General features: G+C 42.1%; 6 protein-coding genes and 5 non-coding genes across 18 annotated transcripts in view; 8 read left to right on the forward strand and 3 right to left on the reverse strand.

Annotated features, from left to right (window-relative positions):
- Window positions 1-5800: 5800 nt before the first annotated feature.
- Window positions 5801-8823, forward strand: TMEM107 (transmembrane protein 107). Of its 5 annotated transcripts, none has more exons than XM_044672468.1 (5): window positions 5801-5950; window positions 6598-6665; window positions 6792-6925; window positions 7289-7385; window positions 7530-8823. In XM_044672468.1, exons 1-5 carry the CDS (start codon window positions 5864-5866, stop codon window positions 7597-7599), a joined length of 456 nt encoding a protein of 151 aa, XP_044528403.1. In that variant the 5' UTR covers window positions 5801-5863; the 3' UTR covers window positions 7600-8823. The 5 variants fall into 5 exon arrangements, with proteins under 5 accessions (XP_044528403.1, XP_044528405.1, XP_044528404.1 ...); XM_044672470.1 differs by having other exon boundaries at window positions 7289-7364; XM_044672469.1 differs by having other exon boundaries at window positions 6825-6925.
- Window positions 8824-17395: 8572 nt separating this feature from the next.
- VAMP2 (vesicle associated membrane protein 2) lies at window positions 17396-21857 on the forward strand. Its single transcript, XM_044672473.1, has 5 exons — window positions 17396-17502; window positions 18416-18536; window positions 19249-19407; window positions 19871-19922; window positions 20190-21857. Coding segments are annotated over exons 1-5 (351 nt in total). The 5' UTR covers window positions 17396-17500; the 3' UTR covers window positions 20207-21857.
- Window positions 21858-39684: 17827 nt separating this feature from the next.
- On the forward strand, window positions 39685-62442 carry PER1 (period circadian regulator 1). Of its 4 annotated transcripts, none has more exons than XM_044672485.1 (23): window positions 39685-39768; window positions 48480-48932; window positions 49172-49270; window positions 49419-49573; window positions 50389-50510; window positions 50975-51176; window positions 51431-51482; window positions 51707-51849; window positions 52390-52468; window positions 52647-52753; window positions 53039-53192; window positions 54629-54743; window positions 54852-54983; window positions 55173-55275; window positions 55377-55548; window positions 55698-55825; window positions 56358-56534; window positions 57467-57700; window positions 59387-59997; window positions 60500-60665; window positions 60840-61041; window positions 61296-61446; window positions 61561-62442. In XM_044672485.1, the coding sequence occupies exons 2-23, from the start codon at window positions 48652-48654 to the stop codon at window positions 61756-61758; spliced, it is 3783 nt and encodes a 1260-aa protein (XP_044528420.1). In that variant the 5' UTR covers window positions 39685-39768; window positions 48480-48651; the 3' UTR covers window positions 61759-62442. The 4 variants fall into 4 exon arrangements, with proteins under 4 accessions (XP_044528420.1, XP_044528419.1, XP_044528421.1 ...); XM_044672484.1 differs by lacking the exon at window positions 39685-39768 and adding an exon at window positions 44643-44795; XM_044672486.1 differs by lacking the exon at window positions 39685-39768 and having other exon boundaries at window positions 47958-48932; window positions 55383-55548.
- Window positions 62443-64423: 1981 nt separating this feature from the next.
- On the forward strand, window positions 64424-64505 carry TRNAS-CGA. The gene has a single exon. It is a non-coding gene; the product is annotated as a tRNA-Ser (tRNA).
- Window positions 64506-73860: 9355 nt separating this feature from the next.
- On the forward strand, window positions 73861-76948 carry HES7 (hes family bHLH transcription factor 7). The gene is made up of 4 exons (XM_044675224.1): window positions 73861-73986; window positions 74917-75012; window positions 75654-75741; window positions 76476-76948. Exons 1-4 carry the CDS (start codon window positions 73945-73947, stop codon window positions 76946-76948), a joined length of 699 nt encoding a protein of 232 aa, XP_044531159.1. The 5' UTR covers window positions 73861-73944.
- A 705-nt stretch (window positions 76949-77653) lies between these two features.
- TRNAR-UCU lies at window positions 77654-77740 on the reverse strand. The gene is given in 2 exon segments: window positions 77654-77689; window positions 77704-77740. It is a non-coding gene; the product is annotated as a tRNA-Arg (tRNA).
- Window positions 77741-78809: 1069 nt separating this feature from the next.
- TRNAL-UAG lies at window positions 78810-78891 on the forward strand. Its single transcript has one exon. It is a non-coding gene; the product is annotated as a tRNA-Leu (tRNA).
- Window positions 78892-84899: 6008 nt separating this feature from the next.
- Window positions 84900-84971, reverse strand: TRNAQ-CUG. The gene has a single exon. It is a non-coding gene; the product is annotated as a tRNA-Gln (tRNA).
- A 434-nt stretch (window positions 84972-85405) lies between these two features.
- Window positions 85406-85478, reverse strand: TRNAK-UUU. Its single transcript has one exon. It is a non-coding gene; the product is annotated as a tRNA-Lys (tRNA).
- A 1389-nt stretch (window positions 85479-86867) lies between these two features.
- ALOXE3 (arachidonate lipoxygenase 3) lies at window positions 86868-111078 on the forward strand. The gene is made up of 15 exons (XM_044672198.1): window positions 86868-87014; window positions 87395-87599; window positions 90790-90871; window positions 91425-91544; window positions 92026-92148; window positions 98825-98928; window positions 99541-99713; window positions 103075-103218; window positions 103467-103670; window positions 103752-103838; window positions 104284-104453; window positions 104873-104994; window positions 109675-109775; window positions 110312-110482; window positions 110764-111078. Exons 1-15 carry the CDS (start codon window positions 86868-86870, stop codon window positions 110941-110943), a joined length of 2133 nt encoding a protein of 710 aa, XP_044528133.1. The 3' UTR covers window positions 110944-111078.
- A 20990-nt stretch (window positions 111079-132068) lies between these two features.
- Window positions 132069-141550, forward strand: part of ALOX12B (arachidonate 12-lipoxygenase, 12R type) — a 16271-nt gene continuing 6789 nt past the window's right edge. The window contains exons 1-9 of the mRNA XM_044672330.1: window positions 132069-132215; window positions 133131-133335; window positions 136525-136606; window positions 136781-136864; window positions 137081-137203; window positions 137561-137664; window positions 138124-138296; window positions 138604-138747; window positions 138986-139189. Of these exons, the coding sequence (XP_044528265.1) occupies window positions 132069-132215; window positions 133131-133335; window positions 136525-136606; window positions 136781-136864; window positions 137081-137203; window positions 137561-137664; window positions 138124-138296; window positions 138604-138747; window positions 138986-139189 (1266 nt within the window). The remainder of the gene's footprint in view (window positions 132216-133130; window positions 133336-136524; window positions 136607-136780; window positions 136865-137080; window positions 137204-137560; window positions 137665-138123; window positions 138297-138603; window positions 138748-138985; window positions 139190-141550) is intronic.

The following is a 141550-nucleotide window of genomic DNA, read 5'->3' on the forward strand; positions in this document are numbered from 1 at the left end:
GAGGTAAAGATGAAATACTTTAAAATAATTTATTAATTATCAAAACCTTTTTGTTCTCTCTAAAAGTTATTGATAGTTTTCTCTAATCAAAGTGATATGATTGAATACATGATCTAACACTGTAATATAGCTATTCAAATGTCACTATCTAAAAGAAACTCAACAAAGTCTCCATCAGGTCCAAAGGGAAGAATTGCTTCATTGATTATACTTACTAAATCATGGTAAGCATTCTTTTTTTATTTTGTTTTGTTATTGTCATGTAAAACACACTTCCATATTGGTCATTATTATAAGAGCAATCACACATAACCAAAACCCCAAAATAAAACCAGAAATACACTGATATGAAAGACAACTCCAGGAATTGATGCAGAATGAAAGAAGCAGAGCCAGGAGAATGTTGTACACAGAGACTGATACACTGTGGCACAGTCAAACATAATGGACTTCTCTACTAGCAGCAATGCAGTTATCCAGGACAATTCTGAAGGACTTATGAGAAAGAACGCTAATTCAGAGAAAGAACTGTGGGAGTAGAAACGCAGAAGAAAAACATTTCCTTGATTACATGGTTCCATGGGGATATGATTGGGGATGTAGACTCCAAATGATCACTCTATGGCAAATAATAATATGGAAACAGGTTTTGAACAATGATACATATAAAACCCAGTGGAATTGCTCATTGGCTATGGGAGCGGGGAGGCAGAAGGGGAGGGAAAGAACATGAAGCATGTAACCGTGGAAAATTTTCTAAATTAACTAATTAAATAAATAAATTTAAAATAAAAACAAACAAACAAATAGGTTCAAATTTCCCTAAAAAACTTTCTATTTGGAAGATTTTTAACCAGGTTAAGAAAATTCTGATTCTGAGTATTTAAAGTATAGAAGAGCTTATATAAGCAACACAGTCTTCAACAACCAGATATATATTAAGTATCTAGAAAAAAAAGGGAGAGAGGATGATGTTACTAATGTCAAATGGTGCAGGAAAGGATAAAAGTTGAAAAAAAAGGCCCTTAGTATGGGGAATATGGAAATTTTTACTGCATAAAAGCAGAGGCACAAGCCATAAGAAACTATTTACCACCATGGGGAAAGGGATGAAGAGAGGAAGAGAATTTGAATTGTAAAGTGTTAAAAAAATTGTAAAAAAAAAAAAAGTAAAACATTTTTCCATATGAGTTATTTTGTATGAGATAAATCTGATCCAAATTTAAAGTCTATATCAGATTGCTTGCCATCTCAGGGAGTGATAGAGGGACGGTGAAAAGGAGGAAAACAATTTGGAATTTAAAATTTTAGAGAAAATGAATGTTTAATAATCGTTTTTACATGTAATTGGGGGAAATAAAATATTATTTTTAAAAAATTAAACAATTTTAAAAAGCTAAAAAAAATTGCTATTTTTTAAAAAAGGTCCTCAGATTTGGCCCTTAAGAGATCATTGGATTCTAACCATAATGAAAATCTTTTGACATAGAAGTACCTGTAGGCTTATATCCTAGAGACCAAAGAAAAATAAAAAGGACCCATATGTACAAAAATATGTAAAGCATATATTTTCAGTGGCAAAGAATTGGAAGCTAAGAGAGTGCCCAACAGTTGCAGAATGGAGGAACAAATTATGATGTAAGGGTACAAAGTATGCATATTCTGGCTTGACAGTAAGGCTATATATATTTCTCAGGATCTAGAACCCTGTGGTATTAGGAGGAAATTAGCTTGGAAAGGAGGGAGCTGAGTTCTTTTTCTCAGAGTCTACAGGAAGATTCTCCATTGTCTATGGTGGCTATTTCAACCAGTCATCAACGCTATGATGACCCTGACGAAAACATCTCACTGGCCCCTAAGTGGTTATCTCCCACCACCTCCTCCACAATTTTCTCACTAAGGGTTTCATTACTCACACCAAAAACCATGCCTTTGTGGAACTTCCATCTGGGATCTATTCTCCTCATTGTTGATTACTTCTCCCAAATCACTACTTCAAGAAAGTTCCAATCAATCTTCTCTTCATTCTTTCCTCTCTTTCACTGTGATTTGGGAACCATGAATGATGATCAAGTCAAGTCTGCCTTATGACCTCATTTAGCATCCTGACTAACTGAGAACATGCTCCCCTATGCATTTTGTCTCTCCTTTTAGAAAATGAGCTCCTTATCAACACTACTATTTAAATTAGTGCTAGAAATCCTAATTATAGCAAGAAGACGACAACAACAACAAAAAAAGCCTGCTTCTAACTCCACACCTACAACTATCACTTAAGAGAAATCATTGTAGAGAGATATCTTTCTCATTGTGGAGACCTTCCCAGCCACCAGAAACAACTGCTCCCTAGGGAGTAGCAGTATTCCATAGACTGCTGTCGATGTGGAATCTAGAAACTTCTAAACTTATAGACTAGTAAGATCTGATGGACCACAAGTTTTAGGATTAGCTTGTAAATTGGAGACCCCAAAGCTTGTACTAGTTCCCTTCCACTCTGACTAGCAGTTTCAGACTGAATAATGGACCTTAAGGTAAATGGCAATCCTAGTTAGGTGGGGCTAAGCAAATGCTAAATTTCCTTTTATCCTAGAAGTTTTCTCCTTTGTATCAGGCCTGTTCCCTAGAAGACCAACACCTGAGCCTACCATCCTTTTAGTATCCATTGTAAATAGCCCTTTCCCTTACACCCTAGCCTTTAATTATGATTCCTTTCCCAAGCTTGATTGGATCCTGTCCATATAGTTTGAACGCTCCCATTTCCTTGTAGCTATGGTAACATCAATCAATCATCTTTCCCTGCCCCTGGGTCCCCCAAATGGTAATATAGGACCCCCAAATTCTTTTGTTCTTTGGAGTTGTCAATCTAGCATGGTTGGCTCTCCCAGGGGTCAGTGACCAGAGCAACTAGGATCTTGGGACTCTGCATAGGTTTGTAGCCCAAAGCTCTGTGTGGAGGTCTTGAGGAAAGCACTGAACTCCTTTAATTAATGTGTGTTTTTTTCTGACTATTTAATAGTTCTGTGTTTTTTCCAGTTAACACCACTATTCCTAATTCTAGCTCAGACCACAGTTAAAAAATCAAATTGATTCTATTTTGTAATTGAATTCTATTCTGTATGACTGCTGATATTTTTTATAGCTGCCTGTCGTTTCTTTGTCTCTGAGTTAAGACCAGAAGTTCATGAGTTCAGTCTTCCTCTCTGAGTTAAGTTTAAAAGTTTGGTTTCCCTATAAATCATTTTAATTAACCCATTTTCTCTATATCAATGGCTGCTACTCTTATACAATTACTAGAAATTTCTTATCTATATACCACTTGCTTTTCTTGCTAGTGGACTAAATCAATTAGAATTTCCTAGTAGGAAGGAAGGGTTGTGTTAGGTCTGGAAGCCAACTGGATATAAGAGCTGATAAAAATAGCAACACCTAATGAATGGCAGGAAACCCCTCCCCCCCAGCCAATAACATCTGGTAAATAGCAGGAAGACCCCAAACAGCAACACCTAATAAATGGCAGGAAAGACCCCCGACCAGTAACATCTGGTGAATGGATGATAGGAAGCATGTGTTAACATCCAGCCCCCCCAGTTCCTGGAACTCAAACTGTATATAAGCTGGCTAGACCTCTCATTCCCTGTTCCATTGTGGGACCCAAGCTCAAGCTTGCAATAAAACAGTATCTCTTGCTTTTACATTATCTGGTGTGCCTCCTAATTTGGGAAATCAGAACAGGACTGAACAGTTGTTGCTGGCCTGTACTCCCAATTTCCAGCCAATCATATTGTCCATTACACCTGTGTTTCAGACTTTGTAAAGCAATCATATTTTCCCCATCTATGATACTACCTTCTAGTTTTGGGATGCTCTTCCTGTCTGCCTTTATTTGGGGTCTTTTGGTTTGCTGAAGAGCAATCTATATGTGCAAAAATATTGATAGCAGCTCTATTACAGTAGACAAAAATTGGGATTTGGGAGTTGTCCTCTTATGGGAGAATGGCTAGACAAATTGTGGTTTATTGGCAGGGTAAGATGGAAGAATCTAGCTTGCAATCTTTATGACAGAGATTAAAGATACTTTATTATAACTACTTTGGTAGTTGATTTTTTTAAGGTTAACAGGATGTTTGGAATATTATTATGCTGTAAGAAATAATGAAATGGATAATTTCAGAGTAAACCAGTATCAACATGAATTCTGGAAACCTCATGTTTGCCCATTTCCCTTGGGAACTTGTCTTTAAGGGAAGTCCAAAATTGACTTTGTTTTAGACTGAACCAGGGATCTCCAAGCATCCATTAAGTGTCCTGAATAGGAGTAATAGAAATGTTTAAATCCCTAGTCACCTTTTTTGTCTTAGAAGTTTCTCCCATTGTATCAGAGATCCTTTTCCAAGAAGATCAGCACCCTGCAGGAACCATCCTTTTTGTAACCATTATAAGTTAGGTCACTCCCTGATATCCTAGCTTCTAACTACAGCCTCTTTTCCCAAGCCTGCTTATTAAACTGTCAGGGTATGTTTGCTGTACTTAATTCCCCAAAAGGTATATAAGGTCCCAAGTTCTATTGTTCTTTGGAGAATAATCTAGCAGGGTGATTCTCTCAGAGACATTATACTCAGAGCTCCAGAATTTTAACTCTGTGGTATTTATTGATAGGCAAATATTAAGGACCTGTCTCTTTCCTGACTAAAGATTGGTTTTATGACTACTTTAGTGGTTTCCAAGTTGACACTGGGAAGACTCCTTTGTCTTCTGATGTAGTGAAATGAATAGAACCAGAGAACCAGAGAATGTATATCACTAACATTGGGGGTGGGTGGATGGGGGGAGAATTTTAGAATTTCAATCAAAGGCAACACCAGTCCAAAAGAATAACATGAGACAAACTATAATGATAAAATTAAAATGATGTTAAATAGACACACATTTAAGGATATGGCTAATGTGAGAAATTTGTTTTGCAGGACTATGTTAGATATATATTGAGGAATTTATTTTTTGGCCTGATTAAGTTGCCCAAGGTGGGAGAGTAATTAAAAATTTTGTTTTTAAAAAATGAAAAAACAAACATAAAAGAATGAAAGTTCCTTGAGATCAGGGAATGTTTTAGTTTTTATATTGCATAAAGACAGCAGTTTAACAGTTTAACACTTTTAGCAGGCAAGCACTTAATGTTTTTTCATTCATTTATTCCGAATTCGCCTTCACTTATTAGAATGTGAACTCCTTATGGGCCAATCTTTATTTTTTGCATTCCTATTGCTGGCCTCACACTTGGTGAAAGCTTAATATTCTTTCATTCATTAAGTAGTTATTGTTTAAAGTCTTGAACAAGGCCCAGTACCAGGAGTCGGGGTATGTGTGTAAATAAGGCAGCTCCTAGAGTCCCTACAACTTAATTTAGGAAGGAGATGACAACCAATAGGGCAAATAAAGTTTGATGATCTGGTTCTCTAGCTTCTACATTCCATGGCTGAATGGGAGTGGGGGAAAGGACAGACCCTGGCTGCCTAGAAGGCCCTGGGCTAGATAGATGGGCTCCAAAAGCCCTCCCATAGCGCTCTGGGAGGGAGTGGCCATAGAGCTGTACTGATTTACTCTAGAGATACCGGGAGGTCCAAAATTTCCTCTTAGGTCTGGATTCAAGGCTTTGAATGCTGAGTGCTACAGTCTACAGGAGGGCCACTTTAAATTCAATTATCTCGAAGTGTGTCGCAACTTCTCGCGAGATTTTTTGGGTGGTTTAACCAACTGTAATGGGAGAAGAGAAAAATTCCGCGGTTGCCCTGAGCAACAGGAAGGCAGCAGTGCTGTGCAGAAAGGATTGTCGATACATCGAGTCAGACCCAGGCTGTCGGAAACGATGGGGCGGGTAAATGGGCTTGTGCCTTGCCGTTTTCTGACGTTGCTAGCTCACCTGGTGATCGTTATTACCATCTTCTGGACCCGGGTAAAATAATCCCCATCATAATCTCCCTTTCCGTACTCGGGATTACCCCGCCCCCATCCTCTGCCTCAGGGTCTGGGCGGGAGGTGGAATTCGCGCGCGCGTATCCGAGCCCTCGAACTACTACGTAGCTGCTTTTGCGCCTGTTCTTTCCATAGCCCCACCCCGTGTCTGCTCCTGCTCCGGTAATCCCCCATTCCTCAGTCTCTCTCGATCTCGGTCTCTCTCTCTCCCTCTCTCCCTCCCTCTCTCTCGAAAGATTCCTTCCTATTGGACCCTTCCTTGGCGTCTTACTCTTTCTGCCGTCCCCCCAGTGCAGTCCACGAGGGCCGCCTGTAAGAGGCAGAGTTGGTGCATCCGGGACCGTGACTTCCTGGGACCCAGGAAATCTGGCTGGCTTTAGAGTTCAGTTGTGACTTTGGGGATTCTCACCCCATGGACCTCGGTTTTCTTCCCAGCAAAAAAGAAGATGTTGTCTTGAATGATGAACTTGTGGTCTCTTAAGACCCTTTTCTCTAGCTTCTACACTGTAGCTGAATGGGAGGGGGGAGGGAAGAGACAGATCCCGCCCTCCCTGAAACTGTATCATTTCTGTTCTACCCTGGCTTAAAAACCCTATTTTACTCCTGTTCTCTACTCCCTTCTCCCAGGACAGCAACGTCCAGGCCAGTCTGACCCCCAATTTCTCTAAAGAGGAGTATGATGAGGAGGACTATTGGTGAGCCAACCTGGGTGCACGGGTGGTGAGTGTAGGAGGGAGCCCTCCCACTTTGGGGTGAGGTGAAGAAGTCGAGTTATCCTGGTGGGTGATCCCGGAGGAGGGGAAGGGCCCCAGACTGGGAAGGGGAAACTCTCGGACTCCTCTATCCCTTCACAGGCTGGTCACTGCTCTCTGCATTACGCTGGGCCTCTTTCTGATAGAGCTGATAGGTTTCTTTTCAGGTGTGACCATGTTCCACAGCACACAGAGCCTCTTCTGTATCCTTTTGGGCCCATGCCCCCCCCCCCCCCCCCCCCCCGTGGCCAGTGGTGGGACTCTCTAGATCAAGGGGTGATGGGCATTGGGAGGGAGCAGGTTATGAATCTCTGAGATTTAATTTAGGTTTGACACAAAATGGAATTGCTTCTAACCCGAGCGTGACCCAGAGCGAGGTCTGGGAAGAGAAAAGTAGGAGAGCTGAACTCCTTTGCTCCCCAACTTAAGTTAGTTTGCAGGCTGGGGGAGTACAAATCACCTTCTCTCCCCTACCCTATGGTAGGGTCCTGCTTGGGCACTGCTCACCTACTCCAAGCATGCTGGGAAATGTAGTTCCAACATTTCTTTTTCCGTAACTGCAGAAGCTATTGGGGTACACTGCTGCGCGGCGGTGTCCTTGGCCTTCTTCGTCTTTGAGCGTTGGGAGTGCTTCGCCTATTGGTATATCTTCATCTTCTGCAGGTGCGGCTTTCTGAGTTACCTCCTGGGCTGCGAAGGAGAGGTCGTCCCTGAGGAGGCACCGATATCCTTGGATTGGTTTGGGTGCTGGGACTAGGGAATATTTGTTACAAGGGAGTGCCTAATCACACCTCTTCCCTCTCGCAGTGTCCTCCCTGCTTTCACTGAAGTAGTAATGATGATTTCTGTCTTCGCGTTAAAGAGAAAATCTTTCTGACCATCCTCCCACAAACATGGGGCAGAAGACCTAGAGGACTTTGCAATCGGCTGGCTTGGAGGGGAAAAAAAAAGTGTAAAGACTATCAGCCACTAGCTTGAGGGGCTATTGACAGTGTTCTTATTCCTCTGAGGTTTGACATATCAACATTGTCCATTTTGTGATAAAACCCAACTTTTGTACCATAACCAAAGCTGGTGAAGCCAATAAAAGGGGACATTTGGGTTGCCCGTACACAGAAAGAGGGAAGAACTAGGAAAGAGGAATGGGCCAGATGGAAGTCTGGTGCTTTCCTGTCCACTCCAGAATCTTTAAATTACTTATGTTCTTTTTTTGATGATTATGGGCCATCTCTCTAGAAGGAGTGCAAAGAAAGGGGTGAAGCTGATTTATACTAGCATCATCTTGTAGACAATACACAAATGAGGATTTCTAAAGAGGCTGCTTACCCTTTAAATTCTGGGGCAAAAATGGATGAAACAGTTCTTCATAATTTAGGGGCTTGGGGAAAGAGGTGGTTCAGAGTATCACACCAATGGGTATATCAAAGTTGGAATGTCCTACCCTTGGCTCCTAGAAAATATTCTTTATTATTAACAAGGCATGTCCCAAATGGATATGAGCTATCTCATCTGTAAAATGGGCAATATATACTACTTGAGTTAGGTGTCATGGTGAACAAAAAGAGCCTTGAACACTTGCTAGCTGTGTGACCCTGGAAAAGTCATTTAACTTTTTTTAAGCCTCAGTTTCCTCATCTATATATAAAATGGAGTTTTGAGGAATTGGGCAGATAGTATCCTGTTTGAGTTGAGTTCCTTTTTTTATAGTATACCCCCAAAATACACTCTTTCAAACAGGATTGCAGGTGAGACATGCCACTTTAGAAGGTAAGAGTAAATGGCATCCCTAGAAGAGATTAACTGTAGCTGGAGAAAAGATTAGTGTTTTTGCTTAGTACCTTAAACCAATGAGATGGTCATAAGAAACATTAAATTGGAGTCTGAATTTGTGTTCCAATTCTGTTTCTTGCTATCTTCTAGATCTGGGGTAAATCATCAATATAGGCTCCTTGCCTCATTTGGAGAAGATATTACTTAAGATTACTTACAGTTTTAAATTTCTGACTCTTGGGTTTGATATGAAAATAAATATGAAGAAGAAGGTTAAAGCATGGCATTATTCCCAGAATGTTACAAATATTTTAAAAAATAAAAGCAAAAAGAAGTTGGGAACTTTTGAGTTGATTTTTTTTTTTTTTTTTTGCTGAATTGTACTCCCCCACCCCTTCGATCTTTTTAGTAAGGAATACTCATATTCCTGTGAAAGAGGAGAGCAGGGAGGGACACACTGGGTGATATAAAAACTATTAATTAAACCTTGCTAGTAAAGTTAATAATCAACAGGCATTTATTAGATATCTGTTATGTTCCAGAGTAGGAACCAGATAAAAATGCTAAAATTGATATAGTTCCTGAGTTGTTTCTATACTCTTGAGATAATATCTTATGTTTATATAACACTTCTTTGTATGCATTATTTGTTTGCTCCTTAAGACAACCCAATGAGATAGGTATTAATAGCTCCTGTTTCAAAAAATCAAGAGTTTAAGTGGTTCTGCTAGTAGATGCCTGAGGCAAGACTTGACCCTAGATCTTTCTGGCTCTAAATCCAAAAAAAAAAAAAAAGATCAGCTACCCTAAACCACCTCTCCAAGCTACCTCACCTCTCAAAACTGTTTTCTGTAATGCCTCAGATAGTCATCTGATTTACCCTTCAAGGGATATAAGCTTTGTGGCAGAAGAGCATTAGACTTGTAAGTCAGGAGTCAGATAACAGACCCTGCATTCTTGAGTTGTCAACAATCATTTATTAAGCACTTTACTTGAGGCCCTGTGCTAACCCTGAGTTTAACCTTGCTTGATTGTGTGCTTCTCATGGAAATTAGGATTTCACTGGATTTAGAAAAAAGATCTGTAGAAATATCCTGACTCTGCTACTTACCTCCTGTGTCTCCTTGGGCAAGCCTCAGCTATCTGGGCATTAGTTTCCTTGTCGGTAAAAAAAAAAGTTAAAGGATTTCTGAGGTGATTCTAACTCTTATCCCATGATCTTGTAATGATCCCATGGTCTTATTTTATCTGTTATCCCCCAGGAATTAACATAGTACCTCTCCACATCATGGACAATAAATACTATTGAATTACACTGAAAGAGGGTAGTAATATTTCTAGCCTAGGTAGTTGGAAAGTTGCTGATTTCATTAACAGGAGTATGGAAGTCATGAAGACTATTATATCTTAATGGGAAAATGCTAAACTGATATCCAGATAGGTCTGTGTCCCACAGATAGTTGGAAATGTCAGACTGGAACTCAAGAAAAAGGTTAGGGATATAGTAATAGATTTAGGAATTACGTGTGTATACAAACTAGTGATTTCAGCCCAAAAGAAGAAAGATCTTCCTTGTCTATGAGCTAAAAATGTCCCACTTCAGAAGGTGTCTCATCACTGAGTATATTCAGTGGAGGCTAGATGCCTTGCCAGAAATATTGTAGACAAAATTCATGTAAACAAGTAAGAATAGAATTGGATTACCCTTGGAGTCTGTTCTAGCACTTAGATTCTAGGATGACATACACAAAATATGACCATATTCTTTTAAAAAGAAAAAAAATGTGATAGGCATTTTTAACAATATACTCACATATAGATTGGCACTGAGACTACTATTACCTTTTGTCTTAGAATGGGTATTAGTTATCAGTTCCAAGGCAGAAGAGTGATAACTCCTAGGCATTTGGGGTTAAATGACATGCCATCTATCTACTGAGCTACCCACCTTCCCCCATCCCCTCAATTTCTTTTCTTTCTTTCTTTTTTAAACCCTTACCTTCCCTCTTAGATTTAATACTGTGTATTACTTCCAAAGCAGAAGAATGGTAAGGGCTACGCCACGGGGCTTTAAATGACTTGCCCAAAGTCACACAGCTAGGAAGTGTCTGAGACCAGATTTGAACCTAGGACCTCCCATCTCTAGGCCTGACTCTCAATCCACTGAGACACCCAGCTGCCCCCTCAAAGAATAACTTTTCCAAAAGAAAAGAAGAAAAGGAAAACAATTCAGCAAAAAAAAAAAACAAAACACATTAAAAAAATAACAACAAACCTGGCATTATAAGCAACATTCTACATACATGGACTGAGAGCAAAGGGAAGTGTCTCCTCATAGCACTTTTTTGGAGACAAACTTTGTTCTTCTCAATTTCATGTTTATTTTCTCTTGTTTGTGTGGGTATTGTACACTGTTGTAGTTATTTCAATTAAGCACTTACTACATTCTATGCTATATGCTAGACATACAAAGAAAACAATCCTTGCCCTCAAGAAGCTTGAATTCTACTGGAAGCAGCAACATGCAAGTAACTAGGTACATAGAAAATATACAAGAATAAAGTGGGATAGCTAGGTGGCTGAGTGGATAGAATCAGGCCTTGGATTGGGAAGACATGGGTTCACATTTGGCCATATGTTGCATGTGATATACAAACTGCAGAAATGATCTTTGAAAAAAAAAAGTCCCCCAAATGCCTGCATAAAATAACTTAGAATTTCATCATGTGCAATTAAAAAACATTAAGTACTATGGAAGCATGTAGCATTAAGGCTATCTATTTCTTTTACAAATTAAGAAATAATATTATCAAAGTCTCCTGGTCTAAAATTCTTGGTTTCACTTGAATTAAAGACAATTTCTAGGAGTAATCTTATTTCCCTGAGACTAACTGTTAAGAGAGAATCTTTGTCTGGTCTGTGATAACTGAATGTTTACCATAGATCAGTTTGGGAAAAAAAAATCTTCTGATGGAGTTGTTAAAGAGAGCATGTGATCCATCTGTGATCAGTAGGAGTTTGTGCAGGGGATCCTGATGAGCAATGGTGCCTGCATATGTCACAATTAAGTTGTGATGGTCCTTCGGTTGGCAATGGAGAATAAGGTAATCTATGAAGATGAATCACACAGTATTAGAATTTACATCAGTCAATCAACAAGTATGTCTAAGCTGATGCTATGTTCTAGGCATTGTACTAGGAATTGGGGATACAAGCATAAAAATTGAAACAATTACTATTCTCAGGAGAGACAAATGTATAAAGAATAAATATAGAGAATAAGTTCAGGTAATGAAGGAGAAAGGATACTACCATTTGAGAATATCTAGAAATACTTCTTCATGAAGAAGGTAGTATTTGAATTGTGTCTTTAAAAAAAAAAGAGTAGAATTGTATATGACAAACTTGAGGAGAGAATACAGAAATAGGAGATGGAGTGCCATATTTGAAAGAGACCCAGTTTGGCTGCATTAAAATTTTAGAAGGAGTAATAAACACCGAGGCTTTCAAATCGATTAGAGCAAGGTCCTAAAAAGTTTTAAAAACTAATAGGGAATCATTGGAGTTTATTGAATAAGGGAAGAATATAATGGAAGAATATAACACTAAGGTAAAAACCTGGAACATTGAAAGACTGGTGCTTCTTTTGATTGAAATAGGGAAGTTTGTGGAGGGATAGTGGTACTGGTGAAGATAGTGTTTAATTTTTGACATAATGAATTTAAGATGTCTTTTGGATATCCAGTTTGAAATCATAGCACTAGAAGCAGATAGGTGGTCTAAAGCAGGTGGAGAATCAAGCCTGGAGTCAGGTGAACTTGGGTTCAAATCTAGCCTCAGAGTTTGTCTCTGGGTGACTCTGGCAAGTTACTTAACCTCAGTTTTCTAGCCCTTACCACTTCTGAGAAAGAGAGACAGAGAAAGAGAGAAAGGGAAAGGGAGAGAGGGAAAGAATGAAAGAAAGGAAGTATAGTACCTACCTCTCGAGATCTCTTTATCATCTCTGATAATCTGATAAGGACAGTTTAGTTAAGGAAATAACGGACTCTGAACATCTTTTAGCTCATGCTTCCAGCTCTGTCTCCAGGAGCATGGAGTTTATTATATATATTTCAAGACTCATTTTACACAAAAGAACCCCCCTCAAAACTTTGCAGATGCGCAGAAGTTATAAATTATGTCATATCAAAACACAAAAGGTCTCATTGGCTTCAGAACAGACCAAGGCCAAGGCTGAATTTTGACTGGGTTCTTATCAGAAAGCCAAGTCAGGGAATATTTTTCTCAGGGTTGAATTGCCCCTGCTAAGGTTTTGGCCTTGGCTATACCAGGCAGCTGCATTCCTGGCCAAAGTGGGAAAGTGTTAACCTTTTAAATGCTAGGAACCTAAAGCTCTTCAATAAGGCCACAATACTTTTTCAACAAGAAATTACAAGGATCACAAAAGGGGTCAAAAGAGGAGTCTCAGATTTTTATCTATTCTCTTATTGGCTTCCCACACCTACCTCCTCTGGCTGTGGTGAGGATCAAATAAGCTATTTGTAGAGAGATAGATAAATGGTTGAATTTAGAAGACCTGAGTCTGAGGAAAGGAAATTTTGCAAGGACATATACTTGGCTTCACATTTGCATTATTATTGTATTTAATAATAATTTTACATTAATGCAATAATCTGTACAACAGCATATAAAGTGCTTCACTGAAAATGGTAAAGTCATGAAATGATTACTACTTCCATTCAGTAACTGAAACCCCAAAATTCAGTAATTGCTTGGGACCGTACGATTAGTAGAAAAGCTGGGATTTGAACCTAGGTCTTCTATCTCTAAGATCTAGGTCTCTATTCTCTAAGAACTGAGATCATAGCATCTGATCCCATCATTTCCTGACAAATAGAAGGAGAAGAAATGGAAGCAGTGTCAAATTTTATATTCTTGGGCTCAAAGATCATTGCAGGCAGTGACTGAAGTTATGAAATTAAAATATGCTTGCTCTGCGCTTGCTCCTTGGGAAGAAAGTTATGGCAAATCTGGAAAGCAGAGATGTCATCTTGCTATCAAAGCTCAGCATAGTCAAAGCTGTGGTTTTTCCAGTAGTAAAGTATGGCCTGCATAACAAAAATTGATGCCCAGGGTTAAAATGCAATTTTCTTACTACCAAAATGGTCCTTCCCACAATGAAATAATAGAAAAGTGTCTGAGGTTCTTTTTCCTATGTTAGGTGTCATCATCAAGAAGCACTTCTTACTCCTAATTGTGCCTAGTATAGTTCTATGCTCTACACAAAGAATGTAGTATCAATATGCTGCTGTTTTGAGTGAATAAATAAGGTCCATAGTTTGTTGTTACCTTTCAAACATTATAGAAATGTGAGTTTTCAATAGTTGATAATCTATGTACCTAGTTACTTGCATGTTGCTGCTTCCAGTAGAATTCAAGCTTCTTGAGGGCAAGGATTGTTTTCTCTGTATGTCTAGCATATGGCATAGAATGTAGTTAGTAAGTGCTTAATTGAAATAACTACAACAGTGTACAATACCCACACAAACAAGAGAAAATAAACATGAAATTGAGAAGAACAAAGTTTGTCTCCAAAAAAGTGCTATGAGGAGACACTTCCCTTTACTCTCAGTCCATGTATGTAGAATGTTGCTTATAATGCCAGGTTTGTTGTTATTTTTTTAATGTGTTTTTTTTTTTGCTGAATTGTTTTCCTTTTCTTCTTTTCTTTTGGAAAAGTTATTCTTTGAGGGGGCAGCTGGGTGTCTCAGTGGATTGAGAGTCAGGCCTAGAGATGGGAGGTCCTAGGTTCAAATCTGGTCTCAGACACTTCTTAGCTGTGTGACTTTGGGCAAGTCATTTAAAGCCCCGTGGCCTAGCCCTTACCATTCTTCTGCTTTGGAAGTAATACACAGTATTAAATCTAAGAGGGAAGGTAAGGGTTTAAAAAAGAAAGAAAGAAAAGAAATTGAGGGGATGGGGGAAGGTGGGTGGCTCAGTAGATAGATGGGAGATGGGAGTTCCATGGGTTCAAATCTGGCCTCCAATACTTTCTAGCTTTGTGACCCTGGGCAAGTCATTTAACCCCAAATGCCTAGGAGTTATCACTCTTCTGCCTTGGAACTGATACCTAATACCCATTCTAAGACAAAAGATAAGGGTTAAAAAAATAAAAGAAATTGAGAGAATGGCTGAACTATGTGATTGTAATGGAATACTACTGTACCATAAGAAAGTCTGGTGTTAATTCTTTTAAAACTTGGAAAGAACTGCATGAAATAATGATGAGTGAAATGAGTAGAACCAAGCTACAGAACTAATATTTGAAGAATAACTTGTGAATGTCCACATCCAGAGAAAGAACTGATAAATAAAACCATGAAAGACACAGTTTATATAAATTTTGTTGTTATTGTTGGTTGATGCCTTCTATGGTTCTGGGAAAGAAGGGTGAGAGTAAGATGCCTGGGAATTTATTTTTTACAGTATAATAAATTTTCAAAAAGAGAATGTAAGCTCCTTAAGGGCAGGAACTGTCTTTTATTCCCCTATTTGTATCCCCAGTGTTTAGCACAGCATCTTGCCCACAGTAGGAACTTAATAAATGCTTATTGATGAAATGTTAAGGAATAAAAATAAAATTAAAAATTATTCTTTGTTATAAGGGATGGTTCTCTGAGAGGTGGGAAAGGGGAAGACAAAGAAGGGGAGTGATCTAGCAGATCTCAAAAAAAAGAGCTAGCAATAAAAATATGTTTAAATCTAGGCAAGAGATTTTAAGGATCTAAGATGGTAGCTGTGTGAGGAGAGAGAGGAGTCCAGAGGAAAAAGATATTATGAACATAGAAATGGCAAAATTGCACCATTGATTGGAGATATGGGATGAGGAGTAGAGAATAAGACTAATGTTAAGTTACTGGGGTACTGGAAAAATAATATAGTGCCTTCTATAGAAATAGGAAAGCTTGGAAGAAGGGGGATTTAGGGGGAAAGATAATGAATTCTGCTTTGAACATATTGAATTTAAAATGTCTCCAGTATACCCAGGTGAAATGCCCAATATTTAAGTGGTGATGCAAGATTGAAGTTCAGGGGAGAAACTGGGGAAGGATATATAGATCTATGAGTCATCGATATGAAGATAATCAATAGAAACTAATATTTCTAAGAAAAGGGAATACAAAGAAAGGAGTAAAGGACCAAGATAAAAAAATTGGGAACAAACCCCCAGTTAAGGGATGTTGATGGTACTATGGAGAGATCACCAGGCCTGGAATCAAGAAGACTTGAGTTTAAATCTGACCTCAAACATGTATTAGCTGTGTGACCTTGGGCAAGTACGTCACTTAACCTCTTTTTGCCTTAGTTTCCTCAAATGTAAAATGGGAATATCACCTCTCTCCCAGGATTGTTGTGAGGATCACATGAAATAATTGTAAAGTGTTTAGCACAGTGCTTGACACATAAGAGGCACTACATAATTTCTGAAATCTCTTTCAGCTCTAAATCCTTTGGCCACAAGAAATATGGATCAGAATATAGACCCTGAGTCCAGACTTAGGGAAAATCGGACTTTCTTTTTCTCTGTTCCCCCTTGAAAGCAACCTACCTCTTTCTACAAGGGGTGAGATAAGTAGTCTTTTTGTGTTGGATATTGTATTGGGAGTTGGGGGAGAGGGGGCGGTTAGAGTGTTGGAATGAAGTCATCTTAGACCATACAATTCAAGACCGAGGTTCTGAAGAATGGGATGTGTAGTTGGGGGTCAGGTGTATTTAGATGTCCAGGATGAAGCACTAGGGAAAGCCAGAGATTGGAGTGCTCTAGCTTGGGGAATTGTGTGGCTGGGTTGAGTTATGATCTGGAATGATCATATGTTGGGATTGGAGTGTTGAGGTTAGGGGATATAGTATTTAGAGTGTAGTGTCAGAGGTAGGAGTTGGGGAGTTGGACTGTCTGAAGTTGAAATCCTGTCATCCTGATGGAGTCGAAATATCAGGGTTCTACTGTCAAGATAAGGGTTTGAGGTTAATAATTAGGCATTGGAGTGAAATAAAATTGTGGCATGTGAGAGTTGAAGTTTGTATATAGGAATTTTAAGGTGAAAAAAGGCTGAATGGTTGGAGTCTTGAGACTCTAGAGTGCTGAGGGTTTGAAGAGTTGAATATTTAGCATGCTTCCAATATCCTGAGATATAGGAAGATTGGGTGTAAATTTGGGGTGTAGTTGGGTTAGGATGTTGCCAGACTAGGGACTTGAAATTTGGGATTACAATTAAGGTTTTGTATATTGGAAGTTGAGGACTAAAAGTTTGGTGGAGTAGAGTTAGAGTTTGGGTTTTGGAGTGTTGGGTTTTGAAGTATTGGAGTATTAAAGGATTTTGAAGGTGGAAGTATTAAAGGCTTGGTATCTGGGGTTAGAAATTCAAAGCTGAGAGTTAAGGACCCGGATTTTTTAGGTTAGAGTATTTTTTACTTGAGAAAATTGTAGGGATTTTATTGTTGGGATGTTGTAGGTTAGGTGTTGGGGTACTGGGTATGCAGTGTAATGGTTTTGTGGATTTGAGGACTGGAGTGTTTGAGAGTTTGGGATTAGGAGAGTGGAGTTGAATTTGGGGTGTTGGGATGTTGGATGTTTGGAGGTTTGAGGTTAAAGAGTTTGGGGTGCTGAAAGTTCAGGGGTTGGAGATAGGTGGACAGCCTAAATATCTTTGTGGCAGGGAATTGTTTTAGAAAGTCCTGAGTTCCTTCCAGGTCAGGGTCTCAGGAAGGGGGTGGAAAGGGAAGGAGCAGGGCATCCAACATGGCGGCACCTCAACTTCTTCTCCCAGCTCCCCCCCTCCTTTCCTCCCCACTCCCCCGCCCGGCCTGGTCCACGGGTGCCCGGATGTGGGTGACGTGCGGCCGCCATCTTCCCGTCCCCAGGCTCAGCAGCACCATTCGGAGCCAGTGCGAGCCAGAGCCGCCGCCGCTGCTGTCCCCGCCCGCCCGCGCGCCCGCCCGCCCCCGCCATGTGAGTCTGCACCGCCCGGCGCCTGGCGCAGTCCCCGGGGCTGCCATGGGCCCCCTTGCACTGCCCGGAGCCACCCTCCTACTCTCACTCCTTCCACCTCCTCCTCATCTTCTTCTTCCTCCTCCTCCTCCCCGCCACCGCTGCCTCAGCTGCCACCCTCCCAGCCGTCCCCACCCTTGCTGCCCGGGCGCCCTCTGGGAGCTGGGCCCGGCCGTGCCCAAGGGCGATTCGAGCCCGGGCTGCAGCCTCCCGCGCTGCCGCCGCCCCGGTCCACCCCGGCCCACTCCGGCCCTGCAGGCTGGGTTCTGTCCCCTCCAGCCTGGCCAGCCGCTGGGGCGTCGCTTTTGATTTTAGAGGAGGGGTTGGGTCGGGGCTGTCAAAGCCCCAAGAGGATGGGGAACGAGGAGCTAAAAATACCCGGGCCCCGGGGTAACCCGGGGCTGCAGAGTCGCAGTGTAGAGCTGAGACCAAGCCCCGAGCCAACCAATCCGACCCACCCCTGGAGATGCCTGACATCAGCCCTAGCACAGCGGACCCCGGCGTTTCGGCCTCGCATGCCGGTCTCAGCCGCCCCGCAAAGTCTCAATGGTCTTGGCAGCCTCCACCAACCCACCCTTACCCCCCCCAGCCTGAGGATCTGGGACCTGCCCTCAGTTCCCAGGCTTCCAGGGGCCCTGAGAGGAGATGAGAAGTCTCACTACCACAGTGCTCGAGCCCATTGCCTCGTTCTTCAAAGGAAAACTGATGTGCAGAGAGAAATGACTGAGTCTCAGAATCTGAGGCTGAAAGGGTTTGCCTGATGTCTTCCTGTGGGGAGAGCTGGGGACCCGGGAGAGGTGGGGGCTGGCAGCATCTGCTGTGAAGGGCTGGATGTCCTTGTGTCAAGACACTACTTTGCCACTTACACCCTCAGGTCTGCTCCTGCTACTGCCATGCCTCCTGCTGCCCCAGCAGGAGAAGGGGGCCCTCCTGCCGCCCCCCCAAACCTCACTAGCAACAGGAGGCTGCAGCAAACCCAGGCCCAGGTGGATGAGGTGAGCCTAGAGGAAGGAGAAGTGAAAGAAAGGGAAAGGGGGGTAAGGAGAGTCTGCCTCGTGATCAGTACCATGGACAGATCACTGCTGAGTGCCTTGAGGTACTACAGCTTTTGGGCTGGGAGTGAGTTTAGGGGAAGAGGCACCAATGTTTCTCGCATTAGCGGTATTGGACCGAGACCTGTGTCACTGTTGTCATGCCTATGGTCATCTGGTAAGTTAGTTGGCTTTGCTCCTTCGCTTTACCCTTCGAGTTCTGGGCCTGGTGTGTTGGGCTGTTGTATACTAGGCATGTTGAAGGTTTGTAGGTAATGGGTAAGTCTCATTGTTTTATGCCTTTGTGTGTAAAGGGGATGTTTCTGACCTACATCCAATGTGTTCCTGGGTTCTGCCAGTATGTCTGAGGCATGTACCTCGATCAGCTTTTGGCATGCCCTTGCTCTGTGTCCCAGAAGGGTCCTGTGTATGCAATTACGCCTTAAGTGTCCCTGGTATTACTTTGTGCCAGACAGCTCCTGTACATCAGGTTATAGTTAGCTCAAGGTTTGTGTCCTAGCATATATCACATGTATTATGTCCTTGGGGGGTTGTCCTATTTGTGTGATGCTTGAATCTATTTCCGGGCATAGTTTGTGACATATCTGTAATATTGCTTTTGTGAATCAATGGCATGAGCTTAAACATGTTGACCCTCTCCTCCTCCATTGTCTAGGTGGTGGATATCATGCGGGTGAATGTGGACAAGGTCCTAGAGCGGGACCAGAAGTTATCAGAACTAGATGACCGTGCAGATGCCCTCCAGGCTGGGGCTTCCCAGTTTGAGACAAGTGCTGCTAAGCTCAAGCGTAAATACTGGTGGAAAAACCTCAAAGTAAGGGGACTTGAGGAGGGAATGAGGGTGGGTTGGCAAGGGGAGGAAATTGGGAGAATGGAGTAAAGTATTCTCATGGGCTGACTGATACTAAAGCAAAACTATGTGACCTTGGATGAGTCACTTCTATTTGGGCTTCGATTTCCTCCTCTCTAAAATGAAGGGGTTATATTAGGTGATTACTAAAGGATTTCTTTTTAATACCCTGATACATTTTGTTCTTTAAAGAAATGGTTTGGAGGGTGGGAAATGGGCAGAGCTTGGAGCTCGGACCTTTCCCCTTACTAACCTGATTATCCCCTCCATCCCTCTTCTCATTTTCCTTTTCTTCTTCCTCTCTCTGTCTCTCTCCTCCCTCTTTTCTCTCTCCCCTTTTCTTCTTTTCCTCACTCTCTATCCATCTCCTCATTTCACCTTTTCCTTCTTTCCTCTTTTCCTTCTTTCTACCCCCCCTCCATCTCAGATGATGATCATCCTTGGAGTGATATGCGCCATCATCCTCATCCTCATCATTGGTGAGTAGGGTGCTGAGGGAGGAGGTTCAGATACTGTGGCCCAATTAGAAGGGGAAAGAAATAGTCTTTTCCATCTGCCCTTTGTGGGATCATTGAGTCCCACTAGCATCTCCAGAGCTTTACTTCCTAAACAGGGCTGATGAAACTCCAGATAAGAGTGGAGGGGGGCTGGGCAGAACTGAGGAGGGCTGAGTATAAGTGAAAGATTCCCTCCATGGGGAGACATGGACCAAGCCTGACCCTAACACTCTTTGGGTCTCTCCACAGTTTATTTCAGCACCTAAGTCCACAGCAGGAGCTGCCCCTGCCCGGGAGAGGGGCCCCTCCCCTCCATGGCTCTCCCTCTCTCAGCCATATCTTCCAGCCCCTTCTCCTGTTCCACCTCCGGTGTGTCTGCGTGTGTGTCCCCCCCTTGTAAATAGCCAGCTGTTATTTATACATATATAATATTATATATATTTGGTCTGTTTGTAGTTTTATTACTAGAAGATTTTTTCTGGTTGTTCTTAACTTCTCTCCTCTGCCCATCATCCTTTTCTCTCCCCTAATTCTTCACTCCTCTCCTTTTCTTTTGACCCATAGTTCCTTCGTGTGCATCTGCTATGCAACATTCTCTGTTTTCTTTCCATCTTCCTTCTTGCCTGGAGTTAGCTGTTCATCTCTCCCATCCATCTCTCTCCTCCCAGGAACCTGGGGCTCCCCCTTATTTATGGACTATCCAATCATTATGGACTGTGACAAAGATTCCCTTTGCCACCTCTCCCTCCCCAGTGTCTCCTGGGAGCTTTGAGAATTTAAATTAGCATGTCATTTACATAACCACACCCTTTTTGTTTTGCTTTTCAGTTTCAGTCATTCCTGCCTCCTGACCTCTGTTGGGTCTCCTTTTACCTATTAAACATACCTATGGGTCCTCCAATTCTACCCTTATTTGCACGACATTTACATAAGTGAGGGGTTGTTTGCTTTTAACACATGGGAGCCTGTGGTCTCCCCCACCCCATTCCATTTTTTCCACCATCCATTTCCTTCTAACTCTTGTCTGTCATCATCCTCCTTTCCTAATTCCTCCTTCCCAGAAATACCTCCCCAACTCTCAACCCCACAGCTGGTATGTAAGTGTCTTAAAGTTAAATGTTTTGATGGACCAATAATTCTGCCACTTGGGGGTCTCCACATTCCTACTCCCCATATTTGGTAGGGGGGCTCACTGACATTATCAAAAGGGTCCCCCTCACCTGCCCCTCCCACCCCAGATGGGATGAATTGGGGAACCCTGCTACATTCCGATTCTTATCTAGGAGGGGAGACCACCAGCCAACAGGGGCTGTCACTGCCGTGGGGAGCCTGGTAAGGGGGCTGAGGAACACCTCACAAGTCCTCCATGGACCTCCTCCCCTCTGAGCCAACTCCTTGTGGGGAACAGAGCTGATAGCTCACCCTGGGTGTCCAGGGAGGGTTTGCAAAGGCCTGTCATTGCCCACCTTCTTTGGTTGCCCCCCTGAATTCAAAGAAGGGGGAAATAGTCACTGCCAGAATGTGTTGTTGGAGGAGGAGACATTTAGTCCCTTCCTCTCTCCAAGGGAAGAAAGGAATGAATCTTGTGAGGTCCTATATAGGCTGAAGGGAGTTGGTGGTTAAAGGAGGAGGGTCAAAAAGTCTCTTTAAATGGCACAATTTGTGGGGGGGAAACAGGGGAAGATATAGTCTTTTAACTTGCCACTAGATCTCCGTGTTCCCTCCATTCCACTTTCTGGGAGGTTGAGGAGAAAGAGAGCTGCCTACTGGGTTGGGGGTGGTGGAGATATGGGGGTGGGACTCTGTTCTAGACCCCCCCCATTCCCTATCCCTACCCTATCCCCTTCAGTGCCCCCAATTCTGTGGCAAATCCAGATTGTGAAAATGTACAATAAATAAATGTGTGATGAGAAACCAGATAGTGTGTGTGTATCTTTGTTCAGTTTGGGACCTGGATTTCCTAAAGGGAGGGGACATGGGTTGGCTATGCATGTGGAGAGAGTGAGGTAGGGTTAGACTCCAATCAAAGGAAGGAGGGATGCTGTAGCTTAAGCCTGAGAAAGGGAGTCATTAGGAGAGAAAGCTAGAGAACATGGGCAAAGAAGAAGACAGAGCAAACAAGGCCTTGAAATTGTGGCCTGATCCAGAGTGAAATGTAGCTTCAAAGCTAACTACAAGGAGAGGCCATAGAATATGTAATGGAAAGAATTCCTCACATCTGTTAAGTTTTTTCATAGCCATTAATGTATATGATTTCCCAAACCCACTCCAACAACTTTTGAAGTTTATATAGCATAATCCCTACTTTGTAGAGAAGGAAATAATCCCAAAGAGATGATAGGATTGGCCCAATATTACAGAGCAGGGCAGTGTCAAAACAGGATTTGGAATAATAAACAGGATGTAAAACTTGAAGGGAACTTGGAGATAATTTATCACTCTCCCTTTACATATGAAGAAACTAAAACTAATTCATAGATGTGCAGTGATTTGTCCAATGTCACACAGATGCCCTGTGGCAAAGCAAAGATTCATATTATTTTGTTTTAAATAAATTCCAAGTTAACAAAAACCTGAAGAAACCATCTTGTCCAATCCATATCAGAACAAGAATTCTCCAGAAAATAGGTTCTTAACCTTTTTTTTGTGTGTGTCATAGACTTTTTTGGTGAAGCTGTTAAACTCCTTCACAGAATAATGTTTTAAAATGCTTAAAATAAAATGCTTAGGATCCAAAGGAAACAAATTATATTGAAATATTCATCAAAATATTTTTAATAGTGTCATGATTTCAGATTAAGAACCCCTGCTCCTCTACAGTATCCCCAAGAACTCCAGTGAAGGCAAACTTACTACCTTTTAAGGCAGCTTGTTTCATTTTTGTATAGCTCTAAATTTGGTATTTTCCTTATATAGAGTTGAAATCTACATCGGAAGCTTACACCCATTGTTTCTAGTTCCAAACTAGACTTCTTAATGCCCTGTTCAGTGTTTTTTTCCCAATATATCACAGTGCCTCTCTATGTGGTGGGGAGAGAACCACTAACCCTGCCCTGCCTCCCCCTTCCCTCCCAAACATACATGCTCCTTTGTATAGAAGAGCTGAGGGAGCATAATTTATAACCTAGTAGTACAGAAAAAGGGCCTGAATAAGGGAACCTAACCCTTAGGAAACAGTGCAAGTACTCCAGAACTCAGTATTAAAATTGTTCTCATTTCCTCAGATCCTTCTTATCTGTTCAATCTTCTGTAGTTTCTAGATTTTCTTATTGTTCAGGTATTTTCAGTCATGTCTGACTTTTCATGACCCCTTTCTGGGGTTTTCTTGCCAAAGATACTGGAGTGGTTTGCCATTTCCTTCTCCAACTCATTTTGCAGATGAGGAAACTGAGTAAACAAGACTAACGACTTGCTCAGGGTCACACAGCTAATAAGAATCGGAGGCCAGATGAGCTCAGGAAGATGTCTTCCTAACTCTAGGCCTGCCACTCTCTCTACTTTGCTATCTAGCTGCCCAGTTTCTAGGTTATTGGACCACAATAGATAGATGCCTATCTATCAATGAATACCACAATTCCATTTAGTTTACCTTTAACAGACACCTATATATGTACCCTGTGAGGTTATCAGGGGTGCAAAAATGAGTAAGACTGACTCTATATTCAAGGGCCTGCTTGTTTCATTGGGGAAGTAAGACAGACCCAACTGACCTCAGTACAAAAAGGAAGGAGCACTTTTTTGCTAGTTGGCTCAGGGAAGGGCGCATGGAGAAGGCTGCATCAGAGAAGGTAGGATTGGTAGCATATTTATAGATTTGGGAGAGAGGGATAGAAGAGTGGGAAAAACATAACAAAATTAATCAGTAGAGTTGCAGAATTTTTTCTACCAAGGTAGAAAAATACTAGATTATGTGGTTTTGCAGTCCTCTTTCACTAGGGCATAGGACATGGGAACGAAGAGCTAAATAGAGATAAGCCCTAAATGTCAGTTTAAGGAGTTTAGTTTTCAATCTGTAGGGAATCTAATTCTTGAACAGAGGAGTTGACCTAATGAGCTCTATGCACAAGGAAAATTAATATATAGGCACGAAAGAATAACATGTGAAGGTAGTATTGGATCTAGAGTAAGAAGAGATATAGTTTGGAGAGACATGATTTGGCATTCCATTCTCACACTAATTGTGCAAGCAAAGAAATCACTTAATTTCTCTGACTTTCAATATCTTCACCTGCAAAATGGGGATGCAATCTGTAATAACAGGGTTGTCATAAAGATCAAATATATGTTTTATAAATATCAGTTATTATCATTCCCTCCTTAGCCCTGCCTCTTAGAATTCTTAGTTTTGTTATGAGAGATTTCTTTTGGAGTGGGGATAATGCATAATAAATATTTGTAGTGTAAAAACAAATACATTGATAAAACTCTCAAGAATTCTTAGCTTTCTTTAAGTATTAATTCAGATGCTGTCTCCCACTGGAAGCATTTACTGATCCTCCCAATTAGTGTTCTTTTCCTTCAAAAATTAACTTACATTTACTTATCCAGGGGCATGTGGAATAAGCATATAAATATATATCCATACAACAAAACTCATTGAGGGAAGGAAATATTTCTTTTTTTCCCCTTTTTTTTCTTTGTGCCCCTAGCACCTGGCACAGTAATTAGCACTGAGTATGTGCAGTTGAATTAAAATATTGCTCTTTACCTGGAAGTGGTATAGAGGAGGGGAAAGCAGGGAAACAGGAATTCTTCCCTCCTTTTCATTTTATGGCTTCCAACCCAGTTCAGGCCTTTATCACTTTTTGCCTTAACTGCTAAGAGCCATCAATTTCAGCTAGAAAATATCCAATTCTAGCCATATCCTTCCCATAGGGGAAATCCCATTACAAGTGTAGTCCTTGTCACAATGATATAATACAAACATAATGCAAAATATTTAAATACTTAATACAAAAACACAATGCAAAAATTCATTATCACAATACCAAAGACCTCTTTCAATCATTAAACATTAAATATTTACTATAATCAAGGTAATGTGAGGTCACACATCAAAAACAACAATCCTTACTATTTTGTTGTTAAGGAGTTTAATATCCTATTCAACCTGGTTGATTTGGTTTTATAATTCTCTACAATGAATAATCTTTTGCCTAGTTCAGGAATCTCATATCGTGTATGATGAAAACATGGATTATGTGATACTTTGTAAATAAGGATGGGAGAGATGCATCAAGGCCTCATTACAACTCCCTTCATTACAAATATCATACTTCAACTAATCTCCCAAAGCACCCACACAAACAATATGCAAAATGATGCAGGAACTAAGTGGATCTGGGAGAAAAGTTCAGGTTCTTGAAGCCTTCTCCTACTTGGTTCAAAGACTTCTTTTCACTTGCTAATTCACTATGGAGGTAAGAAAGGAAACCTGGTATAGACAACTGGATAGATACCAGAGGTTGAATTCTGCCTCAAAACTTCATAGCTGGGTGGTACCATGGATAAAGAACCAGGTCTGGATCTGGCCTCAGACACTAGCTATGTGATCCAGGGCAAGTCACTTAATTTCATTTGCTTAGCCCTTTCTCCTCTATCTTAGAATTGTTACTAAGATAGAAAGAAAGGGTTTTAAAAAGACAACTTCATAGCTGTGTGATTATAGGTAAGTCATTTGAACTCTCAGATTCTCAGTTTTGCCATCTGTAAAATGGAGAAAATACTTATGCTCCTCTGAGCCTTGGTTTCCTCATTTGTAAATTAAAAGGCTTGGACCAGATAACCTCCAGATCAGCATTCTCCATAGTTCATATGAAAATGCAGAGTCTGAACCTATTAGGATGAGAAATCCCAAGCCTCAGAACCTTAAAAATATTACTGTTGTGTTTTTCTGGGAGATTGAACAACTAGGACTTATGTGTTTAAGATAAGGTTAAAAGTGATTTGTCCAAAGTCCCCCAACTAGTCAGTGAAAAAGCCTGAATTGCAACACAGGTCTTTTGATTCCAAATTCATCTCTTATCTCCTGATATTTCAGGATGAAGCTATGGAGCTTGTACTAGCTATAAGACTGGTATAGCCTCCAGGGATTCAATAATCATGGCTGTATTTGCTGATTCATGGTTCATGATTCAACTAATAAGAGATCTCAAGTCTCAGGGTTTCAAAGGCCATAGATGCATGAAGAGAAACCACATCCAATTTGAAATCTTAAGCAGACTCCTAAGGGCACCCCAAATACTAGATAGACCAGCAGGAATGGATTCTACATGTGCCCTTGCCACTTTAGGAATGAGGCTATCACTGAGAATAAATTCAGTCCTCCCTGGGGTACCTATTATAGAGATGGGAATGTGAAAATAGGAGTTAATTTAAGTAAAGTTGAAGATGGTCTAGCATGAGCAAATACTAGGAACACTATAGAAAAAGATTCTGGAATGTGGTGAGAGAAGGGGGAGAGTTTGAAGGTACAATGACCAATTTGCTTGGCTCTTCCTGTCTTGAAGCTGAGAGAGGAAGGAGCTGTTCTCTGCTGAGACTATTACCAAGTCTGTTGGTGAGAGAAGGGAAACCTTTTGATTTCTTTTGGGAGTACTTTTTCTCACAAGAAGAAACAAACCTAAAGAAGATCTTATATACTCTTAATCCTGACAAAGAAAAGCATTATCCAGAGTCTGCTGTTGGTGTGAGGGCTGAGATGTTCACCTTAGGCCCCGTCCAGTCAGGGTGAACGCAGACAACGAGAGTTCATCCTTATCTATCTTGGAAACCTATCAACATCTATCTAACCCAACCAGGGAGGATTTATAGTTAGGAAAAATAGAGAGGGTTTGGGGATACAGGGAGTGTCAGGGAGCATCAAGAAACAGAAGGCTCCATCTCACCATGGACTTAGAGGGAAGAGGGAAGTAAGAGACCTTAAAGATTAGGGCATCCTCATTCCCAAGTCCTCTCTCCCTTCCTTTTGTTTTTAATAATAAACCTGTTAGTTTTACATCAACAACTTTTTGGAAGATTGGTTTGCACTCTGACCTAGTGTGGTAAGGCCCCAGCTGCCTTACTTCACTAAAGGGGCCTGGGGTATCCCTTGATGGATTACAACATCCACTCATCTCAGTATATCTCAATATTTCACTATACACCAATGATTTACTGACTTAGATAATCAAAGTGAATCTCCTGGTGTCTCCTCTGGTCACCCACACCACTAGCTCCCCTGTGTTTGGGGTGACTGACCTTAGAAGCAAATGCTGCCTCTCTGGCATAGGGGCTAGGATCATCATAGGACCCTAAAGGCTAGGTTTCCCAATTAATTGCTTCTTCTCCCATTCAATAGCAAGCAAACTCCAATCTTCTGCTCCCCTTGGATTTAGTTGTTATTTGATGAGGAGAAAATCCCATCCTGTACTACCTTTTCCTCAACCTTTGATCTTATTAATTTAAGCCATCCTGGTCCACATGCTACTCTGCCAGTCAATTCCATTATGCTCTATGGACCTCCCACTATTTTAACACAATCATGTTCATCCTAGATATCTTTTTCATGGTTTTGGATCTTCTGGCACTAATGGAAACCTAACTCTTTCTATAAGACACTATATCTTTAATAGAATGTAGCTCCTTGAGAGCAGGGACTACTTCATTTTTAGTTGTGTAGTCTTATTCTCTAGTGCAGTGCTTTGCAAATATTGTGTGCTTAACAAATGCTTGTTGATTAATCCCTGGCCACCCTTTCTAGGACTGGATATTCCTCAGATGCTAATTGTCACAATTTGGGCAGGAAGAGGAAAGGTACACTCCTTGTTCTTTACTGCTACTTCCACACTCTTGCCATCACTCAAAAGGCTTCCCAGTTTTGAAATTAATTCCTCTTATCACTCTATCCAGGTCCTCAGCCTAATGATAATAACAGATAGAAAGCATATTTACATAGCACTTTGTTTATAAAGTGCTTTATATATGTTATCTCATTTGATCCTTACTGTATTAAGTAATAAGGAAAATATGTCTGACAAAGGTGATTGAACTCAGATCTATCCTGACTTCCTAGTTTAATGTTCTATGAAAGCTTCCACTTACTGGCTTCCAATTCATTCTGAATTTTCTCAAGGAACTTAGTAGTTGGTTCAGTCTTCCTCTTCATCATAACTATTGTTCTAAAATTGGAGGACTTCAATATGCATGGTAATGTCCTTTTGCATACCCCAACCTCCCAGTTCATCAGGCTTTTCAAATTCTGTAACTTAGAGAACTCCTAACCTCAATGATCATCTTTAATATCACATTAAACACAACTGCTACCACCAATTGGCTTTCTCTCCTCATTCAAACTTCCAGTTTCATTATACCTACTCTGGTCTTATTTTATTCCCTTCATAATCTTTACCATTTCAACTATATGCTACCCTCTGCTTTGCAATACTCCTTCTTCCACTTGCCTATCCCCAACTTTACCTCCCTCAAACAACTATCATCTCCACTCCTACTTAAAGTGTGTTGCTAAAGAAAATCACACAACTACTCCAAATGGATTCTACATATTTGTGTTATCTGATCTGAACTGAGTTCTCATTGCTTTATCAGGGAACATCACATTATATTACTGAAAATTTTTTAGATCACATGCCATAATTTTCCACTTCCTTATTTCACATTGCAAAGCCTATCTACATCATACCCCATTCTCTCCTACTTTGCTTTGGTCTTTCATTTTGTCTTTTATCTATAGGCTCCTCCTTACTGCCTACAAACATCCCCCATTCTTAAAAAAATCCCAACAACTTACACTTACCATGGAATGTCATCTATAGAGTCAGACATAGTGTGTTTGTTTTGCTGAGCTGCTTTTCCCCCCTTTCTTTTTCTTTTATCATTAATTTTATTTTATTTTTCTCAATTATATGTAAGCAAGCATAAAAAAAACACAACCTTTACCTTCCATCTTAGAATCAATATTGGTATTGGTTCTAAGGCAGAAGAATGGCTAGGTCTAATCAATGGGGTTAAGTGACTTGCCCAGGGTCACACAGCTAAGAAGTTAGACCAGATTTGAACTCAGGACCTCTCAATCTGCCAACCCACTCAGCTGCCCCCTGTAAGCAAACATTTTAAACATTTGTTCTTGTAGCAATTAAAATTATCTCAGGATTGATTTTTCTTAATTTTAAAATCATTTACTAATTGACTGGTCAAGACATTCTAATTATGGTCAAATGATTCTCATCATAAGACAAATAGAAAAACCTAGCCCAGGTATATATATACATTTCTGAGAGTTCATTACTCAGCCCCTCCCTTAAACATCCCAATACATCTTTAATTGATGATAGTTAACCAAGAGGTGGTCCATCAGACCTTCAGTCCTTCCTCAGACTAACAGGTAAGAATTTGCACATCTGCATTATTATACAACTTTTCCTGTCAGCCCAGAGGCTATGAAAGGACCACATTACTCAGGACAAAGAGAATTTTAAAATCTATGGACTAAATGGAGACTCAGGAATTCTCCCTAATATAGGATCCTGATGATACAGTATATTAAAAAATAATTCTCACATTCCTTAAAATTTTGAGTTGCAAATTCTTTCCTTCCCTCCCTCCTCTCCCTTCCCTTAGGAGACAAGGAACTTGATTATAGACTATACATGCATGTAGTCATACAAAACATTTCCATATTAGCTAAATTGCAAAAGAAAATGCAGACCAAAGTAAACAAAAATGATAAAATTAAAAAGATATGTTTCAGTCTTCATTCAGATTCCATCAGATCTTTTTCTGGAGGTGGCCAGCATTTTTCACCACAAATCCCATGAAATTGTCTTGAATTATTGTGTTGCCAAGAACAGTTATGTTCATAGTTGGTCATTATGTAATGTCGCTGTTGCTGTTACGATGCTCTCCTGGTTCTGCTCCTTTCACTTTGTTTTCAACTTTGTATCAATTCACTTTACATTTGGTTGTGCTGAAAGCATCCTGCTTGTCATTTCCTATAGCACAAAGATATTTCATCACAATTCTATACTATAATTTGTTTAGCTTTGGCATCCCCTCAATTACCAATTCTTTGCTATAAAAAAAAGAGATGCTAGAAATATTTTTTTTGTAGAAATAGGTCATTTTTCCTTTTAAAATATTTTAAAAGAAATTTAAATTCTTTGGGGGTACAGAGCTGGTGCTGGTATTACCGGGGCAAGGGAGATGCACAGTTTTATTGTCCTTTGGGTACAGTTTCAAATTGCTCTCCAAAATGGCGTTTTAGTACACAACTCCATCAACAATGCATTATTGTACCTATTTTTCCACATTTCCTCCAATATTTGTCTTTTTCTTTTTCTTCCATATTAGCTAATCTGAGGTAGTGCCTCAAAGTTGTTTTAGTTTTCATTTTTCTAGTGATTAGTGATTTAGAGCATTTTTTCAGATAACCTTGAATTTGTTCTTAAAACTGCCTGTTCATAGAGGCCTAGAGACGGGAGGTCCTAGGTTCAAACCCGGCCTCAGCCACTTCCCAGCTGTGTGACCCTGGGCAGGTAACTTGACCCCCATTGCCCACCCTTACCAATCTTCCACCTATGAGACAATACACCGAAGTACAAGGGTTTAAAAAAAAAAAACAAAAAAACTGCCTGTTCATAATATTCTTTGACCATTTGACAATTGGGGAAAGACTCATATTCTTATAAATTTGATTCAGTTTTCTATATAGTTCAGAGATGAGGCTTTTACCAGAGAAAATTACCATTAATTAAAATTAATAAAAATTATCCATTTTACATCCTATAATGCTCTCTGTTGTTTGGTCACGAATTCTTCCCTTATCTATAGATCTGACAGGTGCTCCTCTAATTTGATTATGATATCACCTTTTATGTTTAAATCATGTACCCATTTTGACTTTATCTTGGTATACAAAGGTTTCTACCAGACTATCTTGTAGTTCTCTCAACAACTGTCAAATGGTAATTTTGTATCTCAAAATCTTGGATCTTTGGGTTTATCAAACACTAGATTATTATGGTTATTTATTACCTGGTATTGCATACCCAGGAGAAAGAGAACTATATATTTGGAAAGAATGTATAAAAACAAAAGGTGTTAAGATAATTTTAAAAAAGCAAACCCTTCCTCTGAATTTGCCATTGCTGTTCACTTGTGTGTCCAACTCTTCATTATTCCAATAGGAGTGATTTTATTGCTCATTTTACACGGGAGGAAACAGAGGCAAGCAGGGTTAAGTAACTAGCCCAGGGTGACACATCTAGTGAATATCTGAGGCCAAATCTGAAGTCAGAAAGATGAGTCTAGACCAGACACTATCTACTGCACCACCTAGCTGCCCCAAATCTGCCAGTACCAAAAGCTATTGTCCTATGTCTCTTTTCCCTTTAATTAACGGACTCCTAGAGTTAACGACTCCAACTCACTGTTTTTTTTTTAAACCCTTGTACTTCGGTGTATTGTCTCACAGGTGGAAGATTGGTAAGGGTGGGCAATGGGGGTCAAATGACTTGCCCAGGGTCACACAGCTGGGAAGTGGCTGAGGCCGGGTTTGAACCTAGGAGCTCCTGTCTCTAGGCCTGACTCTCACTCCACTGAGCTACCCAGCTGCCCTAGCAACTCACTTTTTAATACCTTGCAATCTGTCTTCCAACTTTACCACTCTTCTGAAACTGCTCACTCTAAGCTTAAAAATAATCTCTTTTCTCACTCTTCATTCTATTTGACTTCTTAGGAGCATTTGATATTAACATTTACTATTCTTCAGTAATCTCTGTTTCCTTGCTTTTAGTGGCACTGCTCTCTTGATTTTCCTGGTATCTGATTGTCTGCTCTCACCCTCTTTTGCAGAATAATCATCCATCTCTTGCTACCAAAGGGTCTTTTTGGCACATTTTTCTTTGTATATACTCTCTCAGTGATTTCACTTACTCCCATATTTCTGAGTCTTTTCTCAACAAGGTTGACTCCTGAATGTATATATGACCAGTCTTGATATCTCTCCTAAATTCCAGGCCTGCATCACCATTGGACATTTCCTCATGGCTATCCCTTTGGCATTTAAAACTCCAAATATCCAAAAGAAATCTCAGTTTTTCCCCTATATTTATTCTGTTTCAAACTAAAAAAAAAAATTCTATGGAGGCCATGACTGTCATTCTAGTTTGCAACCTTGAAGTCATTGCTTTTCTCTCTCCTTCACCATGGATATCCAAGCAGTTCTAATGACTTGTAGATTTGACCTTGATATCTCTCCCTATCTGTCTATTCTCTACTCACAGAGCCACCACCCTATATTCAGGTTTTCATCATCCCTCACAAATCACCTATAGTATTTCCTTTTTTTAATCCATTCCCCACATTTCTAACAAATTAATGTTCCTATGAGAGAAATATTTGAAAATAGAACCATACTATTTTATGGACAAATCATCAGAAGAGATTACAAGAGAAATATGATGGAAACCTGTGAAAGGAGGCACTGAGACACTAATCTCCTGACCTAAACTAATATTAAAAAACTGACTCAATACTCTGCATTTCTTACTTAACCGAGACATTATGAAGGAAGGTAGCATTTCAAATACAAGCACAGAGTCTTAATATCTTGAAGAAAACCTCTCTCTGAGACAGAGCAAGACTGAACTTTTATAACCTGTGGGAAGAAAAAATAAATCAAGTGTAGGTAATACAAAGTTGCTGGGAGAGGTAAGAACATAAGAGATTGATAAAAGTTTATAATACTGAAAGAGTCAGTAAGATTTGGTAACTAAGTGGATTTGGGGGAGGTATTTCAAGAAAGTTTTAAAAATTTTAATGATATTTATTTTTAAAAAATATTTGTTAATTATTCATTTTAATTCATGGATAATTATAGCAAGAAGTAATATTGATGTATGGCTATCGTAACCTATCTGCTCAAGTATCATATATATACTTTCAAGATTAGAATATACCTGGTATGCCACACAGGCCAAGATCACTGTTTCTACTCTGAGTATATACATAAGTTTGGAAGAAGGAGATGAATGGATCATATCCAGAAAAGGAGCCTGAAGAGTGGGCAGACAGGTACCAGGAAAAATACTACAGGTGCCACAGAAGCTGAGAGCCTTAAATATACAATAATATCAAAAGTTCTGAGAGGTCAAGCAAAATAAAGGCAGAGAAATGGCAAAATTCAGTAGGTTATATGTTCTTCAAGGCTTCATCTAGTTGACAGATGGACTAGTGGAAACATAGTGAAGAAACTCTCTTAATTGTCTTTTTTACTTCAGCTCACTTCTTCCTGACCAATGGCATTAGGTGAGAAAGAATAGAAGGCCTTGGGATGTCTCCCTTTGCCTTTGTTACTATTTGTTCTGTAATTTTAGGTGAAATAAGTTGGAAGATATGACTTGTGAATTTTGAAATGTCAAGATACTGAGTCCATGAGTCTGAGAGCCCAGAAGTTTAGTCCTTGCTAGGTTTTGCAGTCAGCTATCAGGATTCACCTTCAGGGATATATTTATATGTGAATTTGATAGAACAAATGCTATGCAGAAACTGGGTTAAGTCTTTATCTGTTTTCCCTAGACACCAATATGGCATAAAGAAGAAGTGTATCCCCAAGGAGCTGGGTAGAAAATTTTATACTTCTGTTTTGAATCTTCAAAGTTAATATCTTTGTTAAAGCTTAAAATACTGCAAAGGAGTTCAAATGGTCATTGATATAGGTCTAACCAGATGATGAGAAGTAATGCGCAATGGTCCATCTAGTACCCTTTTACCTTTGAGGACAAATCCTCTCTAATTTAGAAGATTGACAGTTAGGGTATCAGTCCTTTATCAGTTTGAGAACTGATCCCCTATTATTGTGGGCTTTAGTAAAGATTCCCTGGTGCAGAGGACTGGGTAGAGGCAGTCAGCGATACAGACTTTATAGGAGGAGCTGAGATTTTAAATAAATCTTTTGATTTTATATAAATAAGCAATCTTAGCAAGCCATTGGAAGTTGGGAAGGAGATTCAAATAGCAAGATAGGGATAAATTCCTCACCTTCCCTAATCAGAACAAAAGTCCTCTGGTATATAAGGAGTATGGTCATCAATGTTTTATCTATGAACCTGAGCCAAATGCTACAAATTATTAGACATACATCCATACCCTCAGACTAAACTAATCTGACTTCGAACAAGGTCAAGAGTTTGAGGGGAGAATTTTGTCACCCAAATGCAGAGGGACTGAGTTTTTAGGACCAAGGTTGGTGAGGTAACACGGCTCCTGTGCAAAGGAAGGGTAGCAGAGCAGCCTAACCTTGGATTGCCATCTAGTGGCTGATGTAGATATAACATATCCAATTGCTATTTCAACAACCATATCGGTGCCATTATAAAACAGATGCTCCTGGGATGGAAGCATTACCCTTTCATATTTATAATAGTTTTCTGAGTTAATCTATTTCCTCTTTTTGTACAAGTGATCAGTGCATAAAATTATGGGACTATCATTTCACTTTCTGTCACCATTTACCGATACTGATACATTCTTGTTCATCCATTGCTTCTGGGAAAGGCATGATAAGTTCCACTCATACCCTGTCACTGCTTTGATCGAAATTCCCTGCCATTACTACTATGTGTTATATCCCTTGATTGGAATGTAGGTTCCTTGAGGGCAGATTCTGTCTCACTTTTCTAAGTTTGAATCCCTCTGTCTAGCACAATGTTTTGATACCTAAAAATAAATGCTTATTGAATGAATTTTCTCTACCATCTTTGGTTCCTGGATTTCCTCGTAAATATATATTAATAGATGGTGCTACTCTGTCTCTCCTTTTATATAGTCTGCTATTTTGAATAAGGTATAATGATGTCCTTTCAGAACCATATTTCAGACATGGTTCTACTAAGTCTAAGTGATATTTTTCAGGTCAATTTTGCCTTCCTGCATTAGAATATGTAATTCTTCTTTCCTATTAACTGTTCTTTGTATATAGATATTTGATGCTGTGGGTTTTATTATTAGCTCCTTTCTTGAATTATGTCATGAATTTCTGTGTGTCTTTAATTTTATGCATTCTACATTGTGGCTTTTCTGTATGATATCTAGCTTGGTGGACATTAGTAGACAGTCTACTCCCTTTGTCACCTCTCCTTTTCATTGTAAAATCTCCCCTTGGCTTTTTTCCCCCAACTTGTACTCCTACTCAAGGTTAGTTCCTCATAGGGTAGCTACTACTTGAGGTTATAAAGGATAATACTATGTAGACTATGCTTCTAATGCTATATAGCTCACAAATCTCTTCTCATGTGCTTTCTATTAACAATTACTTCTTAGCAAAGACATTTATTCAGATGGCATACAAACATTTCTCCTATAAATCTAGGATACACTTTTTTTTAACCCTTACCTTCCTTCATACTGTGTATTGGTTCCAAGTCAGAAGAGTGGTGAGGGCTAAGCAGTGGGTTAAGTGACTTGTCCTGGGTCACATAGCCTATAGGCCACATATGAATGCAGTTATCTCCCATTGGTAGGCCTGGTTCTCAAACCAGAGCCACCTAGCTGCCCCTGGGTACACTCTTCCACAGATACATATAGAGTTCAAGGGAAGAATGAACTCAAACTTAGAGTATAAGGGCAGCGAGGTACACCTGCAGGATTCACACATAGAAAGGATAACTTACAACCCCTCGAAAGGAGTTGCAAGACTTGGAAAGTTTTTCTCTCTTCAGAGTTCTCATGATGAATACATAAGAGTTTCTGTCCTCAGTTTGACTCTACATTGTCAAATTGCTCCTTGAAGCTTGGATGACTATCTCTCTATATCCCTGTTTGTCTGAAATGTAGTTCTCTGTTTTTTGATAGATGCAGAATTGTTCCCTTCTTGACTTAGAGGGGCTTTATTATCTCCTAAAGGAACCAGGTAGAAGAAAATCTTTTTACAATTAAAACACCTCATTTGTACCTTGTGTTGCAATTCTGGACCTTTTAAAAAATATATTAAAGAGGCACCATTTCCCTTCTCTCTTATATTAGTTTTAAACTCTTTTGATTAGCTGTACAAGAATCTAAGCAATATATTAACATTTGTTAGGTGCACTCCATTACTGGCCAAAATCCAATCATTTTTATATTTTAAGTCTTGCTTCATCATCACAAAGCTCCCCAGCTGTGCCTGTATACCCTTCATATTCTATTCCACTAATTCCTTGCCACATTATCATAAACCAATCAAGCAAGCATTTGTACATATATTCCTAAATTTGTCATAGTGGCTGGTCCAATCACTCCTTTGATGTAGAAGGAAGTGCTGATGCACTTCTGGGGTGAATCAGACAAGTACTAGTCTCAGGGCAGTATTAGCATTCCATTTGATTCAGCTGCTGGCAAAATCTAATATGGACTCCAGTATCTAGACCTCTGGTGGCTTGCTTAAAAGGTTGTTCAGTTGTGTCAGAATTTTTCATGACCATATTTTGGGGTTCCCCAAGCAAAGATACTGGAGTGGTTTACCATTTCCTTTTCCAGGTCATTTTGCAAATTTGCAAATTTGAGGAAATGAAGTGCCCAGGGTCACAAGTTACTGTCTGGGGCCAGATTTGAACTCAGGAAGATGAGTCTGACTCCAGACAGACCCAGCAATCTATCCACTATATCACTTAGCTGACCCCAAAAGGATGTAGTCATCCTCAATATTTCTTCACCTAAGTGGAAACAAAAATAAGCCAGATGTACTTCTGGCTTCTTGGCAGTTTCAAGAAAAGTTGAAAGTTAGCAAACTCCAGTACTTAGAACTGCCATGAAGCTAAGAATCCCAAAGCAGTTCATCTTGTTGATGAGCTCAACAGGGAAAGAAAAAGATCACTTTGGCTAGTTAGTACTTTTTGTATAAACACCAAGAATGGTTCAGCTTCACATCAGTTGGCTAATTTTCATCACATAGCAAATGGACAAGAAGCAGTCAGAATAATTCCACATGATCTGGAGGACCTTAGGCAAAGCATATTCTTTTTTTTTTTAAATTTTAAACATTTATTAATATTCATTTTTAACATGGTTACATGATTCATTCTCTTACTTTCCCCTTCACCACTACCACCCCCCGACTTTCCCCCCACCCCAGCCGATGCGCATTTCCACTGGTTTTATCATGTGTCCTTGATCAAGACCTATTTCCAAATTGTTGGTAGTTGCATTGGTGTGGTAGTTTCGAGTCCACATCCTCAATCATGTCCACCCCAACCCATGCGTTCAAGCAGCTGTTTTTCTTATATGTTTCCTCTCCTGCAGTCCTTCCTCTGAATGTGGGTAGCGTTCTTTACCATAAATCCCTCGGAATTGTCCTGGGTCATTGCATTGCTGCTGGTAAAGAGGTCCATTACATTCGATTTTACCATAGTATATCAGTCTCTGTGTACAATGTTCTTCTGGCTCTGCTCCTTTCACTCTGCATCAGTTCCTGGAGGTCTTTCCAGTTCACCTGGAACTTCTCCAGTTTGTTATTCCTTTTAGCACAATAGTATTCCATCACAAGCATATACCATAATTTGTTCAGCCAGGCAAAGCATATTCTTAAGAACTCAGTCCTCATTGCCCAGAACCCTTACAGAGGCAGAGATGAGAGTGAATCTAGGGATGGAGAAAAGGGTATTTGAAGCCACTGAGGCAGGAACTAGAATATTGTAACTAAAGAACAGTAAGTAGGTCAATTTCAGAACTTGTGAAAGGAAGTAATTTAGTAAATTTGGAACAGTAGGCTAGAGCCAGATTTCAAAGGGTTTTAAATGCCAAACAGAAGAATTTGTATATATTAGAGGCAACAGGGAGTCATTGAAGCTTTTTGATCAGAGGAATGATGATATGGTTAGATCTGTGTATGCCACTTTGGCTGTGTATAGGATGAACTGGAAAGGGGGAAAACCTGAGGCAGGGAAATAAATTAGTAAATTATTGCAGTAGCTCAGGTAAGAGATGATGAGATACTAGAGTCCTTGTGTCATGTGAGAGACACTGTAGGGGTAAAAATCAACAAGACTGGCAAGTGATTGGATGTGGGGATTAGGGAGAGTAAGGTGACTTCAACACTCCAATCTCCTAATCTTAGTTCACTGACTAATGATAAATGATAATTGTCATTATCATATAGCTTCTGCTCTTTCCAGGTTGCCTAATCTAAGTTCGATCACCTCCCTCTCAAAACCAGGTTATCACACCTTACTTCATCTTAATTATCACTATGCAGAAGTAGCAGTTAATAGAGTCAGGAAAGACAGGGTTTAAGACCAGCTTCTGACACATATTGGCTATGTGACTCCCCAGCACTGTCACACTTAACTCATTGTGGTTGCTGAGCAATTCTCTAATATTTTATGTTGCAGAGTTAAGTCTCTGTACCTATTATATATAAGTAGCCCCATTTTATGGAGGGAATTTGCTCAATCAATTACAGGCGATTGATTTTTTAAAAATTATATTACTTGAGTTGGAGTCTTCAACTTTCCAAGTCATCACACTTTCCTAATTATCACACAGCTCCCACTCACCCCCAGTGTCCCCCACATCCCATATACCTCAATGTCATATTTCACTACTTCATTCACATAGCTCTACACTGTGATGATTGTCAACCTCTCCAGTCTCAGACACATCATCTCAATAATAGATGGGCTTTAAGGTCTAAAAAGCGTTTAATCTCGTAACTGTGAGGCTGCGACAGTGTCATCTCCTCCCACTTTACATCCTCTCAATCTCGTATTCTGAGATATCCCCAAATTATCCCTTACACATCTTATTTGCACATAGTTATTTGCATTAGGTCGTAAATTACCCAAAAGCTGGAACTGTGGTGTACCCACAGGGGAGGGTGTTAGCTTTCTTCGTATACCCAGCACTTGGCTCAGTGCCTGGCACGTTATGCTTGTTCACAGATTGACTGACTGATTGATAGGTGACATGCGTTAGCACTCCACCATCTGCAAAGCACTTCATGCCTGTCCACTTCCCGTCGGCCCAATAACGTCGGGGGAGGGGGCGGAATCTCTGGTTTCCACTTCAGCCGCTGCCCGAGCCGGGCCTCATGCTGAAACCTAGTGGGTAGAGAAGCTTCTACACCCCACGCCTGTCGCCGCTGCCCATCCCCCGCACCGCTCCCCCACTATACCCTTCCAATTAAGGCACTTTTCTCGTGAACACTTTCTGCCCCTCAGTCCCTCCACTCCTGTCCCTTCCTCTAGAAGCTGCGCTTGCGCTCATTCCAGTGGCAGTTGGTGCCGATGACGTCACGGAAAAATTCAGCCCAGTACTGGTAAACAACTGTCCGCGTGAGGCGTCCTGCACGTGTCTCCTCCAGCTCCTCGAAAGATGGCCAATGGGAATGGTCTATGGGAGGGATCTTCTCACGCGGTAAGAGACGAGCCCAGCAGAGGGAACTTCCATTTGCCAATGACCATTGAGAAAAAAAAGAACTGCGCAGTTTCTGGTCGGGAAACTAGCAATCAACGCGAGGGGGTGGGGCCCGAGAGCACGTGGAGCCTTCGCCTCTCGCCTGTTTAAGGACCAATAAGGAGACAGCGGAGGCTAACGGGATCCAATTGGAGCAGTGCGTGGACGGGACGCAGGCGGGGCAGCGGCACGCGGATTGGGGCATGGGTCGGCGCGCCCAGGCCAATGAGCCGCGTCTAGGGCGTGTTGTCTGGGCCGAGGGGCGGTGCTGTCCCGCGCCGGTTCGGTCTGGGGCTGTCCTAAGTGGAACGGATCTGAAACCTTGAGAGGAAGGAGTGCTTGGGTTACTTGAGCTGAGCCTTGAACCTTGGAGCCCCGGGACCCCTCTATAGGCAGGGGAGCGGTGAGTGGGACCCAGCATGTGCGTAAAAGGCCGTAGGTTACACCGACTGAGTGTGCGTCCTTCGTTACATCCGCCAAGGCTTTAGTCCAAGCCACCAGGGGTGAGGGGTGGGGGATGGGGTGGCGGCGCAACGAAACTGAGGCACAGAGTAGTTGTATGACCTGTGTCCGTGGTCCCAGGGTCGGGAATTGCAAGCTCTTTCCAATTGGTGACCCCAATTCTCTAGAAATGTCATAACATTCGGGAAGGGGGGGGGGCGGTGCAGATAAGATATCTGGCTAAAGCTTTCACACGGAATGAGGGTTATGACAGTCAGCTCGAGGGATAATACTGGGCATTGCCCTGGTGGGGGCCAGGTAGAAGGAGCCATAGAACAAGATACTGCGGCCCCTGCCATCATGAAGTTTGCAGGCCACTTGGGTTAGGTAAGCAGGTAATTAATTATAATACCGGGCTGGATGTGAGTGGTTTATGAGAGAGAAAATTAAAGATCGGAGACAGGATTGTCAGGTTTGGAGAGACTTCAAGGAGTAGGTGAAGTTCGAGGGTAGGATTACTAGCAACGTAAGCCCCTACACCACCTTTCCTCCCTTCCCCCATAATAATAATTATCATTATTATACGGGGTTTGGTGATTGAGATGCATGTTTGTTGTTTGGTGCAATGAGTTAAGTACTTCTCTGTTGAGAGAGCTAGATGTGAATGACTTCGAGTGGCTTGTGAGGTAGATAAAAGGCTGATTAAAGTGGAGTTGGGGGAATGGAAGTGTAGAACTATTTTGGCAGTCAGGCAGATTCCTTCAGCATAATAGAATTTGTGACAATCATAATAGCTGACTTATGTAACTTTTAAGGATTACAAATGTGAGTTTAGTAAAATGAGATATTTGTATAACACTTTGCAGACCACTATATAAATGCTGGGTATTATTATCACACAGACACCCTTTTGGTAGGTGCTACAAGAAGTATTATCAGATTCCAGACAATTGGAGGTCAATTCATGAGATGCATGAATAGAAGTGAATCCAATATTGATGAGTTCTAATATCTGAACATGAAGGGACTTGAATAAAATTGGGTTCTTGAGAAGGTATCAATCTTAGGTTTGGAGGTAATTGGGGTAATCCCAGTAACTTTTTGGACCAAGTAGGAAAAATAGAGATACATGAGAGACATGATTAGAGAACCCAGAGGAAATACTCTTTCATATTAAATAACTTTTTTCCCCAAATCCTTTGTTATGGAGAATTTATCAAGAGAAATGTTGGTATCTAGGGGAAAAGGTATTAAAAGGTATCCTATTATTATAGGATCAATAGAATATTAGAACTAGGAGACTTAAAAATAGTCCAGTTCCCCTCATTTTACAGATCAGAAAACTGAGGCCCACAGAAAGTGTCACTTAACACAGGCCACATAGCTAGTTTGGGGCAGAACTTTGGTTAGAAGCCAGGTCTTGACTCCTAGTCCAGTACACTACTTTGCTTTGGGGAGAGTGATGATTTCAAGATCCTAGGAGCAAGATCCTTTGATCACCCAGGTGAAAAGTCTGTATTCATATCAATGTGTAGTAAATTTATAATAATAGTTATAGATAAAGGAGGAGAGTGATTATAAATGTGGAGAAGAGATTGAACAGCCCAGCTCCGGAATAGAGTGAAGTCTGATAGCAGGGAGCAAATAATTTCTAGGGTCCTTTAGGCCTGATAAGGGAAAGCCAGATACCTTAGGGCCAGATTCCTGAGATGTATGGAAGAACAGTATCATACTGTACTATTTCCAGGGTGGGAGTGATGGAGGGAAAAACTGGACACTTAGTTTTTAGGAACCAGGCCAAAAATTAGGCAGATGGCAACGAGTCCCGGGTAAATAACAGAGAGACAAATTTGAGAGGTAAGGGATATCTTCCATGGGTACTAGAGCTGAGAGCTTTTGTCAAACAGTATTAAATATGAAGTAGAGCCAAAATTCCTTTTTGGCCTTGCACCTGAAGGAGATTCACATTGTTTTGAATTTATGATAAAGGAATAGAAGTAAGGGACTTAGATCGACATAGTATCCAAGACCCTAAATCTTTCCTACAAGCCTTTGGTTTCTTTTCTCCAAACCTTTCTAACACACTTTAACTTAGCTTAGCCCCCCAATACTTGTCTTCTTCCACATACTTAAGTAGCATCAGTTCCTACTTTCTGCTCCCTACTGCTAAATCTCTCCATCAGGACTCACTTCACTTCCAGCTAGAATATTCCATATCATTGGATCTTTTTCTAGAACTGTCTTATTGCTTTGTCTGCCCTTTGCTTTGGTTTTCTTATCTTGTACCTTTATCTATGTCCCATAACCTTTGTTTGCCACAGTAACCAAGTTTGGGGGGCGGTGTTGTCGTTTGCATTTGGAAGACGAGGAAGCAAACATCTTTGTTAGTTTCATAGGAACCAGGTGTCCAGCTTTCTACACCCTGGAATTTTATGACCACTTGAGGAAATTTGGGATACAATTTAGAGGCAGTGATGATAGAACTTCAAGATCTGAAAATAGCGTGGTACATTGAGGGAGGAAAACAATTGCCACCTGGGTCCTTTAGCTGGTCACTCATTTCCCCCAATTCTTTCTCTTCAGGAATGCCTGGCTTTGGCTTGGGGTAGGGAGGGGGTGAAGAGTGAGCAGGGCTGGGACAGGACGGTTGCATGTCCTAGGCCGACTGCCAAAAGAACAAGATGTTCTCACTGCCCTGGCCACCACCCTCCTACTGGCTGCCTCCCAAACCACTGCTTCTACTGACTTCCAGGCTCCCTGTCCCACATTCTCCAAGCCACTTTGCCCCGCCTGCAACCTGCCTTTGCTTTGACGTCACTCCGGTTACCCGCCCCTTTTTCTTCCATTGACGGCAGCGGGGCTCTGTTACAGTGGGAACAATGAACAGAAGCAAACTGGGCAAGAGGGAGGAAATGTGGAGGAGGGCAAGGAGGGAGGAAGAGAAGGAGAAGGAATAAGCATTTATATATCCCAGGCACTGTTCTAAGCACTTTACAAATATGAGCTCATTTGATAAGGACCAAATGGTTGGGCCACTGAGGGGGCTCTTATAGGGGAGAGAGAGTAGAAATCCAGAATCTGGAAGGTATTAAGGACTCCTAAAACCCAAATTGCTGAGGAGAGCTAGACACTTGGATTGGGATAGAAATACTGGGGTCCCCAGAGAAAAGAGGAGTTAGTCAAGAGGAGCAGTAAGGGGAAGTGGTATTGGAATATTAAGCATTTCTTTAAGAGGAGATCAAACTTCCAGGAGTCTGAGTTCTCTTTGTTCCCTTCTGATTCATACGGTTATTTCATAACTTCTGAGCCCTAGTTTTTTCTAAGAGCCCTAAAGACTCCTGTATTCCCCCGCCTCCCATTATAAAAAGGAAACCATTGTTAAGGAAAGCTCAGCACATGTGACAGGGAGGGAGCAATGCATCCCATGCCTGATTATGTCAGTAGCTCTGGGGCCTTCACATACGGCTGTGTTTCTAGAGAACTAGGTGGGGTAAAGCCTTTTAGTCCTGAAAAGCAGATTTCCTAGCACTTGTACTTCTATTTCCATCCCTGTCTCTCCACCTCCAAAATCTCACAATCTTTCAAATCTTGAATTTATTCCTAGTACACATTCTTAAAAAAAAAAGTTCTCTATTTCTAACATCCAGACTTCTGATCACTTTTTTTCTTGAGTCTCTTGCTTTTGTAACTTCAGGGACCCTGATGTGTATTTCCCCTGGCTTCTCCCTTCATTTTTAAAAAATTAAATTTTATTGATATCTTTTTGTTTCCTATGTATTTTGTATTCCTTTCCCTCCCTCCCAGAAAGCTATTTCATGTAGCAAAGAGTATTTCTAAAAAGTAGATGAGAAAAAACAAATCAGTAAAACCAATCAATACCTTTTAAAAAATCCGAAAAGATGCAATGAGTGCTTTTCACTTCCTGAACACTTTTCAGTCCTCATTCACTCTCTCTGCTCCAGAGGCTCTTCTGGCTTATTTCACAGCCTGCTCTTAATCTCCCAGGCTGCTTAATCTTAATGTAGTGTCCTGGAGAACCGCAGAACTGGAGTCAGTGTGGGCGTCTGGAGAGACCTTTTCTCTGATTGGCCATTGGGACACTTGCCTTTGGTTGTGGGGGTGAAGGACACTTTTTTTACCACTATATTCTGATTGGTTTTAGGTACCCTCACCATTCACCTTTCCCCCCTCCCACACTATATGTCAGACCTCGATTGGTTCCAGCTGCCCTTTTCTACTCTTGATTGGTCAGAGATGCCCCTTACATTGTATCTTCTCTGCCCATGACTAAATACCTGAGTGGATGTGACTCCCGGGATTTAGCTAGGGTTAATCTCTCCTCCAGACCTCTCTAGTTCACTGGCCCCAGGTGTCTGAGGGGCTGGAAGTGGTAGTTGAAATCTCCGGAAGATGACAGCCTTATTAGCATAACAAGAGTTGTATTCTCCCCTAAATTCCCCTCAATCTTTTCCAACTCTGAATATCTATTCCCCTTCCCTTTTACCTTTTTCAGGATCAAGGCTTATCACTAATCTTACAAAGGCACTGGCACACACACATACACATACATGCCATCCTTCTCTGCCTTGCTTTATAAAACTATACATTATCCCAATGAACCCATTGGCTGCCTAATCCTTCTGGGCCCTTCCGCCCAAGTGCCAGCACCCAGGTCCACGTGCAGCCGTGTGTGTAACAGTCCTGACCTCAGTAGGGATGCCTGGCCAACCAGGCACCTTGCCGGAATCCTCAGCCAATCAGAGGTAGGGCTTACGCATCAGCGGGCAAGAAGCCAATGATGGCCAAAGCCTGTCATTATGCAACCCACCTCCCTGCTTTTAGAGAAGTTCTTCCCCAGGCGGCAGGGAAAAAGACTGGGAAGGTAGGGGTACTAGACTCGCCCAGCAGAACCCTTGCATCCTTCTTTGGGACCTCTTTTCCCAGGCTTCTGCCAGGAACCTCTTCGAATCCAGGATTTCTACCTTACAAGTAAGTCCTGTTTTTTCTAACCCTTCTCTGAACCCAAATATCCCCTTCCCCAATCCCTGGCAAGCTTCCTTCCAGCCTCCTTTTCCCCACCAGAACTCATGCATGACTGATCTATACTTAGCCCTAAGCATCCCTTCCTCCAGTACTATACTCTGACCCTGATGATTCCCCAGATATGCCTGCTAGACTTTAAGACCATGATATCCATTACCCTCCAGCATCAGTTTTTAACAGTTATAACTCCTTTTCTTCAGGAATTGTCTCTATCCCCAACTGACTTCTTGATTTTCTCTCCTATATCCCTCCTCCACCCCCTAGCCATCTTTTTGATGATCCTTGTTACCCTGGAGAAAACCCCTTTATCCCAGGCTTACAAATGCTCTTCCTATCAGAGTCCCAACTTTTTTTAGGACCCTCAGAAGTAGTGTTCCTCCACTGGATTCTTCCCTTCTGTACCCTGGCTTTGTTACCACACCAGGAACTCCCTTTGGCAGTTTCTCCCCCATCCCTGGCCCAGTGCCGGGTGTGATGTCAGCCCAGGCTAAGGCTAGAACATCCCGTTCCCAGACCTAGTTCTTGCTGTTGGCTGCAGCTTTCTTCCTTCTCCTGGCTCTGGTTTCGAAAATACTTGAGGTTGAGAGAGAATCATGATTAGAAGGGGAAAGGGAGGGGTGGGATGGGCAGAGAGGAAGGATAGAAAAACAAATGGATGTTTGCTATATTTCTCCCCACCCTAGAGTTAGTAAAATTTAGTGTCTTGGTTTTCAAAAAAGGTGGAGAAAAGGAAGAGGGGAAATACATAGAGGCTAAGGATATAGGAGCTGGATTTCTAGGAGAAATAGGAAAAGAAAATAGCCACTAACACATGGTTGTTTGGAGTTGAGAATCTTGTTGGGGAAGGGATATGGGGTATCTTCAGGTAGTGACTTGGCTGAGTTTCTTGGTACCCAAACATCTACCCTATCCCTTCTTCCTTCTCTCCTTCCCTTCAACCCCCATTATTTCTCCTTTTTAGAAACTCAGGCAATACTATCTATCCTAGCTCTTACTCCCCATTTGAAATAGGATGTCCTGAAGTGGTTTAGGGATGTGGGAGGTAAGGGTTGTGTACAAAGTCCTAACTGTTGGTTAGGAATGCTTTGGGGTTTTATCCAAGGCTGTATTTGGATCACATCTCCCACTCATATTTCTATCCCTTCACATGTTTGGCAGCAGGAGGGCATGGGTTGAGGTGTGATTCCCATCTAGCCCACAAAATGGGAGGAAAGAGGTAAAAGCAATCACCCTGTTCTTCCTCCTCCCTTCCCTCTTCCATTCCTTCCTTAGGGCCTCTGGGTTCCTCCAGCAACCGATGAGCTCAGCCACTGACGTAGGTTGCCCTGGCTACAATAGGCCTTTGGCTGAAGTATGTGGTTGTGGTGTACGCATGTGCAGTAGAGGTGGCCCTTCTTCCAGCCCCACCCCCCCAATCTCCTTCCCTCTCCCAAGATAAAATTAGCCCCAAAGTCCTAAATATAGGAGCTATTCTCCCAGATTCACTCTCCTTTCAAATAAAGGTGGATTCTTCTCCATAGATGACTTTGTGATTGGGTTAATACCTTAATGAGAATTATGGGGAGATGCTCACATTCAACTTCCTCAGCTGTGCCAGGCTTGCTGACTCAGAAAACTCAGAAGGGATCATAGGATTCCTGATCTAGAGCTGGAAGGGACCTCAGTGATCATCTAGTCCAACTCCCTCATTTGACAAACAAGGAAACTAAGGCCCAAGGAGGTTAATTGACTTGCTGTAAGTTAGTGAAATATTTAGTAAATGCCTGCTATCTGCCAGGGATACAAAGAAAAGCAAAAACAATCCTTGTGCTTCAGGAACTCACAATCTAATGTGAGAGACACCCTGTAAATGACTGGGTAGATAAAAGAGATATACTAAGTAGATCAAAGGTAATATGAGTAGGAAGGAGAAGCCTCCTTCCAAAGGGAAGATTGAGCTGAGCCTTGAAGGAGGTCAGGGAAACTATGAGGAAGAGGTGAAGGAGAGCATTCTAGAAATGAAGGACACCTAGTGCATTGGGTCAGGAGATGGAATTTCCCTTGCAAGAAACAGTAAGTAGGCCAGGGTAGCTGGATCCTAGGGAGGAGTAAAGAAGACTAGAAAGGTAGGAAGACTAGCCTTTGAAGAGTTTTAAATGTTGAATGTAGGAATTTATATTTGTTTCTGGAGGTAATAGGGAGGGAAGGGTTTGGGGGTGGCATGGGATGACATAGTCAGACCCGGAATAGGGAGAGACATGAAACAACTGGAGTGGTTCAGATAGCTAGGATGAGTGTGACTGTTGAATGAGTGGAGAAAAGGGAACATATATCTGAGATATAGTGAAGAAAAAGATTTAGCAACAGATTGGATGTGGGGGGTAAATGTGAGCGAGCAGTTGAGAGTGATTATGAGGGTTGTGAGCCTGGGTGATTGATTGGTAGGATGGTAGTGCCCTTGGCACCAAGATCAAGATTGAAAAGAAGGAAAGATTTGGAGAGAAAGACATCCAGGTTTAAATGTTAAGAAATTTTGGGATTCCTGCAAGACATTCGGGATGTCCAAAAAGCAGTGGATGGCTGGAGTTTAAGAAAGAGACAGGATATATGGATCTGAGAATCATTTGAAGAGAGATGATACTTATGGGAACAGATGAGATCTCCAAAAAAGAGGAAGACAGGTTGCTGAAGGATATGGGTGATCTTTGGGAGTAACCTGGAGAGTGGTCAGAGAAGTCAGAGAGAACCAGGGGAGAGCAATGTCAGGAAGACCTGGAGGAGAGAATACCTCTCCAGTGTCAGTGTCAGCAGATGCAGAGAATGAAGAAGTAAGAGATATGTTGTTCAGTTAAAAGGTCACACAGAGAAGATGAATCTCAATCTAGTTCCTCCTCCAACTTCAGAGCCACTTTGCACTGTGCATGCAGACTCCTCTCTAACCCCTTGAATCCACCAGCTTTTGGCTTCCCTACTCTGTGTCCCTTCAGTCTCCATCTGTTTTAGAAAAAAGTTTCTCAAGCATTACTGGAAATCAAGAGGGGAAGAATGTCACATTTGTATAGTACTTTAAGGTTTATAAAAGAATTATATAGTGAAAATTGTTATTACATGTAATTAGAAAAATGAAATATTAAAAAAACCAAAAATTATAGATAGTATCATCTTTCTTAAGTCACTAATTAATATAATAGTTTTATCTAGTCCTGGATTTGGAGTCAGAAGACCTGGGTTCAGATACCTGCTCAGTTTACTAGTGGCACAATCTTGGGCACACTGTTTTATCTCTTATTCTCTACTTCCTTATCCATAAAATGAGGGTATTGAATTAACACTCTATTTCTTCCAGCCCTAAAGCCTTTATCCATGATGAACATGTATATGTTTAGGGAAGAACCTTCCTTGGAGGCCAGAGCAGCGTCTGTTGCTATATCAGTAAAGGAAATAGAGTCAAAGAGGAGAAACTAAGAACTTGGACCCTAGGTTCATTGAGAGGAATAGAACCTATGTGGCCTGCAGGCAGCTCCCCAGAGTCTGTGATAGTGGTGGGAAGAATGCTCAACTGCCAGAGTAGATGTAGAACAGAAAAAGCCAAGTGCTAGAGGGTGAGAAGTCTTCTTTTTCTCCTTTTCCCCTTCTTTCTCCATCCTCCAGGTTCCAGCAGTGATCCCTCCCCACAGTCCTCATTGACTTCACCTTTTGCTACTTCTTCCCTTCCCTCTCCCCAGCCAAGAAAACTCCTGCCCCAGGGGCCTTGTTGTATTCCCTCGTGGTGGCCTCTCCCCCTTCACTGATTTTCTCCCCCTGTCCTCCCCATGGTACCACCATGAATGGCACTGTTGAGGGAGGCAATGGGGCAGGGGGCCCAGGCCCTGGGCCTGGTGAACGGTTTGATTCAGGGGGATCCCAATCCCCTGGGCCCCCAGAACACAGACCCTGCCCTGGTCCTGGCCTAGCGGATGATACAGATGCGAACAGCAACGGTTCAAGTGGCAATGAGTCCAATGGACCGGAGTCCCAGGGTACTTCTCAGCATAGTTCTCACAGCTCTTCTTCTGGCCATGGGAAAGACTCTGCCCTGCTGGAGACCACAGAGAGCACCAAGAGGTAAGAGGAAGGAGAATGGGGTGATGGAACCTAGGAAGGAGAGATGTGATTTAATGGTTATGGAGGTGGCTTAGGGACTTGAAAAAATCAGAGAAGCTTAGGAAAATAGAATCAAATTCCTTGGGAGAGGGCAGAAGCTGGCCTTTGCTAGGTTCTTGAGATATCAGGATGCCACCTATTCTGTACCATGTGCTATTGAGTGACTAAACTCTTATTTCTGTGATTATTTTTTTTTCCAGCACCAACTCTCAGAGCCCATCCCCTCCAAGCAGCTCTATTGCCTATAGCCTCCTGAGTGCCAGCTCTGAGCAGGACAATCCATCCACCAGTGGCTGCAGGTAATGGTGGAGACAGGGATTAAATATTCCTGGGCCCGGAGAACAGTTGCCAGAAGGAAGAGCTTTATATTTACTCCTGGAGGAAGCAGGGTATGAATACTACCTAGGAGCTGATATTTCTTACTACCTTTCCCCCTTGCCTCTGCAGCAGTGAACAGTCAGCCCGGGCACGAACTCAGAAGGAGCTAATGACTGCCCTCCGAGAGCTGAAACGTAGACTTCCACCAGAACGCAGAGGGAAAGGCCGATCAGGAACTTTGGCCACCCTACAATATGCACTTGCCTGTGTTAAACAAGTCCAGGGTGAGCTACAACTTGGGGAGTATTAATGCTAGACTATAGAGAAACAATTGCATTGGCAAAAAGTCTAAGGCCTTGGAAAGGAGTAGGCTACATAGAAGGAAGAGAAGAATGGGCTCAAGAGGAGTAGAAGGAAGGAGGTAGATGCAAGGGACAAGGGAATCAATAGCTAGGCTAGGACGAAGATACGTAGCACAGTGGATAGAGCACCAGACCTGGAATCAGGAGGACTTGGATTCAAATCTGTGCTCAGGTACTTCTTATCTGTGTGTTTCTTGATTGCTGTTCTTCTGTCTTAGAATTGATACTAAGATAGAAGGTTAAGGATTTGAAAAAAATAAATTAAAAACAAAAACAAATACAATTAAATTAAAATAATTAAAAATAAAAAAACAAGTAGCGAAGCTAGGTATGGAATAGAAGAGGCCAGCAGGATTCAAGGGGACAGTGTCTCGTGCAAAATAAGCAGTGTGTGTGTGTGTGTGTGTGTGTGTGTGTGTGTATGGAGCTAGTTGGCACAGTGCCTGTCCTGGGGTCAGGAAGACATGAGTTCAAATTTGGCCTCAGACATTTACTAGCTGTATGTTCCTGGGCAAGTCACTTTATCCTGTTTGTCTCAGTTTCCTGTAAAATGAGCTGTAAAATAGAAGGAAATGGCAAATCATTCTAGTATCTCTACCAAGAAAAGCCCAAATAGTATTATGGAGAGTCAAACACAACTGAAAACAACAAAGAACAACTACAAAAATATAAATGTTAACTATTATTATTACAAGGGGAAGGTAGCACTCTTGATCTTAACCCTACTTTCTCTGCAGCCAATCAAGATTACTATCAGCAATGGAGCTTAGAGGAAGGGCAGCCTTGTTCCATGGACATGTCCAGCTATACCCTGGAGGAGTTGGAGCACATCACATCTGAATATACTCTCCGAAATCAGGTCAGCCCTTGACTCATCTAATTCCTTTTCCTTCTCATTCCCTTTCTTCTTTTTTTCTTTCAGTTTTTCCCCCTCCCCTCATCTTAACTTTAATTTTTTCTTCCCTCTTTCTACTTAACTTGTCTTGATTTTCCCTTTCACATACACTTTAGTCCCTTTTTCTATAGAGTTTCTCTTAAGTGTAAAATGGGGATCATACTATCTCCCAGGGTTGGTTTGAGGACCAAATGAGATACTAGTGATATGCTTAGCCCAGTGGCTGGCACATAGAAGATGCTATGTAACTGCTTTTCTTCCTGTTTTCTCTTCCTTGTCTTCCTGCTTTTCAGTTGTCTTTTCCTTTTTTGTTAGCCCTATTCTCTACATCCCTCTTCCTTCCCTTCCCTAGCTAGCGACATACTGACAAACAAGCTGGCCAGCTCCTGACTGTGGCCTTTTTTGTTTTTGTTCTCTTTTCTTTCCAGGATACTTTCTCTGTGGCTGTCTCTTTTCTCACTGGCCGGATTGTCTACATTTCGGATCAGGCAGCTGTTCTTCTGCGCTGTAAGAGAGAAGTCTTCCGGGGTGCCCGGTTCTCAGAACTCTTGGCCCCCCAGGATGTGGGTGTCTTCTATGGCTCCACTGCCCCCTCTCGCCTGCCCACATGGGGCTCTCGGGCCTCTGCTGGTGAGGACTGGGGAAATCTTGGAGGTGGGGATGGTGCAAGATGTGAAATAAAATAGCAGAGCATGGGCAAGAAACCAGAGCAGGATGGAGAGTTGAATAGACTGAGATTTCTAGCCAGGGAGGTGAAGGACCTCAAGCATGAAAGAACAAGGGAAGACTCCACCTCCTTGGCTTTAGAGATCTCTTGGAATAGAGAAGTGGTCTGGGATTTAGAGCCATGATGATGCTGACCCTAGTTCCCTGTCTCTCTCCAGGTTCAGGCCCCATGGATTTCACACAGGAGAAATCAGTCTTCTGCAGGATCCGGTAAGTTGGAGAAAAGAACAGAGGAAGATGGGCTTAAAAAAGAAGTTTATGTTATTCAGTCATCACTTTTGACATTCTCTTCACATCTGTCTCTTGGTTTCAGGGGCCATGAGCCTATGGTTTCGAGTGGTTGGGTTGATAAAGAGTTGAAAAGGAGGAATCCATTCATTCTCCCTATTTCTCCCATTATTTTTTTCTGATTTCACCATCTCTCCCAAAACCAGAGGTGGCCCAGATCGGGAATCGAGTCCTAGATACCAGCCATTTCGATTAACTCCCTATGTGACCAAAATCCAGCTCTCAGATGGAGCCCCAGCACAGCCGTGCTGTCTGCTTATTGCTGAACGAATTCACTCTGGCTATGAGGGTGAGTAGAAAGGAATACTGAGGGAAGTGAACCAGGGAGGGAAGGAGGCAAAGAGACCTGGGAAATCAAGAAAAAAATTGGATAATAAAAACCAAGGGTATAAAATGTGGCCAAGGAAACTCAGTTCTGTGCAACAAAAGAAAATGCATCAGGCTTCTAATATTGAAAGAGAGATGGCAAATTTCCATTCATTATTTTTTTCCTTAAGTGTCATTGAAATGCTGTCCTAGAAAGTCAAGAGGCCTGGTTTTCTAATCTTCCTTCTATTGCTTATTAGTTCTGTGGCTGTAGGAAAGTCTCATATTTTCTTGGGCCTCAGTGGTCTCAACTATAAAGTGAGATATAATAAGATTTTCCTAGCTTCAGGCTGGAGGATTGGACCAGATGATCCTTTGAGTTATTTTCAAATTCTAAGATGTGGTTCTAGGAGGAGAGCAAAGGCTAGGAAATAATGTAGGCCTTAAGAGGCTAGAAAGTAAGAGAGGTTGCTAATGGAGTTATTGCCAGAGAAGACTTGAATATCACTTCTGCCTTTTCTAGCTCCCAGGATTCCTCCAGACAAGAGGATCTTCACAACACGGCACACTCCCAGCTGTCTGTTCCAAGATGTAGATGAGAGGTAAGGCCTGAGGGGAGAGAGATCTTTGAAGATACCATAGATGGGATTAGAGTGATGATGAAAGATCCAGGGGACATAAGTAGGACTAGACAATGGGGTCCCCTGGGAATATAGAAAGTCAAGGGACTGGGAGCAAACCATGGACTGATGTCTCTTTTGATGATGCCTCACCTTCCAGGGCTGCCCCACTGTTGGGATACTTGCCCCAGGACCTGCTCGGTGCACCAGTGCTCCTTTTCTTGCACCCTGAAGATCGACCTCTTATGTTGGCAATCCACAAGAAGAGTAAGTCCTAGAAGGGGGGGCTGACATTTTCTTTCCCACTGATAGCACTCTCCCACACGATGCTGTTATTGTCCCCTGTCTCCTTTGGGTCTTATTCTCTAACTGTTAGCCTTTACACTTTCCTGCCTACCTCTGTGCTTTTTCTTCCTTTCCTTCTTCCAGTAGCTCCTCTCCCAACATACCGATGCCTCTGCCATGCCTTCTCCCTTAGTATTAGAGCCCATAACTAACTCTACTTAATTTGTCACTTCCATAAACCCATTTCCCCTCTTTATCATCCTACAGTCTTGCAGCTATCAGGTCAGCCTTTTGACCACTCTCCCATCCGGTTCTGTGCCCGAAATGGGGAATATGTCACCATGGACACCAGTTGGGCTGGATTTGTCCATCCCTGGAGCCGAAAAGTGGCCTTTGTTTTGGGCAGACACAAAGTTCGAACGTGAGTATCTTATTATGATGAAGGGATGATGGAGTGAGGAGAGGGAGGAAAGAGAACTGGAGTGGAGCAGTCCAAGGACAAGTAGACAGAGAGACTATAAATTTAGGCTGACTTAAAGAATTTGGGGAGCAAGTGGTGAGAGGTGGAATCAAGATTGCTTCTCCAGCATTATAGCTCCACAATCTCTCCACCTTTTCTTATCTTTCAACCTTTCTAAATTTATTCTCCAACCTCACGATAACTTCTAGTCAGTACTCCTAACCACTTCTTCAGACTGTTGCCCCTGTTCTAAACTCATTTTCTTCTCTTCAAAACCAATTCAGCTTTCTTTGATGTCCTCTAATCTTGAATTTATTGTTATATTTTTCTAATCATACTTCATCCGTTTTTATTCACCAATTCTGAATAACTCCTGTTATCTGATCTTTCTATTCCTGGATGCTTCATAAACTCCAATCCTTGGACCTCCTCTCTTCCGTGTTGTTTCATTAGCAGCTCTCCTGAATTCATCTTTAATCTCTATGTAAAATGACTCCAAATCTTTATATCCAACCCACATCTCTTTCCTGATCTTCAATCTTGCTTTACTATCATGCATGTTGTACATCTCTACCCAGATCTCTACCTATCTTCAATTCAACCTGTCCAAAACAGCACTCATTATCTTTCTCTTTAATCTACCTTCCCTCCTAATTTCCATATTTCTATTGAGGGCACTATCATTCTTGGTCTAGAAATTGTCCCTAATCCCTAACTCTTCTTTCTTCCTCACTCTCTCTCCCTCCCCATTTGATCACTTTGCTAAGAGTTCTTCTTTCTCTGTAGCACCTCTTGCATCCATCTCCTTCTCTCTACTTACACCACAGCCACCCTAATTTAGACCCTTATCACTTAGACTAAACCTCCTAATTGGTTTCCCTGCTTCCATTTTCCCCCCTTTTCAGTTCATTTTCCAAATACCTGTCAGTATTCCTCAGTTTGAGGGACTGACTCTGTCACCCCCTGGCTTAAAAAGTTTTTGACTGTCCATTTCCTAGAGGGTCAAGTACAAATACCTTAGTTTGAACCAAGGCTCTAAAGCCCTTCACATCCTGGATCTGTTTTCTTTACCATGATCATTGGACATTACTCTGTACACTGGCCAGACTAACCTACTTGCTATTCCCTAGCATGACATTCCCATCTCCTGCCATTATGCCCAGGCTAATCCCCTTGCCTGGAATTCACTACTTGCTGTTCCCTAGCATGACATTCCCATCTCCTGCCATTATGCCCAGGCTAATCCCCTTGCCTGGAATTCAATCCCTCCTCATATATGCCTGGTTGCCACTTTTCAGTGTCACTCTCTTAATTTATTTTATATATACATGCTATTGTATTTCTTTGCAAACTTGTGTTTCTTCCAGTAGATTGATTCTCTGTTTACTCCTCCACAGGGCTCCCCTAAATGAGGATGTATTCACTCCCCCAGCCCCTGTCCCAGTCCCCTCAAGAGGTATGGACCCAGACATCCAGGAGCTGTCGGAGCAGATCCACCGACTACTACTACAGGTAAGAGGAAATAGATGGAAGTATAATGGAAGGACTGTTGCTGCTCAGTTCCCCTGGCTTTGGAAATTTTAAGCTTTCTCATTACTTGTTTCTCTTTTTCCTCCCTAGCCAGTTCATAGTGTGAGTCCCACAGGGCTGTGTGGATTAGGCCCTCCAACTTCTCCAGGTCCCTTCTTAAGCCCTGGCTCATCCAGTGACAGCAATGGTGGAGATGCTGATCATCCTGGGCCCCCTGCTCCAGTAAGTGCCTTCCTAATGATGATGATGAATAAACTAATTGGTATCACCATTCTTATTTGATCACTCCCTCTTTTTGGCCCCTGCTCTTTCTCTTTTCTCAACAACTGCCTCTTTCTGACTGCCTTTCTCTGTGTCACTCTCTTCTCTTTTTGATACCCTAAATTCAATTTCCCTGCCATTTCCCTCCAGGTGACATTCCAGCAGATCTGTAAAGATGTGCATCTTGTGAAGCACCAAGGTCAGCAGCTTTTCATTGACTCTCGATCCCAATCCACCTGGCCCCCATCCTCAGGTGAGAAAATGACTAGGCTTGGGAGGACCAGGCCAAAACCAAAGGACAATGCCTGAGAAGAATTCACACCTACCATAATTTTCTACTTTTACTGTTCCCAGCCCCAGATACTCTTAAGACCACCAGTACCCTCCCAGGCAGACCCTTGGAACCAGCCCCTGGACTGAATCCAGTTCAGCCTCTTGTGATCAGTACTGCCCCTGAGGATTCAGAGAGAAAAGAACCATCCAATTGTTCCTACCAGCAAATCAATTGCCTGGACAGCATTATCCGGTATGGACATTATATCTCTCAGTGCTTCTAACTCCCTGAGGAGGGCTCACCTTTTCCTGTCCTCATCTCTCACCCTCTCATCATTTATCATACTGTTCCTTCCCTCACACAACTCCAGCCTGCTTCATTTTCTCACTCCATCCCCTCAGGTACCTGGAGAGTTGTAATGTCCCCAACACAGTGAAGAGAAAATGTGCCTCCTCCTCCCACACTGCATCCTCCACCTCTGATGATGACAGACAGAAGGCAGGCCAGGGTTCTGGAGTTCCAAAGAAAGGTAAAGAAGCCATATACCTCAGCTATGCCTGTCCCCACATCCATAACCATTCTCTTCCCTCCCCAAGCCTCTCCAACATGGGGCTCTTCTTTTGGGGCCCTTCTTCCTTCTTAATGTTCCTCTATCTTGTTCCTTTTCATCCTCCCCTAACACCCTGCCCCACTCCCATCCAATTCTTGATTCCATGCTGTGTCTCTGTTTTCTTCCCCTTTTCCTAGCAGCACATTGTCTCTGATCTGTGGCCATCTTTTTTCTCTCTTTCTCTCCTTGCTACTTACCAAATTTCCCTTTCTGCTTCTTGATGCTGTTTGCTTTCTATGTGGTGTGGCCCGCTTCTTTTTCCTTTCCCATATGTTCATATAGATGGTTTTCCCACACTATCTCAAACCTTTTTGGTGGTCCCCTCTACTTTGCCATTTTGGAATCTGCTCCCTAGTTCCCTTATTGCCTCTTCCATTAATACCTTTCCCTTTCCCATACCCACTACTTCATCTTACTGCACCTTCTAACTGGTGCTTATCTCTCTGCACAGATCCACCAGAAGAGCTGTCTCAGGAGGGGGCCCCCCTCCAGAAGGAGCCAGTGGTGGGAGGTCCACTGACCCCGCTCACCCTTGCCAATAAGGCGGAGAGTGTGGTATCCATCACAAGTCAGTGTAGCTTCAGCTCTACTATCGTCCATGTAGGAGACAAGAAGCCCCCGGAGTCGGGTATGGGGGGTGTGGGATATTGAAAAGGGGTGGGCTGGAGCTGGTTGGCTGGGTGAGTTCTAGGTTTTAATGCTTTTAGAGTGGAGTATTTGTCCCTCTTTTTTCTCCTCCCATGTGGTTTGAAACAATTTCTAATACCATTCTAGATCAATTTATTGGGGATCTTTTGGGGTCCTAATTGGCATTTTCCCACAACTTTCTGCCTTTTTGAACCTCTTAGTTAATACTCACTCTTACTTTCTTCCCATCAGTTTAGAGAGTCTCCCTTTCTTCTTCCTTTCAGCCCCAGAATTTAACCCTGTATGCTGTGGCTTCTTATCTGTGGTCTTTCCCTCCTCCCAGTCTTTGCTTCTCACCCATTTTGTTTACTGTTCTATATTTTCATTAATTGATTGTCCATTAAAATGAATGGGATAGAGGGCAGGAAAATCAAAGATCAGAGAAATAACAGTGGGTAGAACTAGGGGAGCAGAAAATGATGCCAGAATATCCTCCAGCATTGACTCTGAAAAAAAAAGTATAACCCCAAAAGAAAGTGGTTTTCCCATGGTGAGATGGAAAAAGTGATGCTGTAAGGATATCTACTTAATAGGATAAAAACTGATAGAATGATCCAGAACATTCTTCTTTCCTAGAGAGCTTTATATGAGGAAGAAACTTTCACCTAGAACTGAACCCAAGGTCCATTGTCCCACATATGACCAATAGAAATACCTCTGTACTGAAATGTTTGGGGGAGGGAAGGTGAGGATTCTTGTGAGTGAATAAGGAGCTAGGATAATGACTTGGAAAAGAGAGCCCTATGAAATGAAGAGGATGGAGCAGAAGAGGGGAAACTGGGACATTTGAGAAATGAATAGTGTGAGGGTAAAGTCAAAATATGATGCATGAATTGTGTTCTAATTCTTCTACTTCTTTTTGCCCTGTTACAGATATTGTCATGATGGAGGAGTTGCCTGGCCTGACCTCTGGTCCAGCTCCCAGTCCAACAATGTCCACTCCTGATCCCACTCCTGATGCCTACCGCCCTGTGGGATTGACCAAAGCTGTACTGTCACTTCATACACAGAAAGAGGAGCAAGCCTTCCTCACCCGATTTCGGGATCTCAGCAGACTCCGGGTCTTTGATACCCCTTCCACTGGACCTTCACCCCTTAATGATCGAGGTAGTTTCACCCTCAGGCCTCTCCCCACAGCCAACTCTTGAATTTACCCCAGAAAAAAATGTTTAAAACAGTAATGTGGCAGGGCACCTCCAGCTCTAGGAGATGTCGAGTCTGACAAACTCATGTTCATAGTTGTGATGGGAAGAGAGACAAGGTGAGCTTAGGGTAAGAAGAGAGGTGTTAGATGGGTTTAGGAGAAAGGATATGTTTGTCATTCTCACTTAGAGGGAAAGGGTCCCAGACTGCAGCAGGAGATATTAGTAGAGGAAAACCCCTAAGGAGGTGTATTCCCTAAAAAATCTTAATCTTTTGGATTGTATTATTTGCCCCTCTATTTCTCCTTCCTCAGTCAGGTAGTCTGATAAACAATCTTTAATACTCTTTGGGATAAATTGATTGGAATGGGGCTTGCTTGGGGTCCCGATTGGCATTTCCCCCAATTTTCTGCCCTTTTTTAACTTCTTAGTTAATCCTTGCTTTTACTTTCTTCCCATCAGTTTAGAGAGTCTCTCCTTCTTCCTCCTTAGGAGGGGTTCTGATCCCAAGTTAGAAGGAAAATTATGAGTAAACCTCCTTACAGCACCTGACTTCAACTCCCAGAGAATACAAAAGAAAGCTCTGGGGAAATGATACCCCTTCTTGTCGCTGCTAAAGAATATATACCTCCCCTTCCAACATACACATACTTTTGCTTTGGAACAATCTTCTCTTGGAGATGGACAGTGGATATTATGATTACTGAAAGGCCTTTGTGGTCATAGAGATTGGATTATAAATCTCTTTCACCCCCCAGAATGGGGAGAAGATGGAACTGATGGGTGTTGATATCCTACCCACCTCCCTTTTAATCCCTCCCCATTACCAAGGGGTTTGAAGAAAGAGGAACCGAAGAGGTCGAGTTCCCATCCTACAGGAAAGGGAACTTTAATCCCAGTCAGAGAAGAAGCCAGATGGAAGGATGTAAGGATGACCAATGGCAGTTACCTATTCTGCGCTCCTCTCAGTCCATGTTGGGCCCTCTCTGATCCTTGCCTGTTACTGTGATCTTTGTTTCTATCTCTGCTCCATATTTTTCCTTCCCACCTCATATTCAGTTACTGATTTTCCCCCTCTCCCTCTGCCCCCTTTCAGCTCTTTTTCCTCTCTTCAGCTGTAACCTTTTCTGACCTCCTCTTCTTTATTCTTACTATTTCTTAATAAATCCCCATTCACCTGTCTCTTCCCTGCCTCCTGTGATTCTTCTCCTGAAGCCTTCTTGTATTTCAGCCCCCTTTTCTCCTAGTGTTACTCCTCTCAACCATCCAGACTAGAAAGGGATGGGTCTTTGGACCTTCCTTGGGTGGCATCTCCGTTTGCTTTTATGGCTTTAGGTTGTCAGACTAATGGCCACTGTAAAGAACACGACTTCAGGTCAGGAGACTGTCATCCACATATTAATTGCAGTATTTTCTAGCTGTGTGACCCAGGGAAGGATATTTAATGCCTCTTAGCTTCAGTTTTCCCATCTGTAAAATCTTAATACTTGAAGTTTCGACTTCATAGGGCTGTTGTGAAGAAAGTGCTTTGTAAACTTTCCAGTGGTGCATGAATACAAGTAATTGTCATTGTGATGATACTGGTGGGTGATGGGCATTTATCAAAGAGGCAGCAAGTCCACTAATCTCACTCTCTCTTGCCCTTTCACAGGCTGTTGCCATGGTCCCATTCCTCCTGGCCGCCGGCACCATGGCAAATCCAAAGCCAAACGTTCAAGGCACCATCAGCTCCCTCTTACTGAGGCCCCTGGCTATACCTCTCATCCTTCCCCAATACCTCCCACCACTCCATGGCCCCCTCAACCCACCCCACCCACCTCTGCTACTTTCCCAACAGTGGTGCAAACCTACCCATTACCCATTTTTTCAACCAAAGGTTGTCCCCAACCTTCAGCTCCTACCCCATCTCCTTCACCCTTCTCTTCCCCCCTAGTAACTCCTATGGTGGCTTTGGTCCTACCCAACTATTTATTCCCTTCTCCTCCTACCAGTTACCCCTGTGGGGTACCTCAGACTCTATCAGACAGGCCTCTTACCCCTGCACCATGTTCACCTTCCCATACCTTACCTCCTGTGCCACCTAGCCCTACCCAATGTCCAGATTCACCCCTGTTCAACTCACGATGCAGTTCCCCACTCCAGCTGAATCTACTGCAACTTGAAGAGAATACCCGGGGGGAAGGGGGAGCAACAGTTGGGGAACCTGGGAGCAATTCCAGGCCACCCCCTCTAGGAGAAGCTACACAACCAGAGACTGAACTGGTAAGCATCTTCAGTCCCCCACAGACTTTCTTCTTTGCCCTATCCCTTTCCAATGTTTCCATTTCCTTTCTCTTTGGGTCTCTGCTGTCTCTTATCTTCCATCCCCTTCTAGTTTTTCCCCCTTCTACTCTCACATCAGTCTGTCTTCCCCTCAGCGTCAATACACTTGCACACTTCTCTCATGGTTTCCTATCCCTGCCTCCCTCTTTCCCTGTCTCTTCCCATTTCTGTTTTTTGTGCCTTCATCTTTCCTGCTTAGCTTAAGAGTCTGGAGGAAATATACTGGAATGTGTCAATTCCTCAAGACCATGGACCTTTTCTCTGTGTATCTCCAGTGCCATAATAGTTGTTTCTTGAATTAGAGAAGCAGCTATTGAGTTTAGGGTCACTCAAGTATTGAGGGAAAGGAGGAGGGCCATGAAGGCATGTTGGGGAAAATCTTGGCCCACACCCACTGATGGCCTTGAGTGTGATTCCTGGCCCCATCCTGGTTCTTGCCTAGGTGGAGATGAATGAATCCTCTAACCAGGATGCACTGTCAGGCTCCAGTGACCTATTGGAGCTATTGCTCCAGGAGGATTCCAGGTCTGGCACTGGCTCTGCTGCATCGGGATCATTGGCTTCTGGCTCTGGCTCTCATGGAGGGAGCACCTCAGCCAGTATAACCCGTAAGTACCTGGACCCTTTCTTGGGAGAGGAGCATCCATTGATCATCTTCCTTGAAAATGAACAATTCTGGCTTTCCACCCTTAATCCTCCACTTCCCCCAAAGTCACCTTTCCCTTCCCCTTTAGGACAAGAAGGTTTGACTTCTCTGACTCTTCTTTTTTCCTTTCCCTTAGGTAGCAGCCAAAGCAGTCATACCAGCAAGTACTTCGGGAGTATAGACTCCTCTGAGGCTGAGCCAACAGGTGCCCAGGTTGGGGTGGACCCAGGGGCAGGACCTGGGGAGCAAGTCATTAAGTATGTTCTGCAGGATCCCATCTGGCTACTCATGGCTAATGCTGACCATAGGGTCATGATGACTTATCAAGTGCCCTCCAGGTAAGAAACCTAAGTAGAGCAAAAGAAGGAGGGGGAAGATTAATCTTAGAAGGAGGAGAAGTTGAGGGAAAAGAAGAATAAAATGTGAAGAGGGAAAAAGCTAGGGGATGGCGAGGTTGTGGAGTTTTAGGGTAGAGTTGGTAAGGTCTTGGGGGGAGTCAGACCCATATATTTCTAAATATCTGGAAGATGTGAGGGGGTAGAATCTGACTTCTAAATCTCTTCTCACAACCTTACTCTGCCCATCCTTGTAGGGATATGGCTTCAGTACTGCAACAGGACCGAGAGAGGCTCCGTGCCATGCAAAAGCAACAACCTCGATTTTCAGAAGAGCAGCGGAGAGAACTGGGGGCTGTGCATGCTTGGGTGCGGAAGGGCCAGCTGCCTCGGGCGCTAGACGTGATGGTGAGGAAGTGGGGTTTCAGAGAGAAGGGATAGCACTTCTAGGGAGGGGAAGTGAAGGGGACTCATGTGAGAGAGGTTTGGGGAAATCCTGACACTGTCTTCTTCCCTCCCTAGGCTTGTGTAGATTGTGGCAGCAGCACCCCAGATCCCCAGTATCCAGATGACCCCCTCTTCCCTGAACTGGATGGACTGGGGCTAGAGCCAATGGAGGAAGATGGGGGTGGGGCCTCCCCAGACACTGCCATGGATGAAGAGGAACAAGGTGGGGAGTTATCTACTTCCGAGTTACCTGCTCTGAAAACCGCCAGCTAAACTCTCATCTTGGGGCTACTCAGAGAGAGCCCTGGCCTTACCTCTGTCATTGAAATATGGGAAAGAACAAATGAGAAGCTTCATCCTCTCAAGACAACAACCAGTTTCAGTTTTGAGATTTGCTTTTGCCTTTCAGGCAGCCAGGGACAAATACACCTGAATATTGGCCCTCTCTAATTGGATAATCACAGTCCTACCTCTTTAGAGACAACTGAGGGTAAGCAGTTGAGGCTTCTTAGGGACCAGCCAGAGTTAGAGGTCTCCCTCTTCATCCTAAGGAGACAATTCCACCTACAAAGAAGTAAAACCTTCTTAAAAAGTAGGATGATTTTCTAAATTCCAGCTGAGCAGGAACACAGATTGCTGCTTCAGGTGTGGGAACTCTAACATTACTTATTTATTGGGGAATTCTCCCTGTGTCTTCTCCTCAGAGGCCTGATTCCCTTCTCATACCCTACACTTGGAGGGAGGGGATGGGAAGGGAAGGGCATTGGGAATGAGGACCAGATCTAGATCCCTAGCTCCCTTGGGTTGGAGAGAGTAGAGGACTATGGGTCCCTGGTGCTGCTGTCTCTTAGGGTGGGACCCATGTGTCTTAGGCTATGTCTCCCCACCCCTTAGTGACATTTTTGTGTTTTTGATAGTCATGTCTGTCTTTTTTGATATAAAACAGAAAATCTGTAACTTGACATTGTGGCATGAAGTCTGTTGGGAACCAGGGCTTTTTTGTCTTCACTTCATTGGTCTTCAATTCAATTTGACAAAAATTAAGTATCTATTAGACCAGTGTTGCACTTTTCAAAGTCACATACCCAAACTGCCTGTGAGCTCCTCTCATTCCCCATTACCTCAAAAAGTGAAGGGAGGAAGTACTTGCATTTGGCTGCTAGGCAGAGGGGCAGGGAATGCGAAAAATGTCCTCAGGTGCTTTGCCAACATAGTACTAGACAGATAATCTTGAGATTATAGTCTAATTGGGGGAGGAGTGCTTGCAGGGGTAAAATAACCCTGGGGCTGGAGGGGCTTGTTGAGTTTACAGCTGCCTAGAGAAGAAACCATTTATTTGGGGGGAGAGAATGGACCATGGAAAAGAGTAGATTATAAATCCTAGTATTTATAGATTGCTGAAACTGGAAAGACCCTGAGATTCTTCACTCCTCCCTCCTTTTATGAATATAGAAACTGAGACCCAGTAAGAGTAAGTGATTTGCTCTTATCCCAGTACTCCCATCCTGATTACACCAAACGTAAATAAGTGGCTAGGAGCTAGGCTCTTTGTTTCTATTGGAATAGGTAGCTAGCATAATTGCAAGCAGGAAGAGGCTGGTAAGGAGATCTACACTCAAGCAGCCTCCTACCTTCCCTTCTTAACAGAATCTGGACTTGTACTGTCAGATTTAACATTCTTCACATTTTCCCAGGGCCTCTCCATTGCAAAGTGGGCTTTCCTTCTGGGTTCCAAGTCCATTATTGAATCATCCCAAAGCCAAACCACCTTTTTTCTGAATCCCTCACTCAAACATGAAAACTACACTGAACTTGTCCTTTCTTGCCACCACCACTCTCAGATTGACACTTGCTAACTTTGGAGAGGGCTTCAGCAGGCTTCAAAGGGCCTAGTGGATTCTGCTCCACATTGGCACAGGAAATCTAACAGGATACAGTCTGGTGTGAGCCTTTGAAGACCAGGGCAGGCAAGGAGGGTGGAATTCTCACTGAATGTGATAGTTGCTGTAGTTAACAGGGGAACCTATGGAAGAAAAGAAAAGAGGGGAGGGAGAGGGAGTGGAAGCAATGACTCCATGTCTCATTAAACTGGGAATGAAGCTCTCCTATACAGAGAGATAGGAGCTTTGAACCATCGACCTGGTTACCATTATTTGGGTGCAAAAGCGGCTTTAGTAAATTCCAACCCTATGTAAGACACTGTTAAGCTCTTTCAAGCTCCCCCAGGAGCGCTAGCTGAGGTCCTTTCTAAAGATCCAATCTACAAAATGATTTTTTCCCTCTATAAGTTGTGGACAATGTGGCTGCCTAAGAAACAACAGTTCCTGAATTCCGATTCCGTTGGCACCTCTGATTTATCGCTGCGGAGTAACTGCACCCTGAGATCAACCTGAGAGGGACAGGGACACCCACCCCCCCTCCACCCCACTCCCTCTCCAGTGGGTGGGTTCAGTTCATTTATACCAAATCCCATCCTTTTCACGGCCTTGGGGAGCTAAATCTATGAGAATCACAGTCCCCGGCCGAGGGAGAGTAACTGGGAAAAGCAAAGGGCAGGATACAAATCTCGGAGCTTCCGAGTCTCTCCGTTGTCACGGCAACTTTTTTTGTGTGCGCGTGCACACATTCCATCCCACAAATAACCATCCTTCCTTCTCGTTGGTCCCCTCGTTGCCCAGGGAACCGCGGTGCGGATTGGGGCGCCGAAAGACACTGGAATTGCTGGGCTGGGTACCTATAAAGCATTTATGATGGAGCTGAGGAAGTACCAGAGGTGTGCGGGGTTCGGTAGGAGATGGAGATTAGGGCGCCTGTGCGGAGGTCCCCTAAAGAGAAACTAAATGAAACTAAGGGCAAGTGACAGGGTGCGGTGGGGGTAGGAGCGGGGGCGGGGTGCGTTGATAGGCTGGTATATATGGGGAGAGACACTGTTGGTGAAGCTGTGATGGCCGAGTGGTTAAGGCGTTGGACTCGAAATCCAATGGGGTTTCCCCGCGCAGGTTCGAATCCTGCTCACAGCGACTCTTACATATTTTGGGAAGAGAGAGGCATCTCTCTTTAAAAATCTAGTTCTTTACAAACACCTGAAATGTTCTTTATTCAGACTGACAATTACTCTCTCCTCTTCCATTTGTGTTTCTATGTTTCTTGTGCATCTCAGACTTCCATCCGGACATACTTGAAGCATGTGCATACTTCAACCTTGAAAAAGATAATGATATGTTTTTATTGACGCCTTTTGTTTTTTTACATTACTGTCATTTCCAAATGGATACCAGTCACTTCAGCGTTCAAACTTTCCCTTATAACTAGAAAATGTTATGAAAATTCAACTAGAGAGTAGCTAAGTAAATGTAATATGTTGCCTCCGTAGCCCACCACCTCTCTGCCAGAAGGGTTTTTTTATTCAGAGCTGGAAAGAACACTAGAGCCATCTAGTTTGACCCACATATTGGCATAGAAGTATAGTGAGCTGCCCAAGTTACAGATAATAAGTAACAAATTTGAATTCAGGTCTTCTGAATACAAATCTAATGTTTTCATTTTCTTTTTTAAATTAATTTTTAAAAAATTAATACTCTTTTCCCACCTTTCCAACTCTTTGCACTCTAGAGAAAAGAAAAAGAAGGGGGAGAAAAGCCTTTTTAAAAAAAATATGCTTAGTAAAGCAATACGAATTCTTTTTTTTTTTTTTTAAACCCTTATCTTCCATTGGGGCTAAGCAGCCTGTCCAACTCTCACAGAGCTAAGTAATCAGGTCAGAATTGCACTTAGGACCTCACATATGTGCGTCGGGGGGATCTCAATCAACTAAGCCACTCAGCTGCCCCCAGCAATACAAATTCTTGAATGGACCTTGTCCAAAATATATACATATATCTCATTCTGAATTCTGAATCCACCATCTCTCTATCAAGAAATGGGTAGCATGGTTCTATCAAGTTCTCAGGAATCCTGGTTAATCATTGCATTGATTAGAATTTTTAAGCTTTTCAAAGTTATTTGTCTTTACAACGTTTTTTTTTAAATTACATAATTTGTTTCGTTTCTCCTCACTTTACTTTGTATCCATTCCTATAAGCCTTCCCAGGTTTTTCTGAAACCATTCCTTTTCTCATTTTTTGTCACAAAAGTATTTATTCCATTATATTCACATACTATAATTTGTTCAATCATTCCTGAATTGATGAACATGCTCTTAGTTTTCTACTTCTTTGCTACTACCAAGAAGAGGTGCTACAAATATTTTTTTTGTACAGCTATTCAGAAAGGAGTAAATGCTTTCATAGTTCCTTAGCCCATCTTTCTATAATATCAAAGATGGAAGGAATTCAGAAGCTATCTAGTTCAACTTGTACCTGAACAGGAATCCCTTTTATAAAAGTTCACAAGTGGTTATCCAGCCTCAGCTTAAAGTCTTCCAGTAAGGAGAAAATCAGCAATACTTGAGAAAGTCCCTTGCCCTCTTAACACAGCTATAGTTGTTAGGAACCTTTTCTCCCTAACTTGAAGTCCTCTGTGGATAAGCTGAACAAGTCTAATCCTTCTTTCATATAAAGGTCCTTCAGATTTTCCAAGACAGCTATCATGTTCCCCCTAGATCAATTCTCATATCACCATACTGACTTTTCTCCTTTAAATGCCCTTTAGTTTAACAATGTCCTGCCTAAAATGTGGCCCTCAGAACTGAGTACAGCAGTTCAAATATGCCCTGGCCAAAGCAATGTCTAGTAGGATTATCATTTCCCTTGTCTAGAAGGTATGCCTTATTTGATACAATATAAAATTGCATTGACTTTTTTGTCTGTTATAGCACACTATTGACACGGATTTTTATTGCTCTCTACAAAGTACTTGGCCACATGGCTCCTGTTCCTGTATATGTCTGAATACAAGTTTTACTGTTTGGGTGGAGAGGAGCTAGATTTGTGATTTCATTGGTATAGAGGCCTCTCAGGGAGGAAACTCCTACCAAAGCAGATGAACAGGTGTCCTACAATTTATAGTTCTGCAGTTGCCTGACTTAATTTTATTAGATTTAGGTTATCAGGAGAATTTTGGATCTGAATCATGATATTAAAAATGTTTGCTACTCTCAGCCTTATATCTGCTACAAATTTGATCAGAATACCTTCATCTAAATCATTGTTAAAAATATTGAACAACACAGGACTAAGGGCAAAGCCCAGAGGCATATCACTATATATCCCTCTGATTGGAAATCAGACCTGAATCCACCCAATTATAACCTGGCCCATAATGTTCCAACTTGCCTTTAAAGATAGCATAAGAATATTAATCAATTAATTCTTATATCAAGTACTTACTATGTGTTAAGCATTGGGAACACAAATACAAAATCGGAAACAGTACCATTAAGGTGCATATTGGGTAACAATCCAAATAGAATGGCAGAAAGAGGTTGCTATTTTTGGTGGTGGGGAGTGTTATAAAGGTGTTATTTAGAGCCACAGGGGAATATACTGACAAACCGTTTCCAGGAAAAATGTCAAAGTTGATCGGATTAGAGTTCAGGATCTAGAAGGGGGTGTGATGTGGTAGGGACCGAGGGTATTTACTGGGCAACAAAACATCTGGTGAGAAAATGGCTAGGGAGTAAAGCAGAACATTTGTAAGAACAAACAAACAAAAAAGAAAACCTTGTCTATAATTTTCCATTCATTCTTCCTGCTTCTTGGCTTGTCCTTCACAATCTGTTTTGACTATAGTCACATCAGTGTCAGATAAGTATAAATTGAAAATATTCTTTTCATTTTTTGGAATTTGGTTTCTTGACAAGCTGCTAATCTTAGGAGGTTATTATTAAAGATAAACTCTGATCTACCACTTTATTAAACCTATCCAAAGAAAAGAAAAGAAATCAATTTAATCTTTAATGAAGCCAGCTTTTAGTGATCGCTGCTTCTGTTTCTAACTAGTGCTTGTAAACTACCCCTTTCATAATGTTCTAAAATTTTGCCAGAATCTAATGTAAAACTTTTAGGCCTTTTTGGTTTCCAAATGACACCTTATTTGCTCTTTTGAATGTTGGAATATTTATACTTATCCTTACCTAAGCAGTTAGATGGATCTACAATTAGGAAGACCTGAGTTTGAATTTGGACATCCCTTAGAGATGTGTGATCATGGGCAAGTCACTTATTTATTGCTGCCTGACTCATTTTCCTCATTCCTATAAAATGGGAAAAATAATAGTATCTTACAACTCAGGGTTGGTGTGATGGTAAAATGAGCTATTTGTAAAGTGCTATGCAAACTTTGAAACTATTATTATGTTTGCTCTTACTTCTCTCCAGCCTAGTGGTTCCTCCTTTCAGGGCCTATATTTTCTGCTTTATAAGCATCTTGAATATAAAGTCTCTAAAATAATTCCTTGCCCTATCACTTTACTTACATTCTTCCAGGTTTCCCTCTTTGCCTTCCTCTACCCCACCAGTGTGGCTACCTCCTTGACTTTGATCTCACTCAGACCGTGGGAAACCCTTCTTCAAAGCGGTATTGGTCACTGAGCACTGGTCTCCCCTCCCCCACTGTCAGTCTCTTCCTTTCTTGGGTCCCTTACTTGCCCTTCCCTGCCCCCTGCAAGTTCTTAAATCTCAGGTACCCAAAAGCTGAGGTCCCATCCCCCAGCTCTGAACTTTCAGGCCCTTACCTATAGGAGAGATGGGATGGAGAACGAAGGTGAGCAAGTCCAGAGCTGTGATCACACTGGAGCATAATAGGGGATTGCCATGGGGGAGTGGGGGATTGAAGTGGAGTAGACTGCCACTTTGGGAGCATCCACGTTTCAGCTGGAATTGCCTCTGCTTCAATAATCATGTTTTTACATGCCCCTAAACTATTTTCACAGATCCACCTACAAAACAAGTCACTTTTTCCTCTCTAAGCCTCCTCACATTCATTTAAATGTAATGAGAAATAATAGAGTTGCTATAGAAATGTGAATTATTCACATCTCAGCCCACTGGTTCTGAGTGGAAAGGAGGATTTCCTTCACCCTCTTACTCTATCCTTCATGGGTTTCTCTGTCCTGTGGAATTCCACAGGAAGAGGCTACCATAGAGAGTTATGGGGAGATCAATAGATGACCAGAGAGAAGGATTGGAGAATCATGGGGACAGTGGTGTTGGGGAGATTATTCCCAGGTGGCAGTGTAGGGAGGAGCACTTACTCATCTTCACTTTCTAATATTTAAAGGTATGTCGAATCTCCAGGCAATAAATCTGTGAGTTCCTATCCCCTCCCTCCCCTGCCCCCCAGCTCCCAAGACTTTCAGGGAAATTAGGACCTTAGGGACAAAGGAAAAGTAGGTCTTCCCAGTCCTGCATCTCTCTTCCTTTGAAGAGCCGAAGCAGGAGGAGCAGCTAGGCCTGGGAATTAAAGCCTATAGATGCCGCACAGCCAGGGAGAGGGAAATCAGTGACACCTGACCAGCTGTGCTGCTTCCGTCCCGCAGAGCCCTACGCGTGGAGGACACGAGCTTACAGCCCTCCTCTGCCATTCCCCATCCCCTGGTAGCCAAAGACACCCACCAGGTGTCTGGGAACCTGAGAGGCTGGGATATATAGAGCTCGGTTTGCGTGCAAGCTGCTAAGGGAAGAAATCAAGAACTGTGGAGGGGCATCTCAGGGTTTGAAAAGGGACCTCAAAGACCATTTAGATCCCATTAGTCAACACCCCCCCCCACTGACCCCAAGACAGTGCCCCTCTTCAATCTTAACCCTGCTGGTGGAGACCAAAGGCAGTGTGCCATAGTTCAGATGCCACTGAATCAGGCATCTCCTGTCCCAATGCAGGACAGAGGCTCCAGGTTCAGCTTCTGTAGCCTAATCTGTGGGTTCCTTCCCAGAAAACCTCAATCAGGCCTTGTGGCTCCTCTCGCCTAACCCACTTTTCATTTTTCTGTTTCTATTTTTGTACTATTGGTCTCCTTCCCTTTCATTCCTCTTCTCCTTTCTCTCCAACTAGTTTGACCCATTTGTTTGTCCCCCATTTGGTGATCTCCCCCTCCACTCTTTCCCCCAACACCCTTCAGCCAAGGGCCTCCTGTTTCACACCTCAAGGGCCAAATCAACTGTTCTCATGGGATGGAAAGAGAGGAGTGTGGGGAGGAGCAGCAGCAGCAGTGAAAACAGGCTGTGCGAAAGAGAAGTTGTAGGAAAGATGGAGACAGTCACAGACACTGAGAAGCACAAGCCCAAAGGGAAGGAGACCAAGACACAAAGAGAGCAGTTCCTTGGCATAGTCTCAGCATCCTGGTCCTCTGAACTCCCCCCTTTCCCCCACAGGCATGCATGCTTGTGCTTTCACAAGTGGCCTCTACATCTGGCCCGTGGGCCTGGGGCCCAGGCACGTGCAGGATCAAAGAAGGCTGAAAAGCAGGGGGTGGGGAAGGTGTCAATAACTCCTTGGTGTCAAACACCTTCCCAGGGAAGCCTAGGGCTGAGAGCCTGGGAGAGGAGAGGGGCTGGAGATAGATACCCCCGGGAAAGGGAGACAGAAGAGACACACAGGGCACAAAGAGGAAATGGGAGGCTGAGGCAAAGAGACAGAAATAGTGGAGATACAAAGGAGATGGAGAGGAAAGAAGGAGAGAAAGTAAGAGATGGGAGAAAAGTCCCTAGAAAAGCAAGAACCAGGAGCTCCCAGCTATTTGGGCCAAGCTCCTCTTTGACTGAGTCTCTCCCTCTGCACCCTGCTCCCATTCTCCCTCTCATATTCCCCCTTTTCACTCTCTTGCTGGGGATCAGAGGAGAAGGCATTTTCTCACAGTCATACCTGAAGAAGGCATGAAGTGAGCATGGGAGAATTGGGGAACTGAGCTTGATATAGAAAAAGGAGCAAGGACAAAGACTTAGGGAAGAAGTCAATGATAATAACTGATATTTATTTTAGGGCTTTAAGGTTACAAAATTCTTCACATTTATTATCTCACAACAACCCTGTGAAGCTAGTTGCTATTACCACTCCTATCTGACAAACAAGGAAACAGATTCAGAAAAGGTGAGTGACTTGTCCAGAGTCACACAGTTTTTAGTGCCTGAGAGAGGATTTTTTAACCAGTACTTGCACATCTAAGCTTAGTGCTATATCCATTATACCATACTGGTTAAAAGAGCATTCTTCTTTCCTTTTTCAGGAACCTGATAGAAGTCTGGCTTTCATTTAAAGAATGTAAGTTTTTCTCTTTTTAATCCTTCTAATAAAAAAAGAGAGTAGAGGCAACATTCTGAGCAGGATCTGAAGCTGGCTCTCCTTGAGGATAGAGCCCAATTACTTATCAATGAACCAAGTGCCTACCTGCTGCATACATAACTGACTCCAAATTATTCCAGGGACACCTTAGTTAAAGGGGATCTCCTGGCTAGATTTGGGCCCATGACTCCTGACTTCCCAGGGGAAAGTAGGGCCAGGGGTTTGAAAAGTGCTTCATTAATTCATTCAATAAACAATTATTAAGTACCTACTATGTGCCAGGTATTGTGCTAAGCTCTGGAGATAAAAAAAAAAAGAGGCAAAAGATAGTCCTTAGTCTCAAGAATCTTATAGTCTAACAGGGAAGACAACATGCAAACAAATGTATACAAAGCAACTAGATACAGAATATACAGTTTAAGGTTATATCATGTCAAAATTACGGTTAGAATTGAGGTGAAATTAGGTGTTCTGAAGCCCTGACTCCATCTTTTTTGGGATGGTCCCAGCAGGAGGTAAAGCCTGACAGCAAGGGTCAGAACTGGATTCTAGGTTACAGACAAGCAGCAGACAGACAGACAGACAGAGGCTTCTGGACACTGTATGGAGTGCTCTTCTGGTCTGGGAAGGAACTGATGATGGAATGGAGTGGTGAGAGAGGGAGGAGGGTCCCTTTCCTGGCCTCCTCCCAATTCTGGCTGCTCTGGGTCATTAAAGCCACCCCATATGGCCAGGGGTTGGACCCACACCTGGTTGTGAACAGCCTTTCCCTCCTCTACCAGACCCTGGTGAAAAGGAAACCACAAACCTGACTTAAATTCCCAGGGAGGAGGGGGAAACAGGGTCTCGGGCTTCAGCCATACTCCCCCTCAACATCTGTGCTGCCCCATTTGGCCTCACTGGGAAGGCTGAGTTTGTAGTCCTGGGGTCACCCCTCCAAGGTTATACTGACTGAAATGTTTTCTAGAAGCCAAATTTCTGTCTTTTGCAGAAATTATAAAACCATGGACCTACCAGAGCACTAGGAAGAGTCTGGGGAAATGATCTTTTTCCTTAAATTCGTTCTGTCTTTCTGAATCAGTGTCCCTGTTTGTCTGTTTTTATTTGTGTCTATTTTTGCCTTTGCTTCTCTTTGAGTCTTTCCATAAGACAGAATAAACATTTTGGAGAAAAATCAGTTTTTCTTTTTCTGGACGTGTTTGTGTTGAATGGGTAAGATAGAGCAGTCAAAAAGGCTTTGAACTGGCAGTCAAAAAGAAGTCAAACTGGGTTTGACCTCTGGTTCTGCCACTTAACAAATTTTGTGACTTTGGCCAAATCATTGCTTCTTTTTTGGCAAGCCTCAGTTTCTTCATGTATAAAATAATCAAATTGGACTAGTTAAACTCCCAGATCTCCTCCAGCTCTGATATTCTATATGTATTTTCTCTAGGTAGTGCAGGGCCTGGAGTCAGGAAGACCTAAGTTCAAATCTAGTCTCAGACACTTACTAGCTTACTAGTGATACCAGGCAAGCCACTTAACCTCTGTTTACCTCAGTTTTCTTATTTGTAAAATGAGGATAAAAATAGCACCTACCTCCCAGCATGGTTGTGAGGGTCAAATGAGATAGAAATTATAAAGTTCTTGGCCCAGGGCCAGGCATATAGTAAGTGCTAGTATAAATTTTAGCTGTCATTGTTCCTATCCTTATCAACTGGCATGTGCACAGGGTAAGGCAGTCACTTATTCGAATATCATCTTAAAGGTTCAGAATCAAATTATACCAGCATTTATTACATGTAAGAGGAAATAAGCCAGGTTCAGGTTCAGTAAGATAGTCCCTGCCCTCAAAGAGCTTATAGTATGGGTACAGGTAACTAGACATTATCATACAAGCAAAGACAAAAGCCCTGATGCTCTCCCCCCATACCCAAAGCAGGTCTCCATCAGGTCCTGTGTGAGGAGAGTGGATTGATCACTAATGGAAAAACTAGGGATGAAATATTTTTGAAGGATGGGAGTGGGAAGCAGTGATTTGGAGACACTTGATTTGTAAACTATAAAGCATTCTATTAAATGTGAGCTTTAAGGAAAAGATCTAGAAAAGGGCATAAAAGGAAGGGAAGCAGGGAAAGGGATAAGTTTTTCCAAGGCTAGGGGACAGGCACCAGAAAAAAACCTGTGGTAAAGAACATGGGAAAAGGAAGGCGGCATTTTTTTATCAAGGTAATTGTGGGTACAGGTACTCCTGGGCACTGGTGGAAGGGCATGGGAAGGTGGCACCCACTTCTATCTACACTTAGACACTCTGTTCCCTCTTAATTCCATCGTCTGCAAGTGAACATGCAAATACTTGAATTACCTGCTTCATAGTGTTGTTGGGAGGACACTGACATGGAAATGTGAAGTATGTGAATTATATATGAATATGTGTGTATGTTATTGGTATCAGAAGCTTCCAATTAAGAATTCCCCCTACCAAAATAAAGCGGCATTCAGTTGTTCTGTTCAGGATCCCATAGCCACGATGGGCAAGAGTGGAATCCAGATCTTTTTGACTTCAAGCCTAGCTCAAACCACCCTGAATAACTTCACCCTATGACTTCACTAATAATCCAATACCATGAGAACTTTTTCTGTAATATATGACCCTCAAGGAAGATATGGCCACATGGTGACTAACAGCTACTATTGATAGAGAGAAGGAACATCAAGGCACATTCTCAGGATCCTTACCCCCATTCTCTAGCCATTACAGGAAGCTGCCTCTCACATAAACATCACTACTGTTAAACAGAAAAGAATAGCAGCATTGAGAAGAGTTCTTTTCTGTTAGAACTCCAACTAAAGATGAGATAAACATAATGGTACTTGCTAATATCCATCCTTCACTGCAACCATAACTCCACTCTGGGACAAATTTGTGAAACTAAGACTTTCTGAATCTAACCTCAACCCTAGCACCTCACAAATTCTCTTGAGGGAAACACCAGCCCCCAACAAGTGGCCTTTCCCCTTTCAGCTTGGTTTGCCTGCCCTTCCTCACACCTCCCCCTTCCGGTAGCCTCGTGTCCTTAGTCTGGGGGGTCTTAAGCTGGCTGTTCACACCTAGCCTATCACTATAGGCTATGGAAGGGGGTGGGTGGGTGTTGAGGGGGTCCTGGAGGCGGTGCTGGAGGGAGGCGGTGTCCAGGGACCCTCTGCCTTGATATAAAACACTGGGCAGCACTGACCAGCTCCATTCCAAGGTCCAGATGCGAGATGGTGACCAGGGATCGAGCAGAGAACAGGGATAGTCCCAAGGTAAGAGAAAGAGGTGGAAGGAAGGAGGCACCCAAGCCTTGAGAAAAAGAAATAGAAGAGAGACAAAGAGAGGAAAAGGTCCCCATTTTGGGAGAATTTGGGGGTAGAGGGGTCAGAAAGAAGAAAAAGAGAAGGTAAAGTTATCATAGAGATGGGAGTCAAGTAATAGAGGTGGAAAAGAGAAAGAGGGGAGCAGAGAGGAATAGAAAGCAGGACACAAGGTAAGACTTGAGAAACCGGTGGAAGGTCATAGAATGGTGAGGGGAAAGGGAGGAAGGAAGGAAAGAATCAAAGCTAGGGAACAGAAGGCAGGAAGGGTAGAGAAGGAAGATGGCTAGAGAGAGAGATAGTGGGTAGAGGGTTCAGGTGAGAAGAGGGGATTGGGATTAGGGAGATGGGAAACTAGGAATGTTTTAGAGAAAGATAAAAGAGAAGGAGAGACCTAGAAGAGGTGAAAAGGTTGTAGAAGGAGAAGTTCTGCTAAGCAATAAATTAGGAGGAAAAATAGAAGGAAAAGTTGTTCACGGAATAGGCTCTTCTTGCCTGATTAATGGGAGATGTGCATATAGAGTAAGGAGAAGGAAGAAAGATATCAGCATTTTAAGGAAGGAAAAGACAAAGGAGGAGAAAAAAAAGGTTCAGGGAGAGAGAAAGACATGCTGAAAAATAGAATGAAACGGGTGGGAGAACCTAAAAAAACCCTTAGAGAAACAAGATCAAGTCCTGCACTCTCGGTGGGAGAGAAACTTTGGGGGAGGCCAATGGACAAGGCATAGAAAGCCTAGGGGTCTCAAATACTGGAACTAGCTATTTAGGGAGGTGGGAGAACCTCTGGGCCCGGAGGAGTTTCGGAGCGGGTAGTTGGGACAGCAGGTCTGTGGTTGAGTCTTGGGTATGGCTCGGTCCGGCCTCCCCCCTTCCCCCCCACAGATGCTGAAACCACTGGTGGAGAAGCGGCGCCGAGATCGTATCAATCGGAGCCTAGAAGAGCTTAGGCTGTTGCTGCTGGAGAGGACTCGGGACCAGGTCAGTGAAGTCGCCTATCCTTCCTCTGCGCCTATCCCCTTAGAAGGCCCTGGCATCCGGGGCCCCAAGTCTCTACCAAGTGTCTTGTTTCTAGCCGGGGCCTCGAAAACCTTCAATGATTAATGTGTCCGATCCTCAACCCTAGCATTATAGATTTCCAAGGACCTAAAGGTTTGGCTCCCAGCCTTTAAGATCTCCTAGGGACCTAGGAGTCCATTCTCCCAGGCGCTCAAGGAACCCCCAACTGTGTCCCACCAACCCCCAGTTTCCTTGGTAGCCCATCCACTAGGTCCTCCAGTCCGGGTATTACCACTTTCTTATTCTCTCTTGGGGGAGACCAATTAATCTGCTCCCTCCAATCCCACCCCAGAGAAATCCTAAATCCCCCTCCCCTTAGTTTCGGAATCTCCGGACTTCCCTTGCCTCCCCCCCCCCCCAGTCCTTCGCGCGTCCCTTCGCTTCCCTTTCCTCCTCCTTCCCTCTTCCCTCCCATCCCCTCCCTCTGCTCTGCTGCAGTGAAGATCGCCCCGGTGGAATGAATGAATCCCTGTTCCTGGGCCCTGCTTCTCTCTTCCCCCTCCCACTTTCCCCCCTCTCTTTCCCCTCCTTGTCTCTCTCCCCTTGCTCCATCCTGCCTCTAGAATCTGCGGAACCCGAAAGTGGAGAAGGCCGAGATCCTGGAATTCGCCGTAGGCTACTTGAGGGAGCGGAGCCGGGTCGAGCCCCCGGGTACAGCGCGCGGGGCTGGGGCCGCGGGGATGGGTAGGGCAGAGTGGGATGGGAAAGTGAGAGAAGCAGAGATGGGGAGAGCAAACAGGGAATTGGGAGGTTAGTGGGTGGGAAAGGAGGCAGAAGAGTGTAGAGGGGGGAGTAAGGACTGAGGGATGGGGAGGTGGTGTGTCCCCCAAGAGCTCCCCCCTCCAGATGCATTTCGTGAAGATAACGCACGTGTGTGTCTGTCTCTGTCTCGCTCTCGCGGTCTGTCTATGTGTCTCACTGCCATCGATCCACTGGACTCCTGGTGCCCTCCTCTATCCATCTGGTCGGCCTGGTTTTCCCTTCTCCATGATCCAACTCCCCCTCTTCCCCGTCTCCACCTCTCTACTATGTACCCTCTGTTTCCCTGACCCAATACCACCCATTTGTGTCGATCTTTTCATTCTCATTTTATCCACGATCCTCTTTATTCTACCTACCGCCTACCTCTACGCACTCGGGTTCTCTTTATTGCCTTGTCTTTGGGTCCCCTCCCCAATCTTCTGCATGCGACCCCCATCTGTCTGCACTCTCCCCTCAACATCCATCTTTGTGTGGTGTTGGCCTCATTTTTCCCATTCCCGTTTCTCCTTGCTCCCCTTCTACCTCCCAATTCTCACGTCACTTCGCGTCCCCCCGCCCCATGTCTTTCCCCCCCATATTTGCGCCACCTTCCTGCCCTGATTCTCCCTCTCCCTTGCTCCTCCCGTCCGCGGCTCCAGGCGCCCCCCGACCCCCAACCCAGGACTCCGAGGCGCTGACCAGCTGCTACCTGTCCGGCTTCCGCGAGTGCCTCCTCCGCCTGGCAGCCTACGTCCATGAAGCCAGCCCGGCAGCCCGAGCGCAGCTCCTCTCTACCCTCCACAGCTACCTCCGGCCCAAGCTAAACCAGCCTGAGCCCGGCGCTGGGGAGCCCCGCTGCCCGCCTCCTCGCCCCACGCTGGACCCCGCCGCCCCGCCGCCAGGCTCGATGTCTGCCCCTTCCCATCACCACCCTCTCCTGCCCTCCACCAGTCCCCGATCCGTCTGGTCCCCGACGCTCAGCACTACCTGGCCGAGGCACCTGGGCGCACGGGCGCCGCACACAGGACTGCGCCCGCCTCAGAGACAAGAGAGGGTGCCGCCGCGGGGGAAGTCTCCGCCGGCCCCGCCGCCAGCCTTCTGGAGACCTTGGCCCTGAGTTTTTTGGGGAGGGAGGGAGGGCAGGGCATTGAGGGCCGGAGGAGGGGGCCAGGAGTGGAGGGGCGCAGGAAGGTGGCGGGGAGGGCGGGACGAGAGAAAGGTTGAGAGAGAAAAGACTCCGTTTTGGAGGGCGGGGGCGGGGCTCGGGTCCCGGGCCCCAGGAGGAGGATGCTCCTCTGGACCCAGGCGTCCGGGCCGGGAAGGCGGGCTTCCTGGGGACCGAGGGCGCAGGGTGGGAGAGCCAGGGACAATGGGTGCTGTGGTCGTGTTGAGATTCTTGTTTATATATAGTATCTATATAAATATATATTTCCCCTTGTCCCTCTCCTCCCGTCCCTTTCCTCCCTTCCCTCTGATCTTCACACTAGCCCCTCCGAGTCCCTAAGCTTGAGTCCTTTCCATCCGCCCCGCACCCCCGGCCCAGCTAGTGCATGGAATAAAATGGTGATCGAATCCCTTTTTCTCCGAGTCCTTTGCCCTCTGCTCCCCCCTTCCCTCTCCCCGGGCGGCGCCGCAAGCTGACAGGTAAGTATGGAGAGAGAGCTGTACGGACAAACCTGGAGACAGAACGGGCGGAAAGAGAGTCGGGGGTGGTGTGGGGGTGGGGAGGCAGTTGGGAGTGGGAGACCATTTTAATAGGCCTCCCCATTCCTCACTCACCTAGACTGCCACGAACCAAGGGAAGAGGGGGAAAAAAATTAAGCGACTCTGGTGGGATTCGAACCCACAACCTTTGAATTACTTTCTCGTCACTAGAAGTCCAATGCGCTATCCATTGCGCCACAGAGCCACCTGCTGGGGCCTCGCAGCTCGTGCCCTACAGCCGCCACCATCGCCGCCTAAGGAGTGGGCAAGAGGGAGGGGAAGAAGGAAAGGCAGCGAAGAAATGAGAGAGGGAGGAACAGGAGAGGAAGGGGGAGGGGAGGGCCGATCTTGACTCCTGCTAGAGAGCTGGGGGTTGGTGTCCTAGGAAGGGTGTGTGTGTGTGTGTGTGTGTGTGTGTGTGTGTGTGTGTGTGTGTGTGTGCGCGCGCGTGTATGAGATATGTATGTGTAGGTTATGTGTGTGTAGGAGTAGATTGTGTGTAGGGAGAGCTGCGTGTCTGTGTCGGTGTGTGTAGGTATAGGTTGTAGGGATGTGTAGATATCGATGGTATAGACCTGTGTATGTGTGGGTTGTATGTATGGTGTGTCTGTCTTGGTTATGTGTGCGTGGCCTTTCCGTGTGCGGTATATGATGTTTGTCTGTGCATGTGATACATGCGTGTCTGCGCGTGTCTGCGTGTTCGCCTATGCGTGCGTGCGTCTGCGTGCCTGTCTGTGCGTGGCTACATGGGTCTGCGAACGTGTCGGTTAGTATCCCGAATGCCTAGTTGGTCTTTCGGTAGGTCCTGGGTGCAGACGATATAGGCGTGGGAGGCTATTTAGCTCCGAGTCTTTAGGGATTCTCTCCCCTCTCCTAGCTTACCCTAGGCCACGCAGGCGCGCTACGGCAGTGCCTGCCTTTGTCCCCCTTTCTACCTCTTTCCTGTCTCCCTCCACTGTTGACTAGTCCTGGGTCTGTGTGCGCGAATATAACCCCTTACCCCAACAGATCAAATTTGCTTTCTGCTCCCTCCCCCTTCCAATAAATAGTTTTAATTTTTAACCTTTTGAACGTGTCTGGGTTTTTTTCTTTATTTCTGGAACTCAACGATCCTATTGTTTAGCCCTTAGTTTTCCCTTTCCAGCTCTTATGTCTGTAGTTCAGATGATTTACATAATCACAAATTAAAAAGAACAATTTTACAAATTTAGTTCTTTCAAGGCAACTCCTGGAATATCTCTAGGAAGCCACTGAGAGGAAGTTATGTACGCGTAGGTAGCGTGGCCGAGCGGTCTAAGGCGCTGGATTTAGGCTCCAGTCTCCCCGGAGGCGTGGGTTCGAATCCCACCGCTGCCAGGGCGAATTCAGTTTTGCTAAATGATTTTTGTTTATTTTCGACCATTCGGCTTCATTCCCTTCCACCCCACTATTCCTTTACTGTAAGAACTTTTGGGGTATATATGTTACTTGCCAGGATTTCTATAATTCACGGCTGCAGATTCTGCCATCAAGGTTCATTCTGCCCGCAATATTTGAGGAATGTAATGATAATAAATGGTTCAATACTCGATCATCTCCACCTAACTTCAAATTTCTACCCTTCAATAACCTATTTATTAAAAGGCTACTATGAGCAGAGTCCTGGCCTCTACCAAAGGAACTTGCCATCAAGGAGAGGGTGATTAAAACTCATGATGTTTAGAGCAGGAAGGAATGAAAAGATACAACAAAAACATACAAATTTTAAAGAAAAAGAAATCTGTGCCTTCAAAGAACTCACAGAATATCAGAGTTGAAAAAGACCACAGAAACCATCTAATTATCCATTCCTGAACACCAAAGAATCCTCTCCCTTCTCCCGATTCCACCATGTGGTTACTTAATAATTCTGAGTTGGAGTTAATTGAAGTGATCATCCATTCTCTACTGGAATACTTCCACTTATCTCCTAAGGTAACTCATTCACTTTTGAATATTCTTAACTACGGAATTCTGAAATATTTTTCTTACAAGTCGAATCTGCTTCAGTGTAATTTCTAATCATGGCTGTCATTGTGTCCTCTAGGGCCTAGGGAAGCAAATCTAAATCCCTCTTCCAGGGAAGTCCTTCCTGGAATACTTGGGGGAAAAACAAAACAAAACAAAACAATTCAATCTTCAATTTGTCTCCCCCAAGGTAAATACAGTATTTCTAGTTCTTTCAGTCATTTCTCATCTTATTTTACTTTTCTAGTCTCTCTCCTCTGGAGGTGTTCCAAATTCACTGTCCTTCCTAAGCTTTTCCCAAGCTTCATTTACTGTCTTTCCTAACACATAAGCTCAATGCAAGATATGATTTTCCAGATGTGACTAGACAAGGACAGGGCACAGATGGTCATAGTCCATTCTTTAGTCCTGGAAGAGACTATATCACATTATTTTCTGGGAGTAGCCATATTCCACGAATGACTATATAGTTGTCTACTAAACCACAACTATCTTTCAGACAACCTGAAGTCTAGCTTCATCTTCTCCATTTAAAAAAAATTGTTTTGAGGTCAGTTGTTAGATTTGACATCTATTCCTTTCATATTTAATTTGACTAATTTTGGTCACAGCAAGTTCTGGGGAATCTTGACTTCGTCATTCAAAGTAAATTATTCACCCAGGTCTTCTGTCAATTCTGGATTATACAGGGATGTTATATGTACATTTATTCGAGTCACTGATAAAAATAGTAAATGCTATAAAGCCAAACAAAGTTCTTAAGAACACTCATTGTGCCATTGGGCAAAAATCTTCCAAGATGGTACAGAATCATCCATCTGGAAAGGACTGTTATACTTATTCTGAATCCATCCACCACTGCTAACAGTTACTTCCTTCTCTTAACTATTTCCATTTTATCTTATAGATAGCTTGTTTGTACATAGTTGTTTGCATGTCCCATTAGACAGTGAGCTCCTTGAGAGCAGAGATTGTCTTTTGCCTTTCTTTTTTTTTTTCTCAGCACTTAGCATAGCAGTGCCTGGCACATAGTGGGCACTTAATGAATGTTTATTGACTGAATGACAGAAAGAAGAAAATAGAACTATAAGAACACCATACAGAATTACTACATGTATGTAAATGCTCAAAACACCAAAAGTGAGTGATCTCTGATCAACTTGTAATGAATGATATCAGTCCTAGAAAACGTAAAAGAAGCACATCTTCTTTCTCTGAAAGATGAGGACTGTGGTACTGGGAGTTCAGTTGATTCTTGTAGAGGAGGTAGATGAATTGGCTTTGCTTAAGTTTTTTTTTCTTTTTTCCTTGTTAGAAGGAATGAGTCAATGATGGAAGAGGGGAAGTGATCAACTTTATTCCTCTACCATATGCCCTTGACTTCTCTTATTTTTGTTGTTTCTTTTTTCCTGACCTTATGTGACTGAATGAGTATTCTGAGATGGGAGTACCTGAATGACTGGTGAAACTTGGAGATCTATCAAGGCCATCCAAAGTCCCACTAACAAATGGGAGTCCCATAATTTGTACATCCGTAGCAATTAAAAAAAAAAAACAAACCCAAAACAGTTTTCATAGTCTAAGCAAGAGGTTGACACTGCTTCCTCTCCCCAACCTAGACATCAAATCACAGAAGGAGCCAGCAAGGAAGAAAAGGATTTCTCAAAAGAATTCATTCTCCAAATGGCATCTCTGAGAAGAAAGAGAGAAAAGATCTCTGGGAGCTAGGAAATCAGGGGTACCCTTCTGTCTCTTGTGTTATAGAAGTATGTGCCTTGCCAGTATACTAAGTTCATGATTACACTTTCCTCCTCACAAAATCTATGTGCAGAGGTAGAAGGGACAGAGTGTGTCTCCAGGTTGAGGCAAATCTTCTGTACTGACTAACTATAAGCCTGAGCCCACTCTCTTCTAGGATCTTATGCAAAGGTAAGGGTCTTGGTTTGGGGAGATGTTTCTGTAACTTAGGTTCTTGCTTTGCTAATTGATGTTAACTGATTGATTTATATAAGGGAATCACATGGAATGGGGGCTCATTAACAATTATATTGGAAGCCAAGATACTTCAAAGATAGTCCCAGAACTCTGAGGTCTAATCTCTGGGGACTCAATTGCCAGTGTAGGTGGGGACGGGAGAGTAATTACACAGGGGATGCTACAAATACAAAAGAAAGTGCTCTGTGAGGCCTAAGGGGGAAGGGCTTCCTAGATGAGCTGGCATTTGACTTGGTCATTAAAGGAAAGGTAAGAATGCCTTTAGTTCAACTCTCTAATTGAGCACCTACCATATGAGACCTTCTCTAATTAAATGGTCTCCAAAGTAAGGTTTATTTACTCTGAGAAGTGGTATAGGAAAATTGTATAGGAAAAAAAGAAAATTGAGCTGAGCTGTGGTAGGAGTTGTGTGTGGGTGCTGAGGAAGGGGCTACTGGGCTACATTCTTCCCCATGCAGCTAAGTCTGCTCACTCACTGCACTTCTTCCTCTTCCTCCAATGCAACACGAGTAGCCCACAGACCCTGTATCCCAGGCTTGGAATCCCCTCAGTTTAGGGCAGTGGAGGAGAATGGGATGGATGAGATATGTTTTTCCTGCCCATCTAACTCCACCCACAGGACATCCACTCAGGCAACAATGGGGACAGACAGACCCTACTTCCCCACCTCATAGGAGGATGGATGGGATGGGACGGGAACTTCCTGGGTACTTTGAAGGAGACTCTTGGGACAAACTCTCCTGAGACAATGAACACAATACCCAGATCACAGTGAAACACAAGTTGCAATGGTGACTCTTACCCTCAAGAGGGTACTGTATAACAAGGAAACATATTCATTGGAGTGAGGAGGGAGTTCTACTTGGAAGTTGAGAAATGCTTGAGCATTTGTGGGAGGAACTATAGCAAAGATAGTTCAAAAGGAGCAGCCGAAGCACTGACAACCAAAGGGAATGGGAACAAATAACAACAGCAGCAAATAAGAGGGGAGAGGTAGTAATGCTGCTAGTGACTTCAGGCCTCAAGTAGTCAAGAAAGAACTTTCTCAGATCTATAGACCTGTTTCCCTGTAGTCTTCTGACAGCTGAGAGAAAATGGAGATTATCCACCCCCAGGGAAACTAAGACCTACCCAGTGTATCTTGCTCTCTGCCCTGCTGCTGAAACCTCTGTACACTTGTAACAGGTATGGAACCCTGAACTCTAAAGGCATTCTTCTTGTTCCCACCTCCTGCCAACACACATATTTGTGGGAGTGTGTGGGAACTGAAATTGGTAGCTAAATTTTGACAACAGCAACAAAAAACCCTACATAATTGGTTGAGTTGAATAAACTCAGTCAATTACCTATTTCTTCTACTTGGATCTGTGTTTCTTTTTCAGCTACAACAGCTATTAAAGCCAAGTATCAAAATAAACTAAAACTGAATTTTTCTGATAGCTGTATCATAAAGTGTTAAAGCAAGATTTTCAAAAATAATAAGGGTGTCAATCACATCGTTCCCTTTAAAATTATAGTTTTTTACATGAGAACAAAATGTCCTGTTATAAAACTATAAAATAATTATTTTTATGTTTATCTAATCATTTTAAACTTTCTGTTGTGTATATGTTGTAACATACATGTATTGGAGGTTTAGTCCTAGGAGAATTTGAAGGCTGCTCTTCAAATTGCTTGCTGGCAATCTGAGTGGAGGTTTGATAAACTTCTGGAAACTTGTAATGGGAGAAGTTATCCTTTGACTTTTTTATGGCCTTTTAAGTGACTGCTGAAACTGGGTGCATTCAAAAGTCAACAACACATAAAATTTCTCTGATGGATTCTGAATAAGGAAAAAGAAATGCTATAAGGCACTGGGTTCAAAGAAAGCTGGCTTATCTTCCCATTAGGCTATGAACCCATTACCTCTGTTTCTTCCATTGCTGCTGTATAATAGCTTTTCTGATATTAAGTGAATAAGCAACAGAAATAGGATAAACCAGGTTATGATCTTGTGGCTAAAGTTCATAGCAGAGGCTTATGGTTGCAGCAGCTAAGCCAACCATGAGAAGCATCCTTTAGGAGCCATTGAAACAGGGAATGGTCTCAGAAGTTGAGGCACTTTGTTCTACAAGCAAGGGAGACACCACCTTCACCAGGGCTTGCTCCTCTGCAGGCTTTGCTGCTGTGACTACAAACTCTGCTATGGATTCCCTCAGTGGGTCTCTCTGGGCTCTTTTGACCTTTCAAAGCTTACAAGTTTATAACCCGTTCTATTTCATCTCCATTCTGAAGAGAGCTAGTTCTAAGGGAAACTTTTAGGGACTCCATAAAGGGAGAAAAGATTCCCTGGGGTACCAGGTATTCTGTTATTCTTTTGCTACATGGGGATGTTTGCCACACTTATTTTTCTCCAAATATGAGCTCATGGATACTGTGTGTATTTGGAGGAGAGAGTCCTAGGCTTTGGAAGGAAAGTTATTCTTACATATAAAAGCCATTTTATTTTACCGAATGATTTTTAACGAATGATTTTTAACAAACATATATTGCCCTACGACTGAAGGTAGCAACCACCTTTTGGGAACATCAAACCAGTAGTTGGAGTACAAGTTGGGAGAGTGAGCCCAGAGCAGGAGCTATGTGAAATCTGATCATGCCATTCCCTTTTTTAATCAATAACCTTTTGCCTCTAGGATAAGATCTAAACCCCTCCATTTTGCTTCACAATTTGTCTTCAATCTGTCTTTCTGACATTCTTGTGTATTTTCTTCCCCAGGACTCTGTGATAGATGCAAGGGATCTTCTCTCTATGTCATGGTTTCCTCCTTGCCTGCAGTGAGTTCACATCTGACTGCCTCATTGAATCACTATCTTCCTTCAAGACTTAGCTCAGCCCTCTCCTTCTATTACATTTCCTGATCTCCTCAACTGCTAGTGCCCTTCTTTCCAAACGACTTTATAGTTAATCACTTTGTATTATTTCTAGAAATCTCTGGGTTAAAATGTACACTCTGAGAGCAGGGTTGTTTCATTGTAATTATATCCTCAGGGCCTGGTATATAGTAGGCAATTAAGAAATGCTTGCTTTTAATAAATAAATGCGTGGATGATGGATTCCAAATTTCTCAAATTAAAATATTCCCAAGCCAAATTTTAGGTTTCACATGCCTCCCAATCACCCAAACTTCATCAAATTTCAACGTTCTTCAAGAAACTTGTTTCTTCTGGGCAGTCATTTCAATTTCAGTGAAATTCAGTTCAACCGAATTCAGTTTAAGAAAGTCTTCTAAAGCTTTTTGCGGAAAGGAAATTTTTTCCTTTTTTAATTTTGGGATGTGAAAAATATTTTTTAAAATGCAGACTTAGCCAGTATTGAAAACCTGAAACCTGTAGTGCAAAACAGGTTCCACCGAGATTTGAACTCGGATCGCTGGATTCAGAGTCCAGAGTGCTAACCATTACACCATGGAACCACCTTCAGGAAAATCCTTTTCCAGACTCCTTTTATAGTTACCTTGTCTTCTGCTTTTTTTTTTTTTTTTTTGGTCTCTCTTCCCCCCCCCCCAAATTTTCCTTCCTGTCCCCACTCCTATTTCTTTCTCTTCTTCTGAGACGAAACCAAGAGCTTTTCCTCTGGGCAACAAAATGCCCCTCCGAGTCCACACTCTTCCCGCTTTCCTAAAAAGAAATCAATTGCTTTGAAATACACCGACAGAGATCTTTCTAAACTATGCTTAACATGTTACAGAAGTTTTTTTTTTTTATTCCCCAGAGGAGGAAGAGAAAATAAATGCTTATTAATTGGAGAAAAAAGAAAGTATATTTAAAATTTAAAAATTGTTAACATCTATGTTTTAATTTTTGTCATTTTCAATGACACATATCAAAAAGAAGGGGGGGAAAAATGCGCCCGAACAGGGACTTGAACCCTGGACCCTCAGATTAAAAGTCTGATGCTCTACCGACTGAGCTATCCGGGCCCTGAAAGAGTATCTCGTCAGGCGTCTACTAGAAGCTGCGCTTGCGTAGACTTGTCTAAAGAAATGTTACAAAGGTAGGGGGAGGGTGCGGCAAACAAGGAATTGCGCCTGCGCAGAGCACTGGATCTTGTTACCTGTATCTACACTTTTGTTTCAGCTTTCTTCAGGACTCTGGAATAGGTCGGCTCCATTGGGAGATCTTTCAGTATTCCGCTCACTCGGGTGCAGGCCCTGTGCGCTCGTAGATGGGCCAGAGCTGTATGGAACAAGTAGGGAGAGAGCTCTGAAGCAAGTTCCTGTGAGTGAGACTGCAGTGCAGTGCCCAGCAAAACCACAAGAGGCCGCCGCAAACTAACTCGTCCTCCGCTCCTATGTTGATTTCTGCAGAGCTCGAGCCTCTTGGTTCCTCCTATGGGAGGGAGAGATTCAAGATTGACAACCCGTAGAATTGAGGCGAGGTGTAGGAGAAAGAACCTGCAGATAGGATTAGGGCCCGAAACCTAGTGCGAGATCTGTTAATTACTAGCCTGGGCACATCACAGCCTCTCTGGGCTTCAGGAAAAGGCGAGGATTGAACTAGATCTTTTTGGGTCCCTTCCAGTTTTGGCGTTCTGAGAGTCCGGTGACATTTGGGGTTCTCTCACAAGAGGACCTGGAGGAAAGGTTGGAGAAAATGGGAGTGAGGGACAGTACGAGGACAGGACCTACTGAGGAGCTGGCTAGGGCATCACACGGAATACCAGGAGATCCAGTTTTCTTCTTACTTAGCTCCCTTGGATGTTTGTGAACTGAAGGAGTTGGACCAGATGAACTCCATTCCAATCCTACAGTTCTATGGCAGTTTCTCATTATGTTGGTTCTAGCCTGTGTGTCTTCATCTGAATTACATTTATTTTTACTTCTCTTTTCTTCCCTCCTTTTCTCTGTCCTTTGCTCTTCTCCCCTCTCCTCTTTTCTGCTCTGCTCTGTCTCTCTGCTTTGTCCGTCTGTCTCTGTCTGTCTGTCTTGCTCTCTCTCCTTCCCACTCCAATGTGCGTCCTAGATATCTCACATCAAGTCACAGGCTCCTTGGCTCTGTCACTTCACTGATAACCATCACTACATCACTACCCTGCCCATAATGGGGTGGGACTCCCTCTGGCAGTCAGAGAGCAAAACAAGTGTCAGGAAACTAAATAGGTGGGTGTGGAGGAGTTATCCTGAGAGGACTAAAGAAGGAAGACAGACTTCAAAATCCAAGTGCACTTTACCCGGAGCACTCCAAGGAAACTAATTCAAATTTCAATTTTAAACCCAACTTCAAAGCAAACCCTAACATCAATCCTATACCTTGTTCCTAAACCCAACCATAATCTATTCTGCTCTCCATCTCCAAGCTCTCCTTGAATCATGGTTGTATATCGTGTCTGCATGGCCACAGGCCACTACTTCTTGGCTGGGACTCTGGATTCCATCTCTGTCACTCTGGTTGGGACAAATGCTGAGAGCCCCAAGCAGCGGTTGGATCATATTGGCAGGGACTTCAACAGAGGGGCTGTAAGTACAGAGGGCTCAGGCAGTTGGACTGGTGGTGGTGTTGGGAGGAAAGGGGAGAATTCCTCTAGGATTTTCATCAAATTTTCTGTGGAAATAATTTATGGAATAATAATCTGGCTATAAAATTTACTCCATAATTTTTTTTACTATCCATTCTTAACCCTGCTCTTAGTTTTTAACCTCACATCTGTGACTGAACTACTTGCTTGCCCTGACCTTAACACTGATCCTATCTCTCTTTGCACGAACTCAGCTTCTGCTCCTAACACTGACCCCTTCTAAACCCCCATCTATACAGGACCACTCACCCAGCTCTCGTCTGTGCCTGGCCTCATTCTGAAACAGACCCTGATTCTGATTTTCCCTCTGCCTCCCCTTAGGTTCAAAAATACAAGGTAAACTGTTCCTGTGAACTAGGAGAACTCCTTCTGGTTCGGATACACAAAGAGCGATATTCCTTCTTCCCCAAAGACTCTTGGTATTGCAGCTACATCACCGTCAGGGACCCCAATGAAGTGGTCACCTGCTTTCCCTGCTACCAGTGGATCGAGGGTTACTGCATGGTGGAGCTCCGTCCAGGCACAGGTGAGCAAAGAGAAGGGGTGGGAAGATTAGAAGATAACTGCCAAGATAATTTTCCTGAAGCTCAGGTCCCATATCAGTCCTCATTAGCTCCAATGGCTCCCTATTTTTTCCAGGATAAAATATAATCTCTGTGTGGCTTTTAATCAGTCAATCACTAAACATTTATTAAGTACTTACTATGTACCGGGCATTGTGGGATGCAACAAGAGGCAAAAGACTATCTCTGCCTTCAAGGAGTTTACAATCTAATGGGGAAGACAACAAACAAATATATACAAATGAGCAATATACAGGATAAACTACAAATAATTAAAATAGGGGAGGTGCTAGAATTAAGAGGAGTTGGGAAAGGCTTCTTGTCGAAGGTGGGATTTTATCTGGAACTTTATTGGAGCCAGGATGGCCAGCAGGCCTCTCAAAGAGGAAGAGGAAAAGCATTCCAGGAATGGGTGACAGCCAGAAAAAATGCCCAGAGTATCTCGTTCTTAGAATAACAAAGAGGCTAGTGTCACTGGATCAAAGAGTCAGTGAGTAAGGTATAAGAAGAATGGAAAGGTAGGAGGGGGCAAAGGGCTATGAATACCAAACAGATTTTTATATTTGATCCTAGAGGTGATAAGGAGCCAATGGAATTTATTGAGTTCTGGGGTTGACATGGTCAGACTTAGACTTTAGGAAAGTCAATTTAAGTGGTTGAATGGAGGATGAATTAAATTGGGGAGAGACAAAGGAAGCTGACTCACTAGTCCATGTGGAAGGTGGTGAGGGCCTTCACCAGAGTGGTGGCAGTGTCAAAGGAGAGAAGAAAGCATCTTCTAAAGATGTTGCAACAATCAATAGACTTTGGCAACAAATTGGATATGGGGGGTGAGGGATGAAAAGAAAGAAGTAAAGAGTTGAGGATCTAGGTTTTGAGTCTGAGAGCCTGGGAAGTTAATAGTTGCCCTAAATAGTTGAAGGGAAAATAGGAAATAGAGGAGATTTAGGTAGGAAAGGTGATGAGTTCCATTTTAGGCATATTGATTTTTAGATGTCTACTGTTTGAGATGTCTGAAAGACATTTGGAGATGTGAGACTGGAAGTTAGCAGAGAGGTTAAAGAACAGAATTATCAGCATAGAGGTGGTAATTAAATCGATGGGAACTGATAGATCACCAAGTGAAGTAGTATAGAGGGAGAAGAGGACCCAAGATGGAGCCCTGTGGAACACCTACAGTTAGAGGGCATGATCTCATATGAAAATCCAGCATGGGACAGAAAAGGATCTGTCATATAGGTCATAGGAAAGATTGTTGTCCCAGAAACCTCCAGAAAATAGGAGAAGATGATTAATAATGTCAAAGGCTGCAAAGAGGTCAGGAAGAATGAGGATTGAAAAAAGGTCACTGGATTTGACGACTGAGAGATCAGAAAGTCCCTCCCATCTACCTTTCCAGCCTCATTATACATTACACCTCTTCCCCTACATTATAGTCAAGCCTCTCAGGCCTTTTACACATGGCTCCCCATCTCCTGTTTCTGTGTCCCCCGCTTTGACTGTTCCCCCTATTCCTGGAATACTTTCCTTCATCACCACATCCTCTTACATCCCACTCCCTCTTTCAAGGCTCAGCTCAAGGACCATCTTCCACATAACATTTTCTGATCCTGCAATTACTATGAACTTTCCTCCCTGAAGGTTTATTTTAATTTTATTTGGGCTATGCTTATAGATGTATATGTTTTCTCTCTCGATTGAATTGTGGTTCCTTGAAAGCGGGACATTTTCATCTTTGTATCTATGTCCTGGCACCAGCAGTAGCACATAATAGGTCCGGAATAAGTGATTGGTGATTGATTGGTTAAGGGATTAGGTTAGGGACAGGATTAGGAGCAGGGACAAAATTAATAGCATCATTATGGATTAGTGTTAGAACAGGTAGAAACTCTGGGTCCCAGAGAAGACATCTTCAGAAAGAACATTTAAAATTCTTTATTTATTTACTATAAAAATTATTTATTTATTTATTATTAAAGATAACTAGAAAAGCCAACCTCCCTGCAAGGGGACGGGAGTAATTGTATGCACACATGCTTTTAAATTTAATGTGCTTTATTAACACTCTTAAGTCTAGACAACCAACAAAACATTAAGTTAAGCCTGATTTATAGGGACTGCAGATTTCTGAGTTGTAATCCCTTGCCATGAAAATTTAACTAGATTGAGAGCCCAGTCTAGAGATGAGAAGGTTCAAATTTGGCCTCAGACATTTCCTAGCTGTGTGACCCTGAGCAAGTCATTTAATCCACATTGCCCAGCCTTTGCCAGTTTTCTGCCTTGGAACCAATACCTAGTATTGATTCTAAGACAAAGGTAAGGGTTTAAAAACAAGAGGAAATTTAACAATCCTTTTTTTTTTTTTAAACCCTTAACTTTTTGTGTATTGACTCCTAGGTGGAAGAGTGGTAAGGGTAGGCAACGGGGGTCAAGTGACTTGCCCAGGGCTAGGCCTGACTCTCAATCCACTGAGCTATCCAGCTGCCCCCTTAACAATCCTTTTTGCAGGTTCCACAAAACCCCTGATTCCCCAAAGAGGGAGAAGTAGGGAGGATTCCTCATTCTGGCTCTGGTATGTTCTGCTTTACCTTTTGCACTTTTCCAGAATAGACTACAGCTCCATGAGGAATTACACTGAATTTTATGTCTTTAGCAGGTGGCAATTGCCTGTCCATTTACAGAGGATTTAGTTGACATAAACATTGTGTATCCATTCAGTTCTATGATGTTTTCAAAGTGAATCATTCTGTAGAATGCCATAAGCTTGGGCAAGTTGTTATATGAGCCATATGAATGTGTATGAGCTAGATGACCTTGGACAAGTTACCATCCCTCTCTGGACCAGGAAAAAAAATGAGGCACTTGAACTAAATGATTGATAAGCTCTCACCCACCTGACACCCAACTGTGTGTAAGGGTCCTCTGTGGAATAAGCAGAACTAAGTTCTGGCCGTTTAAGACTCTGCTGAAATGGTGGGTAAAAGTTAAGTTTAGATAGAAACCTGGAGAAAGAACTGGTCGGTTTAGATTTAGAGAGTGAGATGATGCTATAGTTTGGTCTTCATGTTTACGTTAGAAGTGAAAATAGCTTTAACTTCAGGCACTTCAGGTTTATTTCATTGACTCGAAACTCTTGATTTCTGATATCTTCAGGAAAAACCATCTGCCATGACTCCCTCCCTTTGCTCTTGGATCATCGGAAAAAGGAGCTCAGGGCCAGACAAGAATGTTACCGGTGAGAGCAGGCTCCTCTCTAACATCATTGTGACCTGGAATCCTGACCTTAATCTTGGTCTCAGTTTTTACCTAATACTGATTCCAACCTCAGTCCCTAATTCTGAAGCCAAACTCAACTCTGGCATTGAAACCTAGCCCTGACTTTTGCTTACCTTGATTCTGACATGGAATTTGCCTTCATTCCAAACCTGACAAAGTCCTTCTAGAGTCTTGACCCTCACCTTGAAGCCAAAGCTGGGTCTAGTCAAGAGTCTATCCCTAACCACTACTTGATCTAAATACCGAGTCCCTTCGTGGGGAAAAAAGCTTACTCAGGAGAAAGGGGCCTTATCCTGGGAAGGAAAATGGGGTCTTTATCCTGCAAATTGTGTTCACAATCTTTTTACCACCCCTGGAGCCTTGGTCTTCACTAATGGCAGGAGCAGAGTGTATTTCTCCTACATTTTGATATGTTTTGGGGAGAGATGAATCTTAGAATCTTAGAATGCTGAGATTCCTCTTTATCCTAAGTGTGACCCTTAATTCTTCACCCATCTTTATTTTCTGGACAGCTGGAAAATCTATGCCCCTGGCTTTCCCAGAATAGTGGATGTCAACAGCTTTGAGGAGATGGAATCAGACAGGAAATTTGCTTTGACGAAGTTGACACCCTCTGCAGACGAGGATTCCAGGTAAAAAAGGAGCAGTCATAGGGCTGGCAGAGGGTCTGTAAGTCGTTAGTCCTGGACTGAATCCCCTACTAGCTCTTTCCCTATTAGATAGGGAAGTAAGGAGTTGTATGTAGGTTACAGATAAGAATCACAGAGTTAATTATAGTGGAAATGATGACCAAGTATGAGCACTGAAGGGGTTCAGAGCAAAGTAGTAATGACAGTTGCAAGGTGGGGCCAGCTAGGGAGGGATTTGGAGATGAGCCAGACTGATATGGGGGAAGGGAGAGGGATGACAATGATTGGAAACTGGGGGGGAGATGTGACACTGGTCTCCAAATTGGGGGAAATTGAGTTAAGACTAGGGTTAGGAGAAACAGCCTAAGAAGAGATGGGAAAGGAGAGAAAGGAGTTCCAGAAGTACTAGGGGAGGTGGGGGGAATCAGAAGGATTTGGGGATACACACCCTTATGACCCATCTTCTTTCTTCCTGCCTCTCTAGTGGGAATCGCTACCTGCCAGGCTTCACCTTCAAGATAGACATCCCATCCCTGACACACATGGATCCAAATATCCGATACTCATTCACTAAGACAGCATCTCTACTCTCCAATGCTATACCTCCGTGAGGCTTTAGTTCCCTCATCACCATCTTTCAGTCATCCCTCTCTCTGCCCCTTGGTACCCATTTTTCCCACCCTCAATTTTCCTTTGATTTGTTTCTCAATTTCTCCCTCTTTTTATTCCTGTTTTCCTCTTTCTATTCCCTCAACTTCTCTCTTTTTTCTCTCAGTTGTTCTCTCCGTCTGGTTTTCTTTCTCATTGTCCTTTTATCTCTTTATGAACTGAAGTCTCCTCCTCCCTTTTTTCTTAGTTATCCTTTTAAAATTTTTAAACAGTTTTATTTATTATTTTTTAAATTTAATTTAAATTTGTTTTAAACTCTTACTTTCTGTCTTGGAATCAATACTGTGTGTTGGTTCCAAGGCAGAAGAGTGGCAAGGGCTAGGCAATGTGGGTTAAGTGACTTACCCAGAGTCACACAGCTGGGCAGTGTCTGAGATCAGATTTTAGCCTAGGACCTCCCATCTCTAGATCTGTCTCTCAATTCATTGAGCTACTCAGCTGCCCCAGTTTTATTTATTTATTTATTTATTTATTTTTTAACCCTTGTACTGTATGTATTGGCTCCTAGGTGGAAGAGTGGTAAGGGTGGGCAATGGGGGTCAAGTGACTTGCCCAGGGTCACACAGCTGGGAAGTGGCTGAGGCCGGGTTTGAACCTAGGACCTCTTGTCTCTAGGCCTGACTCTCACTCCACTGAGCTACCCAGCTGCCCCAGTTTTATTTTTTTTGATGAACAAAAAAATCTACCTTCTCTCCCTTCTAGTTCCTCTGCATTGAAAAAGAAAACCCAAAATCCTCATTAAAAAAATAGAAATAGTCAAGCAAGATAAATTCCTAAATTGGCCCTGTACATACATACATATGTATTTATGATTTATATATGTATTGGGGTATATACATATATGTATCTCTCTGTATAAATACACATATATTTGTATATATACATATTTATATGTTTCGATCTGTCCCGTGAACCCACTACCCCTCTATCAGGAAGTAAGTAGTATGTTTCATCTTGAATCTGGATGGAATTGTAGTTGGTCATTACATTGGTCAGAGGCAGCTATATGGCACATTGGATAGAGTGTCAGACTTGGAGTCAGGAAGACTCATGTTCCTGAATTCAAAATATTCACCAGCTATGTGACTTAAGTCACTTAACCCTGTTGGCCTTAGTTTCTGGATCTGTAAAATGAACTAAAGAAGGAAATAGCAAACCACTCCAGAATATTTGCCAAGAAACCTCCCCCAAAAGGGGTCATGAAAAGTCTGACATGACTGAAAATAAGTCAACAATTACTTTGATCAGAGTTTCTTCCTCCCTGTTTAGACAAAGAAGAAGATCATAAAAGAGGAGAGGGCTGAGCACAAAGCACTAGATTTTATATAATCTGCTTCTGTTCTCCTGCCTCTTTTTACTATTCCTGGCCTAAAGCCCAGTCACAGGTTCTTATCCTTTATTTAAAATCCATCTTTTTGATCCATACTCCTTGACTACAGTTTGTTTTACCTAGGATTAATTTCTCTTTTTTATTCTTCTTCTCCCCTCTCTCCTTTTCCTCCCATTTCCCTATTGAGTGAAATGCATTTCTTCATCTGTCTATGTGTGTTTTGTTTAAAATCTTCCTTCCTTTGACCAGTTAAAATGAAGTGAGATTTAAATATCATACCTCCCTCAACTCCTTCCTGCTTGTTTGTTTGTCTTCTATTTGCCCATTCATGTAATGTAAGATGATTCCCCACTTCATCTCCTGCTTCTCCCCCCCCCACACATGTATTCCTTTCCCTTCTCTTTCTTCTAAGATCACAAAACATCTTTTTTTTTTTTTAATCCACTCCAGGGTCCTATTAGAGTCTTATTATACTCCCTTTGTGACCTCTGATAGAGTTCTAAGGGGACACTTGTATCCTCTCTTTATATTTGAATATAAATAGTTCATTCTTGGTTAATCATTTATGTTGCTCACTCATATTTATTCTTTTATATTGACTCTTGTCTGGCATTTAAAAGTTTCTATTCAGCTCCATCTTTTCATTAGAAATGCTTGGAAATCCTCTACCTTGTTAAAAATCCACTTAGGATTTTTATCCTTTAGGATTATACTCAGTTTTTCTGGGTAAGTTATTTTTTTTATTATAAGCCTATATCTTTTTGTCTTCTGGAACATCATATTCCAAATTCCTTTATAGTGGTGGCTTCTAAATCTTGTGAGATCCCAACAGTGGCTCCTTTCTTTTCCAATTTTTTCTCCCTATCACACTAATTTCTTTTCTAATTGTTTCCTCTAGTTCTCTCATTCCATTTATAAAATCAATTTTAGCTCTTAAAAAAATAAAAAACAGACCTTGCTTCTAGGAATTCTAGTTGAACTTATGTCTAAGTTGTACTTCTATTTGAGATAGCTGAAGATACCCACATGCATGAAAAGTTAATAACATGGGGTAGGGGTGGAGTGGGGTAGTGAAGCTAGGTAGCTTAGTGGATAGAAGGCCAGGCCTAGGGACAAAAGGTTCTGGATTCAAATCTAGCCTCAGATATGTCCTAGTTGTGTGACATTGGGCAAGTCACTTAATCCCAATTGCTTAGTCCCTACTGCTCTTCTGCCTTGGAACCAATTCTAAGATGGAAGGTATGGGTTAAAAAATAATAATAACTTATGGCATGGAGTGCCATAGGTGGCTCAGTGGATAGAGTGCCAGACTTGTAATCAGGAGGACTTGTGTTCAAATGTGGCCTCAGACACTTCTTAGCTGTGTGACCCTGGGTAAATCACTTAACCTCATTTGCCGGCCTGTCTGTCTTAGAAGTGTTACTAGAACTGAAAGTAAGAGGTTTGTTTTTTTTTTAAGTCAATAGCATTGAGGTTTATTTTTTTTAAACCCTTACCTTCCATCTTGGAGCCAGAGTGGTAAGGGCTAGCAATGGGGATTAAGTGACTTGCCCAAGGTCACACAGCTGGGACGTGTCTGAGGCCAGATTTGAACCCAGGACCTCCCATCTCTAGGCCTGGCTATCAATCCACTGAGCTACTCCCTAGCAGTTCAGGCCAGCAAGAGAGGTCATAATTCCATTTAATTTAGTAAGGATGGATGAATGTATTAAGCCTCTACCATGTGAAAAGAATGGAGCAGTATGGAATAGTGCTGCCTCAGAGCCAGGAACACCTAGGTTTAAGTCTTACTTCTGACACATATTGGCTGCAAAGATCACTGAACCTCTGAACCTCTCAGTGCCCTTAGGAGCCCTCTGACCCTATAAATTACAAAGCAAAGCAGCTATGCATTAGGAATGGGAGTTCCCTTTACCAATGAAATTAAAGGGCTTGTAAAAAACCAAAACCAACACCGAAATAACCAAACCCCAAACCAAGCAAGGTTCTGTGCCAGTCATTGGGGAACTAACACAACTGAAAAGTCCCTGCTCTCAAGACTTTTATTTGGAGGGTGTGACATCTGTATGGAGATGTGGATGTGGATATGGATAATGGATATGGATGGATATGGATAATAAAGTTGTTGTTTTTTTGAAGTACAAAGTAATTTAAGGAGGGAGAGAGATTATGTGCTGAGGATGAGGGTGGAAAGGAAGGAAAGCTGGCAAGATTTCCCTTAGGAGGTGGCACCTCAGCTGAACTTGAGATAAAACTAAAGCTGAGAAGAAGCCCAGTGGGGGCAGCTAGGTGGCTCAGTCAGGCCCAGAGATGGGTTCAAATTTGTCCTCAGACACTTCCTAGCTAGGTGACCTTGGGCAAGTCACTCGATCCTAATTGCCTAGTCCTTACCACTCTTCTGCCTTGGAACCAATACTTAGTTCTAAGCCAGAAGGTAAGGTTTTAAAGAAAAAAGAAGAAGCCATTGGAAAGGGGAGGGCAGGTTATATAAAAGTATGGAGATGGGATTATGGAACTGAGGCCAAGGAATAAAGAGGAATAAATCTGGAAAGTTAGACTAAAACCCAGCTTTGAAGGGCTTTAAAAATGCCTGGTTGGGGCAGCTAGGTAGTGTAGTGGATAGAGGGTCAGGCCTGGAGTTGGGAGGTCCTGGGTTCAAATGTGACCTCAGATACTTCCTAACTGGGTGACCTTGGGCAAGTCGCTTAATCCTGATTGCCTAGCCCTTACTGCTCTTCTGTATGTGTATATATATGCCAGACTGAAGATTTTGTGTTTTATCCTGGAAGCAAAAAAAAGCCATAGAAAAGGCTCGAGCAGGGGAAAATAGTTAATTCGTGGCCCAAAAAAGACAAAAAAAGTGCCATAGGAAGATTCATACTCAGGAGTGCAATCAAGTTTGAACTGGGCTTTGGAGAGGAGAGAAGGGCATTCCAGATGGTAGCGAGAGTAAAGAAGGAATGGTGTGAGTAAAATTGTTTCCTTAAACATAAAATATATATATATGGCAGCTGGGTATCTCAGGGATTGATGAGAGCCAGGCCTAGAGATGGAAGGTCCTAGGTTCAAATCTGGCCTCAGACACTTCCTAGCTGTGTGACCCTGGGCAAGTCACTTGACCCCCATTGCCTAGCCCTTACCACTCTTCTGCCTTGGAGCCAATACACAGTATTGACTCCAAGATGGAAGGAAAGGGTTTTAAAAAAAAAAGAAAAAAAGAAAAAATATATATGTTTATATCTGTTTGTTCTCAGAAAGCCCAGGTATTTTCAAGAGTTGATCAGTTTGAATGAAGAAGGTTTGTGTAATAAGAATAACTAAAATTTCTTTGACACTATTATCTGAAAAGTATTCTATATATATTAATCTCAATATATCACAACAATGATGTAAGAGAGCTACATTTATCCCCATAATACAGAGGAAGAAACTGATACAGAGAGAGATTAAGTTGACTTGCCAAGATGTCATACAGCTTTTTCCACCCTTTCTATTACTCCACCCAATTACCCATAAGGAATAAGTAAGGCATAAAGCTGGAAAAGCAGGTTGGGGAAAATTGTGGAGGGTGTGGAATGCCAAACTAAGGAGTGTGGACCTAATTCTGTAGTCATAGGAGAACCACTGAAAGTTTCTGAGCAATAAAATGAATTGAACCAGAGAGATACAGTGAGCATGAAGGAGATGGGGTTCATTGAAGAAAAATGCTGGAGGCAGGAAGAATAGATGGGAGGGTCTCAAATAGAGTAGTGGCAGAGGGAAATGCAATGGGGGGAGTAGGGTTGAAAAAGGAATTTTACAGGACTTTGTGAGTGTTTGAATGTTTGAGTCCAAGGAAGTGAAGAGTGAAGACTTAGCTCTCCAAGGTTTTCAGTAGAGGTCACTGGGAAAATATCAATACCTTCCTGAGAAATAGGGAAGTCAGAAGGAGCAGGTTTGGAGAATGGGGAGATAAAATGAATAAGCATGCTGATTTTGAAATGTCAGAGGGATATCCAAATGATGATGTGCAGCAAGAATCTGGAAATTTGGGACTGAAGAACAGGAGACTTGAGTCACAGAGTCTAGATCCTGAGGACATTTGGAGGCCAAACTCCTACCCTCTTATAGATGGGGAAACTGAGATCCAAGTAGTAAACTTCACGATAGTAGCACATTAGGTAGTGAGTATCATAGACGAAATTTGAATGTCTGTCCTCTGACTCCTAAATCAGCGTTCTTCACAACATTCCATGGTGCCTCCAGTGAAGGCAATTACTCAGAAGTAATAGTTGAAACCATGTCCCTTTTTATTTCCATTTTCAGTTTAACACTCCACCCCCCCCCCCCATCCTTCAGCTCTCTTGTCCTCAGACTTCCTACTTTTAGTCCCCATCTCCCTTCTTTCTGTCTCTCACTGTCTCTCTTCTCTCTCCTTTACTCTCTTTTTCTCTCTGTCCTTCTGGATCTCCTGCCTTTTCCCAAGTCTCCCTTCTCTATTTTCCACTCCCTCCTTTCTCTGTCCTTCAGTCTTTTACTGTCTCTCTCCTCTCTTTCCCTTAGTCTCGTTTCTCTCTTCTTTATTCTCTAATGATCCATCTTTTAGTCTCCCTCTCTCTGTCCCTTGGCCTCCCCTCTTTCTGTCTCTCAGACTTCCTGTAGGCTTTTCCTTACTCAGTCCCACTCTGTTCGCACAGTAATAAAACCTTCCACCAGGAAAAGAAAGTCTCTGATGGTAGGATTTTTAATACCACCACAGGGAGGGGGTAATATGATTTAGGAATTCCTTTCCTATATCCCCTAAATCTGTGTTGGCTAACCTATGGTATATGTGCAAGAGGGGGCTGCTCCCCTCCCCCTCTCCACACGTGCCTTCCTTGTCTGGGGGCTCGCATGCGGTGTGAAGGTGTCGTTTGGACACTAGCCTCTAAAAGGTATGGCATCTGGGGGCAGCTGGGTAGCTCAGTGGATTGAGAGCCAGGCCTAGAGACGGGAGGTCCTGGGTTCAAATCTGGCCTCAGACACTTCCCAGCTGTGTGACCCTGGGCAAGTTACTTGACCCCCATTGCCTACCCTTACCACTCTTCTGCCTCGGAGCCAATACACAGTATTGACTTCAAGATGGAAGGTAAGGGTTTTAAAATAAAATAAAATAAAAGGTTTAGCATCACTGTCCCAGATCATAGTAGGACCACACTCAAGTCTGTTTGTAGCTCCCACCTCCCAGTGGTTTCACCCCTTCCTACCCTCACTTTTCTGCCCACTCCTAGACTTTCATATTCTCCTTATATCTATTTGTCCTCAGATCCCTAGGTATGAAGATCCGTGGTCTCTTAAACCGGCAGGGCTCTTGGAAGAAACTGGATGACATCAGAAAGATCTTCTGGTGCCACAAAACATTTACCTCACGTGAGGAAGGGGCATTGGACAGAGTCTGGTGATGAAACTGTTTCTGTCTGTGCCTCATTCTGTCTCTGGCTTTGGTTGCTATCTCCTGTTTCTTTTTCTCTAGGAAGTATCCTATGTTCTTTTAAAGAATTTTCAGCTCTTCTAGATCCTCGAGAAGCCAACCTCCTTTCTCCTTTTCCCTGCCTCGGGCTTCTCCCTAGGGGTGGGGGATGAGGAAGGTGTGCCAGCTCACCCTCGGGTCCTTCTCTTCGTTCCGTTACTCTGACCAGTCACTTGGTGTTACGGAGGCATCCAAGCCTCATGGTACCCAATCTCTCTCAGAGAGAGATCCAGACATATCACCAACAGCCCCCTCTGACACTTTCCCTTCCAGGGGGTAGAATGGGAAAGGTGAGAATGAGAAATATTCTGTCTGTCCATACTGTAGAGAAAGGAGAAAGGCTATGGAAATGGAGGGGGTCCTATTCTGGGAGTTAGGAGACTTGGGTTCAACTGACTTCTACTCCCTAGCTGTTCAACCTTAGAAAATTCGGTAGGTGGGTGAGTTAGCTATCTGCTCTGTGCATCCAGGGAAGGAGCAGAAATGACCTTTGAGCCTTTCTCAACATACAGAGTACGTGACCGAGCACTGGAAGGAGGACCACTTCTTTGGCTACCAATATCTGAACGGCGTGAATCCTGTCATGATCCATCAGATCTCCAGGCTGCCCAGCAACTTCCCTGTCACTGACCCCATGGTGGCTCCCTCCCTAGGTCCCAGCACCTGTCTGCAGGCTGAGCTGGAGGCAAGGGATGGCTAGGGCCATCCTCCAGGGCTGAGGCTGGGCTGGGGCTACCGAGGGGAGATAGGGTGAGGGAAAGAGTTAGGATTATGGAGGAGAGAATGAGGAGAGGTTTATGGAGAAGGGCAAAGAAGGAGGGATTGAGAGGGGGGGAAATGCTACAGATGAAAGGAGAGAATAAACTTGGAAGGAAGAGGAAAGTTAGTATAGAGTCTAGGAAGAGAGAGTTAGGATTAGAGATCTCTAGAAAGAAAGGGATAGCTAGATGTGAGCAGAAGAGGATTAAGCTTGGGTTTGGCTTGGAGCTAGGGACAAAGAAAGAATGTGATTGGTTCTAAAACCACAGAATGACTGTATTTAGAGCAGGAGGGGACCTTAGAGGTCATCTAGTCCAATCCTCTTAACTAGTTCTGGGCATTGTAACCCAGAGAGAGGAATTTGGACAACTCTGAAGATATATTAAAGGATCCCTTTAGTTTGGGGCAGGTGAAAGTGAAAGTAGATAAGTTCAAAACTGAAAGCGGCTTCATTCATCAGCTTCCCCCTAACCCTCAATCATTGGGTGCTAGATTTTGAGTTGGAAGTGATCTTAGAGTTCATTCCAGTCATTTTACAGATTTGGAAACCTGAGATACAGAGAAGTTAAGTAACTTGTCCAGTGTCACACAGCTAGTATTTTCTAAGATGGGATTTGAACTGTAGGTCTTTCTAACTCCAAGTCTAGTGCTTTATCCACTATAATATGCTACTCCATCAATGAAGAAGCCCTCAAGAACCACAAGAGAAATCTGACTCTTTTTTTTTTTAAACCCAATACTGTGTATTGGCTCCAAGACAGAAGAGTGGTAAGGGCTAGGCAATGGGGGTTCAGTGACTTGCCCAGGGTCACACAGCTGGGAAGTGTCCGAGGCCAGATTTGAACCTAGGACCTCCCTATCTCTAGGCCAGGCTCTCAATCCACTGAGCTACCCAGCTGCCCCCTAGAAATCTGACTCTTGATAGTGATATCAAGAGAGAATGAGAGAGAAAGGGAGACATAGCTAGATATAGAAATACCTAAACGGAATTAGAGAATTAGGGAGATAGATACCCAGATAGAGATAAAGATATCTGAAGAGAATGAGAGGGAGGGAGACATATCTAGGTAGTCTGAGAGATAGATAACTAGATTGACAGAGAGAGAGGGGGGGCAAACATGACATAGTTAAGGATGGGGACACAGATTTTTTGTTTGTTTGTTTAAGTCCTTACCTTTCATCTTACAATCAATAGTGTGTATTGGTTCTAAGGCAGAGGAGTGGTTAGGCAATGAGGGTTAAGTGACTTGCTCAGAGTCACACAACCAGGAAGTGTCTGAGGCCAGATTTGAGCCTCCCATCTCTAGACCTGAGGAACACAGTTTTTTAAAAACAAACCTTGTAGTTGATAGGACTGAAGCAGAAAGGAAACTCTCCTTCACCCAGCATGAGGTTACAGAATTCCTTGTCCCAAGAACTGGCATAGACCAGACACTCTAATCGACTCCAGAGGGATCTGGATGCATTCAGTCATTGAGGAAAGTACAAATAGAGGTTACACTTATTTTTCAAAGCCAACATTATTAGATTCCCATGACCTTCCACACCATACCAACTGGAGTGCAGTGGGAGGTAGGGGAGTAGTATAGAAAGAAAGCCACTAAACCTTACATAAGGATCCTTGGCTCTATATTGACTTAGAAACCCCCCTACACACACACACACACACACACACACACACACACACACACACACACACACTAGCATTATACATATTCTATTGTATGTGACCAGCTGGCTACATATTTGACATCTTTGGTGTGAAGGAAAGAGTATCTGATCTGAAATCAGAAAAGTCCTAGGCTCAGCTCCTTGTTCAGACACCGAATTGTTATGGGACCTGGAACAGATCACCCCTCTGATCCTCAGTTTCCTCATCCATAAAATGAGGATAAGACATGCAATATCAAAGAATGTGCTTTTGTAAATCCTAAAATATATTGTGAGAGTTGTGTTTGTTTTTTTTAAATAGCTCATTGGACAAGATAGATGTATCCAGTTGAATGGGCCCTGGCTAATTGGATTGGAAAAGTCTAGAGATGTGAAAGTCTCAAACCTATTTTCTGTCCTGGTAAAAAGCTCTAGGACAGAAAGGCAAAGGCAAGACAGAGTTAAGTGACTTGCCCAGGGTCTCACACCTTGGTGATGTCTGATGTTAGATTTGAGCCCAGATCCTCTGGATGCCAGCTGCCCCTCCAAACCTACCTCTTACTAGCTGTTCCTCATTTGTAAAATGGAATGAATAATAATTATAATATCCAATTCATAGATTGATTCTGAGGAAAGGGACATGGTAAACCTTAAAAAAAATGTTATTTAAGATTATGTAGATAGAGCGCTGGACTTGGAGTCAAGAACACTTGAATTCAAATCCTGCTTCAGATACTTTACTGGCTCTGTGACACTGGGCAAGTTATCTAGCCTTAGGTTCCTCAGTTTCCTTATCTATAAAATGGAGTTAATAATAACCCCTACCTCCTGGGGTTGTTGTGAAAATCAAAACAGATAACCTAGGTAAAGCACTTTGCAGACTTTAAAGCGCTATTCAAATGTTATTATTATTATCATTACTATAATTATCATTAAGCTGTGATTACTGGCTAAGTGTAGGGTTAGAGATCAGATCAAAGACGGGGAAGATATGGGAAGTTAATGTGAGGGAAGGACTGGCACTGAGGTTAGAGGTAGGTTATGAAAGGTTAGAGTTAGTTAAGGGGAAAGGATGAATCAGGGTCAGGGCTGGCATGATTTCTTTTGTGTTGTGTTGGCTGTTACTGAGGTTTGAGATCAGATTTTAGGGAGGATATTTTCCTGGCATCATGAGGCAGCAAGGAGGTTAGGGAGTTACCAGGAGACAGTGATCGGTAGGAAAATCAAGTTATATCCAGGAGCCTGTGGAATAATTAGGCGGTTTAATCATTCATTCATAGTCAGAATTTGGAAATCCATGAGGTTGCACTCCTGACATTGCCGGCAGAGTGAAGTCATCAGAACGTAGATCTTTACTGTGGGGGAGCTCATCTCTGAGGCTCCAAGCTGGGGAAGGGATTCAGGAGGCTTTCTGGGATATAGAGAAGAGAGACAGAAAAAGATGGGAAATAGGAAATGATGGAGGGGTAAGGCTGAGGTTGTCAAGGGATAGACCAGAGCAGATTGGTATTTATAGTTTGGAGGCATTTAGGGGCAGGAGTATGAAGAAAGTGAGTTGGAAGAGGGAAAAGGGGAGTGGTGGGAGATGAGGGACAGCTCTTCCCCTGATTTTCCATGTGTGTTATTGTGTTAACCAGAAGGGATCAATTTTCCTGGCGGATTACTGGATCCTTGGGGAAGCTCCCGTGGGCCATCTGAATGGCAGGCCCCAATATGTGGCTGCCCCACTCTGCCTACTTTGGCTCAGTCCTCAGGGTGCTCTTTTGCCCTTGGCCATCCAGGTGAACATTCCTTGGGGTTGATCTATGGGAAGGGTCTAGGGCCCAGAGAAGCTGAAGGAAGGGGAGGGAAAACTAGGGATGGGAAAGAAGAAGGGATGGAGGGGGTGATATTGGGTAATGAAGGAAAAGCTTGAGAAGCTAAAGGTAACTAAAAGCATGGGAGAGGACTGAGGCCAGAAGTGAGATATGTTCTCTCATCTCTGTTTCTGATTCATACTCAACAATCTCCCTCCACTTCCTCCTCTCAGCTCAGCCAGACACCTGGTCCAGACTGCCCCATATTCCTGCCCAGCGACTCAGAATGGGACTGGCTCCTGGCTAAGACTTGGGTGCGAAATTCAGAGTTCCTCATCCATGAGAACAACACTCATTTCCTCTGCACCCATCTCCTCTGTGAAGCTTTTGCCATGGCTACCCTGCGCCAGCTTCCCCTCTGTCACCCTATCTACAAGGTGGGCGCTTAACTAGTGGGGATATAGATGGGCGAATTTGAATCCTACCTATCTCACTTATGAACCTGTGCCCTTGCCTAGCTCCTGCTCCCTCACACAAGATACACACTCCAAGTGAACACCATTGCCAGGGCCACCCTGCTGAACCCTGAAGGTCTGGTGGACCAGGTATGGGTTTGGGTTTTCTGAGACCTGGGATCTCCCTTCTGTAGTCCTGCTGAATTCACCACCCAACTGCCTGTTGGTTCACCTTCCAGGTCTGTCACAGAAGCCTGAACTCCTCTTACTAACACCAAAATGTGAAACTTTTTTCATTCATAAATGCCCCAAATACCCTTCTACTAATCACAGCTCCTTTCCGAGCAATAAAGAGAATCCCATTTCTGACCCAAACTCAAAGCTAACTCTTTCCTTAGACATTTCTTCATCCCTAATCGTAGTCCTAGTCTTTCCTCTGTTGATATTTCTAATCTTAATTAATTGCTAATTATTTCTAATCTTTCATTTGTCTTCTCCTAACCTAAGACCAGAGAGCCTGGAGGGGTAGAAAAGCCATCAGCTTCTCCTCAGGAACTGGGTACTTCAGGAAGATAACTGTGTGGTTACTTCTCAGGTCACATCCATTGGGAGGCCAGGCCTGCTATACCTGATGAGTACAGGCCTTGCCCACTTCACCTACACCATGTTCTGCCTCCCTGACAACCTGAAGGCCCGGGGGGTCCAGTGCCTCCCCAACTACTACTACCGTGATGATGGCATGAAGATATGGGAAGCCATTGAGAGGTAAGGATGGCATATCTTTAAGTCTTTCTTTACCCTTAAATGAACTGAGAGTCAGAGAAACAGACTTTCTGACCTTCAGGGTGGGAGGAGGTAAAAGGGACTAGAAGGGGTTTAAAAGGGAAGAATTTGGGGACTAAAGATGGTGATATGTAGGGGAATCTATCTGTACTTCTAGGGAGGTAGGTATTGCAGTAGATAGAGAGCTGGACTTAGGATTAGAAAGATCTGATTTCAGTTCTTGCTCACTCTATTCAAGTCTACCTATCTCTGTTTTCCCATCTGTAAAATGAGCATAAATATAAACACTTATTGACCTGAGATATTGTAAAGATAAAACAAGGTAACATTTGTAAGGTGCTATGCAATCCTTAGAGTACTGTATACATGCTAACATATATTATTATTATTTTCCCTCTTAGCTTTGTCAATGAAATTGTGAATTACTACTACCCCAGTGACATCTTTGTGCAGCGGGATTCAGAGCTCCAGGCCTGGGTGGGCGAAATTTTTACCCAGGCTTTCTTGGGCAGGAAGAATTCAGGTATCCTAATTTGTACCAATGGGGTTAATGTTTATTGGGTCTTGTCCAAAGGACTGATATCTCAACTGACTCCATTCCAAGGAAACAAGCTTTATTATAAAAGAATTTAGTAACCTAGTAGCTAGTATAGTAAGTAAATAAGTAATTTTTAAAAATCTTCTTTTAATTGAAAAATTTTATTTAATTAATTGATTTAGAATATTTTTCCATGGTTACATGATTTATGTTCTTTCCCTTTCTCTCCCCCCCTCATAGCCAATGAGTAATTCCACTGTGTTTTACATATGTCATTGATCAAGACCCATTTCCATATTATTAATATTTGCATTAGGGTGATTGCTTAGAATCTACATTCCCAATCATGGCCCCATCCACCCATATGATCAAGAAGTTATTTTTCTTCTGTGTTTCTACTCCCACAGTTCTTCTTCTGAATGTAGATAGTGTTCTTTCTCATAAATCCCTCAGAATTGTCCTGTATTATTGCATTGCTGCTAGTAGAGAAGTCCATTACATTGGATTGTGCCACAGTGTATTTGTCTCTGTGTATGAGGTTCTCCTGGTTCTGCTCCTTTTACTCTGTATCAATTCCTGGAAGTCTTTCCAGTTCACATGGAATTCCTCCAGTTCATTATTCCTTTGAGCACAAAAGTATTCCATCCCCAACAGACACACACAATTTGTTCAGCCATTCTCCAATTGAAGGACATTCTCTCATTTTCCAATTTTTTGCCACCACAAAGAGCACAGCTATAAATATTTTTGTACAAGTCTTTTTCCTTATTAACTTTTTGGGGTATAAACTCAGCAGTGGTACAGCTGGATCAAAAGGCAGATAGTCTTTTCACGTTCTTTGGGCATAGTTCCAAATTGCCATCCAGAATGGTTGGGTCAATTCACAACTCCACCAGCAATGCATTAATGTCCCAATTTTGCCACATCCCCTCCAATAGTAAATAAGTAATTAAGGTACCATAAGGAAGACAGGGAGGTGTGGTAAATAAAAGGAGAGAGTAAAGTGAATGAGTAAAAGGTTAAAAAGTACATTTAGGGGTTCTCAGGAATGCTTTTTATCTAAATTAGTTATTATGGAAATGGTCATTTGTTTGGGCAGTTGTTGCCCTGTGTCTCCTCCAGAGAATTAATGTCACTTTACCTAGAATCCACTCTATTTGCCCACTTGGGGAAGCAAACCAAAATCTAAATGGAACGCTAATGATATGGGGCAACTTTAGGTCAAGTTTTGTTCTTTTCTGTCTGACTCTAAGAAAGGCAGTGTGTGTGGAAACTGAGCATGGTTTGAACCTAATCCTGTGTGACTAGTGAACTGAACCACCTGTACCTGCTGTCCAAAGACCCCAACCAAGGACTGAGGTGATGTCTAAAGATTGATGGGAGGCATTTTCTCATAACTGTGTCTAAGCAACTCATACATCTTATATGAAAGGTAGCCCCATTCTAATAATTAGTTATTGTTTCTGTGTTCTTTAGTAGTGCGTACAGCTGTGTACAGCTACTTGGCAGGTTTATGGGACATTTCAGTCCACAAAAGTATCATACCTACAGAGGTTTTATCCAAGGCTTAAACATAATACCAGACTTCACTTGGCCACACATCTGTTTGGTCCCTAACCCTGTTTTTCTCTTTAAACTTGACCCTTTTCCTCTTTAAACCTGACCCTTTCCCTATACTTATACATATGTGGATATATATATATACATATATATATCATACTTATTATATGCTGACCTCATTCTTGTCCCTAATCCATAACCTATTCATGTCCCTAACTCTGATAATATCGTTATCCCTGAATTTCAGTTCATTTCAGCAGTTGTTGAATGTAGGGGAAACAGAAATGTAAGACAAGGTCCTGCCTTTAGCAAATTTATAGGCTGTTTGTGCAAAGAAGCCCACATGAAATGAGAAAAACGATGTAAGATAGATTGTTGACTTGGTCTCTGTAATCCTTTTATCCATCTTTTTTTTTGACTAGAGTATATGTTTCAGATTTTCCCTTCTCTCTTCCAGCTGAATTTCACTGCTCCTTTCCCAGACTTAGCAAATCTTGTCTCCTATATTATTAAAGTTGAAACTTGTTAGTGTGAACTCTTCTTATCTCTTCATTCCTACCCTAGTATATTTCTATCTAATCTCTTCTCTCTTTGAGGATGATGCAGCCATCCTTGCCAAGGCTAAACTCTCCAGCAGTGCCTTTAATCTCCAAGATTAGGCTTGGTCTATCAATTATTCCCTTTTCCTCATTTGCAGGCTTTTCCTTGCCACTGATTCTTCTCCTGCCTTCAAATACTCCCAGGTCTCTCTATCAAGATAAAGAAAACAAAACAAAACTCCTCTTTTGCTTCATAGTTAGCTGATAGCTGAGATGACAATCTCCTGAATCTCCAGTATTCTTCCTGGGATATTACTCTGCCTCTGTAACTATACTCTCTTAAATAAGGAGTCTATCCCTGCTCCTTATCATTTACTATCGATATGGTACAATAGAAAGAGCCCCATGTTTGAAATGATATGATATGGGTTCAAATACTGTGGAACTCTGGGTAAACTATTTTACTTCACTGAATCTTAGCTTCCTCATCTATAAAATGAAGGGTTTGGCATGCATAATCTCTAACATCCTTTTCTTTTTTTTTCTTTTTAAAAATTTTTTATTTTCCTCCAATTACATGTAAAAACATCTTTTAACATAAAAAAATTTTCTGAATTCCACATTTTTCCTCACCCCCCTCTGCTGTAGGCAGACAATTTGATCTAGGTTATATATATGCAATTAAACATATTTCTATTCTATCTTGTGAAGGAAAACATAGATAAAAAAAATCACATGTGAAAATAAAGAAAATGAAAAATAGCATGCTTCAATCTTCATTCAGACTCCTTCAGTTTTTTCTCTGGAGATTGATAACATTTTTTGTCATGAGTCCTTTGGAATTGTCTTGGATCCTTGTATTGCTGAGGATAGCTAAGTCATTTAGAGTTGGTCATCATATAATATTGCTGTTTAATATCCTTTTCAATTCTAAAATCCTTTGATCTATTTCTTAACCCCTTGCAATCTGTTTTCTACTCACATCATTGAACTGAACCTGATTTTTCAAAGGTCACCAGTGACCTCCCTAACACAAAATCCAATGGTTCCCAGTTGCCTTTCAGCTTAATATGAACTACCCTTTTCTATTAAATGTTCCTTCCTGGACTTTCTAAGATTCTTTTTTGTTCCCCACTTGGCTTTTCAAGTACTTTCTTTGTTTTCCCAATTTGTCTCCTTCGTTGCTTCTTCTTTCTCCTCCTTTCTCAAACCTGTGTTTGTCTGATAAGGCTCTCACCTCTGGCCCTTTCCTCTTCCATCCTTTATAGAACTAATCCCCTCAACTATCATTCAACCACTATGAAATAACCTCTGGGAGGCAGAAAAGCGCACTGGACTTTAAGCGTCTGAAGACCAGCTCTGCCACTTGGAAGCTTTATGATGTGTACCTTTCAGAACTTCATATTCCATTATCTTTAACTCAACTTGTTCAAAAGGGAGCCTATTTCCCTGCCAAACTAGCTTTTCTTTCCAAACTTCCTTGTCACTGTAAGTGGCACCACTATTCTTTTAGTAGGCTAGGTTTGAAATCTCAAGTCATCTATGATTCATCCTTATCCCTAACTCCTTTATCATCATATCCAAATAGTTACCAAACCCTACTAATTCTTCCTTTGAAATGCCCCATGTTCCCTTCCCTTTTTAGTATATTACTGTCACCATGCTAGTCCAAGCCCTCATTACATCACCTTGGAATTACAATTGTTGCAAGAGGCTTCATTCATACCATAACTAAATTACTCTTTTTAACAAATAGATGCATTTTATTTTGACATAGCAATTATTTCTCAATTAGCAACCTCTCCCCCTGGGTCCTCATAAAATCTTTCCTTTAAAAAAAAGTTAAGGGGGCAGCTGGGTAGCTCAGTGGATTGAGAGCCAGGCCTAGAGACGGGAGGTCCTAGGTTCAAATCTGGTCCCAGATACTTCCCAGCTGTGTGACCCTGGGCAAGTCACTTGACCCCCATTGCCTACCCTTACCACTCTTCTGCCTTGGAGCCAATACACAGTATTGACACCAAGACGGAAGGTAAGGGTTTAAAAAAAAAGTTAAGCAAAGACATATTTATGGTGACAGCATATATAATTCTTGGTTCTCATAATTTTCAATTTCTTAACAGAAAAGAAGTATATTTTAACCTTAGTCATCTGAAATTAACATTGACCAGTGTATTTGATCTATATTAGTTTGTCTTTTAGGGTTGTCTTCATTTACATTACTGGGATTATATTATCCCTTTTGTTTCTACTTATCATACTTGTTATGTATCATTAACTTACAATATTTTTTTGAATGTGAAGATATTTGTTAATCTTTATGGCATAATAATATTCCAACACATTCATATACCACAGTTTATTTAAGTCATCTTCTTATCTATGGACATAGATTTTTTTGTTTTGTTTTTTTTAAGAATTACATTTGGGCTATGAATATTTTGTTTCCTGTGGAACTAGAGTGTTGGATCTGTAATGGGGGTTCTGACACATACTATCTGTATCACAAGTAAGTCACCCCAATGTCCTGTTCTTCTCTTACTTGTTTCCTTTCCAACCCCCACCTCAGGTTTCCCAAGTTGCCTCAATACCACCGAAGAGCTAGTGAAATTCCTCACTGCTGTCATCTTCAACTGCTCTGCTCAGCATGCAGCTGTCAACAGCGGGCAGGTAAGGCACCTGGAGAAGAGCCAGGACTGACACGGGTTTATGGTCAGAGTTTGGAGAGATGAGACTCTGGGGGTGTCAGGACTGGGGCGGAGATTGAGGCTGGGTGGTGATCAGGGTGGGGTTAGGTTTGGGGCTGGGGTCAGAGTTGGGTGGTGACTGGGGCTGAGGTTGGGTTGAGAGATTTATTGCTAGGCATCAGGGGAGGGACCAGAGTCTGGGTGGAGCTTCTGGTTCCTCTGCATGTCAGACCATTCCTGGGATCTTTCCCAATAACATCTCTAGTCAGGATGACTCCTCATTACCTCAATGACTCACTTCACCCAGCTGTAGATGCTGGGTAAGAAGAGTGAGGAGGTATGAAGGGGCCCCTGACCCACTACTCCCACTTATCCTATCTTTTCTTAACCCTTTTCTTGACCTACTCTCCTAATGTGAATAGAGAAGGATTTCCTTCCTTTTTTTTTTTTTTTTACTGAGTCAGGTGAGAAGGGAGCTGGTTTCTCCATCCTCCTCATGGCATATCCATTTCTCTACAGCATGACTTTGGATCCTGGATGCCCAATGCTCCATCATCTATGAGGAACCCTCCACCCCAAACTAAGGGTACAACCACCCTTAAGACTTACCTGGACACCATCCCTGAGGTGAACATCACTTGTAATAATCTCCTTCTCTTCTGGTTGGTCAGCCAAGAACCCAAAGACCAGGTACCTGTTTTGGTTGTGTCCATGTGGGTCTGTGTCTTGGGATATGTGTTTGGTGAGGGATGGGGTCCCAAGTTTGTTCCCGTCTCTAACTCTGCCCTTGTCTGTCCCTTTTCTTCTTCCTCAGTTTCTGATTCTTCCTTACCTACCTTACCTGTTTTTTTTCCTTCTTCCTTAATATTTCCCTTGTTTTTCCTTCCCTGTTCCCATCTATCCCTATCTCTGTCTCTATCCCTTCCCTTCCTTGCCCATTTCTCTGATCCTTTTTCTTTTTTTTCTCCCAGAGGCCCCTGGGCACATATCCAGATGAACATTTCACAGAAGAAGCCCCCAGGCAAAGCATTGCTGCCTTCCAAAATCGCCTGGCACAGATCTCTGAGGAAATCCAGAATCGGAACAAGACTCTGGACTTACCTTATGCCTACCTAGACCCTCCCCTCATTGAGAACAGTGTTTCCATTTAGTACACCCCACCTTTTGATGCCTCTAGTAGTAAACAGGATCTCTGAATGATGATCTCTCTTCAGAGAGAAAGGCACGAACTTGATTATAACAAGAGCCATCAACTGCTCCCAGGTCTAACAGATCTCTAAAGGTCATTTCATCTATTCCCTTGCCTCTCTGCCAGCTGGTACCAGGCTTCTTCCTAACACACACACACACACACACACACACACACACAGAGATGGGTACTCTGTCCTGCTTACAAAGCCTCCTCATCACTCCTATGAAGTGAATAAGAACCTGGAAGTGTTCCCCAAACAATCCTCTCCCAGCTCAATTTTCTGTGCCTCTTCCCCCAATATATCTCCTTTCCCTGCAATATTCTCCTACTATAACCCTCCCCTTAAGCTCTTAGCTCCTTAGGTAAGGCTCAGGTCAGGCCTGGACAATACCCAACATTACTACCACTAAGAGACAGAAAGGGGATTGTCTTTCTAAGGATTTTGCCAGAACACTTTGACTCTTGAATCTTTAGAGATCATCAGGGACTAGATAGCCCTATCACCATGGTCCTTTGTCATGACTGGTTCCTGGGATTCTTGGAAGGTCACAGTTATTTGGATTCTGGAGGACTCATCAGCCAGAGTCCTCATTGTCTACTTTCCCTCAGATTTCCTATCCTTTAGCTCCTGAGCCAATGTAATTTAATAAACTCTAATGTTATCAGCTCCCATGTGGTCTTTGAGTTTTGGCATACCACTTTAATAGAAAGGATGGGTAGCACTTAGTTTTCTCTTTAGAGTGTTAAATCTGCTTTAGTATAATATGAAAATTTGGGGATAGAAGCAATATCCTTAGTAGATAAAATATTGGAATACTACTCAGTCTCAAAATCCAGCATAGTACAATTGAACTTGGGAATCTGGCTTCCAAATTTTTCAGAACATATTTTATGCCCTCAAAATCAATTCCTAGATTTTTAAGAGAAATATGATTCAAGTTACAACTACTAAATTAAAGTCTTAACTTCTTAATTTAAAAAAATTGTGATTTCTTAAAAGTTTGTCTTTTGTTTCTATATTTATTTCCAGTTATTCTCCTTCTTTCTCCCCTGCTCAGCTTGTCTTCACTTACAACAAAGATTTTTATTAAGTTCAGCAAAACTGGGCGATTCATTTCTGAGATATATATATATATATATACATACATATATACATATCTAGTATATGTATATATGTAAGTCAATCTCTAGCCCACAGGAATCTTTATGTATTGTTTAGTGCCCCCCTTTCTATTTATGTTTGATACCACTGTTGTAAGGGACTTTAGAGATCATCTAGTCCAATGGTTCTCAAGGCTGGGGAGATCTCCAGCTTCAAGACCTTTTCAGGAGGCCAAAACTTTTCATAATATGCCATTTTAATTTATAACATAGATAACATAAATATAGAGAGATGTAAACCAAAGTTCTGAGGCAAAAAAGTTTGAGAATTGCTGTTCTAGTCTAATGTCCTAATTTACAAAAAAAGAAAGTGATGAAAGGTGAAATAATTTTTCCAAGGTTATGTTGCAAGGTAATGGCAGAACTGGGAGTAGAACCAAGATCTCCTTACTTTCAGACTAGTGTTTTCTCCCTTTACCAACAGGCCTCTCAAAGGAGTGAGAGAGAAATAGTAGAAAGGACACAAAAGAGAGATCAATATAGAGTAGAGAAGTGCAATTAAAAAAAAAACCTCCTTAAACATTATGTGGGTTCTAAAAGAATCCCTCATGTGCTTGGGAATAGAATAATCTTAATGTATTATATTATTATATTAATTATAGTTTAAAATTTCGGGTGAAAAATCACCAAAATAAGCAGACACAAAGCAAAAGACCATAGAGAGGGGTAGGAAATGTGGACCTGTCTAAGACAAAGGAATAAGAAGATATTAGACATCAAGGAACAAAACTGAATGGAATTTGATCCAGGCCAGATTCAGTGTGGGAAGGGCAGGAAATGAAGAATAAGGCCAAAAGAAGGGCTTAACATGAAGTCACATGGAGAGGCAAAGAAGAAAGAGGTATCAGATGACTATTAAAATAAAATGAAACTAACCACTGTGTACTTATAATAACCAGGTTTGATCTAAGAACATTAATTAGAAAATACATCTCCCAGTGGCTGAACAAGTTGTGGAATATAATTGTAATGGAATCATATTCTGCCATAAGAAATGACAAACAGGACAATTTCAAAAAAACCTAGAAAGACTTATATGAACTCATGCAAAGTGAAGCAAGCAGAATCAGGAAGACATTGTACAAAGTAACAGTGATACCATATGATGATCAACTGTGAATGATTTAACTTATTAATTTAACTCATCAGCAGTACAACAATCCAAGATGATTCCAAAGGATTCATGATGAAAAATCTATCCACTGCCAGAGAAAGAACTGATTGGATTTGAATGCAGATGAAAGCATAGTATTGTCACTTTATTTTCTTTAAGAGTTTTTCTTGGATGTGTGACCTATTTTAACATTAATTTAAAACATTTTTTGAATTGCAAATTCTCTCTTCCTTCAGCCCCTATCCATTGAGAAGGCAAACAATATGACATCAATATGTCATATGAAGTCATGGAAAATATATTTCCATACTAGCTGTGTTGCAAAAAATAAAGTAAAAAACATTTGCTTCTATCTGCACAAGGAGTTCATTAGTTCTCTCTGGATATGGATAGCATCTTTCATCATGAGTCCTTTGAAATTGATATTAATTTAGTTTTCTTTCCTTTTTGTTTTTTTTAAACCCTTGCTTTCCATCTCAGTCTTAATACTATGTATTGGATCCAAGGCAGAAGAGTGGTATGGGGTAGGCAATGAGGGTTAAATGACTTGCCCAGGGTCACACAGCTAGGAAGTGTCTGAGGTCAGACCTCTTGTTTCTAAGCCTGGTACTAAGCCACCTATCTGTCCTCTTCATTTAGTTTTAAAATGTATTATCTATAGTATATTGCTTTTTAATTTATTTTCTTAACTATTTCCCACTTGCATTTTTACTGGGTTCAACCTCACTGGGGAATATTATGGACTGCATGTGGTTCACCAGCTGTGTCTTTGATGTCTTTATTGTACAACTCTGAGATTTCATGACCTCTTGCAGAGAGTTCAGAAACATTTGCAGTGGAGTAAGTAGAAGAGGAATGGAACTCTTTAAAGGCACAAACCAATAAATCTAGTGTAAAGTCTCCAAGATTAATTTTTATTTATAATGTATGTGCCAGGTACTATGCTCAAATTATGGGTGGTATAAATAAAGACAAAAACCACCCTTGAGGAGCTTACATTCTTTTTTAATCCTTACCTTTTTCCTTATTATTAATTCTAAGAACAGCAAGGACTAGGGAAATGGAATTAAGTGACTTGCCTAGGGTCACACAACTAAGAAGTATCTAATGCCAGATTTAAATCCAGATCCTCCCAACTCTAGGCCTGGTGCTCTATCCATTGGGCTACCTAACTGTCCCAGGAGCTCAAATTCTAATGGGAGAAACGACATGCACGTGCAACAATTATATACATGCAAATGTACATACAAATTGGAGATAATCTCAGAAGGAAGTCACTGGATGGGAGAAGGAGGCAGTGTTCGGGAGAGGGTAGACTAAGAAAGGACTCTTGCAGAAGGTAGGATTTGAGTCTTGAAGGAAGCCATAAGGTGGAGGTGGGGAGGGATCCAGCATTCCTAGTATGAGGAACAGGGGCTTCAGGGGAAAGGAAGAGGAGGCATGAAGTCAATACATCCCTACTGTCAAAGCTGACTACCAAGGGACCTTCAAACAGTTTTGTGTCCTCACCACTCAGTTCCCATTAGAAAGGAACTGTGGGCCCTTATTGGCCACTAAAATGCTGTTTAGAAGTAAGTTGGCAGCTCAACACATTGGCATACTAAATGCCTGTAATAGTTGATGTGCAAGTTGTTAGCACTAATGACCATAGTGTTCTAGATACTAAGTGCCACTGAATTTTATAAAGGAATAGTTCTGGTTCCTGGGACATGATGATCTGAAAGATCAAGAGCCATAATTTTCAGATAAAAATATCAAAAGTATCAATAAGCACGTGAGAAAGTGTTCTAAATCTCTAATAATTAGAGAAATGCAAATCAAAACAACTCTGAGGTACCACCTCACACCTAGCAGATTGGCTAAAATCATAGCAGGGGAGAGTAATGAATGTTGGAGGGGATGTGGCAAAATTGGGGCATTAATGCACTGCTGGTGGAGTTGTGAATTGATCCAACCATTCTGGATGGCAATTTGGAACTATGCCCAAAGAGCGATAAAAGATTGCCTGTCCTTTGATCCAGCCATACCATTGTTGGGTTTGTACCCCAAAGAGATCATAGATAAACAGACTTGAACAAAAATATTTATAGGTGCGCTCTTTGTGGTAGCAAAAAACTGGAAAAGGAGGGTATGCCCTTCTATTGGGGAATGGTTGAACAAATTGTGGTATGTGCTGGTGATGGAATACTATTGTGCTCAAAGGAATAATAAACTGGAGGAATTCCATGTGAACTGGAAAGACCTCCAGGAACTGATGCAGAGAGAAAGGAGCAGAGCCAGAAGAACATTGTACACAGAGACTGATATATTATGGTAAAATTGAATGTAATGGACGTCTGTACTAGCAGCAATGCAATGACCCAGGACAATTCTGAGGGATTTATGGAAAAGAACCCTACCCACATTCAGAGGAAGAACTGCAGGAGTGGAAACACAGAAGAAAAACAACCGCTTGAACACTTGGGTTGATGATGACATGATTGAGGATGTGGACTCAAAATGACCACACCAATATCAATAATATGGAAATAGGTCTTGATAGATGACACATGTTAAAACCAGTGGAAATGTGCCTCAGCTATGGGGGGGGGTGAGTTTGAGGGGGTGAAGAGGAAAGTAAAAACATGAATCATGGAACCATGGAAAATTTTTCTAAAAAATAAAAAAGAACCATGTTTTGCTCTTATGATAGATCTTAGACTATCCAGTTGGAAGGGCCCTTAGAACCAATAATTTGGAAATATGGGTTTGCCCTCTTGGAGAACACAAATAGAACCTATAGACTTCATAGGAGTTCCCTAAATCCTTTCATTTTTAATTAGATTTTTATTTTTTAATATTCATTTTATTCTTAAAATATTTTTACATGATTTTCTTTCCCTCCACCCTCCCAGAGCTAATAAGCATTCAATTAGTTTTTTTTTAAACTCTTACCCTCTGTCTTAGAACCAATACTGTGTATTGGTTCTGAAGAGTGGTATAGGCTAGGCAATGGGGGTTAAGTGACTTGCCCAGGGTCACACAGCTAGGAAGTGTCTGAGGCCAGATTTGAACCTAGGACCTCCCTTCTCTAGGCCTGACTCTCAATCCATTGAGCCATCCAGGTGCCCCCATTCAATTAGATTGTTAAACTTTCCTCCTACCCTTTTCTCTGAAGCCCACCTCCATGCACTAGCCCTTCTTATATTGGAATATTGTACAGTGTCATACCTAATTTTTACTCTTAGGCACATGAAAACCAGTTCCAGAGCCCAGGTAGGCCTTTTTCCAGGAATTATGGTGTCGACATTTAGTTGTAAGCCAAGGTTGGAGATGGGAACATGCAGGAGGAAGACAGGTATGGAAAGAGAACCAGGCTGGAAGAGAATGTGGGAATTCCTGGATAAAGCCTATAAGATGATGAAAAAGGACAAAGAGGCCCAATTTCATAGTCACAACCCTCCTCATGCTCTAAACCTGAACCTCTAGCTCAGTGGTTTCCAAACTTTTTTGACCTACCATCCCCTTTCCAGAAAAAAATATTACTTAGCCCCCTGGAAATTAAATTTTTTTTAAATTTTAATAGCAATTAGTAGGAAAGATAAATGCATCTGTGGCCATCACTGCTCCCCTGGATCACTGCAGCACCCACCAGGGGGCAGCGGCGCCCACTTTGGGAATCACTGCAAGTCTAGCTTCAGATTTATAGAACCCTGATGAGATAGGTTGTAATGATTAAATTTTAATGGTTTGGCTAAAACGTATGAAGATTATAAATAATAGTGGTGGTTGCCGATTCAAAGTATTATTGCCCAAAGTAGAAATGACTTTAATAGCTTTTATTTACAAAAGAGGTGGAAAGAGTGAAAGCAGAGAAATACAAAAGGGTAGAGAAGATATTAGCCTATCTAACTAAATATTGCTCTGTTGCTCAACTCAGCTAGGACTTGTTGACCTTCAACTAAAATTAAACTTTCTCCAGAAGATAGGAAGGGAAAGTCAGCTATCCACTCACCCAAGTTCCCTCCAAAAGGCAGGTCAAGACAATTACTCCAGCTTTCTTCCTTGAGTCAATCTTTCTCCTTTAAGTTGACTTCCTTCTTGGAATCAGCTTCCTCCTCTAGTACCAGAAATTCAGGGCCTTTTATAGTGGATTCTTGTCTCTTCCTCTTTTCATAGGGGCCAACCACAGCTTCCAAATTGTCTAGCACTGCCCAGGGGACAGTTTGTAGGAACTAGTTCTCACCTTCTGGAGGGGTGAATACTCATCAAAAGGACTCACAGATTCCTGACTGGTTGAGTTTCTGAGGGTGTGAATTCTCTAAGTGGTTTGGGAAGCTCCTCCTCCTAATTCAAACTTTTGTTGATTTAATCAAAAGGTAGACAAAGGAGAGTTAATCCTGTCCTCACAATCTTGTGAGGTACTAAGTAGGGGTACTTAAGGTATTGTTAACCAAAGTGTTAGCTCCAGCTAGACAAAGAAAATAAGGGATTCCCTTTCACAAGTATAAACTCAAAGAGAACAAAGAATTCCTTTTTACAAGGTGGAAGATAATATCTTGGTGGAGCTCCCCATGCATTTTACCTAGAGTACCCCAAGTCTCCAGGGGAAGTTTTTGTTATGAAACTATCCAGCAGAGATGCAGAGGAGAAGGAGGACTGTGAACAACTCTAGAACCCCGTGCTTCTCTTGATAACCCATTAGGAATCTGGAGAACTAAGGACTGGGCACTACCCTTGTGACCAAAAAAATGAAGAAAGCAGGTGGCATGACCTCATAGTGTGACAGAGAATATATGGGATATGGGGAGAGAGATGAGAGGAGAAATGATTATCTAGTTCTTCAGACAGCCCCCAAAAGAGACTGCTAAGCCTACCAGGATCTAGCACTGTAAGAGAAAACCCTGAACTTTACCTATCTGATCCTTGCACTTATGATTTCCCCTCCAACCAGTTAGAGGAAGGGTAGGGAGAGTTTGAGATTCATTCAGTCACCTTGGTTGTAGCCATTCTATTAATTATATATAAGTGAAAACCTATAACTTTAAATGCTAGTTGAAATATAAAGTGTATGGTCTGCTATTAAAGTTTATAAGCGTTTATGATTCTTTGTGTCTAAATCTATAAGTGCTAAGTTTGCTATTGAGAAAAGGAATGTTAATCAAAAATGAAAAGGAAACTTTTGTCTACTTAGACTGAGAAAGGGGGAAGGTAGAAAGTTGGGGAAGTTTATTAGAAAGAGAATTTCTGACCTGTCCTTCCCCCAGACTTCTTTGAACCTGGATAGAAACTTAATAAGGAAATGAACTATTAGCAGGAGGGATTCATGTGTTCATGTGTTTGTTCAGGAAATTATCCTGTCATCAGGACTCAACCAATCTTCCACTGACTTCGTCTATTTTTAACACTAACTAGAGAATAATAGATTGCTAAATCTAGAAGAGATTTTATAGGTTATCTAGTCCAATTTCTTTATTTTACTAATGAAGAAACTGAGATCTGTAGAATCAAAGTGACTTCCCCAATGAAGATAATAACTGAATTCAAACTCACAACCATGTATGAATTCCAACTCTGTGTCCAGCTGGCTTCCTATTTAGTGTCTACCCACACCCCAACATTAATCATGATCCTATTCTTATCCTTCATTTCTTATGTAAACCCAAAATATATCTCTTACCCTAACTTTAACTAACCCTAACACCATCCCATAAGGCTGAGGCTCTTAATCTGAGGGGGCCCATAAACTTATCTTTCAATTATATAAATATATTAAATATATATTTATACATATACACATATATATGTACTAATACACTGCAATTTATTTTATTTTATTTTTAACCCTTGTACTTTGGTATATTGTCTCATAGGTGGAAGATTGGTAAGGGTGGGCAATGGGGGTCAAGTGACTTGCCCAGGGTCACACAGCTGGGAAGTGGCTGAGGCCGGGTTTGAACCTAGGACCTCCTGTCTCTAGGCCTGACTCTCACTCCACTGAGCTACCCAGCTGCCCCCCAATTTATTTTATTTTTTAAAAACCCTTAACTTTTGTCTTAGAATTGATACTAAGTATTGATTCCAAGGCAGAAGAACAGGAAGAGCCACATAATTGGAGCAAAGTGATTTGTCCAGAGTCACATAGCTAGAAAGTATCTGAGGATTTGAACCCAGGACTTCCTATCTCTCTATCCATTAAGCCACCTAGTCACCCCTACAATTTTAGGACATTTATATATTTATATGCCAATCATATTGAAATAAAGTTATCAATATTTATATATAGAGAATTTTATTTCAATATAATTGGTTTCCTCCGTAATCTTATACATTTTATTTTATGCACTTAAAAACATTATTCTGGGAAAGGGTCCATCGGCTTCACCATACTGTCAAATAAGTCCACAGATAAAGGTTATGAACCCTACTATAAGGAAACACAAGACCCAAAATGTCCCCCATGGTCTCAACCTTCAGCATGGTCCATCCTGGAGGCCCCTGTCCCCTGCCACACCCTAATTCCTTGACTTTTACTGGTAATTTGACTCCTTAAAAAACTCTAATTTTTACTTGAACATCTCTTTTATTAGAAAAGCCTCTCCTTTTCCTTCCAGGCCTGGGCCATTGTTGAAGGCTTAGCTTCTATATTGTAGAATCTATAAAATTATGGGGAGGCAGCTTGGCATAGTGGATAGAAAATGTATCATTTTATGTTTCTTTTCCTTTCCTTCCTTCCTTCATTTCTTCTTCCTTTATTCCTTTTTTCCTTTCCTCCCTCTCTCTTCTTCTCTGTTTGCAATAGAGTGATCATTTAAAGTCAATATCCCCAATCATATCCCCATCAAACCATGTGATCAATCATATCTTTTTCTTCTGCATTTCTACTCCCACAGTTCTTTCTCTGGGTGTGGACAGCATTCTTTCTCATAAGTCCTTCAGAATTGTCCTGGATCATTTCATTGCTGCTAGTAGAGAAGTCCATTACATTTGATTGTGCCACAGTGTATCTGTCTCTGTGTATTAGGTTCTCCTGATTCTGCTCCTTTCACTCTGCATCAATTCCTGGAGGTCTTTCCAGTTCACGTGGAATTCCTCCAGCTCATTATTATTTTCAGCACAATAATATTCCATCACCATCAGATACCACAATTTGTTCAGTCATTCCCCAATCAATGGATATCCCCTTGTTTTCCAATTTTTTGCCACCACAAAGAGCGCAGCTATAAATATTTTTGTACAAGTCTTTTTTCCTTATTATCTCTTTGGGATATAAATCCAGCAGTGCTATGGCTGGATCAAAGGGCAGGCAGTCTTTTAAAGCCCTTTGGGCATAGTTCCAGATTACCTTCCAGAATGGTTGGATCAATTCACAATTCCACCAGCAGCAATGCATTAGTGTCACAATTTTGCCACACCTGCTCCAACATTTATTACTTTCCTTTGCTGTCATATTAGCCAACCTGTTAGGTGTGAGGTGGTACCTCAGAGTTATTTTAATTAGCATTTCTCTAATCAAGAGTGACTTAGAACTTTTTCCATATGATTATTAGTGGCTTTGATTTCTTCAACTGAAAATTGCTTGTTTATATTCTTTGACCATTTGTGAATTGGGAAATGGTTTGTATTCTTAAAAATTTGACTAAGTCAAATTTTTAAATTTGAGAATTTAGAGCTCTATCACAGATATTTGTGGGTTTTTTCTAAAATTTTTATTTAATTAATTTATTTAGAATATTTTTCCATGTTTCCATGATTTATGTTCTTTCCCTCCACTCCTTCCCCCCACACCTGTAGCCAACAAGCAATTCCACTGGGTTTTACATATGTTATTGATCAAGACCTATTTCCATATTATTAATATTTGCATTAGGGTGATCCCTTAGAGTCTACATCCCCAATCATATCCCCATCGACTCATGTGATCAAGCATTTGTCTTTCTTCTGTGTTTCGACTTCCACAGTTCTTTCTCTGGATGTGAATAGCATTCTTTCTCATAATTCCCTCAGAATTGTCCTGGATTATTGCATTGCTGCTATTACATTCGATTGTATCACAGACATTTGTTATAAAAACGTTTCCCCAGTTTGTTGTTTCCCTTCTAATCTTGGTTATATTTCTTTTAAAAGAAAGGAAGAAAACAAATTTTCATTAAATACTTCCTATGTGTCAGGCTCTATACTAAGTATTTTACAAATTATTTCATTTAATTCTCATCACAGTTGTGGGAGATAGGTGCCATTATCTCCATTCTTCAATTTAGGAAACTGAGGCAAATCGAAATTAAGCGACTTACACAGGGTTATACAGTTAGTGTTATGGGGCAGATTGGAACTGATTTCTATATGTTCTATCCATTGTACTGCCCTTTGTTCTTATTTCTTGCTCTGTTCTCTTCCCTTTTTTTCTTAATGCTTTAAAATGTTTGCGGTTGTTGATTGTGGAATGCAGAGGTCAAAAAGGGAATTTTACCAAGAAAGAAGCTTACATTTTTCTTCTTGAAAATGTTTTATTAAAAATTTAACATTGAACATCAATACAACCAACTAAACTTGTTTAGTAACTATCTACATTTAAATGAATTCATTCAGTGCACTAATCTTCACAATAGCTTTCCAGCCACTCCCTCTAAGTTCATAAAATGATTCTTTGTTTTTTCATTCTTCCTCACTTTTCCACTTATGTGTTCATAGTTAATATGGACTCCATTCTTTTGGTTCAGATTTTTCCTCTCTGCATTTTTCATATTGATCTTTCCATATTTCTTTGCATGCCTCATACCCAGTGGAATTGCTTGACAGCTCTGGAAGGAGGGAAGAGGAGAAGAAGAGAAAATGAATGATGTAACCATGGAAAAATATTTAAAAATAAAAAATAAATAAGACCCTCAGAATTGTCCTGGATCATTGCATTGCTTTTAAAGCAAAGTCAATCACACTTAATCATCCCACAATGTTTCAGTTAATGCGTATAATGTTCTCCTAAACCAAGATCTATTTTTTCCTTTTTTCCTTCTCTTTTTTATTGATGCTTCTTATTTTTCCTTCACATTTGTTTCCTAGTATACTTTTCCTTTTTGACAGCATACAATATTTTAATAAGTGATTTTGGGTACTTTCTAGTTCCTATCTCTGAAATGATTTATGTTGTTATAGTCTATAGATGACCCAGTGGACAGAGTACTGGGATTGAAATCAGGAAGATTAATCTTCATGAATTCAAATCTGGCCATAGACACTTATTAGCTGTGTGACCTTGGGCAAGTCACTTCATTCTGCTTGGCTCAGTTTCTTCCTCTGTCAAGAGCTAGAGAAGGAAATGGCAAACCCCTGGAGTATCTTTGTTAAGAAAACCACAAAATTGGATCACAAAGAGTTGGATATAACTAAAATGACTAAATAAGTCTATAAATAAAATGGTAGCTAACATTATATAATGCTTTAAGGTTATTAATTTTTAATTCAATTTTATTTTTAAAAAATTATTTATAGAAACAATTTTTGATAATGTATGATTTGGATTCTTTTCCTTGCTCCTCCCCCACCCCACCAAGGCAGTAAATAGTCTGATATAGGTTATACCAGTGCTTCCATGCAATACATATTTACATATTTCCTATATTGTGACTAAAGACACGTATCACATATATAATAAAAAAACTTATGAAAGAAATAAAGTAAAGGATAGCGTGCTTTGATCTGCAATCAGATTCCAATGGTTTCTTATTTGGTTGTGGATAGTGATTTTCGTTTGTCTGTTTATTTGTTTATCATAAGTCCTTGAGGTTATATTGGAACCTTGTTTTGCTAATAATAGTTTAGTCCTTCACAGTTGATCATCCTACAATATTTCTAGTATTGTATAGACTGTTCTGGTTCTGTTCACTTCACTTTGCATCAATTCATATAAGTCTTTCCAGGTTTTCCTGATCTCATCCTGTTTACCATTTCTTATATCACAATAGTTTTCTTTGTTTTTTTTAAAATAGGTTTTACATATATTATATTGTATATTACATATGTTATATTCCATGTTCATCATGTTGTAACGCAAGGTAAACATTGTTAACACTAGAAAAAAATTGATGGAGGAAACAAGGTGAAAAATGATATGTTTCAATCTGCAATGGGACTTCATCTGTTCCTTCTATGGTGGTGGATACCCTTTTTCATCATGAGACCCTGGTACCTGCTTTGTTGACAGTAAAGTAATTTACAGTTGACTATCCTACATTATTGTATATTAATGTCTGGAAAGCACTTTATAAATATTATCTCATTTTATCATCACAACTCAGGGAGGCATTATTATTCCCATTTAACAGATGAGAGAATTGAGGCAGACAGAGATTAAGTGACTTGGCCAAGGTCACACAGCTAATATGTTGCTTTCTTGGTTCTATTTACTTTACTCTATATCAATTCTAAGTTTTGCTATTCTTCTCCAATTCTCCAAATCTGTTTTTCCTTATGGCATAGTAACATTCCATAACATCCAATTACTTCAGTTTGTTTAGTCATTTCCCACTCAATGGGAATTGATTTTGTTTCCAGTTCTTTGTTATCTGAAAAAAAATAGGACTATTTTGGTATATATGGGACTTTGTTTTCTACCCTAAGACCCATTTTTAAATTCTACCCCTATTGCTTAAGTCATTCCTAATTTTATTCCCAATCCCCAATCTCTATAAACTGAAGAGTTTAGCACTAACCCAATCTTTTATCTCTATCCTTGAATTTAGTTCCAAAATGACAGGTAATCAGGTACTTAATCCTTATATTCCTAAAATATTAACCTCATCGCTGACCTTTTCTCAGACCTCAACCTTCTTTTTTTTTTTAAACCTCTTCATCTTAGAATCAATACTATGTATTGGTTCCAAGGCAGAACAGTAAGGGCTAGGAAATGGGGGTGACTTACCCAGGGTCACACAGCTAGGAAGCATCTAAGGTCAGATTTGAACCTAGGATCTCCAGTCTCTAGGCCAGCTCTCAATCCACTGAGCTACCTCCCTCCCCCCAGCCCCAAGACCTCAATCTTCTTGAGGTAGAAAAAGGTCCTCCTTGACCTCTCTTCAGCCTTTGACTCTGATGATCACCCTCTTCTCCTGGATTACTCTCTTTTCTCAAGGCTTTTGTGACATTGTTATCTCCTGGTTCTCCTACCTGTCAGACTAGTCTTTCTCAATTTCCTTCATTAGTTTTCAATCTAGATTACACCCTTTCCCAATAAATATCTCATAATAATTTCTCTTGGGCCCTCTTCTTATCCAATATCTATTTTGTTTAGGGATCTCATCAGTTTCGAAGGATTCAATTATCACTCTATGCAATGATTCCCAGATCTATCTATACAGCCCTAACTTCTCTCCTGAGCTCCAGTCTCACATTACCAACTGTCTTTTATATATCTTGAACTGGTTGTCCCTTACTTAAGTATCTCCAATTCAACATGCCCCAAATGGAACTCTTTATTTTTACTTCCAAACTCTACTCTTCTAAATTCCTTACTCTGTTGAGAACATCCACCGTCTTCCCAGTGACCACTCAAAATTACCTAGCCTCACAATTTTTTTTCATTTTATTTTTAGCCTCACAAATTTGGTATCATTCTCAACTCACTCTACATAATCTGTTCCCAAGTCTTTCACTTTCCACCTTCACAACATCTATTGTATATGTTACCTTCTCTCCACTCAGGCAACACTTTGGCATAAGTCTTCATCTTCTCTCACCTGGACTGTTGCAATTGCCTTTCTTTAAAAATTAAAACCCTTGACTTTCATCTTAGGATCCCTTACTACTCTTCTGCCTTGGAATCCAATATTGGTTCCAAGGCAGAAGAGTAGTAAGGGCTAGGCAACTGAGATTAAGTGACTTGCTTAGGGTCATCCAACTAGGAATTGTCTGAAGCTAGATTTGAACACAGGACCTCCTGTCCCTAGGCCTAAACTCTCAATCTATTAAGCTACCTAGCTGCCCCTGCAATTGCCTTTTGGTTGGTTTCTGCCTCAAATCTCTACCCACTCCTGTTCATCTTCCATTCAGAGTTTTTCCTAAAGTGTAGATCAGATTATGTCATCCCCTCACCACACACACAGGCGTATATGCATACACACATGTATATTGTTAAAATCATTATCTGGGACAAGATGGATACCACTTTGAATGACAGGACCGGCAGTTGAGGATCTTGGAATGTTCCCAGGCGCTGTGAGCCAAGGGCAAAAAGCAGTTGGCTTATAAATACCCCTAAGTGACAACACAAGTCAGCTCAGATTGGAGCAGGGACTTGGGAAGGTGGGAGGTAAAAGGTGAAAGGGTAGGCCTGAAACCTGTGACCTGTTATCCTACTGAGAGAGCTAGTAATCAATCAACATCATTGATATCAGAGCTGAGAGAGTTTACTGATTCATCTATCAACATCATTGATATCAGAGCTGAGAGAGTTTACTGATTCATCTATCAACATCATCAAATAGCCTTCCCTAATCTCTGGCTGGGCTGTGGCCAAGTCAGGTCAGAGTTAGTGAAAGGGTGAAAAACCTCCAGTGTCTACAAACCTAGTCATCTCCAGACCTTGATCAACAACTTAGATTAATAGCCAATCAATTAGCAATAGGGTTCCTGAATCCTCAATCCTACTACCTTGTTTCCTTACCCCAGCAATAGATTTAATATAGTGTTTACCAACAAGTACCTTTCCTGAGTGGTTATTATACCAAAGCCCTTGGGAAGGGGAGATCAATACACAGTCAGATAACAATGTTTCCAATAGCAAATCAATAGCCCTTACCAACAACTAATCCAACCTCAGGTTGGGACCTAGAGAGGTTAATCATCCTCACAACCTCTCAAGGGTTCCCAGTCTGGCCAGATGTTAGAAGAGAAGAACTGACAAGCTTAGTCAACCAAGATTGTCAGGGAGGAGAGACATAGACTTTACCAACAACAACTGTGAGAGGAAAGTATGCTTTCTCCCTCACCAACTACAGCCAGCTTAGGCAGGGCATATAATCCCTCCTTCATTTATATTATCTCTGAGATCCATCTATACCATCCAGTTCTCCAAGATCCAGAGGAAGATATAAAGATAAAGATATATAGAGATATATATCTTCTATCTTCCTTTTCATTTCTTTCTTTTTTTCCTTTTTTTTTTTTTAAAACCCTTGTACTTCGGTGTATTGTCTTATAGGTGGAAGAGTGGTAAGGGTGGGCAATGGGGGTCAAGTGACTTGCCCAGGGTCACACAGCTGGGAAGTGGCTGAGGCCGGGTTTGAACCTAGGACCTCCTGTCTCTAGGCCTGACTCTCACTCCACTGAGCTACCCAGCTGCCCCCTTTTCATTTCTTTTTAACAGTTTTTGGTGAGCCAGCTAGCTTTTTAACAATATGCATACACACATATACACACACCCTGTCCAGATTTCACATATACAGAAAATTTGAGAGATGGGGAAGTAAAGCTATGTGATTTGTCCCGACAATATCAGCAATAAACTTCAGTCTCCTTATTACCTCCAGGTGCAAACAGAAAGTCATCTCTCTGCTTGGCATTTAAAGTACTTTACAACCTGACTCCTTTGTACTTTTCCATTCTTCTTACACTTTACTCCTTTCCACATTCTTTACCATCTAACATCATCTACTTTCTTGTTCTTAGCACAGGAAACCCCCCATCTCCTGTTTCTATGCCTTTGCACTGGCTATACTCCATGTTTGGAATGCCCTTCCTCTTTCATCTATCTATTCTGACTTTCATCAAGGACTCAGCTCAAATTCTACCTTTATTAAAAGACTTTTCTCCCTCCTCCCCTTTTCCTCCACTCTCCATCCCAGAGCTGGTGTCCTCTTTCTAATATAACCTTCCATCTGCTCAGTATATATCTTGTCTATATGGAGTCATTTGCATATTGTCTCCTCCATTAGAATGGAAGTTCCTTGAGGCAGGGATCATCTGTCTTTTACCTTTTATATCCCTAGCACTCAGTACAGTGCCTCAAACACTTTAAAAATGCTTATTTGAGATAGCTAGGTGGTACAGTGAATAGAATGCTGGGACTGCAGTCAGGTAGCCTCATCTGCCTGAGTTCAAATCTGGTTTCAGTCATTGTGTGACCCTGAGCAAGTCACTTCACCCTGTTTGCCTCAGTTTATTTATTTATCAAACGAACTGGAAAATAAACCTGATAGGGTCCCAAAGAGCCAGACACGAGGGGCAGGGCCAAGATGGCAGCTCAGTAGCAGCAAAACTGAAATTGCTCTGTTATCCGTCCATATTAACTTTTAAAACGCATTTAAAAAAGACAGGAACCTAAATCCAACAGAAAGATGGAGTCACAGGCCTCTCCTGCTGAACACAATTTGAAAATTAGGCAGAAAGAGTCAATTTTCATGGGATAAGAGGGGGACCAGAGATAAAATTGCACACAAAGAAATCCTGGTTGACTACCCCTCCATAACTGCTGCATTGGGATCTATGATTAGGCATAGGCTGACTTTGGGATGCTGGGATGGGGGATACACTTGCAGAGGAGCATCTCAAATATACCCCTTGAGGTCCTGTGCCCCAACAACAGCTGTCAGGGAGGACCAGGGGTCTATCTGACTGGGCATCTTCAGGCCTCTGATGCTGAAGACAGCCCCAGGGCAGATTAGCTTAATAGAGTCAATGAGCAGAGGAGAGAGCTTACAGCCCACAGGCCAAAAACACACACACAGAGAGACACAAAGGCAGAGAAAATGAGTAAACAACAGAAAAAGAAGGTAACTGTAGAAAGCTCCTATAAGGGAAAAAAGACAGAGAGTAGAAACAACAGAGGATGATGGGATATAAGGAACTACAAGCAAAACCTCAAAAAAACACAGAAATTGGGCTCACACTTGGGAAGAACTCAAAAAGGATTTTAAAAATCAAACAAAACAGTTTGAAGAAAAATGGGGAAAATAAAACAACAGTTTAAAAACCAGAATTGACCTACTGGAAAAAGAGGCAAAAGAATCCAATGAAGAAAAAAGTGACATGAAAAGAATATTAGATCAAATGGAAAAGGAGGATCAAAAGATCATGGAAGAAATTCAGTCTTTAAAAATTAGAATTGGGCAAATAGAAGCTATTTACAAGATATCAGGAAACAATAAAATCAAAAGGATGAAAAAATAGAAGAAAATGTGAAATATCTCATTGAAAAAACAACTGACATGGAAAATAGATCCAGGAGAGACAATTTAAGAATTATCAGACTACTTGAAATTCATGACCAAAGAAAAGCCTAGACACCATATTATAAGAAATTATAAAAGAAAACTGCCCTAATATCCTTGAATAAGAAGATAAAATAGAGACTGAAAGAATCCCCATGTCACCTCCCACAATAAATCCCAAAATGACAACTCCCAGGTATATTATAGCCAAGTTCAAGAGCTCCCAGGCCAAGTTAAAAATACTTCTAATTGCCAGAAAGAAACAATTTAGTCATCATGGAGCACCAATCAGGATTACATAGGATCTGGTAGCTTCCACATCAAAGGACTGGAAGGCTTGAAATATGATATTCCAGAAGGCAAGGGAACTTGGTTTACAACCAAAGAGTCAGACACAACTGAATAAACAAGTACAAATATTTATTGACTGACTCTAATCCTATTCCCATCCTGAATCTTTTCATAGTCTTATTCCTGATCTCAGCACTGACTGTATACAGAAATATTTCTAGTATATGTTCATTGACTGGGTTTTGTGTTGGGCAGTGATTTTGAGGAGGCTTCAGTAGGATTGAAAGAGTTGAAAATATCTCTAACTGTTCTCTATTCCATCAAGGAAAAGGAATAGCATTTTCCCAACATACATTTTAAAATGCTATCTTGTGACATCATTTTCCCCCTTCCAGGATGTCTTCGAGCAATCAGCAAATATGGATTTCTGAAGAAACTACTTATGCTGTAATAATAGAATCATAGATTTAGAGTTAAAACAGACTTTAGAGATGATCAAATCCAGTTCCTTCACTTTACTGATGACAAAACAGTCCAGAATGCTTAAATGTCACATGGGAAGTAGAAGAAGGACTCAGATCCTAGAACTACAAAATCTTTTTCTTTCCACTCTGTAACACTGCCTCCTTCAATTTACTGTAACTGAATTTCATATGTACAGAAAATGTGGGGCAGAGGGAAGTGAATAATATGATTTTCCCTGATACTATCAGCATCTTGAACTCATCCTAAACATAGAAAACACACTTCCTTGGCTATGACCCACATGATGAATCCAGTGTTGGCACCAGTCTTAGTGGATGTGGAAGAAATAGTGCTGGGAAGAGCCTTCCAAAGCAGGGAAAAGGCTTGGCACAGGTACCACAAATACTTTACATAGAATTTGCATCACGAAAAGTTAACTATGGTGTCAATGCTCCAAGCCTTGCTGTCATCAGTCCTGGGGTGTCATTAGTCCTTGGGTGAGAAGAATTCAATAGAGAACATGACTGATGTGAGCTTCCTCTTCTTCCTCCTCCTTCCCTCTTCCATCTTCTTCCTCACACTCTAGGGCCAGCCCCAAATACATAGCCAAATATGCATACATATGACCTTATCCTTTACTATCACTCTAAGCCCTGCCTCTAATCTTGATCCAAATCCTTGATCCTAACCCTGTTCCTGAAGCATAGCCCTAATATCAACTTCCTCCTACCTCTTGTCCCCATCTTAAATCCTTACCCTGTCCTTAAAATTATGTTAATCTATCAAAACTAGTTTTACCTATTATCTTTTATATCTATTGCTGTCCCTCACTTTAACTGCATGCTTTTAGTTTTTCAATTTTATTTTATTTTCAGTATTGCATAATCTCCCTCTTTCCTCTCTCCCAATCCATTAAGAAGGCAAGAAAAACAAAACCCATTACAAATATGTAAAGTCATACAAAGCAAATTCCCACATTAGCCAGGTGAAAAGAAAAATAATAAAAGAAAAGAGAAAAAAATATGCTTCATTCTGTAGTCTGAATCCATCAGCTCTTTATATAGAGGTGGAGAGATGTTTCATCACAAGTGCTTTGGAATTGTGTTTAAACTATTCCCTTACTTCTAATGTCATTGTAAGTCTTTCAGTTTCACATAACCCTAATCTTAAGAGTCACTCTAAAAAGCCCATTCCTTTCTTCATCCTAATTCTAATTTTATCACTCTTCTTAACTTTATCCTTAAATCCTAATCTTTGCCCAACTTTTATTCCAACCTCAGCCCCAACCAGAACCCTAACCCCATGCCTGTGTTTCACACAAGTCCTGGTGCAGGATGGGAAGTAGAGAGGAGCAAAAGATGGCCCTGAGGAAATCATTCAGACTCTAGGGCAGGGGTCGGCAATGTATGGCTCTCAGGCCATATCTGGCTCCACCTCCCCACTGGTCAGTGCGGGCAGAGCCCCAGAATGTGCCCCAGGGAGTCCTTCAGCCCCCGCCCCATATTCCAGTGCTTTCCGCCTCCATCTTCCTCCTTCCGCAGGCATTTATGGCTCTCACGGCCAAAAAGGTTGCCGACCGTTGTTCTAGGGAGATTCTGGGCATTGCCAATGCTCCTCCCTTCAGTGATGTCCCTGAGAAAGCTTAAATACATTGTCATAGCAATTTGTCTCTGGCATTTCATTGGCTAGTAGTCACAGATGAAAGGAAGGAGTAGCCTCCAAGCATAGGATTCAATGAAGGGGCAGCAATGTGTTTCTTAATCTCTATTCTTTGTAGACCCAAATGTTAATTTAGATCTAGAGCAAAACCCAGGGAATTTAGGCAGTTGTAGATTACTACTGGATTTGGAGTCAATAGATCTGAGTTCCTAACTTATTCCTCTTGTTCAAACTTCTCAATGCAGTCACTCCGCCAACCCTTTCTAGTGCTTCTTCCTCTCCTTTCTTCCTTCTCCATCTTCTGAGATTTCTCTGGGTGTCTGGGCACAGCTAGTATAGGAAAAGGGATGCTATGTATGTTTCTTCCACTTGCTTCTCTCACCTTTAACTTAATTTTCCCATCTTCTTTTCCAGTGTTCCTGTCCAAAAAATGAGGTATACAGACAACTAGATGGATAGTAAGTTTGGGCTACCTTTCTCTGCCCCACTCCTCTGAGATGCCCTCCAACCCAGGAATATTTTAGGCAACAGGCAAATTTCAGAGCCAATGCGGGTCACCTTTCCCTCCTTGATTGCCCAGGGCAGGCTAAGAAAGGAGGTTATTAGTCTGATAAAAATCCTGCCCCACCCAGTCCCCGATCCCCGACATAAAAACACACACACACAGAGGCACACACACACACACACACACACACACACACACACACACACACACACACACATTTCCCTGAAGGCCCAAGACTCAGGCCCAACTGGCTTCCCCACCCGCCCTTGAATACATGGCAGTATAGGGAGGAGCTCCTGGTACCCATCCCTGCCCGCCCTCTGACTCTACCAGATAGAAAGCTTCCTCCAAACCACAGCTCTCAGGAGAGTTAAGAGCTGAAGAGATCTTCCAAAACCCAGAGCTCTCCTGTCATCAGATCCTAGGACCCTTCCATTGAGGAGATAGATCATTCCTGTCTATTCATATCTGAGGCATCAACCAACGCCATCCCTGGATTTTGAGTCTTGCCAAGATCATACCCCTCACTGGATTACAGCTTCTTTGGGAAAATCACCAAGTCCATTCTATAGAGACAGAAGGTTTCTTGACAGATTGGAGGACGACACCACTCCAAGGAATCCTGTTATCTCTTGGTCCTTCATTTCCAAGTGACTGAGGCCAACTTCCTGTCCCTGTTGTCCCCTGCTACCAATTCCATCCCCACTATGGCCACCTACAAAGTCAGGGTGGCCACAGGCAAAGACTTGATGTCTGGGACGTTTGATTGCATCTCACTGACCATGGTGGGAACTCAGGGAGAGAGCCACAAGCAACGTCTGGATCATTTTGGAAGAGACTTTGCAGCTGGATCAGTGAGTGGGAAGGCTGATATGGAGGAGGGGAGCAAGGAAGGAAGGAAGGAAGGGAGGGAGGGAGGGAGGGAGGGAAGATGAAAGAAGGAAGGAGGAAGGGAGGGAGGAAAATGGAATCAGCATTGTGAGGACAGGACTTTCTCAGTAAGATTATGCTGACTTTAAAATAGATTATTTTGTCATTTGGTCTATTGTACATACTAAAAATATATGTATATATTTGTATATAATCTATAAAATATGCATAAATACATAAAATATATGTTTATAAGGAAATAAAGGTGACTCTATGAGGGATGAAGAAAAACTTAAGAAAGGGAAGGAGGGAACAGAAATAGAAAAAGATCTAAAAATGAGTGGGGAGGGCTGTGAGGTTATTAAGGGATAAAGTTAACTTTGAACTAGTCCTTTGATACTAATAGTAGCACTTAACCATCCTCTCTTTATTCCTTTCCCTCTCCCCTACCATCTATCCAATTCTTCTTTCCTTAGTTCTTTCCCTTTCTCTAACCTTCTCCTCCTCACTTTTCCTAAACCTTTGCATTTCCCAAATATTTTCCCTGTCCTCAGTCTTCCTCCTTTCTTTAAATTTCTTCTTCTCCATGTCTTTCTCTTTCCTCTTCTCATATCATCTCACTCTCTGGTATCCTCCCCCAATCCTCTCTCCCTTCTTCATATTAAGAAGGTGTATCAGCAATAGTTTAGAGATTTGGTTTTTGGGAAATTGATATGAAGTTAAACACAACTCCTGCTTGGTTCCTGGGGACTCTGAATGGTTTCTGAAACCTTAGCCCCTCCTGTCTCTGAAGGTCTAGCAGGAGGGGAAAGGGACAAAGAAGTTGTTCTGTGAAAGGTGGGCGATAGAGGTCTACAGCTGGCAGGGAAGGTCTCATACCCTTGTCCCCTCCCTTCCAGATTGATAAGTATACTGTTCAATGTGATCAGGACCTGGGGGAGCTCATTCTCATCCGTCTGCACAAGGAGCGATCTGTCTTCTTCCCCAAGAACTCCTGGTACTGCAACTTTGTTCAGATCCAGACTCCTAATTGCATGACCTACCACTTCCCTGTCTACCAATGGATGGATGGCTATGAGACACTGGAGCTTCGAGAGGGCACAGGTGGGGGACACCACACCCAACGTGACAGCCCACTGCCCCTCCTTTGTGACACTCTGTGACTCTCCCATAGGACACACCAAGACGTGCACGTAGAGTGCCCTATTACGTACAGGGTATGCTTTCATGGCTCCAGGGAATCTTATTACTTTATTTGCTATGTGACTTTGGGCAAATCTCTTCCCTGCTTTGGGCCTTAGTATCCTCCTAGAATGCTGAGCCTGGAGTAAGGACCACTCATCATCCTCAGTTCAAATCCAGCCTCAGATACTTACTAGTCATGTGACCTGGGCAAGTCATTTAAGTCTTTCTGCCTCAGTTTCCTCATCTATAAAAGAAGATGGAGAAGGAAATGGAAAACCACTTCAGCATCTTTCTCAAGAAAAGCCCAAATTAAAAAAATAAAAAGAAAAGAAAAGCCCTAATAGGGTCACAAAGGGTTGGACATGACTGAAATGACCAAACGACAAAATCCTCCTCTAAAGGTTGGATGGTGAAATAAAGAGATAAACATTTAGTAAGCACCTACTATGTGCTGGGCATTTTCTAAGTGCTTTACAAACATTATCTCATTTGATCCTCACAAAAATCCTGAGAAGTAGATACTTAATAGTATCTTACTTAATAGTAGATATAGTATCTTAACAGTTACAGATCCTTACAGTTGAAGAAACTGAGGCACAGAGGTTAAGGGATTTTCCTGAGGTCACACAGCTAGTCTGGTCTTCCTGACAAATACCACCTCAATACCTCTGAAAAAAAGGGGGTAAACATTTCAACATTTCCTCTGTTCTTTTTGCTTTTTGAGAATACATTACCCGTTTAGTTCTTGGAAATGTTCTGTTACTTCCAAGAACACTCTGCTACTATTACATAATTTTTAGCAATTTCTATAAGATGCCTTGTTATTCAGATAGCCCTGCCCTAACAAGTCTTACTTTCTTAAGGCTGCCTTGCTACTGTCCAGGATTGTTGGGGAAGCAATTCTGGATCCTTGAAGTAAAGTCTCATTGACATTCCCTACCCACTCCAAACTCACTTTCTTATTTGGGCAACTAGACAGTTGAGGCAATTAGTATATCTTAATAAAAGGTCTAGAATGCCAAACTCTGGGGTATGTTGGTGTTCTTGGGGATGTTCAGCTAATCTAATTGCCCTTCATCTATCTAGTACTATCCTTGCATATCATAATAAGAGAGTGATGAGCAGGACTCCCCAGTGTCCTTTCTGGGAACTCTTCACTCCTAGCTCCTCTATAATCAATTGATCTCTCCTGTCTCTAGCTCCCAAAGTTCTTTGTCCTTTTCTCAGAAGCCCTTAAGTCAGGACAGCTGGTCCCAGATCGTGGTACTGAGGGCTAGGTTCCCCTCTCAGGCTTTTAGCTCTGCCTGTTCTATTCCCTTCAGAACTTTGGGGAAGCAAAACCTAATACAGAGCAAGCAAGTCCTCAGATTGAGTCTATTTTTACTGTCAATTTACTCTCACTCTTGTCTCACCTGAAGCCCATTGAGAAAAGGAGACTCTAATTGCTGGGGAGTGGGCTATGGAAGGGCTTCTTTGATGGTGAGAGGATAGGAAATCAGGATAGGTAGGCTCTCGTGTTTATTCTTGGGGTGATATTGGTCTAGTCATTTCTCTGCTGGAGCTCAGTTTTCTATAAAATGAGTGGGTTGGAGCAGATGATCTCTAAGTACCCCTTGTAACCAATGTTTTGTGGGTCTATGATTAGATATGGAATAAGATACGTTTTGGTCCTCCCACAGGGTACCCTGGGGCTCTTAGAAATTAGGTTGTAACTCTGGAAGTGCTCTCTATGGGCCATGCTATTACTACTGTGAGATGTTCTGTTTAGGAAACAAGCTAACAAGAGTCCTGGCCTCCTCATTTCACATTTTTTGACTCTGGAGGTAAAGTTTTTTCCAGTTTCCATTTTTGGTTCCCAACAGAACCTTTATGCTTCTCCTATAGGAATAAGATAAGCAGGGTGGCAGTGGAGCCCATCTTGGGGCTGGTGAAGACAGATGGAAGAGAAAAGAGAAGTGTGTCTTGTGTGGGGGTGTGAGGAGCATCTTTCCCGGAGATTCCTACTAGGGTTAGAGATGAGGCAGTCAGTCGTGGAAGCAGGATACTAGGCAGAATGAGCCCAGGAGTTGGGTGGTAAAGAAAGAATGAGGCTTGGCTGGGCTAGCTCCTCCAATACTAGGACAAAGATTTGAGTCATCAGTTGAGTACTCTGGCCAGCCTGGTTCCTGCCCTAGGGAGGGGAATGGAGATGAGTCCCTGTGCTGCAGGTGGGGTGATCTCTAGTTAGTGTAAGAATGAAAGGGGAACCCATCCTTCATTCTTATATTCTCTTAGAGGGCAAAAGGCTAGCACAGTCATGCTGGATTTCAGTGTAACTAGAAGAGGGACTTTCCCAGGGAAAGAGTCCTAAGTAAGGGAGCAGTGGCAGAATAGCAGGATTAAGAAAACTCAATCCCATTTGGAAAACTCCAGACAGAACTCATCTCCCTTGAGGCCTCCTACAGATTAGTCCTCTCCTCCCAGGCCTTGAATAATAGTTTTCATCCACAGGGTCCCACTGTCCCTCATTAGACCCCTCCCTTCCCACCCAAGCTATTTCCCCTAGTCAAGTTTGCAGTTTCTAGAGATAAGATTATTTTTCCTGAAGGTTATTCCTATCATATATATGGGACATGCTGTCACCTCTCTCGGGGGAAGCTAGATGGTACAGTAGATCGAGTGCTGGGTCTGGAGTCAGGGAGACTCATCTTCCTGAAATCAAATCTAGCCTCAGACACTTACTAGCAATGTGACCCTAGGTAAGTTTAACCTGTTTGCCTCAGTTTCCTCATTTGTAAAAGGAGCTGGAGAAGGAAATGACAAACCACTTTAGTATTTTTATCAAGAAAACTCCCAAAAGGGTCATGAAGATTTGGACATTGCTGAAACAACTGAACAATAATAAAAATCACCCCTCAGAGACCATGCATTTGACGAGCAGGTTGGCAAGACTCCTTTTCCAGCCCACTCAAAATTTCCTGCTCTCTTAGAGTCAGAAAATTTCTCTCAAAGAATTAGTGCTTGTGTCCCATGTTGGGGACAGAAATTTAAGGGAAGTAGATCCAGGTATTGGCAGGAAAGGGGTTAGATGCTTGGATCTATGCCAACCCCATTTTCATCTCCCTATAGGAAAGACAGTATTAAATGAAAATCTCCCTATCCTGTTGACCCATCGTCAGGAGGAGCTTAGAGCCAAACAAGACTTCTATAGGTGAGATCATCCTGGACACTTTAGTGGGACCCATGTGGGAGGAGGGATAGGTAGGCACAGGGGGTCTCAGTGTTTCTTCCCTTATGGTCCTGCTGGGGTCTTGGGGAATAATGTGCCCTGCTTTCTGACTCATAGTGGTAAAGTTAAGGCCCCAACTTTCTCTTCTCTTTTTAGATGGAGAGTCTTTGTTCCTGGACTTCCAAACTATGTACATATTCCCAGTTATTGCCCCCCTCCTCCGCCTCCTAATCGGCCAGAGTAAGGACCACAGCCCTAGCCCACCTCTGTCATTCTTAAGACATTCTTGTTGTCTGCCCATTCAGCCCCAAGTCCCTTCTCTATCTGTGATCCCAGTTATGGTTCCCAATTCCCTGTCCTATCCAAACTTACCTTGGTTCCTTCCCTATGGTTGGTCCCTATCCCCACTCTAGGAACTCAGATATCTTTCGATTCTGCAATCTTCTCTCTCCGCAGATGGAATGGCTACATCCCAGGATTCCCAATTCTCATCAATACTAAAGCCACCAAGTTCCTGAACTCAAATCTAAGATTTTCCTTTCTCAAGACAGCCTCCTTTTTCCTCCGCTTGGCACCTGCGTGAGTGGGGAAAGAGGAACAAGAAGAGGAAAAGCCTGGGGTGGGGAAAGGCTGGGAACCTCTATCGGAGATAACCTCAGGTCCATTCTCCTGTTTTGACATATTGGACATTTGCCTTTTTAACACAGAGACAGTTTTAAGGAGACTTAAAGACAGGGGGAGAGAGAGAGAGAGAAGGAGAGACAGCTATAAATGCTAGATCATAGAAAGAGAAACAAAGACAGGGGAGGCAGAGACAGAGACAGAGTGTGGAATTGTAGGAATTGTGTTTGCTGAGTTGGAGACTGGAGTGGCGAAAGCATTCTGGTTGAAGAGAAGGATCAATATTTCCTTCCACTTCTCCATTATCTGTCCTAGATCCCTGGGCATGAAAATTCGGGGACTGTTGGATGAGAAGAGGTCATGGAAAAAGCTAAAGGAAATCCGGAAGATCTTCCCTGCCACCAGGACTACCATCTCTGGTATGTAAAGAATAAAAAAGACTGAACTGGGGAGATAAGAAAAAAAAAAAGCAGAGCTCAAAAGAAACAGAGTGAAACAAAGATAGAGAAAGACAGAGAGACACAGAGAGATGGACAGAGAACAAATGACATGTTGGAAGGGCTAAGCAAGAAGGAAGAGAGTTGTACCCTTATAAATCTCAATTGTCCTGGCATTTGACAAAGAAAAAAATGGAACCAAGTCCTAGGGGCATGAATTATATGTAGGAATCCCTTACTCAGCTACAGAAGAACAGGGCCCAGGGTTCTTGGTTCTGCTACTGTTACCCTGTAATTCCTCCTCTGTATTATGTCTCTAAGCCTCTCTGGTGGATCTCCTCTTTGTCCAGTGCCTCTCCCTGCCTCTGGATCCCTTCCCTGTCTCTGGGCCCTTAACCTGGGGTCCTGGAGTGAATTCTGAGCATACTCCTATTCCCCCAGAATATGTGTATAATCACTGGAAGGAGGATCAATTCTTTGGCTACCAGTACCTCAATGGCATTAATCCTGTCCTCCTGAAACGCTGTCTCTGCCTCCCTGAGAAATTCCCTGTGACTGATGACATGGTAGCCCCATCCCTGGGTGAAGGCACCTGCCTGCAGGCTGAATTGGAGGTGAGCACTCCTCCTTCTCACTATTCCTTCATAATCCATTAGGACGTCACCTCCCCTCTTATCTCACTCCCTTCCCTCCCCCCCCCCCCAGAATCCCTCTTCTCCATCTCTCCTCCAGTTCCCTAACTCAAGAATTGCCAGGAAAGGTGAGAAACTTCCCCACTTATCTATTTAGATTTCTATCCAAAGCACTTGCTCTATCTTATCTTTAGGTTCCATTGTGAACCCTGGATTCTCTTTGCATTTTCTCTGTACTCATACCTCACACCTCTAATCTAATCCTCTTCTTCTCTCCCTCTTCCACCAGAAAGGAAATATCTACCTGGCAGATTACAAAATCCTAGAAGGCATCGCCACTGTACAGCTTAATGGACATCAGCAATACCATTGTGCCCCACTCTGCCTGTTGCACTGTGGGCCACAGGGAGATTTAATGCCTATTGCTATTCAGGTGCTCCATGGTATGGGGAGAAAACACAGCTGGGGTAGGGGAGGGTATGTGTGGGTAATAGGAAAGAAGAAACCTCTCTCTCTCTCTCTCTCTCTCTCTCTCTCTCTCTCTCTCTCTCTCTCTCTCTCTCTCTCTCTCTCTTTCTCTCTCTCTCTCTTTCTCTCTCTCTCTTTCTTTGTATCTTTGCCTTAATCTTTCTAGCCATCACTAATTCTTCCTTCTCATTCCTACTTTCCAGCTCAGCCAGACCCCTGGTCCTGAGAGCCCCATTTTTCTGCCCACTGACCCTGAATGGGATTGGCTCCTTGCCAAGACCTGGGTGCGTTATGCTGAATTCTACTGTCATGAGGCCATTTCTCATCTACTGGCAACTCATCTGATTGGAGAAGCCTTCTGCCTGGCCACCATTCGCCAACTGCCCATGTGTCACCCGCTTTACAAGGTCAGAAAATTAGGAAATCACATTGTTCCTCTTGCTCTTTGGTCTTTGTTGCAACCTTACTGGAAACAAGAATGAAATAGATGTTGCCTTCAGGGACTTTATGTTATATCAAGGGAGGCAAAATGCACACATATAAGTAGGTACAAGGAAGTTTGAGAAGGAAGACACTAGCAACTGGAAATACTGGGAAATGCTCCATGTAAATAGTAGTAATTAAGCTAAATCTTGAAAGAAGTAAGTAATGCTAAGAAGAAGGAGTCCATTCCAGGCGTGGTGGTTGATATGAGATGGAATATTGTGTGTGAGGAACATCTAAAAGTCAGTTTGGCTAGAACATAGAATACAGGAAGGGGAGTAATGTATACTGAGATTGGGACCAATCAGAGGCAATTTTTTAATATTTTATACTAAAGACAATTGGATCATATATAAATTAAGTTGGGGAATTATATGGTCAGACCAGCACTAAAAGAAAATCATTTTGGCACTTGTGTGAAGGATGGATTGGAACAGGGGAGAGACTTGAGTTAAGAAGACTAATTAGGACATTATTACGATAGACCAGTCTGAGAGAACTGATCAAGGATAGTGGCTGTGTGAGGGATGAGAAGAGGCAGGACTGGAAGGATGTGATTGGAGGTAAAAATGACCAGATCTGGATGACAAATCATTGGCTATGTGGGGTGAGGTAGAGTGAGTCACTCAATCAACAGGCATTTATTAAATGCTGCTATGTACCAAGCTGTGGATATAAAAGCAAATTTTAAATAATTCTTATCCATAAGGAGCTTACTCTCTTATCTAGAGAGAGAACAAATACACATATACAAATATATAGAGAATAAATACAAATAAATGTGAAACAGGAACAGAGAAGGCACTAGCATTTGGGCAGTCTAGTCAGTGAATCCTCAAGAATTTATTAAGTATTTACCATGTGCCAGGCACAGTGCTAAGTACTGATGACACAAAACAAGGCAAAAACATAGCCTCTGCCTTCAAGAAAACCAACTTCTTTTTTTAAGTCCTTACGTTCTGCCTTACAATATTAAGTATTGATTCTACGACAGAATAGCTGTAAGGTCTAGGCAATTCGGGGTAAGTGATTTGCCCAGGGTTAAATAGCTAGAAACTGTCAGGATTTGAACTCTGGACTTCCTGAATCAAGGCTCAGCACGATGTCTACTGAGCTACCTCTCTTCTCTCAAAGAGGAGAAATTTTAGAGGTAAAGATAGGGTTCTGTTTGGGGCATGTTGAATTTGAGTTACCTGGAGCACATTCAGTTCAAGATGTACAACAGACTGTTGTGGAATTGGAGCTCAGGAGAAAAGTTAGGGCTGGATATGTAGATCTAGGAACCATCTATACAGAGCTGATAATTGATGAGGTCACCAAGCAAGACCAGGTCCAAGATAGATCATTAGGTGACATCCATGATTAGTGGTCATAATCTTCTAAATCAAGGACCAGAAAAGCAGAATGAGGAACTGTCAAAAACATAGGAAGAAAATCAGGAGCAAGCAAGGTAGGGAAAAACTAGATGAGATACTGTCTAGGAGAAAGATATCAACAGTGTCAAAGGCTGCATAGAGGGAAAGAAAAGTGAACATTGAGAAAAAGCTATTAGATTTGTCAATAAGAGATCATTGGTAATATTAGAGAGGGTCCTCAGTTGAATGATGAGGTTAAAAGTCCAATTTATCCAGTATGTAGCAGCCATGATCTTAAGATCTTAAGATGATTGAATAAAGGAGTGACACGGTCAGATCTTTGCTTAAGGAAAACCAATTTGGCAACTACATGGAAAACAGAGTATTTGCGTAAAGAAAAACTCAAAATAGGGGGACAAATTAGGAGGTCAATGAAGTGATCTAGGTGAGAGGTGAATTAGGGTAGAGAAAGGGTTGCATGTGAAAAATGTTGTGGAGGTTAAAATTATTAAATTTGGCAACATATTGGATATGAGGGAGAGTGAGGAGTTGAAGTTAAAATCAAAGTAATGAATCTGGGACACTTTTAAGAATGTTGATGTTTTCTGCAGAAATGAAGTTTGGAAGAGGCCTGGGATTGTAGAGAAAGATAACAAGTTCTCTTTTGGGCTTGCCAAGTTTGAGGTGATTATAGGGTCTCCTTTGAAGTATCCAATAGGTAGTTGGTGATTTGGGACACAGAAGTTTCATAGAAGAAACTAGAGTTGGGCATTTAGATCTCTAAGTCACATTCCTAGAGATAACTACAAACCTCAGGAACTGATAAAGACACTAATAAAATTTAAGAGAAAAGAGGACTCAGGACAGAACCTTGGGGAAAACTCATAGTTGGGGCACAGGATATAGATGGCAAACCAGCAAAGGAATCTA

Source organism: Gracilinanus agilis, chromosome 4, assembly GCF_016433145.1.
Source record: "Gracilinanus agilis isolate LMUSP501 chromosome 4, AgileGrace, whole genome shotgun sequence".
Lineage (NCBI taxonomy): Eukaryota > Metazoa > Chordata > Mammalia > Didelphimorphia > Didelphidae > Gracilinanus > Gracilinanus agilis.

Excerpts from the sequence above, each read along its gene's own strand:
- TMEM107 (XM_044672468.1), top strand. The coding sequence starts at position 5,864 with ATGGGGCGGGTAAATGGGCTTGTGCCTTGCCGTTTTCTGACGTTGCTA. Across the intron at positions 6,926-7,288 it reads CAGCACACAGAGCCTCTTCT|CTATTGGGGTACACTGCTGC; the intron begins GTATCCTTTTGG and ends TAACTGCAGAAG. Across the intron at positions 7,386-7,529 it reads TATATCTTCATCTTCTGCAG|TGTCCTCCCTGCTTTCACTG; the intron begins GTGCGGCTTTCT and ends TCCCTCTCGCAG.
- VAMP2 (XM_044672473.1), top strand. Across the intron at positions 18,537-19,248 it reads CCCAGGCCCAGGTGGATGAG|GTGGTGGATATCATGCGGGT; the intron begins GTGAGCCTAGAG and ends TCCATTGTCTAG. Across the intron at positions 19,408-19,870 it reads ACTGGTGGAAAAACCTCAAA|ATGATGATCATCCTTGGAGT; the intron begins GTAAGGGGACTT and ends CCTCCATCTCAG.
- PER1 (XM_044672485.1), top strand. The coding sequence starts at position 48,652 with ATGAATGGCACTGTTGAGGGAGGCAATGGGGCAGGGGGCCCAGGCCCT. Across the intron at positions 51,483-51,706 it reads TCAGTCTTCTGCAGGATCCG|AGGTGGCCCAGATCGGGAAT; the intron begins GTAAGTTGGAGA and ends TCCCAAAACCAG. Across the intron at positions 54,984-55,172 it reads ATCCTGGGCCCCCTGCTCCA|GTGACATTCCAGCAGATCTG; the intron begins GTAAGTGCCTTC and ends ATTTCCCTCCAG.
- HES7 (XM_044675224.1), top strand. The coding sequence starts at position 73,945 with ATGGTGACCAGGGATCGAGCAGAGAACAGGGATAGTCCCAAG. Across the intron at positions 75,013-75,653 it reads TGGAGAGGACTCGGGACCAG|AATCTGCGGAACCCGAAAGT; the intron begins GTCAGTGAAGTC and ends TCCTGCCTCTAG. Across the intron at positions 75,742-76,475 it reads GAGCCGGGTCGAGCCCCCGG|CGTCCGCGGCTCCAGGCGCC; the intron begins GTACAGCGCGCG and ends CCTTGCTCCTCC.
- ALOXE3 (XM_044672198.1), top strand. The coding sequence starts at position 86,868 with ATGGTTGTATATCGTGTCTGCATGGCCACAGGCCACTACTTCTTGGCT. Across the intron at positions 87,600-90,789 it reads GGAGCTCCGTCCAGGCACAG|GAAAAACCATCTGCCATGAC; the intron begins GTGAGCAAAGAG and ends TGATATCTTCAG. Across the intron at positions 92,149-98,824 it reads CTCTCCAATGCTATACCTCC|ATCCCTAGGTATGAAGATCC; the intron begins GTGAGGCTTTAG and ends ATTTGTCCTCAG.